The sequence below is a fragment of the Bufo gargarizans genome, chromosome 3, assembly GCF_014858855.1.
Source record: "Bufo gargarizans isolate SCDJY-AF-19 chromosome 3, ASM1485885v1, whole genome shotgun sequence".
Lineage (NCBI taxonomy): Eukaryota > Metazoa > Chordata > Amphibia > Anura > Bufonidae > Bufo > Bufo gargarizans.
In genome coordinates, this window is record NC_058082.1 from 25,714,440 (window position 1) to 25,858,618 (window position 144,179).

Consider the following 144,179-nt stretch of genomic DNA (forward strand, 5'->3'; position numbering starts at 1 on the left):
GGTGAAGTGTTTTTTTTTTTGTCAGCACTATTGTGGGTGAGGTGGTGTTCAGCCATAAAATATACAGGAGGTACTCTAAGGGGGCCATAAAATATATAGGCAGACACTAAGGGGGCCATAAAACATATAGGGAGACACTAAGGGGGCCATAAAATATACAGGGGGCCAAAAAATATACAGGGGGCACTAAGGGGGGCAAAAAATATACAGGGGACACTAAGGGGCCATAAAATATACAGGGGGCACTAAGTGGCCATAAAATATATAGGAGGGCACTAAGTGGTCCATAAAATATGCAGGGAGGCACTAAGAGGTCTTTAAAATATACAAGGATCACTAAGCGGGCCATAAAATATACAGGGGGCACTAAGGGGGGCATAAAACATACAGTGAGGCACTAAGGGGGCCATAAAAATTATGGTGGGGCAGACTATGGGTGCCATAATATGTTTTGGGGGCACTGTGCGAGGCATAATAAATACTAAGGGCTCAGGCAAAATGTCCCTGTTTTAGAGGGACAGTCCCTCTTTTTGACCCGTCCCTTTGATCCTTAAATGTCCCTCTTATTGACTTAGGGAATTAATTAATAAATGTACTAAATTGCTCCTTACTAAAGTGTCTGTATGGTTTCTATCTGTAGATTAGACCAGAACTTCATTATTTTGTGCAATTTGGACCTTAAAAAATAAAGGAACTTACACTCACCTAACCGATCCCCAGCTGCTGCAGTTGTGACAGAGTTATTATGCTTTGGGCGGAGTTAGAGGCATGTCCTAGTATGAAATAGACTGCCATAATGCAAACCGTAAATATTGTCCCTATTTGTAATTTTCAAAAGTTAGGAGGTATGAAAATGGCTGTTCTGCCCAGCAGGGTTAGGGAAAATGATTCCAGATCACGTCTGCCTCAGTTTTGGTATTTCTGTAGTGATTAGTGTGGTTATAGCACCATCTAGTGGTGTGTTAAGTTGTACTACACTTTGTTTTTCCTGTTCCAAAGACTACTGTATTGTGGATGGTGCAAAGCATTGTGGGAGTGTGATACCTACACCAGAGGTGGCAGCATACCACCCCCACCTGAGAAGTATAGCTCACCTGATACTGGAACTGGACCCAATAGCCCCAATAGTCTTACTCCTTGGAAGAGACATACTACGAGTTCATAAGGATAGATTAACGGTCCCCAAAATGCTCCATATGCCCAGAGACTTGACCTAGGATGGGTCATCATAGGAGACGTCTGTGTAGGAGGAACACACAAGCCGACCTCAGTCAACAGTACCCTTACCAACACACTTGAAAATGGACGACCTTCCTTATTCCAGCCATGTCACAGTAGTTTCCTGATAAAAGAACTACCACACAATGCTCCTGTGTCTTGTCCTTTCGCAGATACCTCCTGTGAAGATCACGCCTGCAATGGTGAGCAAGATCACTTAGGGTGCACAGTCTTCCACAGGACAAGGGAAGACAACAGAACAGGGTCACAATGTCCATAGAAAAGAGGCTATTCTTGGATATCATGGATCAAGGAATAGTAAAAGACAAGTACAAAAAGCTGGGTCACACCTTTACCCAGGCGCGTACATACAGGGGTCGCAGCGGTCGCAGTTGCGACCGGGCCCGGCACTCCAGGGGGCCCGGCCGCCTGTGGACCCCTGGCCCCTGCAGTAGTGCTGTACCCAAGAAGGCAGCTGGGGCCCGCAGATTTTAAAAGTTTTAATAGTATATGGCCGGTCGGGCCCCGGCCTCTATGCCTGGCCGGTGGTGCAGCACTGCGCACTCGCAGTAAGTAACTTACGCGGTGGCCCCTCCTCCATCCAGGGCTGCTGCCAGTGCCTCGCTCCAGACCCGTGACCCTCGCACCAGGTCTCGCGGGATCACGCTGCTTGACGGGATGACGCGGCCGACGCACGCCAGAAGACTGGATTATGAACAAGACGGCGGGAGCAGAGCAGGTTCAGAGTAGGTACGTTTTTTTTTTTTTATAACACAGGGAGCATCTGGCACAGTGGGAATCGCAGCAAATCCTTCATAGGGGCCCTATATACACTACGTGCAGAATTATTAGGCAAATGAGTATTTTGACCACATCATCCTCTTTATGCATGTTGTCTTACTCCAAGCTGTATAGGCTCGAAAGCCTACTACCAATTAAGCATATTAGGTGATGTGCATCTCTGTAATGAGAAGGGGTGTGGTCTAATGACATCAACACCCTATATCAGGTGTGCATAATTATTAGGCAACTTCCTTTCCTTTGGCAAAATGGGTCAAAAGAAGGACTTGACAGGCTCAGAAAAGTCAAAAATAGTGAGATATCTTGCAGAGGGATGCAGCACTCTTAAAATTGCAAAGCTTCTGAAGCGTGATCATCGAACAATCAAGCGTTTCATTCAAAATAGTCAACAGCGTCGCAAGAAGCGTGTGGAAAAACCAAGGCGCAAAATAACTGCCCATGAACTGAGAAAAGTCAAGCGTGCAGCTGCCAAGATGCCACTTGCCACCAGTTTGGCCATATTTCAGAGCTGCAACATCACTGGAGTGCCCAAAAGCACAAGGTGTGCAATACTCAGAGACATGGCCAAGGTAAGAAAGGCTGAAAGACGACCACCACTGAACAAGACACACAAGCTGAAACGTCAAGACTGGGCCAAGAAATATCTCAAGACTGATTTTTCTAAGGTTTTATGGACTGATGAAATGAGAGTGAGTCTTGATGGGCCAGATGGATGGGCCCGTGGCTGGATTGGTAAAGGGCAGAGAGCTCCAGTCCGACTCAGACGCCAGCAAGGTGGAGGTGGAGTACTGGTTTGGGCTGGTATCATCAAAGATGAGCTTGTGGGGCATTTTTGGGTTGAGGATGGAGTCAAGCTCAACTCCCAGTCCTACTGCCAGTTTCTGGAAGACACCTTCTTCAAGCAGTGGTACAGGAAGAAGTCTGCAAGGTAAGAAAAACATGATTTTCATGCAGGACAATGCTCCATTACACGCGTCCAAGTACTCCACAACGTGGCTGGCAAGAAAGGGTATAAAAGAAGAAAATCTAACGACATGGCCTCCTTGTTCACCTGATCTGAACCCCATTGAGAACCTGTGGTCCATCATCAAATGTGAGATTTACAAGGAGGGAAAACAGTACACCTCTCTGAACAGTGTCTGGGAGGCTGTGGTTGCTGCTGCACGCAATGTTGATGGTGAACAGATCAAAACACTGACAGAATCCATGGATGGCAGGCTTTTGAGTGTCCTTGCAAAGAAAGGTGGCTATATTGGTCACTGATTTGTTTTTGTTTTGTTTTTGAATGTCAGAAATGTATATTTGTGAATGTTGAGATGTTATATTGGTTTCACTGGTAAAAATAAATAATTGAAATGGGTATATATTTGTTTTTTGTTAAGCTACCTAATAATTATGCACAGTAATAGTCACCTGCACACACAGATATTCCCCTAAAATAGCTAAAACTAAAAACAAACTAAAAACTACTTCCAAAAATATTCAGCTTTGATATTAATGAGTTTTTTGGGTTCATTGAGAACATGGTTGTTGTTCAATAATAAAATTAATCCTCAAAAATACAACTTGCCTAATAATTCTGCACTCCCTGTACAGAGGGGGCAATATATATATATATATATATATATAAATCCAGAAAAAGGACGGCACTCCAGTCTTGAAAGGTGAAAGTGGTTTTAATCAACCTTGCGGTACAACGTTTCGGCTCCAATACTGAGCCTTTCTCAAGCCTTGAGAAAGGCTCAGTATTGGAGCCGAAACGTTGTACCGCAAGGTTGATTAAAACCACTTTCACCTTTCAAGACTGGAGTGCCGTCCTTTTTCTGGATTCATTGATTGGGGTAAGAAGTCGATTCCCCTGGATCGTGCACCCTATTTTTCCCTCATTGCAGTCAGTGCCGCCATTTTTCGTATTTATATATATATATATATATATATATATATATACACATACACAGGGCCCCTGTATATATATCCATGTTGCCCCCTTTGTATATATTCCATTTGTCCCCTGTGTATATATTCAATTTTTTGCCTCCTCTGTATATATATTCCATTTTGCCCCCTGTAACTGAGAGGGACACATATCTGGCCATAACTACTACTGTGAGGGGGCACATATCTGGACATAACTACTGTAAGGGGGACACATATCTGGCCATAACTACTGTAAGCGGGACACATATCTGGACATAACTGTGAGGGGGCACATATCTGGCCATAACTACTGTGAGGGGGCACATATCTGGACATAACTACTGTGAGGGGGACACATATCTGGCCATAACTACTGTAAGCGGGACACATATCTGGACATAACTACTGTAAGCGGGACACATATCTGGACATAACTACTGTGAGGGGGACACATATCTGGACATAACTACTGTGAGGGGGACACATATCTGGCCATAACTACAGTGAGGGGGCCATATCTGGCCATAACTACAGTGAGGGGGCACATATCTGGACATAACTACTGTAAGCAGGACACATCTGGCCATAACTACTGTTAGGGGGACACATATCTGGCCATAACTACTGTAAGCGGGACACATATCTGGACATAACTACTGTAAGCGGGACACATATCTGGACATAACTACTGTGAGGGGGGCATATATCTGGCCATAACTACTGTGAGGGGCCACAAGGAGGACATAACTATTTTGAAGGGACCACAAGGTGGGCTTAATTACTGTGAGGGTCCATAAGGTGGGTATTAGTACTGTGTAGTAGTACTTAGGGGAAATGTATGCTATACATTGGCATGGCTCAGTGTCACAGGCCAGCACATCGCCCCCTGCTGGTGATTTGACAGAGGCAGTCACCATCCCTTCCTTATGTGATTATTCTTTTTTCTCTATCACCACAGGGACCTTGTTCTGGATCCAGTGGACATCACGCCGACCCCAGCGACACCCTGGATGAGGTAGGACCAGATTTTATTAGTTAGGACTGGGTGAGTGTAGCCATGCATTGGGCTTAGGGCAGGGGCGTAGCTAAAGGCTCATGGGCCCTGGTGCAAGAGTTAGACTTGGGCCCCCCTTCCTTCAGTGCTTTGTGTGTCTTCCTATGCAGCACAAGGGTCTTTGGGCCCCCTCAGGCTCCAGGGCCCGGTAGCGACTGCTACCTCTGCACCCCCTACAGCTACGCCCCTGGCTTAGGGCTCTTTCACATGAGCGGATGCCGTGCGGGTAATCTGCTGCTTGAAAGAGAGCCATGCCCCGTCCCGGACAGCCGAGACACGGAGCATTAACACGATTAATAATGCTCTTTGCCTCTCTGTGATCTATTTGCTACAAAATCACAGTGACAACTTTATCTCACTGAGATTTTGTAGTAAAAAGGTCACAGAGAGGCACGGAGCATTATTAATCCCAATCCAGGGGGCCAGTAAATTCTTGCGGCAGGTTGGGGGGGGGGCGACAGGGAGGGGGCCCCATGGATCAGTTTCGCACCGGGGCCCCATGGATTTTGTGTACGCCACTGCCTTTACCGTTTAAACCCCGGAGACAACGCTTACCTAACAACAAAGAACTTTCCTACAGTCGATTTTTCTCCCTCAAATAAAAACTTCAGAGGAAACCAGAGACAAAAGAACATTTCTTTATCTTCATGGAAAGAATATTCCAGAACAACCATGTAGAAATGGCACCCACGCTCCAAGACTCCGAGGAGTGTTGGTACTTACCCATATTTGGCGTTTATCATCCTAAAAAACCAGGGCAGATACAAGTAGTATTCTACTCGAGCGCCAGGTGCGAAGGCATGTCGCTAAATGATGTCCTACTGTCTGGTCCAGACCTCAACAACAGACTTCTGGAGGTATTTCTACGCTTCCGCAGAGATTCCGTAGCATTTATGTTCAACATACAACAGATGTTCCACTGCTTCCTCGTCAAGGAAGAACACAGAAACTACTTGAGGTTCTACTGGTACCGCAACAACGACCCCAATGAAGACATTGTATAGTATCGAATGAGAGTGCATATCTTCGGAAACAGTCCTTCCTCTGCAGTCGCTAGCTATGGTCTCAGACATTCACCCCGAGAGGGTGAAGCAAAGTATGGGTCAGATGTCAGATCCTTTGTGGAAAAGGATTTCTATGTGGACGACTGCTTGAAATTCACACCTACAAACGGGACCGCAATCAATCTCCTGAAAAGGGCTCAAGAGATGCTCGTTCTATCTAATTTAAGGTAGCACAAAATCACCTCCAACAGCCGTGAGTTAATGGAAGCCTTCTCAGCCCAAGACCATTCAAGTGATCTAAAGGACTTGGATCTTAGCACCGACTCCCTTCCCATGCAGAGGAGCCTCGGTTTGCTCTGGGATTTAAAGGCAGACACATTCACCTTCCAAATCAGCAAGAAAGAAAAGCCCTTCACACGCAGATTCTGTCCATCATAAACAGCTTATATGATCCTCTGGGATTCGTAGCGCATGTTGCTATCCAAGACAAAAAAGAGACTTCACCACAGAGACGTCTGATTGGGATGATCCGCTTCCCACTGAGAAAAAAGACCAGTGGACAGGTCTCTTGAAGCTTTGTCCAGTCTTCGCGTGGCACGACCCTACGCTTCCGTGCCATCTACTGAAGTCAAGATGCAAAGACTATACACTCACCTAAAGAATTATTAGGAACACCATACTAGTACGGTGTTGGACCCCCTTTTGCCTTCAGAACTGCCTTAATTCTACGTGGCATTGATTCAACAAGGTGCTGATAGCATTCTTTAGAAATGTTGGCCCATATTGATAGGATAGCATCTTGCAGTTGATGGAGATTTGAGGGTTGCACATCCAGGGCACGAAGCTCTCGTTCCACCACATCCCAAAGATGCTCTATTGGGTTGAGATCTGGTGACTGTGGGGGGCCATTTTAGTACAGTGAACTCATTGTCATGTTCAAGAAACCAATTTGAAATGATTTGAGCTTTGTGACATGGTGCATTATCCTGCTGGAAGTAGCCATCAGAGGATGGGTACATGGTGGTCATGAAGTGATGGACAAGGTCAGAAACAATGCTCAGGTAGCCCGTGGCATTTAAACGATGGCCAATTGGCACTAAGGGGCCTAAAGTGTGCCCAGAAAACATCCCCCACACCATTACACCACCACCACCAGCCTGCACAGTGGTAACAAGGCATGATGGATACATGTTCTCATTCTGCTTACGCCAAATTTGGACTCTACCATTTGAATGTCTCAACAGAAATCGAGACTCATCAGACCAGGCAACATTTTTCCAGTCTTCAACAGTCCAATTTTGGTGAGCTTGTGCAAATTGTAGCCTCTTTTTCCTATTTGTAGTGGAGATGAGTGGTACCCGGTGGGGTCTTCTGCTGTTGTAGCCCATCCGCCTCAAGGTTGTGCGTGTTGTGGCTTCACAAATGCTTTGCTGCATACTTCGGTTGTAATGAGTGGTTATTTCAGTCAACGTTGCTCTTCTATCAGCTTGAATCAGTCGGACCATTCTCCTCTGACCTCTCGCATCAACAAGGCATTTTTTCGCCCACATGACTGCCGCATACTGGATGTTTTTCCCTTTTCACACCATTCTTTGTAAACCCTAGAAATGGTTGTGCGTGAAAATCCCAGTAACTGAGCAGATTGTGCAATACTCAGACCGGCCCGTCTGGCACCAACAACCATGCAACGCTCAAAATTGCTTAAATCACCTTTCTTTCCCATTCTGACATTCAGTTTGGAGTTCAGGAGATTGTCTTGACCAGGACCACAACCCTACATGCATTGAAGCAACTGCCATGTGATTGGTTGACTAGATAATCGCATTAATGAGAAATAGAACAGGTGTTCCTAATAATTCTTTAGGTGAGTGTATATCTTCTGTGATGCTTCAGTCAAGGCAATTGCTGCTGTAGCATATGTAAGACCATTGATGTAAAAGAACAATGCCATATAGGATTTGTCATGAGCTGGACCAAACTGGAGCCACTCCGCGAACACACGACTCCGGAACTGGAGCGCTGCGCTGCTGTGCTTGCAATGAAGTTGGATGAACTCATAACAACAGGAATGAACCTGGAAATCAAGGAAGTCAAGTTTTACACGGACAGCAAGGTAGTCCTAGGATATATTTGCAACGAAAGCAGACGCTTTTACGTCTATGTCAGCAATCGGGTGCTAAGGATCAGGAGATCCACTTGTTTAAAACAGTGGCACTACGTGCCCACACACCATAATCCTGCAGACCACGCGACTAGATCCGTCGCACCATGCCACCTTAAGGACACAACATGGTTTATGGATCCTGCATTCCTGTACCATTCACCGTCTTGCAGCATCGGATCCGACACATTCGAATTGGTAGACACAGATGCCGATAAAGAAATCCGACTGGAAGTATCTGTTGTACATATGGTGACTTCGGACCACCAACTCAAATCTCATCTTTTCGACAGGGTCTCCACCTGTCCACCAGTTCATATAGCTCAGTCTTATTACAAATCTACATTAGGCCTCTTTCACACTTGCGTTGTCCGGATCCGGCGTATACTCCACTTGCCGAAATTACATGCCGGATCCGGAAAAACGCAAGTGTACTGAAAGCATGCGTTCAGTGTTACTATGGCACCCAGGACGCTATTAAAGTCCTGGTTGCCATAGTAGGAGCGGGGAGCGGGGGAGCGGTATACTTACCATCCGTGCGGCTCCTGGGGCGCTCCAGAATGACGTCAGAGCACCCCATGCGCATGGATGACGTGCCATGCGATCACGTCATCCATGCTCCTGGGGCGCCCTGACGTCACTCTGGAGCGCCCCGGGAGCCGCACGGACGGTAAGTATACTGCTCCCCCGCTCCCCACTACACTTTACCATGGCTGCCAGGACTTTAGCGTCCCGGCAGCCATGGTAACCACTCTAAAAAAGCTAAACGTCGGATTCCGGCAATGCGCCGAAACGACGTTTAGCTTAAGGCCAGATCCGGATCAATGCCTTTCAATGGGCATTCATTCCGGATCCGGCCTTGCGGAAAGTCTTCAGTTTTTTTGGCCGGAGCAAAAAGCGCAGCATGCTGCGGTATTTTCTCCGGCCAAAAAACTTTCCATTCCGGAACTGAAGACATCCTGATGCATCCTGAACGGATTTCTCTCCATTCAGAATGCATGGGGATAATTCTGATCAGGATTCTTCCGGCATAGAGCCCCGACGACGGAACTCTATGCCGGAAGACAATAACGCAGGTGTGAAAGAGCCCTTACCTGTGATCCAAGAAGCCCTGCAAAGGTTGGCATCACTGCAAACACGCCTTTACCGCTGCTAATCTGGGAAAGCCAAAAAACATAATAATTTGCACTATATGACATGAATGCTATGCTAAGGAAATAGACTACCTCAGAAAAAGTCAAACAGTCTCCAAGGATAGCGCTTAGATGAAGCTTGATCCCACCATTGACCAAAATGGGTTGCTAAGAATAAAGGACCTAGTAGTGGCGTCTGTTGACACCAGACGGGGAGTGTTCTGCCCAGCAGGGTTAGGGAAAATTATTCCAAATCACGTCTGCCTCAGTTTTGGTATTTCTGTAGTGATTAGTGTGGTTATTAGGGATAGACCGATTATCGGTTTTACCGATATTATCGGCCGATATTGAGGATTTTGACTGTTATCGGTATCGGCATTTATTTTGCCAATATTCCGATAACTTATGGGGAACACAGATCGCGCTGCTGTCAGCGCTCTCCGTGTTCCCCTTAGCAGCACAGGGGAGAAGGAAGCAGTGTCTCCCTCCCCCCTGTGCTGCCGCTGCAGCCAATCGGAGGACACGAGACAAGAGAAGGGGAGGGGCTGTGGCCACTGCGCCACCAATGAAGAGAAATCTCTCATTCATTCAAATTGAACAGGAGGCGGGAGCTGCAGCCGGCTCCCGAGCTCTATGAGCTGTAGCTGCGATCCTCGGTTAACCCCTCAGGTGCCGCGGATCGCAGCTACCGCTCATAGGAGGTCGGGAGCCGGCTATGTGATTCTGCAGCTCCTGTCTCCTGTATATGAATAAATTAGAGATTTAACTTCATTGGTGGCGCAGTGCGCCCCCCCCCCAAGCCCGCAGTATTAATCATTGGTGGCGCAGTGCGCCCCCCCCCCCCAAGCCCCCAGTATTAATCATAGGTGGCGCAGTGCGCCCCCCACATTAAAAACATTGGTGGCGCAGTGCGCCCCCCCACCCAAGCCCCCTCTCCAGTATTAATCATTGGTGGCAGTGGCCACATGATCCCCTCTCCCCTGCTCCTCCGATCGGAGCCCCAGCAGTGTAATGCTGGGGCTCCGATCGGTTACCATGGCAGCCAGAACGCTATTGAAGCCCTGGCTGTCATAGTAAGCTCCATGCTGCTGTGTGCACAGAGCACAGAGCAGCAGGGACAGTGTGATCTCCTATTCACCCTGATAGAGCGCTATCAGGGTGAATAGGACAAGGGCTCTAGTCCCTAAGGGGGCTAAAAGTTAGAAAAAAAACAAACAAAACAAAAACTTAAATAAAAATAAACTAAAAAAAGAAATAACCAAAATATTAAGTATAAATGAAAAAAAATACAACTACACATTAACAATAAACATTAATTTTCAGCAGATTTGTGTAGGAATTTATTTATTTATTTTTTTTTAAATGAAAATTCCCAGAATATCGGTATAAATTATCGGCTATCGGCCTGAAAGTTCACAAATTATTGGTATCAGTATCGGCCCTAAAAAATCAATATCGGTCGATCCCTAGTGGTTATAGCACCATCTAGCGGTGTTATGGTTTACTACACTTTGTTTTTCCTGTTCCAAAGACTACTACATTGTGGGTGGTGCAAAGCATTGTGGGAGTTCAAAGCATCCTGGGAGAGAGAAGCCTCCAGTCTACAGGACACATCAGCAGAGCTGTCCTTATGCATATCTCCTTCTCAAACTCCACCATCCATGTATAAGCATATCTAGTTAGAGATCTACCTTTGTTTCAGGGACATAATGTTATGCAGAGCTGTTCAGTCAGTTGTAAATGTTACTCAGGGAGTTGTAACTACTGTTAGATAGACATGTAATCTTATGTACATGCAGCCATTTTACCATGTGCATTCACTGATGACTGTAAATGTTATAGTACATGCTATCTATACTTTATACTTATACTTGCTATTTGTATTCTTGTAGTTTTACCAAATACTCCAGTTTTACCAATCAATCAATCCTGTTTTGCCAATCAAACAAACCTGTTGACCAATAAACAAGTTAGACTACAAAGAACAGTCCTCTTATTTGGAAGACAGGAATAGTTTATGCTGAATGTCAGACCGCACACTGTGTGAACGTGTATGAAGACAGAACAATGGCCATTAAAAACTGATTGATGGCCAAAAAATGGATGCACAATGGCCAGGAAAAACTTACAGTGTATCCGTTGTTAATGCCAACTTTTTACCAGTGTTGTGTGAATGTACCCTTACACTACAGACTACACCCCTAGAATCAGGAGAACAAGTTCAGAATCACCATGGAATGCTGGGAGATTTCTGCAGAATTGTGAATGCAGTTATAAAGTTTGACACAGGCTGTAACTCTCAGGATCAGTGGGCAACGCATTTACAAGGTTATACATAGCAGTGCGCCTTGTATGTGGAGATTTTTTAGTCTTTTTATTGAATGTGTTTCACAGCTGGTCACCCAACCTCTGGCTGCATGATCTTCTGTACTGATCCCTACCACTGCCATTCTAACAGCGTCAAAGGTCTCTGCTGTTCTTCACTTCCTGCTGACATCTCAGCACAGCAGCAAGTGCCTGGGAATGGCGCTCAGCCAATCACCGGCTACAGTGATGACCCGCCTCAGCCAGTGATTGGCTCAGCCACACTTCCAGCAATTTCCTGCTGTGCTGAGATGTCAGCAGGAAGTGAGGTGCATCAGGGACCCGAGCACCATCAGGATGCTGGCCATGGGACAGTTTTTGTATTGGGCTGGAATACCCCTTTAAGAGGCTGTATTTTGCAGTGCCTGCAGTATATAGATGCTGCATGGGGGATCATAAAGCCACAGGTCAGGTGCCAAGCTGGCAAATACAATTTTAACCTCTTAATGACCAGCTATTTTTTCAGTTTTTTCCTATCCATGTATAAGCAGTCTTAAGTTTCCTGTTTTTATATTGACATAGTTGTATGAAGCCTAGTTTCATGAGCGAGAAATTGCATTTTTTGGTTCTGTTTGAAGGTACATATAAATTCTATTACAATTTATATACATTTTTTCCTTACAAATATAGAAAAAGCAGTTTTTTACATAGCTATTTTTACTTTATTGTTTACACTGTACATATTTCACACAGAATAACCTGTTAAGTGAGTTATTCAGATTATTTTCATCATGTGGATACCCTAATAAGTATTATTTTTTTTACCTAGGCTTGGCACATGTCACCAGAGTCTCATATGAGACAGCCCCTTTAGCCTCTTCAGGACACATGACGTACCGGTACGTCATGTGTATTACCGATCACCACCGCCGACGGGCGTTGATCGGAACCCGGTGCCTGCTCAAATCATTGAGCAGGCACCTTGGCTAAATGCACGGGGGGGTCCCGTGATCCCCCCCATGTTGGCGATCGCCGCAAACCGCAGGTAAATTCAGACCTGCGGTTTGCAGCTTTATCTGCAATTTGCGGTGGCGATCGGCGGTCCCATCGGGTCCCCATGCGGCTGTAGGGGGGACCCGATGGCATAAAGGCAGCGCGATGCCTAAGGAAGGCATCGCGCTGCCTTCCGGTGACGAGCCTGTGAGATCCAGCCCCCTGGATCTCACAGGCCGGAAGCTGTATGAGTAATACTCACTGTATTACTCATACAGCCAATCCATTCCAATACAGAAGTATTGGAATGCATTGTAAAGGAATATACCCCCAAAAGTTCAAGTCCCAAAGTGGGACAAAAAATAAAGTGAAAAAAAAGTTGAAAAATTGACCTAACACCATAAAAAAAAATTGTGCTAAATAAACCATTTTTTTGTCACCTTACATCACAAAAAGTACAACCCCAAGCGATCAAAAAGGCGTTTGCCCACCAAAATTCTACCAATCTTACCGTCACCTCATCCCACAAAAAATGAGCCCCTACCTGAGACAATCGCCCAAAAAATAAAAAAACTATGGCTCAGAATAAAACATCATTTTGTTTCTTTAAAAAAGCTGTTATTGTGTAAAACTTACATAAATAAAAGAAAGTATACATATTAGGTATCGCAGCGTCCGTATGGACCGCCTCTATAAAAATATCACGTGAGCTAACCACTCAGATGAACACCGTAAAAAATGTAAAATAAAAACTGTGCTAAATAACAATTTTTTGTCAACTTACATCACAAAAAGTGTAATATAGAGCAACCAAAAATCATATGTACCCTAAACTAGTACCAACAATACTGCCACCCTATCCCGTAGTTTCTAAAATGGGGTCGCTTTTTTGGAGTTTCTACTCTAGGGGTGCATCAGGGGGGCTTCAAATGGGACATGGTGTCAAAAAACCAGTCCAGCAAAATCTGCCTTCCAAAAACCGTATGGCATTCCTTTCCTTCTGCGCCCTGCCGTGTGCCCGTACAGCGGTTTACGACCACATATGGGGTGTTTCTGTAAACTACAGAATCAGGGCCATAAATATTGAGTTTGGTTTGGCTGTTAACCCTTGCATTGTAAAAGTTAAAAAAAAATATTAAAATGGAAAATCTGCCAAAAAAGTGAAATTTTGAAATTGTATCTCTATTTTCCATTAATTCTTGTGGAACACCTAAAGGTTAATGACGTTTGTAAAATCTGTTTTGAATACCTTGATGGGTGTAGTTTCTTAGATGGGGTCACTTTTATGGAGTTTCTACTCTAGGGGTGCATCAGGGGGGGCTTTAAATGGGACATGGTGTCAAAAAAAACAGTCCAGCAAAAACTGCCTTCCAAAAACTGTATGGCATTCCTTTCCTTCTGCGCCCTGCCGTGTGCCCGTACAGCGGTTTACGACCACATATGGGGTGTTTCTGTAAACTACAGAATCAGGGCCATAAATATTGAGTTTGGTTTGGCTGTTAACCCTTGCTATGTGACTGGAAAAAAATATTAAAATGGAAAATCTGCCAAAAAAGTGAAATTTTGAAATTGGATCTCTATATTCCATTAATTCTTGTGGAACACCTAAAGGGTTAACAAAGTTTGTAAAATCAGTTTTGAATACCTTGAGGGGTGTAGTTTATAGAATGGGGTCATTTTTGGGTGGTTTCTATTATGTAAGCCTCGCAAAGTGACTTCAGACCTGAACTGGTACCTAAAAATTTGGTTTTTGAAAATTTCTGAAAAATTTCAAGATTTGCTTCTAAACTTCTAAGCCTTGTAACATCCCCAAAAATAAAATTTCATTCCCAAAATGATCCAAACATGAAGTAGACATATGGGGAATGTAAAGTAATAACTATTTTTGGAGGTATTACTATGTATTATAGAAGTAGAGAAATTGAAACTTGAAAATTTGCCATTTTTTTACAAATTTTTGGTAAATTTGGTATTTTTTTATAAATAAAAATTAATTTTAAACTGAATGTGGTACCCAGACTCGGACCCGGACTTCTTCACTGAAGTTCGGGTTCTATTCACTGTATTATTTTCTATTATAACATGGTTATAAGGGGAAATAATAGCATTCTTTAATACAGAATGAATAGTAAAATGTGGATTGAGGCGTTAAAAAAATAATACAAATTAACTTACCTCATCCAATTGATCATGCAGCCACATGGTGAGCGCAATTACGTCATCAAAGGTCCTTCTGTAGGTCCTAAAAGAAGAAGCAAGAAGACGATGCCGGCTGCACGATCAATTGGATGAGGTAAGTTAATTTGTATTATTTTTTTAACGCCTCAATCCACATTTTACTATTCATTCTGTATTCAGAATGCTATTATTTCCCCTTATAACCATGTTATAATAGAAAATAATACAGTGAATAGACTTTAATGGGGTCCGGGGTTGCTTTCATCCCTATAATCTCCTAGTAATCATGCGTGAAAATCAAACCGCATCCGCACTTGCTTGCGGATGCTTGCGATTTTCACGCAGACCCATTCACTTCTATGGGGCCTGCGTTGCGTGAAAAACGCAGAATATAGAGCATGCTGCAATTTTCACGCAACGCACAAGTGTTGCGTGAAAATCACCGCTCATCTGAACAGCCCCATAGAAGTGAACAGGTACGGATTCAGTGCAGGTGCAATGCGTTCACCTCACGCATTGCACCCGCACGGAAATCTCGACTGTGTGAAAGGGGCCTAAGGATGTGGCTGCTATATGGCCAAAAGCCTAAAGTACTTGCCCCTTTCACACGAGCGAGTTTTCCACGCGGGTGCAATGCGCAACGTGAACACATAGCACCCGCACTGAATCCGGACCCATTCATTTCAATGGGTCTGTGTACACCAGTTCTCCGTTGCGTGAAAATCGCAGAATGTTCTATATTCTGCGTTTTTCACTGATGGCTGCTAAGAGATGTTGTTTGTAAACCTTCAGTTTTTTATAATGCGCGTGAAAAACGCATCAAAGCACATTGCACCCGCGCGGAAAAAAATGAACGCAATCGCAGACAAAACTGCCTGAACTTACTCGCAAAATGGTGCGAGTTTCACTGAACGCACCCTAAACGCATCCGGACCTAATCCGTCACCCTCGCATGAAAGAGGCCTAACAATTACAACTGACTGAACAGCTCTGCACAACATAATATCCCTGAAACAAAGGTAGATCTTTCACCAGATATGTTTTTTACAAGGGTCGTGGAGTTTGAGAAGGAGATATGCAGAAGGACAGCTCTGCTGATGTGTCCTGGTGACTGGAGACTTCTCTTTCCCAGGATGCTTTGCACCACCCACAATGCAGAAGTCTTTGGAACAGGAAAAACAAAGTGTAATACAACTTCACACCGCTAGATGGTGCTATAACCACACTACTCACTACAGAAATACCAAAACTGCGGCAGATTGAAATAGAATCATTTTCTAACCCTGCTTAGGCAGAACAGTAAATACCTATAAGTTTGGGAGGAGACTGGTTTGGGCACAGATCCTCATTCTTCTGTTCTGTAGCTCTGCCTGTGCCTGCCTGGTTGTCATATAAACTGAAATCCCGCCACCGCCGCCGCACTCTGCACTGACTCTGCATAGAAAATGGGCAGGGCTGCTCCTGCCCTGTGTGCAGCGTCGTCAGTGTGACCATGCACGCAGGGGCGTAGCGTGGGGGGGGCCAGGGGGGCCGTTGCCCCGGGCGCCAAATTGTAGGGGGCGCCAGGCAGAAGGCAGTAAAATGAGGGTGATGGAAGCCTATGGCTCCCATCCCCTCCGTTCCGCCTGGCATGAAGCTTTAATACGCAGTAGAGCGGCGCAGGAGTCCAGGAGATCGCGATTATATGACCGTGACCTCCTGCGCCGGGTCTCGCGAGATGACGCGATGACGCGATGACGCGATGACGTGATGACGTGATGACGCGGCGCAGGAGGGCACGGTGATGTGTTCCTGACCGCCTGCGCCGGGACGCCCAAGCAAAGACTGCAAGAGGTGATGAAGAGAGGTGAGTACTTTTTATTTTTTTAATGTAAGTACTGGGGGCCATACTGGGGGCACTATGGAGGTGGCCAGTATATTTAAAGAATGGGTACCGTTTTATATTATACAGAGGGGCCATGATACATTATACAGAAGGCTATTATAATTATACAAGGGGCCATTATATATTATACAGAGGGGCCATTATATATTCGAATTATACAAGGGGGCCATTATATATTATAGTTATACAGAGGGGCCATTATATATTAGAATTATACAAGGGGGCCATTATATATTATACAAGGGGCCATTATATATTATAGTTATACAGAGGGGCCATTATATATTAGAATTATACAAGGGGGCCATAATATATAATAATTATACAGAGGGCCCATTATTAATAGCCTCTCTGCATAACTATAATATATAATGGCCCCTTGTATAATTATTATTTATTATGGCCCCTCTGTATATTATATATAGTGACACCTCTGTAATATGAGGATATATAAAGGCCCCCTCTGTATAATTATTATTTATAATGACCCCTCTGTAATATTAGGATATATAATGGCCCCTCTGTATTATTATAATATATAATGGCCTCTCTGTATTATTATAATATATAATGACCCCTCTGTAATATTAGGATATATAATGGCCCCTCTGTATAATATATAATGGCCCCTCTGTATTATTATAATATATAATGGCCCCTCTGTATTATTATAATATATAATGGCCCCTCTGTATAATATATAATGACTCCTTTGTATAATTATTATTTATTATGGCCCCCTCTGTATAACTATAATATATAATGGCCTCTCTGTATATTATATATAGTGACCACTCTGTAATATTAGGATATATAATGGCCCCCTCTGTATTAATATTATATATATATATATAATGCCCCTCTGTATAATTATTATATATAATGACCCCTCTGTAATATTAGGATATATAATGGACCCTCTGGATAATTATTATATATAATGGCCCCCTTTGTATTATTAGGATATATAATGGCCCATTATATATCCTAATATTACAGAGGGGTCATTATACAGAGTGGGGCATTATATATAATAATAATAACTAATATTAATAAAACTCTGCAGAGATGTGACGCGGCTGAAAGAAGGTGTGATGGCGGTCTAATCTCTGAATGAAGACGCTGAGGAAAGTCTACATCACAGGAGACGTCACTGGATGGATGAGGTATGTGCTGCTGTATTATACTGTATATTTTGTAGTGATGTATGCAATGTCTAAACACATATTTGTTATACGGTAGGGTTGGGGGGTGGATTGAGAATTTGGCCCACCCTGCTGCATCCTGGCCCCAGACTTCAGGTCACACTGTGCGTGTTCTGAATTCTGGGGCCTTATACCCATCTACTACATCATCTGTACTTAGAGCGTTGTCACCATGTTATCTGTGGTGTTACATAGGACTGCTACATTAGCTGTAAAAGGGGCGTGTCCACAGGTTGGGGGGGGGGGCGCAATACATGGCTCGCCCCGGGTGCTGGCAACCCACGCTACGCCACTGCATGCACGCACTTAGTAAGAGCACAGATCAGGAGGCGGGGCCTACCGTTGAAGAGGGTGGGCCCCGCAGCACTGCAGCAGCCATACAAGATGAGGAGCGGTGAGATGAGCTCAGAGATTATCTGGCCACTTGCTGCACCCAGCACCCTCATGCCCATTGCTGGCCTTGTAGTTAGTGCCTTGTTGTTTATTACAGCTGGGGCTGCCGCTGATTAGTGACTATGCACAGGGGCGTAGCTAAAGTCTCACGGGCCCTGGTGCAAGAGTTCAGCTTGGGCCCCCTTCCTCATTGCTTTGTGGCAAGGGGTAGGGAAGCACATGGCCTTCACGCTGCGCACCCCCACTCCCCTCCAGCCAGAGGTGTAACTTGACCAGCATGCATTTTCTATAATACTGGTGTCTTCTTATGCAGCACAACGGTCTTTGGGCCCCCTCACGCTCCTGGGCCCGGTAGCGACTGCTACCTCTGCACCCCCTATAGCTACACCCCTGACTATGTGATTATCAATATAGGCATGCAAGCAAAGGGCCAGTCCGAGTCTGTGTAGGCGGATCCAACTTGACAGAAGGCAAGGGCAAAACAGGTAGTCAGGGGCCAGTGATACCACAGTGCAGCACAAAATACTGCCGCCCCCACTGCAGTCGAATTCAGGAGGGCACCTGGTGCTCCTAGCATTAAATGATGCTGACAGCACCAGACTGTTATGTACCCATCCAACGGCTGTGAGGAGGGCTCGGGCGGCCCCCAGGGGTAGGCAACCTCCGGCACTCCAGCTGTTGTCAAACTACAACTCCCAGCAGTCATAATTGCTCTGCTCTTCTGGGAATTGCAGTTCTATAACAGCTAGGGTGCCGAAGGTTGCTGACCCCTGATGTAGGGTCTGTGACAGGTCTGCCCTTGCCCCCCCCCCCCCAAACGAGTTCTAGCCAGGACCATGATATGATGGCGGTTAGGACTCATGCACACAGCGGGTCCGCAATATCACGGATGCGGACCTATTCACTTGTATGGGGTCCGCAATCCGCACTGCAAAAAAGTAGAGTATGCACTATTTTTTGGCGGCGCGGAGGCACGGACAGGAAACCCACAGAAGTACTCTGTACTGCTTCCATGGGCTTCCGATCCAAGCCTCTGTTCCGCAGCGCACCGCCCAGATTGCGGATTCGTTCAAGTGGGTTGCGGGCCGCAATACAGGCACGGACATGTGCATGCGCCCTTAGGCGTCCGCAGGATATATCTGGCATCTCCCTCGGGCCGTGGCATCAGCGCTGGTGAATACAAGTAATACCGGCAACGTCACCACCTACTTGTATTATGTACTATGGCGTAGCAACTCCTATCGGTGGAGCGTATAGCGCACGGTTTACCGAAAAACTTGGACATCACTGATTATCCAGGTCTACTGTCTGGTATGTGAGGAAAAAAATTAAAAATCATTGAAATAATTTAAAAATATATATAATGAAAGCGATAATTGGGAGGAATATGCGGTCTCAGGCCATTGCTGAAATACATGAAGCCCACGGGGGCACTCGGGAAAGCGGCATTTGCTATTTGCCATTGGGTGTTCTTGGAAAGGAGGGTGACCACTTCTTTGCGCGCAGTAATGGCGGACATATCGCTTAAGACTCATAGTCATTGGTTATTATTTTTTAACTTTTATTTTTGAAGAAAATTTTCCACAGCTCACAGACAGAACATTTTCCCTCAGAGCCTATGTTCATTTTTGAGGGCTATTTTCCCTCAGCACAGTTCAGTCATTAATCCCAATTCATCCCTGTTTACTAAAACTTCCCCCGACGTTAGTCTCCACACCCCCCCATTGACTGCGCCCCCCCCTCCCCTCAGCGATGCTGCGCCCCTTCTAATCACTGTTCTCTTTGTCCTGCCGCTAAGCTCCGGTGGGCGTGGCCAATGCCTGTTTTCGAGTTTTTCCTATTGGCCAAAACGCCGTTCCCTTTTGCTATCGGCCGATTGGTCACCTCCAGCAGTTACCAGGGGGCGTGACGCAGGTTAGCGGCTCACCTGTGATTGGCTGAACAGAACAGTGAAGGCGAGATGGGAGGAAGGATTCCTGTCAGAATGACAGAAGCCGAGCGCCGACATGTAGATGGGCGTGGTTAGCCCCTCAATGCCTTGCCCTCTCAGGGCGTGGTTACTTAAAAAGGGGTGCGGTTATAGCAGAGGTTATAAGATGAATAGGTGTGTGGGCGTGGTCTACCCGTTCTGTGTCGCTCGGTCTGCCCCGCCTCCTCCTGTGCCCGGTCTGTGCTCTCAGGTCGGCTCGCAGTGCACAGCTCGCCGGCTGCTCTCTTTCTCCCCGAGCCGCACAGCTGGAGCACCGGACCCGGGGGCGGAGGCGACACCATGAACGGCACAGAGAGCAGCGACTATGTCATCTGCAGCAACTGCCGCAAAGTGCTGAGGAAGGTGAGAACCCAACACCCCCGAAACTCGTCCGAAGCAGCCGAACCTCCCTGTAACTGTCCGAAACAACTTGCATGACAAGTCCTGGCATATCCCTGGCAAGGGCATGCTGGTACTTGTAGTCCTCCAGCAGAGGCACAGGTCGCCATAGACTGCTGATTCCCAAAAAAAAACATTTTCCACTGTTTTCATGCAAATTCACATTCGAATGACGATGGATCGCTCTGCGTCGATAAACCTGTAAAATCGTAGGAAACGGTATTGTCTGATGGGGTTGAACGCGCCGAATCGGTTGTACGGTTGCGCATTTCTGATTTGGAGCGTAACCGTAACGAGCGCCTGCGCGATCCCTGCCACTGCGTAATTCTTCGAGGCTTACCGTTAACCTTGACTGTAACCGCTGGCAATCGGTGGGGGAAAAAATAAAAAAAAATCGTATAGATTTTAATTGGTCGCAAGCAACGACCATGGGCGGTCGCGGCGAGCGCTATTCATCCGTGCCTATTGCTATGTAAAAAAAAATAATGTTTAATCTCCTCTCTTCAAAACTGCCCCTCCCCCCTCTCCTATATTCACACCCCCAAACGAATCTGTACCCCTGTTGTCGCCCAGTTGGGCACCTTGCGGGCAATGGACGGATGAGCCGCGGTCAGGTTTCTGCGGGCTCTGGCATAGAAGGGGTAAATCGGCGATCATCGTGCTCTATTACGTTACGTTATTTCTTCTACCTTGGAGGGGTTAAGGGGATTTTGGAACGGGGAAGGGGGGGTGCATTATACGGTCAGGCTGTGCCCCTTTAAATCTCTTGAATGATTGACATAACCGGAGGAGCTTGCAATCTAATTTTTAATTGCCTCGGTTTGCCCAAGGTCACCAGGGGATTCGAAGCTTTGGGTGCTTTAGGAAGATTTGGCCGGCGGAGCGACTGTTTTAGGTCGGTGTTTTGTTACGAGATGTAGCAGAGCCGAGTTCATCGTATATATATCTGAGCGTTCGCCGCGTTGGGCGAGTTGTCGCCGCGTGCTGCAGGAAGGGTTAACGGAGCGCCTTCGGCTCTGCTGCATCTGTAGCCGGTGCGGTTTATGGTTATCTCGCACAGATTGCCGCGGGAAGCCTTGTTTGTGTGATGAGGTTGGCTCTTGTGGTAGGTGCCAGGTTCTGTGCCCGCCTGCCAGTTCGCCCGCTTGCCTGACACCTTCTTATCCCTTGTGGTTTGCCGCTCGCTCTGTAGGTAGTATCGGCCTTCCTTGTATACTGTGCTTACTGTACCTTGTACATGGGCCAGAATTTAAAGGATTTTACCTTGGAAAATATAAAACCGCCAGCGAATAATAGTCCTGGAGGAGTCCTTCTCTACCGCCCAGTCCTGTTTTAAAGGGACCCTGTCACCTTGGCTGAGCAGCCCCAATGCTGTTGGTCGGGTGACCATCCATTGTGAGTGGCGGGAAACAAGGGTCGGATTGGATTTCAACGTGTCCGATCCTTTTGTTCGCAGGGGAGATAAGCCGCTGCCAGAGATGGCTTATTCCTGTCCCCCCCCCCTTTGAACGCACATGCATCCTTGGCCAAGCGTGCGTGGGTGGGGGGGGGGGGGCAGGAGTGTTTGACCGATAGTACGTAATGTGTGGGACCAGCTTCACAGTGAATATCTGCCCCCTATGGGGGTTGTCGCCCAGTGGTGGGGTGGGGGGGGGGGGGGGCACATGGATGTATATGTAGTATGGATGCAGGCAGCATCACCAACACCTTGTAGGAGAGGCCTGCACTACTCCCCTTCCTCCATGGAGGGACGTCCAGCATTAGAAAAACATGGTTGGTTTCCAGGAACAGCGCCACACTTTTGCACAGGATGTGAGTGGTATTGCGGCTTGGCTCCATTGACAAGAATAAGATTGAGCTGCAATACCGCGAGTGACCTGTGCAAAGGTGTGGCGCTGCTTAAAGAAGAAACCAGCCATGTTTTTCTAACCATAAAGTGATGGCTGCTAGTTCAGATCCATAAGTTGAAAGCCGCGTGTTTTTGCTTGTGTGTACAGTGCCACAGAGCCGCGGGGTTACCTGTCTGAACGGGTGGAGTTCCCCAGTAAATATTTAAAGGGGCTTGTCCAGGTTTTGGTAAAGCTTCCTTATTGAAGAATGAACAGTTTTGCATACTTTCCATGTCAATTTCTTTCCATTTTCAACTTCTCTGCTTGCTGTCAGTGAATGGTTTATATCCAGGGAGGCTGAAAACCTGTACAGTCTGGATTCCGCTCTGTTTAGGTGATTGCCTAGCCTGAATGCTATTGTAGCAAACTGTCAGCTGTGAGAAGCATTAGGGTTCACGTGGCGGTTTTCTTGCTGTGCGGATTTCATGCCGGAATCCGCTCACGCTCCATTGTTTTGAATGGGAAAATTCTCTGTAGTTTGTTTGACGCTGATTTTACATGCACCCCGTGTAGCCCAGTTGAATAGGACTTAGACGCGCCATGGCGGACGACTAATCCGCGGCGGAAACCCAGACGCAGATACGTGTCAGAGTTTTTCAGTGTGTGAACATACCCTTAGATGAGTATGGGTTTTCAGCTTCTGGATGTAAACAGAAAATCTCCCATTCATTGACAGCAAGCAAAGATCTTGGATTTATAGGCTTTTATTTCAATTTATTAGAAAAACAGGAAAAAAAACTGTTTTGTCCGTAGAGGTCTCTGCTGCACCTGGTAGCTTGAGGTCTATGGCGAGGAGCCCCTTTTATTAATTCCCCCCCCATCTCTTATTCTTGTGAGGTGCCAGGGAGCCTCGGTCGTCATACACACTGGCCCTCGGCAGCAGAACATTCCTGCGCAAGCGGGCACAGTAGTTGGATCTTGTTTACATCTGTGGTGCGTGCTCAGCCACATCCCAATTACCTTCATTAACTTCTGACAACTATGGTAGTCTCATTAGTCACCGTGGAGATTCAGAAGACGTGGTTTTAGCACGTTTTGGACCAATCCCTCACAGATTTGTTATTGACAGGCTGTGATGTTCACAGCTCACCTCCTCCCCCTCTCTGCTTAATGACCTCGGGTCACAGAGCATGCTCATAGAAAGGATCCACAATAATTGATATTCACAGCTCACCTCCTCCTCCTCTCTGCTCAGTGACTTCAGGTCAGAGAGCATGCTCACAATAAGTTATGTTCACAGCTCACCTCCTTACCCTCTCTGCTCAATGACCTCGGGTCACAGAGCATGCCCAGAACAAGGATCCACAATAAGTTATGTTCACAGCTCACCTCCTTCCTCTCTCTGCTCAGTGACCTCAGGTCAGAGAGCATGCTCACATGGATCCAGAATAAGTGATGTTCACCGCTCACCTCCTCCTCATCTCTGCTTAATGACCTCAGGTCACAGAGCATGCCCAGAACAAGGGTCCAAAATAAGTGATGTTCACAGCTCACCTCCTTACCCTCTCTGCTCAGTGACCTCGGGTCACAGAGCATGTTCACAGCTCACCTCCTCCCCCTCTCTGCTCAGTGACCTCAGGTCAGAGAGCATGCCCACAACAAGGATCCACAATAAGTGATGTTCACAGCTCACCTCCTCCCCCTCTCTGCTCAATGACCTCGGGTCACAGAGCATGCCCACCACAGTCTCCCATAGAAGTCAGTAGAGTCTTCTCCAGACTATAGGTTTCTATAGTCAGTGTTGCCGCCGTAAGACACATAACACAGCATCAGCTCAGGCAAGATGGCCACCCCCATAATCATGTACAGAAAATGGAATAGCAAAAATTTTACAATCAGAAAATAAAATCAGGTTAGAAAGAAATGTATGGGTTTCTGATTTTAATTATAATAATTTTAATATATATTTTTATACCAGTACTTAATTTACTTTCATTTCGACACAAGGAATCCTGGCTTCTAGTGTGGTTTTTTTTAATTTTTTTCTTTTTTTATTTTTTTCTTCGAATTTGTGGTGGAATCGTTTTCTGACCGAGACCTCAAGGGCCGGTCTTGGTTGACTCTTCTCATTTCACGTGGAGATTTTTCCATTCGCTCTTTCTAGGGCAGCAGAAGTATTTACAACGTATGTTAAACATTAGCATCTCAAAGTCCAGGCCGGCGAGCATTGCCGAGAGGCCGAGCCCCACGTCTGGAGGGTTGGGTGCAGGTTTTGTCACGCAGCGCTCGTTGCGGTGTGCGGCTTCTCTGGGGTAGATTTCTTTTGTAGTCGTTCCCTGGCACCTACTGAATGTCGTAAAGTAAAATTTCTGCAGCTCGTTGCTGTTTATACCGGTGACTCCTATGGTTCTTGAGATGGTATCGGGACCTCTGGACTGTTTTGTATACAGATGATGATACTTACTAGACCCACCAGGTCAGGCATGAGAAGCTCTCTTTTTTTTGGTTGTGTACCTCCTTTGCTACTTTTAGTACATTGAGTATAGTCATTTATCTTTGTCAGGAAATTTCATACAGACTTTGTCAGGGTCCAGATTGAAAAATAAGCACCACCGCGATGGTCACCTACCGCTTGGGTTAATCTTGCCTAGAGGTTTCCTTGCTTGGCCCATAAAAAATTAGACGGTTCTCAGCAAGTCCTACCAGCTCCAACAACCTGTTGGGTTTTCAGACGCTTTTGGGTGTCTGTTCTTGTGGTGGACATGACTAGACCACTTACAACTGTCCTCCTCGAAGTAGAAATAGAGGTATGTCCAGGATTTTACTAATGTGTGATCCTCAGGATAGTCCATTCATATCTGATTGGTGGGGTCTGACTCCAAGCACTCTCTGCAGTTTCAGATTAGCTTCATTACCAGAACTACTTCAGATCAGATATAGGATAGGCCACCAGTAATCAAATCCTGGACAGCCCCTTTAAGGAATTTTTATTTTATGGTCACCTATAGTGTGAGCGTTGGTTGTATTAGGAGAAATATCTACTAGAAAATCTGGCCACATAGGCACCGATAATTCTAATACTCAGAACAATGGCTTTAAGCCGGTTTATCTGGGCTAAAACTGGGTAATGCGGTGATGCCATTCAGCTTTACTGTAGGCTGTAAAATTAGATGCTTTTCACACCATAGCTGGTTGTACTGACACCTAGTGGACAGTATTAGAAGTGTAATGTTTTTATAGACATTATAAGCAAACTATACCTCAAAAGTGTGAAAAATGGTTTCCAATGAGGGATTAAGTAAAGAATAAGCAACTTTATGATGATGTCATCTCCTTTAAGGGGTTGTCTAGGATTAGAAACACATTTCCTCTTCCTTCCAAAACTGGCCACAGTTTGCAGCTCACTTCTGTTCACATTCTACATTTTTCAAACCAGCAGTAATACAAATTACTTTTGTATTTGCATGTAATTAAAAATTTAGTATAGCCAGTGAGTTATTCACTAAAATCTCCCTGTCTAGCGCCACCTGCTGTTTGCTCTTTCACCTTATTTCTTGTCCATCTCACTGAGGTGGTCGCACACTGCTCAATTTAAATTTTCAGCTGCCACCAGCCCTATCTTCTGTTAGGAGATGTGACCGTTACAGGGAGAGAGCCGCAGCAGAAAGGACATGACCCCTGAGAAAGGACACACTCCCTGATCTACCAGCCTGAAGAGAATCTAGCAGAACAATTGGAGCAATGAATGGGGAGATCTCTGGTTCCATGTGAGGTACGGGGCTGGTCCTAGCTTTGACTGCAGGTGGTGTGAGGATAGTAGATGCGTCACCAGTCATCGAGGTCATGAAGACAGAGTGCAGTCTGTGGCTGCCCTCGGTTCACTTACCACATGAATTCCTGCCCTTGTGACGGGTTCACTTTAAGAAGGCAGATGTGCGCTTTAACAGTCGTTTCTGTGTCACGTCCTGACACTGGATCGGATGGTCCTCACGGGGGCGAGTGACAGGTGAGGGCTGAGGAGAATGTAGTGCAGCACTTGTTCTGAGTTCAGCCTTTCTGCAGCGACCTTCGAGGTCTTGAATAGGTTAATTCGCCCATAGTCTCCACATTCCTGTGTCCTTCATAATCTTATTGGAAACTAAAAAGATTATCCCCTTTATTTCGTGTTTGAAGGGCCAGCTGCGTAATCTGTTTAATGCAGCGTCACATAACTACCGCCGTCTCCCTCCACCCCGCTCTTAAAGGGCATGTCCACCTCCGAACACCACTGTGCTCACTGTGAAAATGCATTGCTTTATCTTGTACTGATCTTAAGTAATTATACTCTAGAGCTGCATTCACCATTCTGCAGGCTTCGGTGCTGAAATCAACAAGCTTTCTTTGCTGACAGTTTATACTATGGGGAGTGTAGCCTTTTCACTGGACACTTTATGCCTAATTGTCCCTGGGTGTTATAGGAGCTTGGGTAAAGCTTCTTGTTGTTTTTTCTGTGACGACCAGTAGACTTGTGAGTACAGCTCTGGAGCACATTATGTAGTGTAACTCAGGATGAGCACAAACATAGGAGAGCAACTTATGTACGTACATGTTCATATGTAGACCTGTTAAGACACCCTTAACAACAACACGCTCACTGTCATTTTCCATTCAGCAGAATTGTGAATGCAGCTCTGAAGTATAAAGCAGATTATGTATAACTCAGGCCAAATACAAGCTATTAATGCAGTGTATTTACATATCTATTTGTGTATACAGTAGATAATGGTTCAATCTAAACAGTAAATTGGGGTATAGAGGGTAAAGGGTAACTGTCATGTACGGCTCATGTTCCTTTAAATGCCGTACTGACCCCTTTGTTCTCGTTTGGGGGAACATGGGGATACATTATTGTATGATTTGTATGTACATGACCCTTGTTCTTGTCATTTTGCGAATCTGCTTCAAATAAACAGAATAAAAAAAAAAAAATGGGTAACTGTCATATTTTTTTTATTTGATAGTTATTAGAGCTAGGCTACTTTCACACTGGCGTTTTGGTTTCCGTTTCTGAGATCTGTCATGGGCTCTCAGACGCGGTCCAAAACGGATCAGTTTTGCCCTTAATGCATTCTGAATGGATAAGGATCCGCTCAGAATGCATCAGTTTGGCTCCGTTCCGTCTCCATTCCGCTTTGGAGGCGGACACCAAAATGCTGTTTGCAGCGCTTTGGTGTCCGTCTGACGAAACAGATCCGTTCTGACACGCAATGTAAGTCAATAGGGACGGATCCGTTTTCTATGATACAATCTGGCACAATAGAAAACTGATCCGTCCTCCATTGACTTTCAATGGTGTTCAAGACGGATCCGTCTATGTTAAAGATAATACAAACGGATGACTGATCCGCACCAAACGCAAGTGTGAAAGTAGCCTTATTCTGTCAGATTGCCAAAAGATCTGTAATTACCTTATAATAACAGCTTTCATTAATGTCCTCTGTCCCTTTCCACTGCTCCCTTAAAAGACCGTTGCTAGGGCTGGTCTATCTCTCTTTTAGTATAAACAGAAGACAGAGGGGCGGTCCTTCACTCTGCATGCCTGCATTAGGCTTCAGAGTGAGGAGGCGTGTCTCTCAGTAATCCAATCTGATTGGCTGGCAGGGAGCTGCTGGCTACAGCTATTGTGTATGGGAAGTGAGGGAAAGCAGTTTTGGCCTCAGAGAACTGGCAGAGGAGCCATCTTGAGAAGGTCCTAATATTGTAAATGTTTAAACAGCCGTAACTAAGGGAAAACTCAAAGAAAACAGTGATATGTGAAGAAACTATAGATTCCTTTATGCATAATGCTGCTGCAGCACTAACATATGCTAAAATACATTTTTTTTAATGAAAACATGACAGTTCGCTTTAAACAGGACCTTTCACCAGGATACATGTATTGAAATAGTTATATTCCCTTACAGTGCGGCCCCTAGTGATGTCTTTCAGTTTTTTGTATTTTTTTCGTCCGCTGTGGTCCCCGTTTGTTTTGGCGCCTCCTATGCTAATGAGGCGATTCGGTTCAACTAGGCCGGTTTTGCACGCTGGTAATTTCTTGCTTTCGCGGTCAGTGCTTTGGCCCGGCTTCATTCATCAGGGCTAAACCGCGAGTGTGGGTCAGTGAGAAGCCATGGCGGAACGCACGCCGTTTTTTTACCCGATTGAAATCGCCGTGTAAACGTACCCTTACAGTGTTTTACTTTTTTTTTTGGGGGGGGGGGGGGGCGACTGCTGCAGCAGAATGCTCTTTGCACGGCCGGTTTTGCACGCTGGTAATTTTTTGGCCTGGACGATCACGTAGAGACCGCAGCTTCCATCCCCTATCTGGCTTTCGAGCTCTTTGCGAAACAGTTGGGGGGGGGGGTATAAATGTTTTTCTTGCTGAGCCCTGGCCGGGGGCCAGCAGCAGTTGATTGTCAAGCCTTGCTCTTGCCTTTGGCAGCTGGATTCTGTGTAAAAGGATCTTGTTGTTGAAGTGAACAGTTGCAGATAGAAGGATTTTGCAAATCGCAGTTTTAGTTTTTCTTTTTCTTTTTTTCGCCCCCCCCCCAGAGGGGGAGTGGATGCCAGGGCTGAAAAACAAGCAAACACCTAATCAGAATGTTTTCTAGCCTCCTATGAAAGGAGAGGGTATGGGGAGAGTTCTTCGCTTCGGGATCAGGTTACATATAATGCTTTCAAGGACCCCATATTGGACTGAGCAGTCCAAGGGAGGAGAAGGGGGGGGGGGGTGGACTGTGCCTCAGTTTTAACCCTTGCCTCCCTGGCCGTGTATTTTTATGACTTGTTTTTCTCTTCAGGAATGCCTTCTGTTCGTCCTGTAAGGAGGCGTGAGGGACTCGCGCCAGGGGTTATTGCTCAATGGCAGGCGGCGGGGTGAGGTCGAGGGGGAAAAACAATATCTTCTAGGTATGGGGTAAGGTCAGTGGCAGTATGAGGCGGTAAACAACTTGATGGAAGGATCTGTATCCTGAGTATTGGGCAGCGGTCTTTGGCGCTCTAATTGTTCCGAAACTACAACTCCCAGCATGCTGTGAGAGGCAAGCACTATTGGGGTACGTTGCTAATTGTAGTTTTGCTTGAAATGGGAATTCCGGTAACAAAATTTTAAACCCAGACGGGTGGGGGTCTGGCCGCTGGGGCCACAAGAGACCTCGAGGACCTGTGTCTCCCCTATAAGTGGAGCGGCGGTCGAGCGTGCGCGCTGCCGATTCATTCATATCTATGGGATCGGCGCAGACTCTTGCGGCAGTGTGCACCGACGATCCATTCAAACGAGGGACATGGGACCCCCCCCCCCCTATCTCTGTGGTTGCGGACCCCTTCAACGTTCGTGTGCAACACGCCTAAGGAAAGACCATTGTCTTCTGATCCTAAGTTACAGTTTGCATTATCCTCCACAGCTGCATTTACAATTCTGCTGGTTGGCGCTGGAAACAGTCAACACGCTTGTTGTCAGACACAACCCGTGCAGCTTGTCTGACCTCCCTTAATGTCTGATGCAAAGAGGGGGCTTTCCAAAATGCAAATCACTGCGACAAGCCCTGTTCAAACATTAAGCCAGCAAGGACTGCTGGGAGAGTTCAGCTCTGAAACCAGCAGAATTGCGATTGCAGATTTGGGCTGTAATACAGGATGTAACTCAGGATCAGTACAGGATAAGTAATGTAATGTATATACACGGTGACTCCACCAGCAGAATAGTGAGTGCAGCTCTGGAGTATAATACAGGATGCAACTCAGGATCAGTACAGGATAAGTAATGTAATGTACACAGTGACTGCACCAGCAGAATAGTGAGTGCAGCTCTGGAGTATAATACAGGATGTAACTCAGGATCAGTACAGGATAAGTAATGTAATGTATGTACACAGTGACTCCACCAGCAGAATAGTGAGTGCATCTCTGGAGTATAATACAGGATGTAACTCCGGATCAGTACAGGATAAGTAACGTATGTACACAGTGACTCCACCAGCAGAATAGTGAGTGCAGCTCTGGAGTATAATACAGGGTGTAACTCCGGATCAGTACAGGATAAGTAATGTACACAGTGACTCCACCAGCAGAATAGTGAGCACGGCTCTGGAGTATAATAGTGTGTGCCATGCAGTGTGTTGACAAATCTGTGCAACATTTCATGTGGATAATTCTGAATATAAATGCTGGGAGTTGTAGTTTGGTAAGAGCTGGGGAACTACAGGTTGCATACTGCTGCTCTAAACCTTCCTGCAGGAGGTTGCACTTGGACAGTCCCGTCTCCTTGCCTACTTTCTCCATTCCTCAGCTGGCTCTTGCATAAGGCCACGTGCAGTTGAGATAATTGTTGAGCAGTCATATTCTGCTGACACTGCTGATATTGCATTCATGATAGAGCTGTGTACAAAATACAGGCTGAAAAAACTCTGCCCAGTTATATCCACCAGTCCCTGAGCCTCGCAGTCTGACGAGCCGTGGGCCTGAGCCAGCCCAGTCACCTTGTGGGACATCCCCAGGAGTATAATGTAATGTATGTACACAGTGACTCCACCAGCAGAATAGTGAGTGCAGCTCTGGAGTATAATACAGGATGTAACTCAGGATCAGTACAGGATAAGTAATGTAATGTATGTACACAGTGACTCCACCAGCAGAATAGTGAGTACAGCTCTGGAGTATAATACAGGATGTAACTCAGGATCAGTGCAGGATAAGTAATGTGTGTATACAGTGACTGCACCAGCAGAATAGTGAGTGCAGCTCTGGAGTATAATACAGGATGTAACTCAGGATCAGTACAGGATAAGTAATGTAATGTATGTACACAGTGACTTCACCAGCAGAATAGTGAGTGCAGCTCTGGAGTATAATACAGGATGTAACTCAGGATCAGTACAGGATAAGTAATGTAATGTATGTACACAGTGACTGCACCAGCAGAATAGTGAGTGCAGCTCTGGAGTATAATACAGGATGTAAATCGGGATCAGTACAGGATAAGTAATGTATGTACACAGTGACTCCACCAGCAGAATAGTGAGTGCAGCTCTGGAGTATAATATAGGATGTACCTGGGGATGAGTACAAGATAAGTAATTTACTCTGCTGATTAATTCTACATATTTTCTCTGTATCTATTAAGTAAATAACCCTGGTGGAGATTGCTGGTATTGATCCAGGTGCGGGCGCAGTGATGACGCAGGGAATGATCGCAGGCTTTGCCCCCTTTGTTACAGCCACACGGGGCATAGGAAGCAGTGGAGGGGGAAATCCTCTCCTATTTTCTTTCAGTTCCTCTTGGATAAATAATCATAGAAGCAGGAAATGCAGCAGACTGAGGCGCAGAGCTCCGCGCAGCTTTCTGGATAATGTTTAACAATAAGACTACTTTCACACCAGCGTTTTGGCTTTCTGTTTCTGAGATCCGTTCAGGGATCTCACACGCGATCCAAAACGGATCAGTTTTGCCCTAATGGATTCTGAATGGAAAAGGATCCGCTCAGAACGCATCAGTTGGCCTCCGTCCCGTCTCTATTCCGTCCTGGGATGCGGAGTGAGACGGATCCGTCCTGGCACACAATGTAAGTCAATGGGAACGGATCCGTTTTCTATGAAACAATCTGTCACAATAGAAAACGGATCTGTCCTCCATTGACTTTCAGTGGTGTTCAAGACGGATCCGTCTTGGCAATGTTACAGATAATACAAATGGATGCGTGCGGTTGTATTATCTGAAAAAATCCGTCTGTGCAGATCCATGACGGATCCGCACCAAACGCGAGTGTGAAAGAAGCCTTATACTGCAGCCCTTCTGCTCCATGACTGTGCTGTAGCGTCAGGCCTCCTGTATACTCTACATGTGCCTTGTTCTTTATTTGTGTATGTATGTGCATACTACAGGGGCCCGATGGTTTGTAATATCTGAGAGTCCCAAGGTTTCTGGAATATCAGAAATGTAAATGAAGCTGAGCTGCAATACCAGGAGCAGCCTATGGACAAGAGTGGCGCTGTTTAAAAAAATAATAAATAGCAAACCTTATAAATTCTATATTGATTGAATAATGTAGCTTTTAGCATAAAATTTGTTTCAATTCCCTACCATGTCCAAGGTTTCTGCTAGCTGTCAGTGAATGGAAATTAAATTCTAGTCTTGCCTGTAGTTTGTCTTCTCTACACAAGACTCTTCTACACCGCCACGAACCCACATTGAGGACAGTAGGACTGGGTCCGAATAGGTTTTCAGCCTGTGAATATAAACACGAGGGTTTCCATTCACTGACATCGCAAACAGATTTTGAAAATGGCTGAGCAACCGAAACCCAATTTAAAAGGGTTGTCCCATTACATACAGTTATCCCCTATCAATAGGATAGGGAATAAGTATACAATTAGCGGGGGTCCTACCGCGTGGGCCCCTGACGATCAAGGGAACAGGGGCCCTGTGTTACCCTGTATACGTGCCTGTATAACACATGCAGGATCTGAATACTTTTGTAATTGCATGTAATGAAATATTTAGTATAGCCCATGAGCTATTCAATAAAATGTATCTGTATAGCGCCACCTGCTGTTTTGTTATTTTCCTTATTTCTTGTCCACCTCACTGAGGTGGTTGCATATGCCCAGCTTAAATTTTCTAATGTCACCAGCCATATTTGCTGTTAGAAGCTGTGGCAGTTACAGGGAAAAATCAGAAGGGACACACCCCTTCAGAAAGGACACACCCACCGAGCTGCCAGCCTGAAGACCCATGTGAGGTACAGGGCTGGTTCTAGATTTGTGAGAAAGAGATTGTCATGTGCTGTACGATGTCTGATTTTGATTTATTACATTAGTCATGGGATAACCCCTTTAGGCCTCATGCACACGACCGTTGTTGTGTTCCTTGTCCGTTGTTCCGTTTTCCGTGATTTTCTGCGGACCCATTGACTTTCAATGGGTCCGTTGAAGACTCTGATAATGCACCGTTTGTCATCCGCGTCCGTGATCCGTGTTTTCAGTCCGTCAAAAAAATATGACCTGTCCTATTTTTTTCACGGACAACGGTTCGCGGACCCATTCAAGTCAATGGGTCCGTGAAAAAACACGGATGTACACAAGATTGTTATCCGCGTCCGTGATCCGTGTCCGTTTTTTTCCTATCATTTGCAAGGCAAACTTGACTTAGATTTTTTTTTTTCACTTTCCTTTATGTCTGGTGATCCTCAAAAAATCAAGGAAGACGCATGGAAACGAAAACGGATAACGGATCAACGGAACCCCGTTTTGCGGACCGTGAAAAAATACTGTCGTGTGCATGAGGCCTAAGCAGTGCATTGAATTGTTCGCCCAGTGCTTGGCAATGAAACGGTGTGACCAGTAGGTGGCGCAGTGAATCTCCATTATCCAGTCTCCTGCGTATAGCTAGGATACAACCAATTCTAATAGATGTGGTCTGTCCTCTGCAAACCCTACCGATCCCTAAGACGAAGGACCAGAGCGAGCGGTAGGGAAAATCGGAGACGGCGCACCAGCACTCGTTGGTTGGGAAAATCAGAGACTGTTGGTTGGTGACGCCATATCTTAGTGAGGGCGATGTGGGAAAACTTCTATATCTACTACATAGAACTTCATAACTAAGCCAACCATGAAAATATTCATCCTTTGAAAGCATCCCACCGTCACGTGTCCACAGCTCCCATGCAGACCAATGTTTATTACTAGTCAAATTCATCCCTTGGTCTCGCCAGACATAGAAGTTCAGTTCAATGTCGGGAGAGTTTAACACAGTGTAATACTCCATTTCCCCCTGTGGTGGCGCTGCAGGGTAACTGAAGACTTGTTACTGGCGTCCTAGAGAGGCTACAGCTGATCGCTGCAGATCCCACCACTGGGCCCTCCGTTTATAATGTTCAGTAGGGTTACCTGCAGTCCTGCTGGATCATGGCACATGCCCATACACGTGTAGATGCATGTGCTAAAGAGAAAACAAACCCAGGGCTCAGGGCAGCGAAAGTTCAAAAAGTCCTCCGAAGTGATTCACGAGCCAACAAGTGAGTCACCGTGCTGCAGTGTAATCATCTCGTGTCTATCTGCCATTCTCGCTGACAAAGCAAAAGCGGCCAGAAAAGATTATCGCAGCAGCAAGGAGCTGTTATCTGCTTCATACACATTGTTACGTACATCGTATGAGAAAAGGGCGGCACGTACGCCAGCGACGCTACGCTGTGCGTGCACAGATACACACACCGCATACACTGCGGGCAACCAGCAATCATCCGCCAACGTCTGCCTGGGGCACAGGACTCTACGTTCAGATTTGGGTTCGGTATCATTCAGGGTACAAAAACATTAACTCCCCCGCAGGACTGTTTTGGGGCTTCAGAACCACTAACATTTTTTTTCCATTTTTTATAATTTTTTTATTTCGTTATGGATTTCAGATCTTGTTTTTTAATCTAATTTTTATACATTCTGTTTTAAGGGAAATGTCAACAGGCATTTCGTCTTTATGCAGTTATTTGAAACTTTTTTTTATTTTTATCCATAATGTTGCTTTCACAAGTTTAACTGTTTTTAGTGGAATTTTTTGGTCTTTTTATATATTTTTTTTTGTAGTGACAACCCCAGCCCTAGATGTTAACTGAAGGTCTGTGGGAAATATGAGGCACAGGAGACACAAGCGATTATTATTATTATATTTTTTATTCCTGCTCCTGGTGGTTTTGATCATTAGGTGGTGTTTTTGTCTTTCTTGCTCCTTTTCATGAATGCAGCATTCAAGGGAATAGAATGGTGCCGTCCCATCGAAGTCAATGGCAGAGCTGTAATAAACAGAGAACACAGCGCCTGTACGAGTGCTGCGGTCTCTTCAAACAGCTGACCGGCAGTGTGGTGCCAGGAGTAGGGCCCCCTGCCGATCTGGTATTGATGGGCTATCCTAAGGATAGGTCATCACTATTACAAAAGCTGAGAACTTCTTTAAGCAGAGACAGTAGAGCTGTCATCATATCCGCTTCACTGATGATAATGAGATGACTGTACAAACCATTCCAGTCTGTACAGTAAAGCTGACAAGTCATCTGCAGAAAATGGGAAGCGTAATCTTGTTGTGACTGGTTTAGTGCAATGTTGCAAAGTTTCTAGGTGTTTTTGGTTAGCCATCCCTGCAAAATAATAAATAAAAAAAAGACATATAAATATTATAGTAACACCCCGAGATGAAGAATAAGTCATTTTCTGATGATATCGTCCAATTAACTGTTCATCTTCCCGATGACCTTTTTAACATAATGTTGACTGTAGCTTTAGTACAGGGATGCTTAACCTTGCGGCCCTCCAGCTGTTGTAAAACTACAACTCCCACCATGCCCTGCTGTAGGCTGGTCAGGCATGCTGGGAGTTGTAGTTTTGCTGGAGGGCCGCAGGTTGAGCATGCCTGCTTTAGTATATCTGTGCTCCCATTTCTCTATGTGACCTGTTTATGGCCTCTGATCTCCCCATTCGCCCTCTCCAGGAGTAGTCTCCAGTAAATGATTACTTTAGGTTACAGCTGTCTTATGTACAGTAGACTGCTCCTTACTTATCTCTAAAAATGGTCTGAGGGAAGGGACTGCTTTACTCGGCAGACGTGCCTGAAGTCATGCTGTAACATCTGCCGTTGGAAGCTAGGGGGAACTCATTAGAGCGAGAGGACAATGACATGGTAGGGCCCTGTTCACACATTATGTATAAACTTTCATGGTATGCACCAGGAAAGCATATGCCAAGCGTGTCTTTTTTTTTTTTTGCAGAGGCCAGGATGTTATGCATCAGTAGAGGTAGTAGAGGTATATATTTTTTTTTCTTTGTAGTGGGAATCAATAGCTGATGTAGTGGACTTTATACCTATACAGCAGCATATATTGAAGTGTGACCAGCTTAAAGGAGTATTCCAAGAGTACAATATTGATAGCCTATCCTCAGGATAGTTCATCAATATTTAATTGGTGGGGGTCCAACTCCCGACACCCTGTTTGAATGAGACAGTGTCACATTTATGTGATTGTTTCCTGGGCTGCAGTACCAAACACAGCCACTATACAATGTAGGGAGCTGTGAGGAGGCCGCAGCGCACATCAAAGCCCCACAGCCTCTTAAACAGCTGATCGGGAGAGGTGGCGGGACTCAACTTCTCCCCCAGTAGGATACTGATCAGCTATCCTGAGGGTATGAAAAACCTCCCTGAAAACGTCTTTAAAGGGTAACTGTCATTTTGTATTTGCTAGTTCATTAGAGCTAGACATGTATATCTGAGTTAGTCTGTCAATGATTGCCAAAAGATCTGTAATTACCTTATATTAACAGCTTTCATTAATGTCCTTTGTCCCTTTACACTGCTATCTTAAAAGACCGTTGCTAGGGCTTGCTCTGTCTTCCTTTTAGTATAAACAGAAGACAGAGGGGCGGTCCTTCACACTGCATGGCTGCCTTAGGCTTCAGAGTGAGGAGGCGTGTCTCTCAGTAATCCAATCTGATTGGCTGGCAGGGAGCTGCTGGCTACAGCAAGTGTGTATTGGAAGTGAGGGAAAGCAGTTTTGGCCTCAGAGAACTGGCGGAGGAGCCATCTGTCATATTGTAAATGTTTAAACAGCCGTAACTAAGGGAAAAACTCGAGGAAAACACTGGTATGTGAAGAAACTAAAGATAGCTTTATGCATAATGCTGCTGCAGCAGTAACATATGCAAAAAAAAATTTTTTTTATGAAAACATGATGGGTATCCTTTAAAAAACAAAAAATGTGCAATTTGTTAGCAGCTAATAGCAGTCGTTTTAAGATTTTGATTATGGGTTACCTGGTTTTGTGGCCTTTTTATGTCCTTTTACATTGGCGACACATTTGCAGCTTCTTGATACCCCCACATGACTTGGCTCCAGCCCAAGTGCCTTTGCAGCCAACATTTTAAGAGTCCCTTTGTTGAGGAGGAACAGACCTGATGTAGCACTTGTGACAATTCCCGTGGTTTGTATTTATTTGGCAGACTTTACACTGCGAATTGAATACCTGCTGGGGAGATTGTAATCTTTTTCTGCAGTCAGCATTTACGAGATAAGGAAATATCACCGGGTTATATAAAGCTGTAGAGTCAGTGGCCTTGGCAATCCCTAGAGACATTCTGTTGTGATTTGTGACTCTGAATCTTCTTTCTTGTGTCCCTCTAAATTGGTAATTAACCACTTCCATAAGCTTGTCTAGTGACCAACGCTAATTGAGGAGCCATTTTTATTTTTATTGTCGGGGAATGCATTATGACTCTATCCCTAATATAAGACTATTTTTGAAAGTGTAAAGCAACTCCATTAATAGGCCTTTTGGAGATAACCCCCCCCCCCCATAAGATTGTTCTCCAGCTTCCTGTCTGTAGAGCTCAGTGGATGACCTCCTCAGAGGGGTGGTTGTGGTGCCCATCGCGGCAACCCTTGTATTCATATTTTCACTTATAGTAATTCTGTATAATAACATTTCATTTTACACCTGCTTATACCATTGTTCTATAATGTCACAAAGTGGCTCTTCACTGGAGCCCCCCGGCATGTGTACGCCTTACGTGGACATCCCATTGATTTCAGTGGTCGCTATGTAATGCTCCCTTTGGTAGTGCTGGTAATGGAGCACATGGTAACAGGTTGCTCCACAGATTAAAACTGATTGCTCGTGGCATGAGTTTGTCTGGGGATCCAATAAGTCCATAAGTGACCTAACCCTAACTGGATTAATGTACACCTCTGATTCACCTCGTACTTCTGACCTCATCATTCATTTTCAATTTTCCTACAGTACAAAGTGGTAAGACGGCCAGTGCTGTTTCTTAATGTTATATTGTATATAGGCCATAGTAAACAAAAATGTGTTAGTGCAAGGTACAGGGCTATAAGCTTTCAGATTTGACACCTGTTACTCTTTTATTATAATGAATCCCTGCAAAAAACGTATCTCAGACGAAGGCATTGGTGTCGTGCCCATTGCGGTAGACCTTCCTTCAGGACGTCAGTGGTGTTTGCACCTAGGAAATCCTATTAATGTATTGCCTCCACAGACATTGTGCATTTTATATAAAATTATTTTAAGGCCCCATTAACGCGGCTGTATTTTTGGTCCGCATCTCATCCGCATTGCGCAAAAAATGCGGACATGACCACCGTGGTTCTCTGCATCTGTATGTCCGTTCCGTAGCCCCACAAAAAAAACTGAACATGTCCTATTCCTGTCCGTTTTGTAGACAAAGATGGGTATTGTTACAATGAATAAAATGCATGTCACACGGACGTCAGCCGTATTTTTTGCAAATCCGCGTTTTGCAGACTGCAAAATACATACGGTTGTGTGAATGCCCCCTAATGTGCGTTTTGTTTTATGTTCTTTGATCAGAATAAATGCCCTACAGTAAACTGACTACCAAGTACAGAAGCTTTTACTGCTGTAACCAATAGCAAACAGTGCCTAAACCAGCCATGAATGGTTTTCACGAAGTCATAAAAGCACATTGAGACACTTAATATGCATTATTCAGTAGACGGTCTAAACGTGTGCTGGGACATGTACAGCGTCTGTGCAATTCTCTCTTATGGGGAGATTAATGGAAATGTCTGTTCAAACATACCCATTGAAGGCATCTGTCAGCACATTTGGATCTATGAAACTGACTGACCTGTTGCCTGTGTGCTTGGCAGATTGTTCGTCCATCGCCCGCTTTCGTCGAACATATGTGGGAGGTTTGAACAACTGTTAATGGTCCATAAGGACTAAAATTTGGATTGCCGTGTCCATGAAAAGAACCTTCACCAGATGTTTCTTCAACTGATGTTCAACCATCAACCAACTTCTATCTAATGTATATAGCCAGCTTTAGAGAAGATCCAACTTACCATTAATCTGTCCAGCTCCAACTTAAGCTTTTAAGGAGACACGGATGATACACGTGAATGAGTGACGGATGGGCTGAGAACACAAGGTCATACGTAGATCGGTTAATGGATGTTTAGAGAGAAAAAATCCCAAACGGGTGGATTTCCCCTTTGTCTGGATGAGTTGGGTTGGATGGTTTCCTTTGTTGTCTTACTGAGCAAAGTTCTCAAGACAAGTCTAAGGACTAAAATTTGGATTGCCGTGTCCATGAAAAGAACCTTCACCAGATGTTTCTTCAACTGATGTTCAACCATCAACCAACTTCTATCTAATGTATATAGCCAGCTTTAGAGAAGATCCAACTTACCATTAATCTGTCCAGCTCCAACTTAAGCTTTTAAGGAGACACGGATGATACACGTGAATGAGTGACGGATGGGCTGAGAACACAAGGTCATACGTAGATCGGTTAATGGATGTTTAGAGAGAAAAAATCCCAAACGGGTGGATTTCCCCTTTGTCTGGATGAGTTGGGTTGGATGGTTTCCTTTGTTGTCTTACTGAGCAAAGTTCTCAAGACAAGTCGTTAAGATGACAATGGATTGAACTGGTGACCATGGCGAACAAGGAGACTCCTTCCTAAGCTGAAGGTGGAGCTATATCTTCCTTATTTCTATGGATCTTGGATTCGGAGATGCCACTTCATTGTTTAGTTGATTTCTGTACTATTAGACATTTTTCTTAAAGCTGGCCATACACCTTAGATCGATGTTGAGTCAGCCTATCTTTAGATCCTGTGAAAGAAAAGCTGCTGCCTAAGGCCTCATGCACACAAACTTATTTTCATTCCGTGTCCGTTCCGTTGTTTTTTTTTTGCGGTACTCCGTGTGCATTCAGTTTCCGTATTTTCATTCTGCAAAAAAAGTAGAACATGTCCTATTATCATCCGCATTACGGACAAGGATATTACTGTTCTATTAGGAGCCAGATGTTCCGTTCCGCGAAATACGGATGCATGAGGCCTAAGGGTACCTACAGTGGCTTATTCTGCTTTACCCATCGAAAAAAAAAATTCCATACTCGACCATATACAATGGTTTCGAGATATATTGCGTCCTTTCTTCTGATTGTTGCAGTTTCCTTTGCATTAGCGGAACGCAGTGACCTTTGATTCATACGCGATTTACACCATGGACCTTGCGCCGCAGGAGCCAGTCAAGAGAAAACCCACACAAGCGAATAGCGCTGCTTCTGCAGTTTTCTTTTTACTGTCTTTGCATATAGTAAATTCTTTCTTTCCTAAATGCTGATGATGTTTTTTGCTTATTACAAGCATACATTTTATGGCGCAGGTACAGGTCATAACGTTTTGCTATGAGTTATTACGTGGCTGCATAGGGGGTTTTCATGGATAAGTTCAAAATGGAAGCCCATTTATTCCTCAAATCCAGATACGATTTAACACCCATGCAGTAAAACCATTAAAGGGGTTGTTCACCACTCGGGGCTTTTCTAGCAGACCCTCCAGCGTGGCACGACCTGCGGAGGGAAGTGTACCTGTCAGTCCCCTACCTCCTCTGCAGGTCATGTGGCCCCTGCCATCGATGACTGGCCACAACGGTGTCGGGTGCCCGTGAATCATATCACCGGATCATGTGACACATGGGGCATATGTCACCGCTGCCGCCATTCATTGACTGTAGGAGCAACGTTAAACCAGATTTCGATGAGAAGATATCGGCGATCTGCTGGGGAGTGAAGGAGACGGAACCCGGCAATAGGGATCAGATAAGTATGATTCTCTCCGCAGGTCTGGCCATGCTGGAGGGTTTGACAGAAAGGCCCCATGCCCGTGACACTATGCAAAATACAGATACCGGCCACGTTCCTCTGTCCCTATTATCAAAATGCTTATTTGGACAAATTGGACAAGAATGAGACATGTTCTATAATTTGCAGAACAGTCGCATGGGTGACATCTGTGTGCAATGTCCTAAATTTTTCCATGGGTCTGCGTCCGAATTGCAAAAAATGCGGATCAGACACTGACCATAAATATGGTCATGTGCATGAGGCCTTAAGACATCTTATCCACTGTACACAGCAAAGCGGATCCAACTGTCCAGGCCCCCAACAATCACAAGAAAAGGGGGGCCTGTGCTCCAGGTATGTGTCTGCCCCTCAATTCTGCCGCTCCATTCAACTATATGCAACTGCAGGAGATAGGCAAAGTGCAAACGCTCGGCTAATCTCCGACAGCAGCGTAGGTCTAAATGTGACCACCAGGTCCATTGAAACGGGGCGTGTGGACCTTCTTCTTCATGATCATATGGGATAAGTGGTCTTAATAGGACATGGAGTTATTATTGTTATTCGATGGACACCCCTTTTAGGGCTCATGCACACTACCATATGTACTTTGAGGTCCGCAAAACATGGATTAGCAGAAAATTCGGAAGATGTCCGTGTGCATTCCATATTTTGCGGAACAGAATAGTTGGCCCCTAATAGAACAGTCCTATCCTTGTCTGTAATGCGGACAATAATAGGACATGTTCTATTTTTTTTTGCAGAACAGACATACGGCAACAGAATGCACACGGAGTAACTTCCGTTTTCCCCGGCGCCTCCACAATGTCACTCACAGGAGGGTGTCCCCACCCCCAGGACAGGAAACAACGCAGAAGCACATGATTTAAAAAGGCCTGCCTCATCTTACCTATTCAGTCGTTTCCTGTCCTCGGGATGCGTGGAATCCTCTCCTGGAGTGCCAGGAATGATTTCTTCTCGCCCAGCCTTGATTTCTTTCCCCACACTTTGTGGGAGGGCTTGAGCAGGGAACGGGAACCCCAGGGAGGCACGGCCTCCCTTACCCGTTCCTAGGTGTAAGCCCTGCGTGCAGGCTGCCCCGGGCTCTCAATAGTCCCGGGTAAGGGGAGATTGTGCGGGATCTGATGCGCTGACATCACCAGGTGAGATTCTCCTTGGGTAAGAGAATCTCGCGCTTTAGCGTCTACTTCCGGGTGCTGCGGCTGGCGGGAATTTTAAAAGGAGTGAGGAGCAATCTGTTCTATCCCTTTATCACCGCCAGCAGCATGCTTGCCCCGGTGGATACGGACTCAGCAAGGAAGCCTGGAGATCCCGCTACCTCTGCCCTCAGCCTGGTAAGCCTCCTCCCAGTGGGGGTTTTGTTTTTTCCTCCCTGCTTTTATTTTTCTCTATTATATGCCTAATGATTATGCACTTCTTTTCATGGTGGCAGTGGTGTTTTCCCAGTATTTCACCCCTGGTGTAGGTCATGGTCCTTTAATTTTCTGGCCCTACAGTCCCTTTTATTTTTTTATTAGGGCCCAGAGACTATGGCATCTAAACCAGCTGGGGGAGATTCGGGATGCAAGAATTGCGCCATCTGCAGGAAGACTTTTTTTCCTCTAAAACGAAAAAGTCTTTATGTCCAAAATGTACCGAGAAGGTGGTCACAGAAGAGTCACCATCCTTCCTTGATTCCATGAGAGCTATGATTTGTCTCATAGATCCTTTACTTCTGACTTGTGGCTTGAGCTCGATGAAGGAGCTTGTATCTGATCCAGACTCTGCTTCTTCAGATGACTGCTCGGGAAAACCCTTGTTTCTGCCTGAAGAGACTGACTGTCTTCTTAAAACCATAAGAGCCACTATGGACATTGAGGAGGTGAAAGAAACTCGCTTCGTACAGGATCAAATGTTATCTTCCCTGCCTATATTTAAAAAAGCGTCAATTTTTTTTAGCAGATGCATCTGCAGACCTAGTTAGATTTCCCCCCAGGTCAGCTACTCTATCTAATGCGGCTCGTAGAGCAATCTGGCTTTGTACATGGTCTGGTGACGCCAGGTCAAAAAACTGTCTTTGCTCGATCCCCTGGGAATGAGATAGATTATTTGGCTCGGGATTAGATGATATTCTTGAAAGGGCCTCTGATAAGAAAAAAGGATTTCCCCTTAAAAACCGTTACTTTCATCAAAGACGGTCCTTTTAGAACCAGAAAAAATCAAGGCTGGATCAGAAGAACGAGGAAGGGTCAAGGAGGTGGCAGCCTTCTAGGGGTAGAGGAAAAGGATTCCTATTCAATCCTGAAAACTCCACCCGTCCCACACAATGACGCCATATGCCATGTCGGGGGGAAAATTAACTTTCTTCACCTCGGCCTGGGAAAAAATAGGAGCCTCCCCATGGGTAGTATCTACCCTAAAAGAGGGCCTAAAACTAGTCTTGTCAAGAATTAAAAATCAATGATCAATAAATGTGATTATTTTTTTTATTTAAATTTAAATCAGATTTTTTTTATATGAAATGCTTTTTGAGGAAAATATATTGCCATCCAAAGGTTATTCCATCATGAAAAAAAGATTTGCTTTTTAATTATGTAGAAAAAGGCTGTACGGTATATGTTTATTTTTTTGGTAAATAAATTCCATACCTTAATCCTAACTTCTACAAACCTATGAATACAGAATCAACCTAATCAAACTAATATGAAACATTGTTATTCTAAAAATCTTCATCTACTTGCATATTATAAGTTATACCAGCAAGAATTAGTCTTTATGTAGAAAACTTTGATTTAAATCAAGCCTTACTGACTAGTGATTTAAATCAAATCCACCCTGTTCTCTTGTTAACAAGAAGGTACTCCTTCCGGTAGATCAGTACGGCGAAGGTTTCTATTCTCCAATATTTCTGGTACAAAAGCCAAATGGAACCTTCCATTTTTAATAATAAATTTAAAATCCCTCAACAGATCCATCATATACAAAAAATTCAAGATGGAAACTATAAGATCCACCATGAATTTACTCCCTCAGGACTGTTTCATGGTGACCATGGAACTCCAGGACGCTTATTATCATGTCCCAATATTTCAGACTCGTCAAAAGCATTTAAGAATCGCTGTCTTCATGGGGGACCAACTACGCCATTTTCAGTTTGGAGCCCTCCCATTCGGACTCTCCTCTGCTTAAAGGATTTTTTAGAAGATCATGTCAGAAGTCATGTACCTATATCTAAAGCAGGTTCTGATTGTACCATATCTGGACGACTTCCTGATTGCTTCACCCTCAGAGGAAGTTCTATGTACCCACCTCTTTCAAGTGAAGAAGTGATTTACCACCCTGGAGTGGATTATAAACTTTAAAAAATAAGACCTATCTCCAGACCGAAAGAAGCTTTTCTTGGGAGTACTCTTAGATTCTCATCTTCTAATGACCTTTTTACCCCTAGAAAAAAAGAACAATCTACTTCAGAAAGTCTCTCAGTTCTGCAGCCAGAGGACTTCCTCCATCAGGATCATCATGACCATCCTAGGCCTTCTGACGGCTACAATCCCGTCAGTCAGATGGGCTCAAAGTCATACGAGGATTCTTCAAGCCTTCCTCTCATCCTCCTGGCATGGAACTAATTCAGCCCTAGAAAAACTCCTTCTCATCCCAAATTCCGTAAAAAAGATCCTTGATGTGGTGGAGAGTGGAAAAGAACTTGCAGACAGGTGTGTATTGGCGGCAGGGAAAAACGATGGTCGTAACCACAGACGCAAGCAGTTCGGGATGGGGCGGCCATTCAGAAGGGAGAATAGTTCAGGGCTGTTGGGGAAAAGATATGTTACAGTCTTCCTCCAATCTAAGAGAGCTCACAGCCATCTACAAAGTCATAGTCTCTCTTCACACTCCCTCGTCTCCAAAACACATAAAGGTGTTATCAGACAACACCACAGCAGTTGCCTACATGTACAAGCAGGGAGGGACCAGAAGCCGTTCTTTAGGGTCAGTGTCTTGGGACATTTTTTTCTGGGCAGAAAGAAATCTCATTTCTTTAACTGCTGTTAATGTGAAAGGAGAGAACAATGTAATAGCCGACTTCCTCAGCCGCCGGACTTTGAAGGAGGGAGAATGGTCCCTGAATTCTCAAATATTCCAACAAATTTGCAAAAAATGGGAAGTCCCAGATCTAGATCTATTTGCCACAAGGGGCAACAGGCAGATCAAAAGATTTTGTTCTCTCTCCCAACGGACCAACCGTTATGGGTAGACGCACTATCCCAACCATGGCCGAAAGCTCTTCTTTATGCTTTACCTGCCTTCAGTTTGATTCCAAGAACTCTAATGAAGGTAGAGGAGGAAAAAGCCTAGGTAATATTCATTGCTCCATTGTGGCCAAGGAGGTCTTGGTTCCCCCTGCTGCTCAGGCTGTCTGCGGGAGTATTCTCGACCCTTCCAGCTACCCCGGATCTTCTCCACCAAGGACCAGTATTTCATCCCAAGATAAATCAGCTCAACCTGACCGCCTTGAAGACTGATGCGGTAATCTCTACAATGATATTGAGCCAAAAGCCCATAACATCAAAAATGTATTTAAGAACCTGGAAATCTTTTTTGTCCTTCTCAAATAATCACCTTTCTCCAGACATTCCTCAAATTAAGTTCCTTGCAGTCGGGATTAGATAAGGGTCTCTGGGCTGCAACGCTCAAGGTGCAGGTTTCAGCTTTAAGTGCCTTTCTGGATAAAAGACTGGCATACTCCCCACTCATCAAGCGTTGGTTAAAGGGGGCGACAAGAAGTTTACCTACCTGCTGTCCCATCATCCCCCCCGGGACCTGAGTTTGGTCCTCTCAGTCCTAACGTAACCTCAGTTTAAACCAGTTGAACGGATTTCTTTAAGGATGCTTGTAGCAATAACAACTGCTAGGAGAATTGGAGCAATTCAGGCGTTCTCTCACAAGCCTCTGTATCTTACGGTCCTGGATGACCGCATAATTCTCAGACATTGTCCTGCTTTTCTTCCCAAGGTGTTTTCCAGGTTTCATTGTGAACAGGAAGTTTCGTTACCTACCTTCTGTCCATCTCCATCTACGAAAATGGATAGGAAATTCCGCAACCTGGATGTGAGAAGGAGCGTGTTATCCTGCCTGCATACCACCAGTAATTTCAGGCAGTCAAACCTTCTCTTTCTTCAATACCAGTGTCCAAATAAGGGACAGGCGGCCAGCAAATCATCTATGACAAGACGGATCGGAGATGTTATTGCTTTTGCTTATGTCCAAAAGAATCTTCATCCCCCTTCCGGGATAAAAGCCCATTCTAACAGAGCAGTGTCATCTTCCTGGTCCGAGTCTACTTCAGTCAGGTGAGCTGGAAATATTTTGCTGTTTGACTGTTCTGGATATATATTTTTTCCGCGCTCCCTGTTTTTTCCTCAAATGTTGCTGTGCACCATGGCTGATTCAGATTTGTCGGATGAACCTACAGGGGCAATGTGCCTGAAAGGATTGTCTGGACTGCAGTGTGAGGCTGACTAAGGCAGCCAATATTTTTGATTCACAAGACACTGTTCAGACTTCTAGTGGTTCATCTGATGTGGAACTACAAATGAGGGAACTTGGATCTCTGTTATCAAAGGAGATGAGAATCTGGTGGGATGAAAAAACGCTGAAGTCCTATTTGGAAAAATCTATGATTCCTAGAGTCTTGCGATTTAAAGAAATAACCCAATTATATTTACTGTACTTACCAGAATTCATACACAATTGGAACACTGTTTTATCTGAAGGTTCATTGAAACTTATGGCAATGATTGTAGAGCAAGAAGACACATTGTTGGAAACCACACGTGCACAAATTAAAGGGGTTGTCCAGGTTCAGAGCTGAACCTGGACATCCCTCCATTTTCACCCCGGCAGCCCCCCTGACATGAGCATCGGAGCAGTTCATGCTCCGATGCTCTCCTTTGCCCTGCGCTAAATCGCGCAGGGCAAAGGCATTTTTCTGAGTTCCGGTGACGTACCGGGCTCTCTATGGGGCTGACAGGAACCCCGGTGACGTCACCGGCACTGATGGGCGGGATTTGGCTCTGCCCTAGCCAGTAAAACGGCTAGGGCAGAGCTAAAGCCCGCCCCTCAAAGCCGGTGACGTCACCGAACACACTGCTGGGCGGAAGTTACCGCCCGGCAGTGTGTTATTGTAAACACAAGAGCCTGTGCCCTGCGCGATCTAGCGCAGGGCACGGGAGCGCATCGGAGCATGAGATGCTCCGATGCTAGGCTCAGGGGGGCTGCCGGGGTGAAAATAAGGGTATGAACCCGGACAACCCCTTTAAGGAAATACAAGAATCTTTGTTACCAGTGAAAGAGGAATTTAAAATATTGGACAATGCTGTGAAAGAAAAAATGATTGCTCTGGAGGAAAAAATACACACTGAGGAAACAAAATTTTAAAGAGATCTTATGGATTATTCTCTCGACCAAGTATATACATGGAAACAAAGGACTTTGCATTCATCTAAATCAATTCTGATAAATTAAAAAAACGTAGAGTGAGTTTCACCAGTGCGGAACACTTTTTTTTGGAATCCATGGTTTCCGTACAAGAGGGAGACTCATCAGGAAATATGAAATAACAAAATAATTCTGCTCACACTGAAAATAAAAATAGGAATGCAAATGGCAGAAAGAAGAAAAAAAAAGACAGAATCTCAGGAACCATCAATACAGTCGGAGAATAATCCAAAAAAGGAACAAGGAGAGCAGGGCAAAAGCACCGACCAAAATACAAGATATCCGAGGAGGACAGTAACGAGACAGAAACAGAAGATGCAGTTATCAATTTATGGATTTATATCTTATCTGGCCCTGAACGGTATGGAAGATTCATTGATGATATTATCTTGGTGTCGAACTCCACAGAAGAGGATTTTGTGAATTGCGTGAAATACATGAACAAAAATGCCTTTTTTTGGATGTTAAGTTTATCAACAAAGGGAATGAGGTTGCCAGTAACAACGACAGAAAAGATAGAAGTAGGAATACTTTGCTATTGGCGTCCTCTTGTCACCCTAAACATGCCATCAATGGTATCCCCTATGGTGAGATGATTAGAATCTGCCGTAATTGTGCACAGGACTCCACCTATAGAAAGGAAAGCGCAGCATTATATAGAAGACTGAAAGCCAGGGGATATAGTGAGAATTTGCTAAAACAGACTAGAAAAGGTGAACCTTTTGGATAGAAAAAATCTAATCTCCCAGGAAATAAGCAGTAGTAATGAAATAGAGGTACATGAGCGTAAGGTGGCAGGCAGTTCAATGAGGTGCGGAACATTATCACCAGGTATTTACCGATTCTGTATCAAGATGACCATTTGCGACAAATATTGGAACCAGGAATTCAAGTTGTGAGCAAAAGAGCTCCAACTATATCGACACACTGTCTCCGAGTTTATTTTCGGAGAAAACGGGGTCTGCAAGTAACTCCTGGTTGAACGTCACTGGCTGCTACATAATGTATACCCTGCCGATTTATTAATCTAGTGCTACAGATTAAATCTATATATATAAACTGTAACACAAGCAACGTGATCTATTTGGCCACCTGCAGCAGCTGTAGCGCTCAATATGGTGGGTTGCACCACAAATAGTTTGAAACCCAGAATAAGGAAACACCTTTCGGACATTTCAAACATGAAGGTAGTGAGTATTTCAATGTCATCTCGACATTTCTAAGGCTACTTTCACACTTGCGCTTGATCGGATCCGTTCTGAACGGATCCGATCATATTAATGCAGACGGAGGCTCCGTTCAGTACGGATCCGTCTGCATTAATAACTTTAAAAAAATTCGCAAGTGCGCAAGTAGCTTGCGCGGATCCGTTCAGACTTTCAATGTAAAGTCAATGGGGGACGGATCCGCTTGAAGATTGAGCCATATGGTGACATCTTCAAGCGGATCCGTTCCCATTGACTTACATTGTAAGTCTGGACGGATCCGCACGCCTCCGCACAGCCAGGCGGACACCCGAACGCTGCAAGCAGCGTTCAGCTGTCCGCCTGTCCGTGCGGAGGCGAGCGGAGCGGAGGCTGAACGCCGCCAGACTGATGCAGTCTGAGCGGATCCGCTCCATTCAGACTGCATCAGGGCTGGACGGCTGCGTTCGGGTCCGCTCGTGAGCCCCTTCAAACGGAGCTCACGAGCGGACAGCCGAACGCTAGTGTGAAAGTAGCCAAAGACGTACATGGAGGTGACACAGAAGATCTTGAAGTCATTGGTATTAAAAGGGTTAAAAAAAAACATTGCGAGGAGGAGATCTAAACAGACAGATTTTTCAATAGGGAGTCTTTTTGGATCTTCTTATTACATGCCAAGATTCCAAGTGGCATAAATAATGGACACGATCTCATCCTTGGATATTGATTTTATAGTTTGCACAACTATATGTGATTGTTGATTAATTTTTCCCTTTTTGTAGAAGCTTTTTTTTTTTTTTTTTCAAGTAGTTTAGTATTTTCTGATGTCACCAGACACATCCTCATTTCCGGTTTGAAGATTGTTCACACATGGAATCGGAGGAGTGTCTGTGGTGGGTGAAGGGTTTTTTAAACCAGTAACTTTTGCTACACAGTATGGGCATGAATAAGACAGATCGTCGAAACACGTAGACCGCAAAGCGCTCTGATCAGCTCATGGAATTTTAAAAAGAATCGCAATAAAAAGGCTGGATTTTATCCATAGTGCATGTCCTGAAGAAAAAGCTCTCATGGTGTCGCTTCTCCGTCACCAGGTCACCCAAAGGGTCCTCCCTGCCTCCTTTTTGTCAGTCCGTTATAGCGGGAGATCCCTCTCATTGGGCAGTGACTTGCTTGAATCTATGTATTCTAGGAAACATGACCCAATGTTGGTTTTTGGGAGGTATTGGTTTTTCGGGAAGAGATCCAGCTGACGTAGGGAGTTTTACAGGCAATGCAAATTAGCTCTCTTCTAGAAGGAACAAACCCGTCTCTCTAGCGCCACCTATAGGCAGGTCCCCTGTCTAACCCTTTAAAAAACATCCCAAGCCGGCAGCAGTACCTGAGAGTAGCCAGCAGCGTGTTTGTAACGACCATTTTCTTCCTGCAGGCAGATTAAGCAAAAGCTGTAAAAACGTTCTTTAATCCCCTGCCGGCGCGCTTCTCTAGTCAGGCTTGAAGTCACGGAGGCAGCGGCCTACGGTAACCACGCCCCCTTCCCCGCCCCTTCGCTGTGACTGACAGCCGGCAGTAAGGCAAAGCCAGCCGAACTATCGTGCATAAGCGCTGTCAGTCACAGGGAAGGCGGCGTGGTTACCGTGACTTGAAGCAAGGAGGCCGCTGCCTCCGTGACTTCAAGCCTGACTAGAGAAGCGCGTCGGCAGTGGATTAAAGAAGTGAATGGGGCTGTGTGAAAATCGCAAGCAGGTGCGGATGCGGTACGATTTTTCACGCATGGTTGCTAGGTGATGATCGGGATGGGGATCCGATCTTTATTATTTTCCCTTATAACATGGTTATAAGGGAAAATAATAGCATTCTTAATACAGAATGCTAAGTAAATTAGGGATGGAGGGGTTAAAAAAAATAATATATATATTAAACTTACCTCATCCACTTGTTCGCGAAGCCCGGCTCGTCTTCATTCCTCTTCTTTGAGGACCTGGGAGGAAAAGGACCTTTGGTGACGTCACTGCGCTCATCACTGTGATAGACCATGGTCCTCAAAGAAGAAGAATGAAGACGAGCCGGGCTTCGTGAACAAGTGGATAAGGTAAGTTAAATGTATTTATTTATTTATTTTATTTTTTTATATTTTTTTTTAACCCCTCCATCCCTAATTTACTTAGCATTCTGTGTGCTATTATTTTCCCTTATAACCATGTTATAAGGGAAAATAATAAAATCTACACAACACCGAACCTGAACTTCTGTGAAGAAGTCCGGGTACCAAACATGTCGATTTTTCTCCCACGCGTGTAAAACGCATTAAAACGCTTTGCACTCGCGCTGAAAAATTGCGCATTTTTTTTCCTGCGACGCACACCGCATCCTATCCGGCCCTCACACGCAACGCCCGTGTGAAAGAGGCCTTAGAGAAACAAGGAATAGTTATAGACAGCGAGTGGAGGGAGGAAACGGCTAGCTTCTTTTCTCATTTGGATTTTAGTAGGAATCAATATGGCGGACAGCATGGGCCAAAGTCATGGTATTTCCTTTAAGCAAATATTGCCACACCTTGAGAGACATCCCTTGGACGGTTTTATTTAGAAATCTGTAGAAGTAAAGTATTATCATTGGAACGCCCCTTTAAGGCTCATATTTTTCTTAAAGGGGCTGTCCCATTTGAGTTACTGTATGTTCTCACTAAGGCTAGTTTCACACCTGTGGCACGGAGATCTGGACGGACACAGACCACAGCTTGTAGCGTTTTGTGTGTGTCCGATTCTCCGACTTTTTGCCGGAATGAAAGATACTGTACATAAGTAATATTGGGGTATCCCTTTTAATCAGAGTTGATTTAAATAAATAGGTTTAAAGGGGGTGTCTAGAATTAACATGGCGCCATACTTGTCTACAGGTTGTTAGTGGTATTGCTGCTCAGCTGTGTTCACATTCAGGAAAAATTAGCTGTAATACCACTAACAACCTGTGGGCAGGTGGGGTGCTGTTTTTGGAAACAAGCAGACGTGTTTTTCTAATCCTGGACAAGCCCTTTAAAGGGGTCATCCGATTAAAAAAAAAAACTGTGTATCAGATGCCTTATTTGGGAATTCGGAGTTGATGCAATGAGCGTCTCGCTCTGGAGGACCTGCCCTGTCCTACATGACACAGACGACCCATTCATGTGAATAGACATTGTTGTGATGCCTCATTACACCTGTGGTGGCGCTGCAGGGATTGTGAACACTTTTCCCACCAGCGTTGGCCACAGATCACAGATGATCGATGGTGGTCCCAGCAGAGTGATACTTTAGGAGGGTGCCTCAAGGGACCCTTCTCACAAGTACAGATTGTCCAAGCAGAGAGCCCCTTTAATGCTTATATTACAATAAGCGATCATGGGCTTCCAATAGATTTAGCATTTACCATATCAGCCGTAGTTTTTTTTGGTTGGTACGCTAAGCTTTTGGGTTAAAAAAAATTTAATATGTAATTGTAAATTTCCTGCAGGGCCGTTACTTCCTGCTTCTGTCCTTTTAAAAATTCCGACTTCATATTCTTTTGCTTACTAGACAAATAGGGTAAGAGCCAAAATGCCAAGAGTTCAGATTGCACAAAGAGAGCGATATTAAAAGTTCACATGCTGTGATAGCTTCGATAATCCTGAAAAGGCAAAATCCTTGTGGCGTTCCGCCAGCGCCGGTCTCCAGTCATGGGGTTGGGTTTTGTGCTGTCTTCTGGATGTACTAAGTTTTTAATTTTTAAAATATATATTTTTTTTATCAGTCCCAGGATCTCCTGAGGCCTCTCTGGCTTAATGGCTCATGTGACATCTCCTCGTATGTCCATGTGATAGCGGCAGTCGTAAGCCAGAGATTGTGCTTTCTTCACCCAAGTGCTTACTCAGAAACGCTCTATTGTAGACATGCTCTAGAAGGAGGAGAGCGGCCGATCATTTCTGAAGTATTATGGCCTCCTCCATGGAGGACGTCTGAGTCCTGTTCCAGGAGTTGTGCTGGCCTGCCTGCTGACTCCATTTTTTAGCATCAGGAAGAAAAGGAGCATCAAATTTTATGGGGCGTGTCCTTTCTGCTGCAGCTTTCTCGCTATTGCAGCTCAGGGTGTGTCCCCTTAACTAAAGCTCTCTCCCTATCGCAGCTCAGGGGGTGTCCTTTCTGCTGCAGCTCTCCCGCTGTCTCAGCTGAGGGTATGTGTCCTGTATGCTGCAGCTTTGTCCCAATCACAGCTCAGGGGGTGTCCTTTCTGCTGCAGCTCTCTCACTATCTCAGCTGAGGGTATGTGTCCTGTATGCTGCAGCTCTGTCCCTATCACAGCTTAGGGGATGCCCTCCCTATCTCAGCTCAGGGGTTGTTCCCTTTCTGCTGCAGCTTTCTCACTAGCTCAACTCAGGGGTTTGTGTCCTTTCAGCTGCAGATCTCCCCCTGGCAGAGCTCAAGGGTCATGTACTGTTTACTGCAGCCATTTATCACACAACTCTGGGGGCATATCCGTTCAGCTGCAGCTCTGTCCCTATCACTGCTCCAGGGTGTGTCCTTTCTTCTGCAGTTCTCTCCCTGTAACATTCACTGCTTTTTATATTAGATCCACCTGGTGGCAGTTGAAGGATGGAACTGAGCATGTGTGTCCACTTCAATGATGTTGGTGAGGTGGACAGAGAAATGAGGAAAAGAATAATGGACAGCAGGAGGCGCTGTACAGATAGTGGCTATATTACATTTTTTATTACATGCAATTACTAAAGTATTCAGATCGTTTTTTGAAAACTGTAGAATATTTTTCATGGGACATCCCCTTTAAATTATTTTTTTTAGAAGTTTTATATTCACTTTATCCTGGGAGGAGGGGGGGGAGAAGGGCTATGACAACTGTGTTAAGCACGTTTCTCTTTCAAATGAAAGGTTGTCACTTTTCAAGCCCACTGACCGGCTGTCTATCTCTGCTGTATTACTTATAACACTATAGAACAGCAGTAACTTTCTATAGAATTGCACCTTCACTGAGGCTTCTTGCAGTTTTTGGATGTGGGGTCACTGAGCACTTAGGGGTTAATTCGCTCTGCACGCTCTTCCACTAGATGGGCTCTGACCTGGGACAGGTAGCTGACTCATTTCACTTCTGAAGCAAACCACATGAAGAAACAAGCTCCGCTTTGTGATGGAACATTTTGTACGCTACGTACGACCTGTATGGGGGCGATACATTGCTTTGCGGGCGAGGACTCTGCTGTCTCGTTTCGTAAGGCTATGAAAGAACGGGTAATAACATGAACTAGCCTTATTAAAGGGGTTGTCAGACCCCCCCCTATTATGAGCTGTAGCTAAGTATGTAGATGACATGGTTACCCGGCCTGAATACTTTTGTAATTGCATGTAATTAAAAATTTTGTACAGCCACTGAGTTATTCACTGAACTCTGTATAGCGCCACCTGCTGTTTGTTCTTTTTCTTATTTCTTTGTCCGGCTCACTGAGATGGCCGCACATGCTCAGTTTAATCTTTCAACTGCCTCCTGAGCTGTGGTAGGGAAAGAGCAGCAGCAGAATGGACACGCCCATTGAGCTGCAGCAGAAAGGACACTCCTCCTACATTCAAGCAGAGCAATGAATGTGGAGATCTCCGGACCCATGTGAGGTCCAGGGCTGGTTCTAGCTTTGTTAGAAAAAGATTGTCATGTACTATACGATGTCTGATTTTCATTTTTTACATTAATCATGGGATAACCCCTTTAAGGGGATAATCCCGCCGATCCTACCTACTGGCTGCTGGAATGTGCCTGAAATTGATGGCCTAGCCTAAGGATAGTTATGTTATTTACATGGAGAATCAAGTGAAAAAAGGAAAAAAAGATAATGCTATTATTATTATTATTATTATTTATTTTTTTTTTTTTCAATTTCCCCCAAAAATAATAAAATGTAATGAATAATATGTAACCCAAAATGATTTTTATTAAAGGGGTTCTCCCATGACTAATGTAAAAAATTTAAATCAGGCATCATAGTAGGGCTGAAACGATTGCTCAATTGAATCAAACACAAAAAAATCCTCTGCAAATTATTTACATTGAGGATTCATTTGTGTCATGTGACCACGGAGCGGGAGTGAAGCGCTTGCTATTACTCACCCACCTGCCCGCACCGCGCTGCACTCCGCTGAGGGAAACTTTGTGCGCGCGTCCAGCGGCCATGCCGGTCGGCAGTCTGCTGCCTTTCAGTGTGGAGTGTTCTTCCAGCAGCCTGCTCCGCAGCGCACCCCCTTTGGTCCTGGGCTGCAGGATGAAGAGGACAGGGGTCGCCTCGCCAGCCGCCCGGATCCGGGAGGAACATGAGAGGAAGCCAAGGACACGCTGAACCGGCCGCCCGAGCACATCAAGGGGGAGATCCAGGAGGAGAATGACCGGCTGCGGGCGCAGGGCAGGGGCACGGCCGCAGGCAGGTTAAATCCCCGGCCCTTCAAAGAGCCTATCGGAGTGGTGGGCAAGGAGCCTGCGGATCCTGATGTCAGGCAGAAGCGGGATAACATCAAGGAGGTGAGGAGCCTGGGGAATGGGTCTGGTGTAACAGGTGATGCCAGCCACTGCTGGTACCATGTGCTGGCACTGGAGGATGACATGACAGGTCACACTGGTGCAGAGGAGGGGGCGAGACTTACAGTCTAGGTGGCACTTTATGTCCTGCTGGGATCAGGACTCGGTGCCAGTTTACTGCGGTATGTGGGTTATGCAGCTTATTGTGGTAGCTGTCATCTACCAGGCATGCTGCTGCTCCACAGCGTATGCCTTGATGGCACTGGGGGGCAAGCTGGTGGCACTGGGGGGCAAGCTGGTGGCAGCTGGTGGCAGTGAGGGGGCAAGCTGGTGGCACTGGGGGATAGTGGAGCTGATGGCACTGGGGAACTGATGCACTAGGGCTGATCGCACAGTGGGGACAAAGGGTGTTGGGGACTGATGGCAGAGGGTCTGATGAGTTTTTATAAAGGGAAACAGTCTATTAATTCATTTTTTCTTATTAGAATACTCAATTAATCGGTAGAATACTCTATTTCTAAAAGAATCGTTTACTGCCCTACATCATATAGTAAACTGAAATCTCTTTCTAACAAAGCTAGAACCAGCCCTGTACCTCACATGGATCCAGAGATCTCCTCATTCATTGCTCTGCCAGATTTGTATCAAGCTGGCAGCTCAAGGGGCGTGTCCTTTCTGCTAGCAGCTCAATGGGAGTGTCCTTTCTGCTGGCGGCTCAAGGGGCGTGTCATTTCTGCTGGCGGCTCAAGGGGCGTGTCCTTTCTGCTGGCGGCTCAAGGGGCGTGTCCATTCTGCTAGCAGCTCAAGGGGAGTGTGCTTTCTGCTGGCAGCTCTCTCCCTATCACAGCTCAGGAGGCAGTTGAAGTATGAAACTGAGCATGTGCGGCCATCTCTATGAGCCGGACAAAGAAATAAGAAAAAGAACAAACAGCTGGTGGCGCTATACAGATGCATTTTATTGAATAATTCAGTAGCAATAATAATTTTTTAATTCCATGCGATTATAAATGTATTCAGAGATCCAGGTGCTGGTGTGGAAACTGTAGAATATTTTCTGTGGGACATCCCCTTTAAAGGGGTTCTCTGGGCTTTTTATATTAATGACCTATCCTCAAGATCAGTCCGACACCTGGCAGAACCCCTTAAATGACATTTATCTTGTGCTTCTAGTGAGCTAACCCCCTTATTAAGCGACCTTGTGCTTGATTACGAGCTAAAGAATTCACATTAACCTGGCTGCGAACAGAACACTTACCTGGTGTCCTCCTTTCCATCTTCTCAGCTGCAGATCCACTGATTCCCGGCCTCCTCTTCTGCCATCCAAGACGGCCGCGCCACTTCTCTGACTACTTGGTGCGTACTGTGCATGTGGTAGTCCAAAACACTCCCTGCTGCTCACGTGAACAGTGCTGGCCAATCGAAGAGCAGGGCTGGACAACCAGTTGATGTATTGGACTACGGACGGACAGTGTGAGAAGCGGTGCGGCCGGGAACCGGTAGATGTGCAGCTGAAAAGGAGGGAGCCAGGTAAGTGTTCTGTACATGGCCCAGCTAATGGGATAAAAAATAAATAAATAATAATAAATTTGTTCTTTTAAACTGGAGGTCCACTTTAAATTGTCTCCCATTGCTGTTGTCTCTTCTGCCTCTGCTCTGTATGTATACCGCATTTCAAGATGAGCCACATAATGCTAAAAACAGCAGCAGCCGCTCTGAAAAGGAGATGTGGTCAGAAAGAGAGAAGTTAAGCCGCCTGATGGGATTTCGAAAACCTATATAAATAGTCACAGCACACATCTAAGTATGCCAACCGTTACACAATATCCAAGAAACCCTTTTGGCTTTGAGTTTACCCTATGGCACAGTATTAAGAGATGGCAGCATTAAAGGGCATCTGTCAGCAGTTTTGCACCTATGAAAACTGTTGCATGTGCGCTTGGCAGCTGAAGGCATCTGTGTTGGCCCCGTGTTCATATGTGTCCGCATTACTGAGAAAAAATATATTTTATTATATGCAAATGAGCTTCTAGGAGCAAAGGGGGCGTTACCATTACACCTAGAGGCTCTGCTCTCTCTGCAACTGCGGTGCTCCCTGCACTTTAATTGACAGGGCCAGGTATGATCATGTGTACAGTGCCTGACCCTGTCAAAGTGCAGAGAGAGCAGAGGATGTGAAAGTAAAGGCAACGCCCCCGTTGCACATATTAAACCTTAATTTCTCTCAGCAATGCAGGCACATATGGACACGGGACCAACACAGATGCCTTCAGCTGCCAAGTGCACATGGAACAGGTCAGTGTCATAGGGACAAATCTGCTGACAGATGGACTTTAAGTGATAGAAGGGCCATTTGATGAGGTGAGATGACCCCTTTAAAGGAACTGCTCCAGATGTCATCGGGGTTCAGCAGGTTTCTGAAGTGAAAATCATTGGGTGTTCCTGAATGTGTCCCATCTGACATCAGGCTAGCCCCCTTGTAGTAGTCCTTTCAGGAACATCCCATATGTTCAGGCCTTGTTCCTGTTGACCTCCAGATAACCACTGTTTGGAGCTGTGATAGTCCTCTGACTGTGGCGCTCAGTCCGCGCTGGCTCTTACATTGTATCTATCAGCCGCCAATTTGCTGATACGGCCTAATCTGCTTCCCGATAACACGGCTTGTTTTATACAGTTTATATGAACTAAGCAAAGCTGTGCGCGCAGATGTGCCGAGTCCTGCGGTATTCTTCATCTGAGGTATTGTAGAGTCCAGCTCATAGACCCTGACCCCATGGGCAGAGCTACCAGGGTAGCGGGCATAGCAGTGGGCCCAACAACTAAAGGTCCATTATCACACAGCAGTAAGGTGCAGGGGCGTTACTGTGACATCACTTATTATCCATGTACTGTGACATCACTGTGTTTATTATCTCTGTACTGTGACATCACTGTGTTTATTATCTCTGTACTGTGACATCACTGTGTTTATTATCCCTGTACTGTGACATCACTGTGTTTATTATCCCTGTACTGTGACATCACTGTGTTTATTATCCCTGTACTGTGACATCACTGTTTATTATATCCGTACTGTGACATCACTGTGTTTATTATCCCTGGACTGTGACATCACTGTATTTATTATCCCTGTACTGTGACATCACTGTGTTTTATTATCCCTGGACTGTGACATCACTGTGATTATTATCCCTGGACTGTGACATCACTGTGATTATTATCCCTGGACTGTGACATCACTGTGTTTATTATCCCTGGACTGTGACATCACTGTGATTATTATCCCTGTACTGTGACATCACTGTGTTTATTACCCCTGTACGGTGACATCACTGTGTTTATTATCCCTGGACTGTGACATCGCTGCGTGTAATATATTATCCATGCACTGTGACATCACTGTGTGCTTTGGCCTATTCTTTGACATCACTGTGCATCATATCTGTGGTGTGGCATTACTGTGCATTGTCCATGTGCTCACTGTGAAATAATTACTGTATGTTCATTATCCTTATGACATCACGGAGTAGATTTTCTGTGCGCTCTGACATCACTATAGGCATCATCATTGGACCATGACATCTCTGTGTTAATTACCGCTGCGCTGTGACATCCCTGTGTGCATTGTACCTGTGCTTTGACATTAGTGTGTGCAATCTCTATTCTGCGACACCACTTTGTGCATTATCTATTTGTTAATTGTGGCATCAGTTTGTGCCTTATCCTATACTATGACATCATGGAATAGATTATTTGAGCGCTGTGACATCACTACATGTGTTATTTCTGTGCTTGTTCAGAATGTATATGGCAAAGTGGGGAGACCAAAATAGTCATTAGCTTTTTGTGATCATGGTTCAGTGGGGCCCCATCTTAAGCTTTGCTGTTGGGCCCATCTAGCACAGAATTTGGAATTAATTGTCCACAGCGGCCATTATTATTAAGATTGCAAATTAAATAAAAGACTAAATAGTAATGCAGCCCTGCCCATCGCACCACATACAGTAGATCGCTTAGAATTTACCCCCAATCATTGGTGCCAGAGAAGGTTCACCAGAACCACCGGCAGATGCCTTCTCTCTGAGGAGCTTCAAGACATCCTACAAAATATTCCAGTATAATTTTGGTCTATGTTTTTTTTTTTGGTTCTCAAGACATTAGACTGTGCCAGATTCTTACTATTGAAAACACAATTTGAGACGTACTAGATCTCCTTATGGAGAGCACAGATTCTGCGCGAGGAGTCTTATGGGCCAGAAAACACTCCTGGAATTCTGGTAAGAAAGGGATACAGTTAAGCTCTTAACAAGCTCTACCTCTAATGCCACCAGATGTAAGGCAGCTATCCTATAAGTACATGGTCAATCTTTTAAAAAAGGCCTTTGATAAAAACTAAGCCAGCATCTCATCTGCAGACAGCTGTTTTGGGCTGATTGCCCCTCATCCCAGAATAACTGAGGAGCATTGCCTGGCTTGTAAGACTCCTTACGCTCATTAGGCGGTGTCCATAAGGAGATATGGTATTCCCAAATCCTGACCTTGTGAAGCTAGAGCTCTCTGCTCTGATGAGAGGCAATCCCCCCCCAAAACAGCTGTCTGCAGATGAGTTGCTGGCTTAGTTATTGTCCAAGTCATGTCTTGAAACCGGTTTAAAAGGTCAACCATTGACTTGTAGGATATCTGACATCTGGTGGCCTCAGAGGCAGAGCTTGCTAAGAGCTCATTTCTATTGAGAACACATGCATGCTTGGCTGAGCCCAGAATGCATGTGTGTGGAGAGAGGTGGGCGGGAAGGAATAACTGTTAGGCTGACTATGCCTCTTCGTAATGCAGAGGATAGTGCAGTTCTCATAAACCTCGGAGGCCTAGTGCTCGGATTTTCTTAGGATCACATCTATATTTTCTTTTTTGGAAGGGGAAGAACACTAATGAGCTCTTCAGGGAAAAAGGCATGTAGCCCGCTATCCGACGTCCCTGACTCTACAGCAGTTTGTGTGATAACAGTGCGGCTGATATTAGCATTTGCAAAATGCATTGCAATGTTTTGCACTCGCGCGGAAAAATCGCTTTTTTTTTTTTTTTACCGCAACGCACCCGCATCTTATCTGTGCAAAAAACATGATGCCCGTGTGAAAGAGGCCTAACAGTACAGAGCGTACAGACCTGCGCCCACAATGCTGACACGGTCACACATAGCTGAAGCAGGTGCTTCCTGTCTAACCGCATCTACTGGTGTATATACTGTATGATACTATCTTTTTATTATTATTTAAAAAAATAATAATTTGTTGGATCAGTTATCTGCATTGGCTTAAAACCCTAGTAATATATCTTTGTTTCCCTTTCTTGATTTTTAGCATTTTTGAGCTGTACAAAGCTCATTTTCCATGGAAACTGTCAGCAGGTAGGATGGGTGTTGTTTATGGGAATTTTTTTATTCTAATTATGTCACGCTTTGAATACCGAGTCGGGCTGTGCGCAAACGAAGAGAGTGATATCCAAATGACTAATAGATACAAATTGCAGCTTGTTGATGGTTTCCAGGTATATCTATATAGGTGTGTGTGTATAAATATATATAAATATATATGGAAAAATTCAAAAGGGGACATATATCAAAACTGTAAGGCCTCATGCACACGACCGTTGTTGCACACGACCGACGCGGATGACAATCTTGTGTGCCTCCCCGTTTTTTCATGGACCCATTGACTTGAATGGGTCCGCGAACCGTTTTCCGTGAAAAAAATAGGACAGGTTATATTTTTTTGACGGACTGGAACCACGGATCACGGACGCGGATGACAAACGGTGCATTAGCCGAGTTTTCAACGGACCCACTGAAAGTCTATGGGTCCGAAAAAACTAACGGAAAACGGAACAATGGACACGGAACACAACAACAGTCGTGTGCATGAGGCCTAAAGGAAAGAAAAACTGGCTTAGTTGCCCATAGCAACCAATCAGAATCCACATTTATTTTTCAGAGCCATTTTGGAAAATTAAAGATGGAATCTGATTGGTGGCTAGGGGCAACTAAACCTGTTCTCTGTTTCACGAGTTTTGATAAGTCCCCCCCCCCCCAAAGACATTTATAGACTTGTCTAAAAGGGAAACTGTAGGTTTGCCCATAGCAACCAATCACAGCGCAGCTTTCATTTTATATTCTGCTCTTGAAAAATGAAAGCTGCGCTGTGATTGGTTGCTATGGGCCACAAGCACAGATTTGGTTTTGGGCCGTAAATCTGCCTCAGAGGCAGATATATTACAAAAGTGGGAAATGTTGGGCGATTATTTTTTCATATTTTTTTTCACAGCCTTTGGCTACATGCACACGACCGTATGTGTTTTGCGGTCCGCAAATTGTGACGTCCATATGTCATCCTTTTTTTGGGGTTGTTTTTTTTTGCGGATCCATTGTAAAAATGCAAAACGGACAAGAATAGGACATGCTCAATTTTTTTTGCGGGGCTACAGAACGGACATACGGATGCGGATAGCACACGGTATGCTGTCCACATTCTTGGCAGGCCCGTTGAAATGAATGGGTCTGCCTCCTATCCACACAAAAAGACGAAACGGACACGGAAACGAATCACATTTGTGTGCATGTAGCCTTTATCAGTTCGCTGGGTTTGCACGCCCAGGTAGTCACATTCAACCGCAACCACGGGGTGTGCACACAGGGCAGATTTATGAAACTCTAATAGGAAAAACTGCCCATATAGCCCATGGCAACCAGTCGCAGCGCAGCTTTCATTTTGTATTCTGCTCTTGGAAAGTCCAAGCTGTGCCGTGATTAGTTGTAGAGATGAGCGAAAAGATACTACAGAATCGATTCGTCCAATCAGCAGGGCTTGGAATGAAGAAGCCCTGCTGATTGGACCAATCGATTCTGTAGAATTTTTTTGTTCATCTCTAATTTGTTGCTATGGGGAACAAAGGCCGTATTAGTTTTAGACAGTTTCGTAAATTTGTGATCATTTGGACAATTTTGCCAGTAACCCCCCAGTTTTATCCAAAGAACGGTGCACCCATTAACATAGTTATGAATCTTTGTCGGTAAAACGGCGGTATTAACATGCGAAATCTTGCAGCCGATCAACGCGCTCTTTGAAATCCTCGCCTGTGGGCGAGGTCTTGGTGGCATGCGACTATCACAGCATGGTGACCCGGCCATTTGGTGGCCCTATAACTTTTGATTCGACCTGTGCAACTTATTTTAACGTCCATTTTTCCGATGTCTGCCTCAGTTATAGTCCTCACTGTAAGGGTTAAACCATGCCAGAAGATCTGTTACTCCCAGAAGCCATTGAGTTATATCTGCTAATTCTGACAAGACCAAGGCTAAGGTGATGGAAGTAATGGGTTCCGGCCTCCCGTTTCTGCAGCGCTATCATACTGATCGGCGGCCTGTATCTGTATTGTGAGAGCCCCTCCGTTATCACAGCCCCCTCAGATCAGAGCAAAACTCTGACTTCCCTGCCGCTAATCTGAGCTGTACAAGTTTCCACTCCCAGAATCCTTTCTGATTAAATACTGGCAAACATTCTCTCACGTGCTGAAGTATGGCTGTCTGTTTTTTTGTTTTGTTTTTTATAACCCTATCCGAGGGCTTTATGAGCATCCACCTGATCCCGAGGGCTTTATGAGTGTCTACCTGATCCCGAGGGCTTTATGAGCGTCTACCTGATCCCGAGGGCTTTATGAGCGTCTACCTGATCCCGAGGGCTTTATGAGCGTCTACCTGATCCCGAGGGCTTTATGAGCGTCTACCTGATCCCGAGGGCGGCTTTATGAGCGTCTACCTGATCCCGAGGGCTTTATGAGCGCCTACCTGATCCCGAGGGCTTTATGAGCGCCTCCCTGATCCCGAGGGCTTTATGAGCGCCTCCCTGATCCCGAGGGCTTTATGAGCGCCTCCCTGATCCCGAGGGCTTTATGAGCGCCTACCTGATCCCGAGGGCTTTATGAGCGCCTACCTGATCCCGAGGGCTTTATGAGCGTCTCCCTGATCCCGAGGGCTTTATGAGCGTCTCCCTGATCCCGAGGGCTTTATGAGCGTCTCCCTGATCTCGAGGGCTTTATGAGCGTCTCCCTGATCTCGAGGGCTTTATGAGCGTCTCCCTGATCTCGAGGGCTTTATGAGCGTCTCCCTGATCTCGAGGGCTTTATGAGCGTCTCCCTGATCTCGAGGGCTTTATGAGCGTCTCCCTGATCTCGAGGGCTTTATGAGCGTCTCCCTGATCTCGAGGGCTTTATGAGCGTCTCCCTGATCTCGAGGGCTTTATGAGCGTCTCCCTGATCTCGAGGGCTTTATGAGCGTCTCCCTGATCTCGAGGGCTTTATGAGCGTCTCCCTGATCTCGAGGGCTTTATGAGCGTCTCCCTGATCTCGAGGGCTTTATGAGCGTCTCCCTGATCTCGAGGGCTTTATGAGCGTCTCCCTGATCTCGAGGGCTTTATGAGCGTCTCCCTGATCTCGAGGGCTTTATGAGCGTCTCCCTGATCTCGAGGGCTTTGAGCGTCTCCCTGATCTCGAGGCCTTTATGAGCGTCTCCCTGATCGTATTAATAGTGGTGATTTTCTCCTCATATCCTGTTTCTGTTGGTCGTCATCTTGGAGACTTCTAGAATGGTTTCTCTACGTTCCTAAGCCATTTAAACATCCCCCCCCACCCCCCACCCCACACTCGAATACTCTAAAGCAACATGAGGACAGTGCGACCCCCCCCCCCCCAACCTGCAGTATATGTAGAGAACTTTGGCCCTAAAAGAGCATTTTATCACTGCTGTCATTTTAAGGCAGCTCATCTTGTGTGGTCTTATAAATGTAGCACCAAGTGGTGCAGAATTTCTCATAGTCCAGGATAATATGGACAGAGATAAGAGGCCCATACACCTCCAAAAGCTGTCATTAGCTATTTGACAATAAAAGTAAAATTTAAAGGGGTTTTCCAGTTTGCCTTAACATCCTTTAAAATCATATTTTTTGAAGATCTGTAACTTATTTATTTTCCCTTTATCGCTCCTATTTTCCGTTCTGTGCTGTGGTCACATGACCATGTCCATGTAGCCCTTTCTTATTTCCTGCGAAGTTATGTCCATGGGCGGGGCAGTGATAGGGGAGTGTCTATGTTACTAGCTGGGTGGGAGGAGCTATAAACTAGGGGCGAGGCTGGGGTTGTGGCAGAGGAAGGAGAAGTGCATCATGGGTTTGGTTGGGTACAGCAGCAGGAAGTGCTACCTACAGAATGGAAACAAACCACAGTGATTGGTTTACATGGTGAAAACGGGTCAGGAGAGTCCAAATTGAAAGAAAAAAAAATGAAAAAAGCACAGCAAGATGTCCATGAGGTAATCATGTAGGTTTATATATTTTAGGTGTCTGATGATCCAGAACATTTGATTATCCAGCACCTGCCAGGTCCTATCTATTTGTTCGTAGGGGAGCAGTTTTTCCGTTATAGAGAATCCTGCAAGTCATGGTGGTAAGGGCCTTTATCAGTGCCTGTATGACAGGGGCTTACACACCACGTTATTATCTCGGGTCCTTGTTAGCAGCCAGAGCTGCCGATTGCGAGACGACCTGGGGTCAGAGGTCATTCCAGGACACTGCACTTTTTTCCCCACATGTAAACAGGAAGGTGTGTCCCTGTCATCCAATAGTGCATGTCCTGGGGCGAAACGTCGGGTGCAGCAGCTGGTGACCTGTGCACAAACACGTCCTGGGAAACTCTGCCCTGTCGCATGATTTCAGAACCTTTCACCTAGCTCCTTCCATTGCAGGGGATTTGGGGGTGCAAATTGGATTCTGGCCCCTAAAAGTTCCTCCTATCATTACATCATCGCCACTTCAGTGTCTGGTATTGCATTCACTAGAATGACTCTGTACCAGCCACCGCCATGGACAAAAGTGGGCGCTCTTTCCAATGTGACACCCAGATCCCTCCAATAGACGTGTCTTCTTGTATCGTTCCTTTAATGTCCTAGAGTTGGGACCATTACGGGTTTCCAGGATGAGGCCTCATGCACATGACCGTGTCTGCATTCTGATCCGTGTGCGTTCCGTGGCTTTGTCACTCCCATCGAAAGAAAGGCTAAAACTGACAAGTATAGGACATGTTCTATAACGTACGGAAGAAAAAAACAAAACAAAAAACGGATCCACACTGATGTGGATGTGGATGCATGGCCCCAAGGAGATGAATGGGTCAATGAGCTGTCTGCAAACAGGAAAAATATGTGAGGTTCTATCGGAAAATTCATAGTTAAGAGGGGGGTCCTTTGATCAGGATCACAAAAGAGCGTCTCTATTTCAGGAGGACCTGTCTTTGGTTGGAATGGACACGTAATACTTAATTTCTCCTGTGGTGGCGCTGCAGGAAAATCATTTACTACCACAGAGTATGCCTGATCGCCGGAGGTTCCAGCAGGTGGACACCTTGTGATTTAGCTATTGTCAAGGCACCCTTCTAACAAGTGGGACACCCCCTTTAATTTGGAAGAGTGGATGCACCCTTCTTTTTTTTAGATAGATGATAGACCATGGTGCGATATTCGGGCACAGGCCTCTTTATGTCCCCCTAAACCACCACGTTGAGTCACCCTGGCCAAATCAAGTTCACCAAAGGCCATGTATACTGTATGGTGGTTGTTTGCTCAGGCCTAAATGACCTGTTGTATGCCAAATCTTATCTTCTTTTATTTATTTTTTATTTTTTGCTATCTTACTGTAGAAGTTTCTAACCAGCGGCAGCAGGGATATCACCGTTGCGGCGCCGGAGCCCTGGGTTCGAATCTGACCAGGGACCACAGCTGTATGAAGTCTGTATGTTCTGTCTTGGTGCTATCATACTTTTCAACTTTAAATCCCCCGTTGTAGAATATTTTAAGCCCTGCCCCCCTTTTGCTGCAAATTAGGGCAACCTCCACCTACTTTCGATTCGGTTATCGGTAAATCTTGGTCTGTTGACTAATATGTGTTGTCAGGCTGGTGTGGCACTATAACTTCCAGCATACGCAAGCAGGCTAGGGGTAGTAGTTCCATGACAGAACTTTATAGAAGTTGTCCAGGATTTTTATATTGATGGCCTGTCCTAAGGATAGGTCATCAATATCCGATTAGTGGAGGTCGGACTTTCTGGGACACCCGCCGATCAGCTGCGGTGCTTCAGCCTCCTCACCGCATACCAAGCACAGCTTCGTGCTTGGTATTGCACCCCTGGCCCATTCACTGAGCTGCTCCCAGGCCATGTGAACGATGAACATGATGTCATAGGCCTCGCAAGACAGCGATCGGCGAGGGTGCCAGATGTCGACCCCATCGAGATATTGATGACCGATCCTTATGATAGGCCATCAATATGAAAACCCCTTTAATGTCAGGAGTGGTGATAGGTCCTCTTTAATTTATTTTTATTTTTTCAACCCTTTCCTTTGTAAGGATATATTGTCACACTTAGTAATACATTATATCTGTGTTCCTTTTATGTCTTTTGTGTGTCTTTTAAGTAGATATACAAAATCAACCCACAGCTGCAAGCAAAGCAACCAGTGGAAAAAAGCCCTCGGCTTCCGACCTCGTCATTGTCACCTAGTGGCGAGTTTGTTCTTTGTAAGCACCAATATTACAGCACACTTCTTAGCGAGATTTTCTATAAAGACACCTAAATTATATGTATTAAAATAAAGCACAAAGTCCTAAACTAATTTTGTATTTAAACTCATTAAAAGAAAAGAGGGAAAGAGTTATGACATTTACATACATAATATGTCGCCACCTGGTGTTCAAAGAGTATAGTAATGTGCGCATCTACCTACTGAGCCGAGGGCTGGTGGTCACACATGCTCAGGTCTCTGCATGGTTATCCTATGTAGGGCAGCCAATAAAAAAGGAGCAGAGCCTTTGCAGTACAGCTGAGACGACTGCTCCTGCAGGGGAAGTACGAAGGGACTGTCAGCTGCCAGAGGGGGAAGGAGGCTGATTGTTTAGAATCTCCACAGTACATATTAGCAGCATCGGCAGTGGACACGTGGAAGCGAAAAATGATGAAAGGGTATTCTTTTATGGAAAAAAAAACACTTAAAATTACCTCCATTAACTGCCTTTCTGGACTTTTGGTAGGATTTCCCCTTTGAAAAAAAAAATTCTGATATTGCTTGGTTTTATTTTTTCTGGCAAAGCTGAGTGATAACCATTGTGGGGTTGTATGCGATGAATTAGAAATATGAATTAAACTAATTAGAAATATTGCTAATCAATAAATGAGGCGGAGCTGCAATACCAGATACAACCCACGAGTGGTGCTGCCTCCTTTTTACTAATTTTAACTCTGAGGACCCATCAGCTCTCCAGACATGTCTGCTGCACATATTACTTCTGTTCTCCATGGAATCAAAATTCTGGTGCACGGCTCCAAAGGGGTTAAAGTTGTGTGGTTCCTCTGTTGTTCTTCCTGGACATGCAGTAATAAATTGACACCTTGTCAGAGGGGTCCGTCCCTACACAGTCCGACATTGTCAGCACTGATTGGTTCATGTCGGAACACACCCCATTGACAAGGGGAATGGTCACAACCGGTTTTCTATTTAGTCATATGTTTCCAGGAGGAACAACAGAGGAATATCATGATACAGAGTTAAAAGTAACAATGCTGCAGAATCATTTCGTGGTGAATACACCGATTTACTAAAACATGAGGAGAGAGAAGAGGTCCCCTTTAAGCAAAGCTGGGTGACAATCCCCTTGACAACGAAAACGGCGGCCACGGTGCGAACAAGGCCCAGAGTCACTTCATAGAGGACGGATTAGACACTTTACATTATTCAGCATTTTATAAGCCCTGTTATCCATTTCATTTTAGGATAAGAAAATCATAATATCCCAACCATCAAGAGGACCAAGTGCCTATATCCCCGAGAAAGAGGTAAATGCATTCAACAGCTTCATATACAGCGAGGAGACGCCATCTTCTTAATCATGGCCTCCTCCATGTGATCTAAACCTAAATCATAAAGACAATCGCTTCTCCACTAATCATCTATATCACCAATTCTAGCAATCTATACACGCCATCTGTGTGAGCTGCTGTCTGTCCGTCCTCGTGGTCCTGTGTCTGTCTTCCTGTGTACATTGTTAGATGTGATAAGGATACGGTGAAGCCTGTGTGACAGGACCAATGTAGAATGGTCTTCTAGAATAGTCGTCCTGTCATGGAATGTGACCAGTCTACATAGGGACCGATGGAAGTGAGGTAGATAAGAAATTCCACCGCACATCCAAGGTGTAAAAAACAAGTAGATACTTTTATTCACCAGACAGCGACGTTTCGGTCCACTTGCTGGGACCTTTCAATGCTTCGAGAGAGGTCCCAGTAAGTGGACCGAAACGTCGCTGTCTGGTGAATAAAAGTATCTACTTGTTTTTTACGCCTTCGATGTGCCGCAGAATTTCTTATCTATTTGATATCTTGGTGGTGGATCGTCCATACGGCCGATGGCACTCTGCATCTACAAGTTAGGCCGAATGCACACGGCCGTGTTCCGCGGCCGAGAGCGGTCCGTGGTATGCCGGGCTGGATTCCTGTTCAGAGCAGGAGCGCACTGCGTCATTGGTTGCTATGACGCCGTGCACTTCATGCCTCGTATAGTGTATTACTGTAGTGCAGCGGCGGCATGAAGCGCACGGCATCATAGCAACCAACGACGCCGTGCGCTCCTGCTCTGAACAGGAATCCAGCCCGGCATACCACGGACCGCTCTCGGCCGCGGAACACAACTGCTGTGCTGCCCAACTTTTGTATCTTCTTTCTTTCTAAATGGATAGATAGATAGATAGATAGATAGATAGATAGAAAGATATATAGATAGATATGAGATACATATAGATATGAGAGATAGATATTAGATGGATAGATGATCCAAAAACAAAAATGAGGCAGCACTAGTTCAAGTGAAGTGAAGATAGGAGGTGGACCTTCTTTATTCACTCCACACAACGTTTCGGCCCTGCTCTATGAGACCTTTGGCAAGCCTCGTTGAGCAGGGCTGAAACCTTGCGTGGGGTGAAAAAAAAAGGTCCACCTCCTATCTTCACTTCTCTTGAACTAGTGCTGCCTCATTTTTGTTTTTGGATTATCCATTGGACTGATTGCCTACGGTCTGGGAGGGATTGCACCAGTTTTCCTTCACCTCTGACAGTGCAGCTGTGTTTTCATTTTTCTTGATTGATAGAGACAGATAGGTGTCCTAGATATTAGATAGATATTAGATAGATAGATAGATAGACAGATAGATATTAGATAGATAGATAGATAGATAGACAGATATTAGATAGATATAGATAGATAGATAATCGATAGATGTGAGACAGACAGATGTTCGATAGGTGGATAGATATTAGATTAGATACATATCTGATACACAGAAGTATTAGATATGTAGATATTAGATGGATGGATCATTTACCATGTTATGTTGGATTTTCCTCGGAGTTTCCCCATGACGAGGCATTTTCTCTGTGCTTTTATAAGGAAGGAACTTGGAATAGGAAACAGGAAAGGGATGAGCATGAAGGAAAACAAAATCTCCTTATTCTTGTGTGTCCATCCCCCGGACCTGCAGGACATCTCGTTAGTTCATTGCACGCCCTTCATAGGTGAAGATCTTGCGTGTATGTGAAGCCAGGGAGATATCCGGCACGCCCCCGGAGGCGGTGGGGTGTACAGTGACCGGCTCTGTGCAGGTTTAGGCCATTCTAGGTTCTCTATGTAATAGAAATGGGGAAAAAGTGTCAAAGATTTCCAGGACCTATGAAATGGGCATCACTGGTAAACTGGGTCGGGGGTCAATGAAGGGTATTGGTATTATCCCAAGGTTCATCTGCGTGCGTGCCCCGCGCCACCAGTTCATCTCCCAGACTCGGTGTCTTATAACTGTTCTTCCACAGCATAATGCCGAAGTCACCGGTTAAGACGGCGGTATTTTAGAAAGTTAAAGGGTTTTTCTGAGACTGAAATATCCTCAGGATAGGCCATTAACCTCGGTTCTGTGGTGGTGTGATTCCCGACACGCCCGCCTTTTAGGGGCCACTTCTGGGACAAGGGCTGCAGCCTTTTTACAGCTCACCAAGCACAGCGCCGTACATTGTATAGTGGTCGCGCTTGGTATTGCAGCTCAGTCCTGTTTACTCGAATAGGACTGAGCGCCAGAAAGGTCACATGATCAACGGACATGACATCTTAGGCCGAAGAGGAAGAGGCCGTCGTGCTCGCCCAATCACTGTGGCCCCTTTAAACTCCTGCCAACCCCCACCTGAAGTTTTAGCAGCCCCAAAGTTTCTGACGGCTTCCCGCAGTTGTACGGGGAAGTCTTGGAGCTTATCTTCCCATCCATCTCTTTCATGTTCTCCAGTTTCCTCGTGATCGGGGGTCACTGGGTTTGTCTGGTAAAATGAGCGCGCTGCTGAGCTTGCATCTCAGGCCGGGTGGGGAACGTAGGCTCCATGTTTGCATTCTTACTAAAAATAACCCCGCATGAAAAGAGAGAGGAGGGAGATTTAATGAACGCACACGCTTCACATGCCAAAAAATAAGTGCTCCCTCCCACCACTAACTTTTTATCAGATGCTTTCCATGAAGTCCTGATCATGGGGGGGGGGGGGCAGATGAGGGACAATAAAGTCACGCCCCTCCCCCGGCTGGAGTGGCTGATACCAGGGAACAGTACAATACATTCAGCTCCAGCACATGCAGAGAACCGAGTCTGCTCACAGCCTTTTGTAGTGGGTTTTAGGAATTTCTTCTGGGGTTGATGAGTCAGCGGGTTCACGGTACATTGAAGAACACCGACTCGCTTGCCAGCAGGCCCCGCAAATAACAGATCGGCAGCTTGTTTTCTGATTTTATTCAGCTTTGCTTTGCTTTGGATCAGCTGAAAAAGTGGTGTTTTTTTCCCCTCTATTTGCACCAGCATGGCAGTGAAGTGTATTTACTGTGATGCCGAAAACTCTTCACAGCCCTTTTCTGCTACAGATGCAGTTATATTACTGACATCACTGGGAGCTGTGTGCCTTCATAAGTCAGGAGCTCCCCCTAGTGGATGGCAGCTGTGTGCCTTCATAAGTCAGGAGCTCCCCCTAGTGGATGGCAGCTGTGTGCCTTCATAAGTCAGGAGCTCCCCCTAGTGGATGGCAGCTGTGTGCCTTCATAAGTCAGGAGCTCCCCCTAGTGGATGGCAGCTGTGTGCCTTCATAAGTCAGGAGCTCCCCCTAGTGGTGGTTTCAGGCAGTCAGAATATTATAATTTAGCCTCATGCCTGGGAGGCAGGGATTATGGAGCTGTATGCCGGAAAAATTAAACTCTGACCCCTAGTTGGCGCTCTAAATTGATGGAATTTGGCCCCAATGTTTTTTTTTTTTTTTCCCCGTGGTTATAATAATATGGAACATTTAATAATCTGCTATCAGGGTGTATATCGGCAGCACTCAAATTTTTTTTTTAAAAAAGTTAGTCTTTTCGTTCAGCCATCTGTTCATATGCAGTGTTTCAGCACTATTGGGCCTTTCTCAGGCAATGTAGACAGATTATTTTAGTGAAAAAAAAAGATCTAGAAGGATGGATAATGTTAGATATTTAGGTGGAGAGATCAATTGATACATCATAGATGATGGATGAATAGATAGATATTAGACAGATATATATCAGATAGATATGAGATGGATGGATAGAGAGATATGAGAGAGAGAGAGAGATGAGAGAGAGATATGAGAGAGAGAGAGATATGAGAGAGAGAGAGATATGAGAGAGAGAGAGATATGAGAGAGAGAGATATGAGAGAGAGAGATATGAGAGAGAGAGAGAGAGAGAGATATGAGAGAGAGAGAGAGAGATATGAGAGAGAGAGAGATATGAGAGAGAGAGAGATATGAGAGAGAGAGATATGAGAGAGAGAGAGATATGAGAGAGAGAGAGATATGAGAGAGAGAGAGATATGAGAGAGAGAGAGAGATATGAGAGAGAGAGAGATATGAGAGAGAGAGAGATATGAGAGAGAGAGAGATATGAGAGAGAGAGAGAGATATGAGAGAGAGAGAGATATGAGAGAGAGAGAGATATGAGAGAGAGAGATATGAGAGAGAGAGAGATATGAGAGAGAGAGAGATATGAGAGAGAGAGATATGAGAGAGAGAGAGATATGAGAGAGAGAGAGATATGAGAGAGAGAGAGATATGAGAGAGAGAGAGAGAGAGAGATGTGTGTGTGTGAGAGAGAGAGAGATGTGTGTGTGTGAGAGAGAGAGAGAGAGAGAGAGAGATGTGTGTGTGTGTGAGAGAGAGAGAGAGAGATGTGTGTGTGTGTGAGAGAGAGAGAGAGAGATGTGTGTGTGTGTGTGAGAAGAGAGAGAGAGATGTGTGTGTGAGGAGAGAGAGAGATGTGTGTGTGAGAGAGAGAGAGAGATGTGTGTGTGTGTGGAGAGAGAGAGAGATGTGTGTGTGTGTGAGAGAGAGAAGAGATGTGTGTGTGTGTGAGAGAGAGAGAGAGTGTGTGTGTGTGAGAGAGAGAGAGAGAGATGTGTGTGTGTGAGAGAGAGAGAGATGGTGTGTGTGTGTGAGAGAGAGAGAGATGTGTGTGTGTGTGAGAGAGAGAGAGAGAGGTGTGTGTGTGTGAGAGAGAGAGAGAGAGGTGTGTGTGTGAGAGAGAGAGAGAGATATGTGTGTGAGAGAGAGAGAGAGAGTGTGTGGTGTGTAGAGAGAGAGAGAGATGTGTGTGTGTGAGAGAGAGAGAGATATGTGTGTGTGAGAGAGAGAGAGAGATATGTGTGTGTGAGAGAGAGAGAGAGAGGTGTGTGTGTGAGAGAGAGAGAGAGAGAGGTGTGTGTGTGTGAGAGAGAGAGAGAGAGAGAGGTGTGTGTGTGTGAGAGAGAGAGAGGTGTGTGTGTGAGAGAGAGAGATATATATGTGTGAGAGAGAGAGGCATGAGGAAGGCTCTAGTGTTTGAGCTGAAACATCACATCCACATGGGTGAATAAACTTTTTTCTTCTTTTTTCATAATTTGAGTGTGCTGACGCTTTGCATTTTTTGTTTATTTGGGTAATAGTCCTGTCCCATTAGGCCTGCACCTCTACTACAATATTTTGGTCTGGTGTTGCCATTTTTCTCATAGATACAGAAGATATTAGATAGATAATAGGTAGGAGATACAATAGATAGATGATACAGTAGATAGATTCTGATATCTATCCAAGATAACCTGAAAATTCTGGAGAAATTCAGCACACGTGGACACTGTCCATCAATCCAAAGAAAACCAACATCCTGGTGTTCCAGAAGAGAAACCTGAGACCAGCCGGGTGTCCTCCCTTCCTGCTAAACAACTGTCCACTTTCAAAAACCGACAGCTACACCTACCTAGGCCTAGAAATCAGCCATAGAAACCCTAAAAGACAAAGCATACAGTACATAACCTTCTATGCCATCAGAAGATGTCTGTAAGATCTCAAGGCACCAGTGACCGTCTGGCTTTAAATCTTTGATGCCATCATTGCCCCAATCCTCCTGTATGGCAGTGAAGACCGGGGCCCAGACATATACCCAGACTGGTCAAAGTGGGACTCTGGGCCAACAGAAATATTCCACCTAGAATTCCGTAAACACCTTCTCCAGGTCCACAGGAGCACTTCTAACAGCGCCTGTCGAGCAGAGCTGGGCAGAGTCCCACCTTACCTTGCTGTCCAGAAGAGGGTGCTATCATTGAGCGCCCATCTGCATAGCAGCAGTCCCAGCTCCCACCATTACAAAGTATTGCTACACCAAGAAGTCTCCGAAAAACGAAGCAATCCGCAACAAGTCACCCAAACCCAGCCTGACCAAGCCACCAACCAATACAGCCTGGCAAAGGGGGAAATCCAGAGGATGATGCACAAGAGGAGTATATCAGCGTTTGTAGGAATGACATAAGAACGTCAGAGCCTGCAGAGGGAGTACAAACTGGCCCAATATCTGGATAAAATCCCCAACCCCAGAGACTGACAGATCCTGAGTCTGTACAGACTGAGCGCCCACAGCCTGCTCAGGCACCGACAGAGTGCAAGCCCAGGGAGAGGAGACTGTGCCGGCAGTGTGACCAGGCCATGGAGGATGAGGCTCACTTTCTGCTGCGGTGCCCCACATACTCAACCGTGAGGGACGCTCACTGCAGGAGACTGTCTGATCTCTGCCCAGACTTCACCTCAATGGAGGAGCATAGCAGCACAATATATTACTGCCTGCCATAGACTGAGAGGAGCCTGATATGTCACAGACTCTTATGCCCCCACCCTGGACATATGCTGATCCCACAACCCTACCCAATTATTTTGCACTTGCTTTGGCAATGCTAAAATGTATTTAGTCCTGCCAGTAAAGCTCATTTGAATTTGATATCAGAAAGACAGCTATCAGATATAGAGATCTCAGATAGATTTGCTACATTAGATAAATATGAGAGAGGTTTTCCAGAATCTGCTGACGGTGTAATTCTTGATGCTGTGTATCTAGATAAGTCTCTGCTTTTCAGTGTCTTGATTGTTCTCTCTCAATTAGTTTGGACAAACCAACGATGTGGTCACACTGGTCAGCCGGCTGGTGGAAGAATACAGCACGTCCGGCCGCCTGGACAACATCACCCGGGTCATGAGCCTCCACCCGCAGTACCTGGAGTCCTTCCTCCGCACCCAGTTCTATATGCTGCGCATGGACGGCCCGCTGCCTTACCATTACCGGCACTACATCGCCATCATGGTGAGTGCTCCTGTCTGTTTTACAGTCTTTATTCTGTTACTTGGCTTTTTATCACAACCTTCTACTGAATCCTGGGGCAATTCCTTGCACCTTGTAATGCGCTAACAAGGTGCAAGTAATTTTGGCAAGGCTAGATGTTTTAGGCTTTTTCTGAGGGTTAGCTTTCCACACTGCAGTGGGCAGAAATTCTTTGTGTCTGCCGCAGTGTCCCCCGCAGGCAGCGTCTGCCGCAGAGTCCCCCGGCAGGACCAGAAAGCCGGCACTAGCGTGGCACTGTCAACTCCTGTGTCATAAGTTATTACAGATAGAGGGACTCCCAGCAAAAGTACTGGTTTAGTTATGTGGCACTCCTGATGGCAAGCATTTCAGTTTTTCCCCACTTTTTTGCACAACTTGCTCCAGGGTTGTAGTCATCATTCCCCTTACAGTGCCCGTCCACATACCGCACTGGTCTTGGGGCACAGTATAATGTTCTATAGGTACTTACTGCACGTTAGACCCTGAAATACGTCTGTTATGTAATAACCGTCATCTCCCCTCCTCTCAGGCGGCGGCGCGGCACCAGTGCGTGTACTTGATAAACATGCACGTGGACGAGTTCCTGAACACAGGGGGATCCTCGGAGTGGCTGAACGGGCTGGAATATGTGCCGCAAAGGCTAAAAAACCTCAACGAAATCAACAAGCTCCTGGCACACCGACCGTGGTTAATAACAAAAGATCACATACAGGTAACGATGCCAGCCGCGGCCAGTGGGCATAGTAAACAATGAAACCATTCACTGGGTCATCTTGTAGAAACGCATGGCGGCTCTCTACCAACAGCGCTACTCTTGTCCATAGGCTTTGTCTGGTATTGCAGCTCAGCCGCGTAGGCGCACAGAAACCTGGCGCATGTGCCCAATGAATGACTTGTGCAGTGGGCGCAGATGTTCTGTTTGTGCCGCTGGTTGGTTTCTTCAACTTTAAAACTTTTCCATTTCCTCTAGAAATTGGTAAAGACAGGAGAGAACAACTGGTCGCTGGCAGAGCTGGTGCACGCCGTGGTACTGCTGGCTCATTACCACGCGTTAGCAAGTTTCGTGTTTGGCAGCGGCATCAATCCAGAGAGAGACCCCGAACCTTCCAATAGGCTCCACCTAGTGGTGAAAAACAAGTTTTGCGTTTGTGATCTTGCCAATGACAACAATATCGAGAACACGGGCCTGATGAGCAACAGTACCAATGTCAGCGAGGTGGGTGAGATCTGATTATATATATTTATATATTCCCTATCATCCGAACTTATTAGGATTTGTTTCCCCTGTATTTTGATGCGTTTGTGGCAAAATCCACTTCAAAACCGCAGCACATACACTCTCCATTGTATCCAGTGGTCCATTGTATCCACTGCTCCCAGTGGTCAGACCTCCAGCGATCACACAGGATAGGTGATAAATGTATGATTGCTGGGGTCTGACCGCTGTCTATCCACCACTCCATTGACTTCTAGGGGGCTGATGTAGACAGTACCCCCAGTGGTCAGACCTCCAGCGATCACACAGGATACGTGATAAATGTATGATTGCTGGGGTCTGACCTCTGTATGTACACCGCTCCATTCAATTCTGTAGGAATGATGTGGACATTGCCCCCAGTGGTCAGACCTCCAGCGATCACACAGGATAGGTGATAAATGTGTGATTGCTGGAGTCTGATCTCTGTCTATCCACTACTCCATTGACTTCTAGGGGGCTGATGTAGACAGTACCCCCAGTGGTCAGACCTCCAGCGATCACACAGGTCATGAAACCCCCTATAAGGAGTAGTCTTCTGATCTTTGAGCAGTAGTTTCTTTCCTGATTTTTTTTTTTTTTGCGATGTGTATTTTAGCCATTTAACTTGCCCTTCTAATCAGTAGTGCCCCCTGTAGATGGCCATAGAAATGTGTCTCTCCAATTCCTTCAGGACCCCTGCTCATATTCCTAGAGACTTTACTCGCTGTCAACTGTATTACCATTCAGCCGACTGCTCTTGCCACCCCTATGAAAAACATCCGTGATATCAGACTTGACCATAGTATGAGGCCACATCCGCAGAGCGAGGGGAGTCTCTTTTTGCTTCAGGGTGCATTGGGCTGGCAGCATGTAATATTTTAAGGCTCCTAGCTGTAGGGGTGACTCATTAAGGACCTAAACGGGGTCATTTATTATCCAGAAATATGCCTATATTAGGATAGGTGCAGCGCAATCTGCAGCTTTTCCCTTCTCATGCCAGGTCTAAATAGAAGTGGGCGCGAAAGGGGACGGGCCAGCAGGCTCATAAGCTCAGAAGCTGTCTTACATTTAGAACTGGCGCCGGAGTTATCTATAGGCCGGCGCTTCTACAGAACTTCAGCGGTTCCACCGCCAGCACGAGGGGTTATTAAGACCGGGATCTAAAACGCCAGTCTTAATAATTGACCCCCTAAGTGTCTAGAGCCTGGGGGATCTGGTATTCGACTACACCAGCATGGCTGACATTGGAGACAATGGGGGACCAGGAGTCCCTTGTGCTTGACCGGAGTAATGATTGGACGACTCCCTATAAGTAGGGGGTAGTTTCATGTTTTCATAGATTGCATTCTTGAATTTGACAATGTTGTATCCTTCACAGAGTTCAGATTATGAAAGTGAGATAGAAGTTTTGATGGAAAGAATGAAGAAACTGCAGGAAGAAAGAGAGGAGGAGGAAGCGTCCCAGGAGGAGATGGCCACCCGTTTTGAGAAGGAAAAGAAGGAAAGCCTTCTAGTTGTCTCCGGAGGCAAGTACAACGGGATCTGTGCGTCATTGGTCCAGTGCTGGCTTGTGGCTCCCTCTGTTGAAGCCTATAGGAATATTGGAAAAAGGCGAATCTCCACTGCTCTCAGGCGATAAGAAGGGGTCACTGATGGCCTTTTTGAATCACCAGACCCCTTTCTCCAAATAGGTGTGGTAATCCTAGCCTCGACACCGATCAGCGGTTCGAAGAGGCTGCAGTGCTTGCACAGCGCCGTATATTGCCTAGTGGCTGTGCTTGGTATTGCATCTCAATTCCACCATGTGATGATGGATGTGACGTCACAGGCCTCAATGCTCCACCAAGCGATGTAGTCCCTGCAAGCAGCTAATTGGCAGAGGTGACAGGAGCCGGACCCCTCCCATCTATCAGATATCGATGACGTAATCTGAGGAAGGGCCATCAATATTTAACGCCCAAAAAACCCCTTCAAGCCATGCCCCAGTTCACATTATGGCTGTATCCTCTTTAAGTGCCTAGGCCTTGGACCGGTTATATAAGATGTAGTCACCTGTATACATATTATGTACTAAGGACAGATTTCCATGATCCGGAGCACCCAGGGTGCACTCCTGTAACATTTACCATTCATTTATTTTCATTCCTATAAAGCTTGGGCTCCTGGGGTTATATTAATATTTAACCATTTATAAAATATGTAACTTAAAGGGTAATCCAAGTGAGTCAGCCATTCTGCAGTCTGAAGTGACTGATAACAGGGAACAATAGACTGCATTATTTTCCACAGCAAACACAGAAGTGACGTAGACTTTAGGCGCCGTCGTCCTTTATTACAGCGTTTAACCGGAAAGTCCTCCGCTCAGATACTATGGCTGACAGGAAGAGCTCTCTGGTGCACAGAGGTGAGGTGACGCGCGTCGTTCCAGTCCATAATGTTTTTTTGGGGTTTTGTAGACCTGTAGGCACATAGAGAGTCAAAGCTGTGCTTAGCATTAGCTGCATGTCCCACTTCTACCGACTGGTGCTGTGACTTCCTGCTGGGGGAGGAGGCAGGAAGAGCTGCTTCGTTCAGCGTCTAAGCTTGTACCTGTTCATATAACTACTGTGAGGATATCGGATACTGGTCAAATAAAATCTGAGGAAAAGTGGAGTTTTCCATACCAGGGAGTTGTTTTCTGTATGCAGGGGATTTTCTTCTGTTTTTAAAGCGACTAAAAAGGACCTCTGACCTGACATGTCTCTTTTAGCAACTACTTCTATTCTGGAGCATCTATTCTTACAACTTGTGCCATTCCTTTATAATTCCTGCTAGAAGTTTAGAATGAATTACTAGCAGTTTGCATTGAAGGTGCAGATGGGTGTTACCAGTTGGGGATGTGTCCCCTGCACAGGCTGCCACTATTCAGTCAATGCTGCTAGTGTCAGACTGTGCACGGAAACGCCCTCCACTGGTAACTCCCATCTGGACCTTCTATGCAAACTGCTAGTAATTCATTCATTATTTATATCAGGAATAATAGAGGAATGTCACAATATACATTCTCCATAATTGTTATTACAAGAGGGATGTAAGCAGTTACTAGAACAGCCATGTCAGGAGAGGTGACGGGTCCTCCATCATGTAGCTTGTTTTTATATAGGCTCGCCTCGGAGAAAGATTCCAGATAACTAATATTTGCTCAAGTCAACATCTGAGAATTTGCAGGACCCTCCCCGTTTTATGTAATGATTTGTATTTTTAGCTCATTTACCAAAGAAAACTTGTATTTCTGGACTTTATCTAATGCTTGTTTTTTACAAGCCTCTAGGTGTAACGGTAACGCCCCCGTTGCTACTAGAAACTAATTTGCATATATTCAAACTTTTTTTTTTCTCAGAAAAAAAGTCAGTTTTAGGGCTCATGCACACGAACGTATTTTCTTTCTGCTTCAGTTCCATTTTTATTAATTTTTTTTGCGAACCGTATGCGGAACCATTCACTTCAATGGGTCCGCAAAAGCATTGGAAGGTACTCAGTGTGCATTCCATTTCCGTTCCGCAAAAAAGTAGTGCATGTCCTATTATTGTCCGCAAATCACGGTCCGAGGCCCCGCAAAAAGGACGGAACGCACACGGAACATATCAATATATCATCCGTATTTTGCGGATCCATACTGTAGAAATGATATGCCCAGCCCATATTGCTTATGTGCTTGGTGACTAATAAGTTATCGTTTCCGATCCGCAAAAAAACGGATCGCATACGGAAACCATACGGATATGTTTTGTGGAATAACGGAACGGAAGAGAAAAAACCCTCCGATATGGAACAACGGATCCGTGAAAAACTGACCGCAAAACAACAACGGTTGTGTGCATGAGCCCTTAAAGGGATTGTCCTGAGACCCCCAAAAGTTTGTTAAAAACATGGAATTGTGTAAAATAACAAAAGAAGCCTTACTCAACAGTCCGATCCCCTGCCGTTTCGGTCTTTGCTCCCAGCACGGGTGACTTCCCTGACTCTACCATTGGTTGCAGCAGTTACATGGGGTAGTCGGCAACATCTTTACTGCAGCCCCGATAAAAGAAAGACCAGCGGGTGGCGCCAGAGTGGCAGTGTTGGAGTAGGGAAGGGATCGGACAGGTGTAAAAGGTGCTTCCAGAGATTACATACATTTTTTGGGGGGTCTTGGAAATCCCCCTTAAGAGATCTGACGCCCGTGCGTGATGTCGGGCCTTTTTTCGCCACAGCATGTTCAGGTGGCAGCCTTGCATCTTCATATTATGTGGAGTCGGAGCTCACAGCTGAGAGCGCCGCCCCGTCAGGATAGAACTGGTTCTCGCTACCACCCGAACACTGAGCGCTGTTTACTGATCCCATCGCTGATACGTGTCTCGTGTGCAGGAAGATTCAACATTTCTCAGAACTTCCCAGCAGCCATGCACACCTCATCTCTTCACGACTGATCGCACAGGGGATCCTCTCCTGGACAACCAGGTTTAGACCTCATGCACACGACCATGGTTTCAGTCCACATCCGATCCACATTTTTTGCGGGTTGGATGCAGACCCGTTCATTTCAAAGGGGCCACAAAAGATGCGGACAGCCCACCGCATGTCCGTTCCGCAGCCCTGCAAGAAAGGTAGAACATGTCCGAGCATTTCTAACAAAGGGGAGGACGTGCGGATTTGCAAAATTGCGGAACGCACATGGCTGGTATCCGTGTTTTGCGGATCCGTGGTTTGCAGACCGCAAAAATGGATACGGTCGTGTGCGTGAGGGTTAAGTCTGTGTAAAATTCCATATGCTTAGGTTGCATCTGCATCACAGGTGGGTGCATAGACTTTCGGCAAGATTTTGGCGCAAATTTGCAGAAAAGTTTTGTAACTTTGTGCATTTTGGGTTGCTTTAGGTCATTTTATCTATTTACTGCTGCTGTGAAACTTGTCCGGGTTGCCCTTGGAAACAGACAGCAGTTTAGCCCCTCTGTGCTTGCTGTCAGACATGCGAATAATGCAAAAGTGCAGCTCCCTCCCCTGCCTAAAGGGGGTACATCACCATGACCTCTGCGAAGAGGAGTAACCGTAGCAGCCATTTTCAAGAATCCTATTCACGCCTTCTATGTCATACTCTCATTTGGGATGTCCTCAATTATCCAGAGTGGGGAGGGTCCTTTAAAGAACGCCTTGCTCTGTGGAGGACCCAGCATGCTTGTGCAGTACATGGACAGCCCACTTATTTCAGTGGGCATCATGCAATGCTTCATTTTCCCTGCGGAGGCGCTGCAGCGGAATTGAACATTTTCTGCTAGGTTTTGCCACAGATTACAATTGACTCTTAGGGTTCCCAGCAGCAGAACAACCTCTGAATAAGGTTCTTTTAACAAGAAGAGACTGTCCAAAGCATGCAGTCCCTATAACAGCCTTGGTGACTACCAATCCTACAGCTTTAAGAGGACCCATCAACTCTCCTGACATGTCTGATTTAGTAAATAATTTTATTTTCTTATCAGTCTATGTTGTGACTTTCCTCTGTTACTCCTCCTAGAAATTTCTGAATAATTTAACATCTGTGTGTTACCAGTGGGGGGCGTGACGCTGTCCAGTCAGTGCTGACTATGCCTGGCAGCGTAAGGATATACCCTTTTGACAAGGGGAATAGTAGCTCCCATTTGAGAATGTATTCATGCATTTCCAGGAGGAATAACGGAAGGACAGCACAGATCAGCGTTTAAGAAAATATGCTCCGAAATTGTTACTTCAAGTATATAAGTAAAAGAGACAATCGGAGGAGGTGACCGTCGCCATATTGGTTGCCGCTCAGCTTAGGAATGTCTGGATATCATTTTTCATAATTAGCCGGTTTCAGGATGAGATGTATTTTTCATGGCGATTATCTAAAAGACCTCATATTCTTCCTCCTGGTTAACGGTTGCAGAATGGTGTTTTGATTGGCTAATGAAGCAGAGGGCAGGACGCGTCCCTCGTGATAGCAGCTAGTGAAGGCCATATGGCGGCTGTGTTCTGCACGGCTCGGAGGAGCTGTCTGATCATCACCACCAAGGTCAGGCGCAGTCTGCCAGGAGGTAATTAACTCCGCGGCAGTCAGTTACACAATACGGCCACCTGCCTCTTCAGGAATAAAGGGCGCACTTTATAGATAAAGGAGTGGTATTTGCTTAGTAACACATTGGTAGAGCTCTAGAGAATTGCCTGGCTACCGCAAACACCACGTCCACATCAGCTCTGCTGCCTACCAAGGCTCCAGTCCATAAACCTGGCATTCAGTGACATCTCCTATTCATTGCACATAAGATCATGAAGGGAATTAAAGGGTATGTTCACCTATAACCACCAAACCATGTATAAATATAATCGGCATAAAAATTCCAGTACATACATTACTGATCCGGAGTTACATCCTGTATTATTCTCCAGAGCTGCACTCACTATTCTGCTGGTGGAGTCACTGTGTACATACATTACATTACTTATCCTGTACTGATCCTGAGTTACATCTTGTATTATACTCCAGAGCTGCACTCACTATTCTGCTGGTGCAGTCACTGTGTACATACATTACATTACTTATCCTGTACTGATCCTGAGTTACATCTTGTATTATACTCCAGAGCTGCACTCACTATTCTGCTGGTGCAGTAACTGTGTACATACATTACATTACTTATCCTGTACTGATCCTGAGTTACATCCTGTATTATACTCCAGAGCTGCACTCACTATTCTGCTGGTGGAGTCACTGTGTACATACATTACATTACTTATCCTGTACTGATCCTGAGTTACATCTTGTATTATACTCCAGAGCTGCACTCACTATTCTGCTGGTGCAGTAACTGTGTACATACATTACATTACTTATCCTGTACTGATCCTGAGTTACATCCTGTATTATACTCCAGAGCTGCACTCACTATTCTGCTGGTGGAGTCACTGTGTACATACATTACATTACTTATCCTGTACTGATCGGGAGTTGCATCCTGTATTATACCCCAGAGCTGCACTCACTATTCTGCTGGTGGAGTCACTGCGTACATATATTACATTACTTATCCTGTACTGATCCGGAGTTACATCCTGTATTATACTCCAGAGCTGCACTCCCTATTCTGCTGGTGGAGTCACTGTGTACATACATTACATTACTTATCCTGTACTGATCCGGAGTTACATCCTGTATTATACTCCAGAGCTGCACTCAGTATTCTGCTGGTGTACATGCATTACCTATCTTGTGCTGATCCTGCATTACACCCAGCCAGCATTCATTATTCTGCTGGTTGTTGACAGCAATACCTAAGCTTGTTATTCTGCTGGGGGCAGTTAGTATTTTGCACACTGCCTGGTGTGAGGGTAGAGACGCAGCGGCATGTGGTCTTCCTGCAGATCAGATCATTTATGACCCCTCAGTTTTATAGGTAAAACTGCCATTTACCTGGAAAGCTGCACGGACAAAAACCGCCTGCTAGAAATCTTCGCTGAATTGCAGTAAAATCACGTCTGTACTTTGGCCTCGACATGTGTCTGTAACCTAAGGACAACACTTATCAACATGCCGATCCCAAGTGTAAACTCTGCGCAGCGTCAGCAAGGGATACTGAGAGGTTTCAGCTCTGAAGCCTGCACAATTGCGATTACAGCTCTGGAGCCTAATACAGATTGTAACTCAGGATCGATACAAGTAACAAAATGTATATCAGTGCCGTTCAGAAGTAAGCCTAGAGGGATCCACAATATCATGGATTTACACATACGGTCTGGAATTTAAGGGAGTTCAAAGTGCGTCATCATTTTAAAGAACTCTGCTTGCTATCACTGAATTTGGTTAATTTGAAATATATTAGGGATGTTGTCCATAATTAGAAAAATATGGCCGCTTTCTTACAGAGACTTTGACAAACGTATTCGCAGGTTGTGTGTGGTAGTGCAGCTCAGCCCTGCTCATTTTCAGGGAGTTGAGCTGCAGTACCAGACTCGGCCCATGTGCAGGTGTGGCGCTGTTCCTGGAAGAAGAAAGCAGCCATATATTTATTTTTACACATTTTGTGTCTATTCAATATGGAAACTGATTTCAGTGCTACAGTGGCATGATGTATTCTGCAGCCCCATAGCTTGCTTGTGTCTGTACTGTCGAAATTCGCCCCTATAGACCCGAAAACCTGACGTTACATTAAAATTTCTCTTATCAGCTTTTGATGACGACGTGGTCTCCATGTCAAATGCCTCACGGTATATAGAAGATCCTGGATTTGGATATAAAGATTTTGCAAGGCGAGGAGAAGAACATCTGCCCACATTCCGAGCGCATGTACGTATCCCTTACCTACCCGACCCCCTGCTGCGCAAATCTCCACCTTTTATCATCATGTCACCTTTAGGTTCAAAGCCATCGCCATCCAACCCACGACCGCCCCACCCCCTGGTAGAGTCGGGCCCCTGCTAATATACTTGCCTATTGTGCAGGGTGCGCGGCTGGCTGATGGAGTCCGCAGGAGACGGACCGCGTCTTCTTCCCAGCATGCACTGGGAGGGACCTGATGTCGCACACAGCGCCAGCCAGCGCGCTGACGATGTGTGAACGCAAGGCCCTGCAGCGCGGTGCAGAGTTGGGAGGCCACGGAGCGGTGAGTGAGAAGCTTCTTCAATTCACTACCGCTCCGTGGTCATCTATCGCGACCGGAATTTATGACGATAGTATCGTATATCGTTTATATCCCCCACCCCTACACTCAGGGTTTGCTTTCTGGTTGTAGGCCCCGTATTGGCGGCCATTGCTATAAACGTGTTTGTGTTCTCATCTGACTGTTTCTGCGGCGCAGGACTACTCTTGGGAGGATCACGGTTTCTCGCTGGTGAACAGACTGTACTCAGACATCGGCCATCTACTAGATGACAAGTTTCGAATGGTCTATAATCTCACGTACAACACCATGGCCACTCATGAGGACGTAGACACCACCATGTTGAGGAGAGCTTTGTTTAATTATGTTCACTGTATGTTTGGAATCAGGTGTGTGGTTTTTCCTGATTTTTATGTTTTTATATGTTTCTAGAATAAATCTTGTAACATGCACATTAAAAAAAAGACCCATTCCGCTGTTAAATCTCCTCGAAATTTTGAATAGATTGACAATCGGGTGTTATTATTTTCTTTGTTGAAGACGTGTGTCCTTGTGTAGTCTGAACAGTATCGGGCAGTAGACATGCACCTCCCAACTGGTAACGCTCAATTGCCAATCATAAGCCTTTTAATGTCCTGATGGAGACAAGGTTTGCTATAGGACATCCTCCCCCCCATGGTTAAACCCCTGTTTGACAATGTAAGGAAACATTGGGCCTCATAAGCACTACACTGCGCTACAATAGATAGTAATGATGTGATCCTGCCTACAATATGCCATCATGGCTGAGCAGCCTGACAGGAACGCTCACCAATGTGTAATCTATGCAAGTACTAAAGCGTAGTGTGTAGTGAGGCCTTCCCCTCACTCCCTAGTCTTGCTCTCATTCTAAGACATCATGCTGGCGCCCATTTTAAATAGTTCCCGGAGAACGCCTTTAAGGCCGCATTCACATGCTGCAGATTTTCAGTGTGCAAATCCACAGCAATTTAAAGGGCTTCTGTCACCCCACGAAACCGTTTTTTTTTTTTTTTTTTTTGTTTACTTATAATCCCTATAGTGCGATTTCTGCATACATAAGCGAAATAATCATTTTGGTCCAGTAGAATTTGTTAAAAACGTAATTTTAAAATATGCAAATTACCTTGCTACCAGCAAGTAGGGCGGCTACTTGCTGGTAGCAGCCGCATCCTCCGATCCTAAAGACGCCCCCTCCGCAGTGTGATTGACAGGGCCAGGGAACGGGATCGTCCTCTGCTGGCCCTGTTTGAATTCAAAATATCGCGCCTGCGCCGTACCTGTCTTCAATCGGCGCAGGCGCACTGAGAGGCGGCCGCTCGCTCGGCCGCTCCATCCTCAATGCGCCTGCGCCGATGACGTCACATCTACACTCGGCGCAGGCGCATTGAGGATGGAGCGGCCGGCCGCCTCTCAGTGCGCCTGCGCCGATTGAAGACAGGTACGGCGCAGGCGCGATATTTTGAATTCACACAGGGCCAGCAGAGGACGATCCTGTTCCCTGGCCCTGTCAATCAACATGCGGAGGGGGCGTCTTTAGGATCGGAGGATGCGGCTGCTACCAGCAAGTAGCCGCCCTACTTGCTGGTAGCACAGTAATTTGCATATTTTAAAATTACGTTTTTAACAAATTCTACTGGACCGAAAAGATTATTTAGCTTATGTATGCAGAAATCGCACTATAGGGATTATAAGTAAACAAAAAACAAACAAAAAGAAAAAAGGTTTAGTGGGGTGACAGAAGCCCTTTAAAGTACAATACATCTAGATGTGGTTTCAAAACCCCCATCTTCACGTGGCGGAAACAAATCTGCATTTCAGTTCTTTTACAGATATCGCCCTTTTGCGGTACAATCCACATAAAAATCCAAAAAAAGAAAGCAACTCATACGTATCTCAAAACTCATCCTGCGGAGAGCCAGGCATCATACACCTAGCTGGACCCCTTAAAGGCAGCTAACATGGACTTTACAGGGTAGCCACCTTTAGGGGACACTGGAGAGATGGTTTTCTTCCTTCTGGAGGATAACTCATTTGCATAAGTGGAGGAAAAGTTGTCATAAAGGTCGGACTGGTCACCAGAGCCTGGTGGGCCCAGACTCCCGACACAGGCCCAGCAGAAGATAAGCCCACTGCGAGTTGACTTTGGGGCCAGTCACTTGCCATTAGGGGATCGCTATTATGGGCTGGTCACATATCATATGATACCAGGTGGACGAGTGGATGTATATATGTTCTATATAGGTTGTCGGAGGTCCTCAGAATCACGTCGTCTGGTGGACTCAAGTGACTTCAGTCCGCTGCTGGATGTCATCAGTGGAAACCTTGTAGATTAATGAAGATCTGTATAATAACGGCCGTTTCCCAGGCACCAGATTAGGGGAGCGGGTGTCTTGTGTGCAGGTGTATGGCGTGTAATGATTAATAGCGCTGCTTTATACTGTACTTCTACACTCTAGAAATTGGCTGAGTGGCTCATTTTCTATGTCTGACCTGATTTTCCCCAGGTACGATGACTATGATTATGGGGAAGTTAATCAGTTACTTGAGAGAAGCCTTAAGGTTTACATTAAAACTGTGACCTGTTACCCTGAACGAGCCACCAGACGTATATATGATGGCTACTGGCGCCAGTTCAAGCACTCTGAAAAGGTAAGTTTTCTAGAAGCTGAGGTCACTGCCGTCTTTCATGCTGAAATGTTATTGTATAAAGAAAACGTCTCCTGCTTTCTCTTTTTGTTTGCTTTTGTATATATCTATTTCAAAACTTTTGTTTGCTGTCAGTGAATGGGAGTTTTTTTGTTTAGATTCAGAAGCTGAAAACCTGTATGGACCTTATACCCTGTCAGCCATTATAACTGGGGACCTGGGTGTTATTCCTTTTAGGCCTTTTATCTATATCCATAGTGGTCTAGGGCAGTGTTTCCCAACCAGTGTGCCTCCAGCTGTTGCAAAACTACAACTCCCAGCATGCCTGGACAGCCTTTGGTTGTGCGGGCATGCTGGGAGTTGTAGTTTTGCAACAGCTGGAGGCACACTGGTTGGGAAACACTGGTCTAGGGCAGGGATGGCCAACCTGAGGCTCTCCAGCTGTTGTAAAAATACAATTCCCACCATGCCCTGCTGTAGGCTAAAAGCTGTAGGCACTCTTTGCATGCTGGGAGTTGTAGTTTTGCAACAGCTGGAGAGCCGCAGGTTGGCCATCTCTGGTCTAGGGCATTGAAGGGGTTAATACTAGCATACAAGGATATCTAAGGCAGTGAAAGGGTTAATGATTGTAAAACTGCTGGTGTAGGGCAGTAAAAATAGGTTATGGTGGTCTAGGTCAGTGAATTGGTTAATTCCAGAATCTCTGGTGGTCAAGGGCAGTGAAGGGGTTGTAATCAGTATCCCTGGTGATCTAGGGCAGTGAAGGGGTTAAAAATCTGTGTAACTGGTGGTGTAGGGTACAGAGGAGGGTTTAATTCCTTTATCCCTGGTGGTCTAGGGTAGTAAAAGGGCTAAAGTAAGGATTCCTGATAGTCCAGGACAGTGAGAGGGATAAAGTCAGTGTAACTGGTGGTGTAGGGTAGTAAGGGGGTAACTTCTGCATCCCTGGTGGTTTAGAGTAGTAAAGGGACTAAAGTAAGGATTCCTGGCGGTTAATTATAAGATCCCTGGTGGAGTACAATAGAATGGTTAATGCCGCCTACTTGGGGACCAGTTTGTTACTCACCCCTCCAGGCACCATTGTTTTCCTGGCTCTGACAGGTTAGAGGTCCAAAGCGAAGCTCTGCCAGTTAATCCCCACAGTGTTAGTTTTCACTGTATGTGCCCATTGAAGTGAATATTAACCTTTGACAGTTATATTGATCTTTTTTTTTTTAAAGTTTTCTGCTGACCAGTTTTATAATGTGTGTTTATATCGGTTATATGTCGTCTTTTTTTTTTTTTTTTTTTCTCATGCAGAGCTCCAAATCCCTTGCATACACATATAATTCAAGCATACTGGCTGCGCTTCTTTGTGCAGTCATAACTGTGAAGGAACAGTTATGTTTGGACTTCCCTATGGTTTTTTTCAGCCTAATTATACCACTGTTCAGCTGCACAACTAGATGCATTTCACTCAGCAGCAGGGTCATCTCCTTTCTGCCAGCACTTCATTGCTGTGACATCCTTTCCCTTACTCCCCACTATGTTTGTTTTAAGCTCCGGAGCTCACAGAACAGATAAGGAGGTATAAATCACACATACAGAAAGGCAGGACATGCCCTCTGCACTGTGAATGACCGGGCCGGGCGTTATGACGTTTACGCTGTCTGGCTATGTCAAAGTGCAGAAGGCGTGGCAGTTGCAGAGAGAGGTGTAACGCCAACACCCCCGTTGCTCCTAGAGGCTCAGTTGCATATAATAAAACATCATTTTTCTCAGCTATGCGGGTACACATGAACATGGGACCATCACAGATGCCCAAGCGCACATGTAACAGGTCAGCCAGTTGATGCCCTTTAAATACATCTGCAGTAGAGTCATAAGTTCCTACTGGTGGAGTCTGCAGACCATCTCACGCTCCTATATTTCTATGTTGCATAACCGTCAACCTTGCAGCCGCCTCCTAACGTCCTCTCCTCTGTGTTTTCAGGTCCACGTCAACCTGCTCCTCATGGAGGCCCGTATGCAGGCAGAACTTCTCTACGCCCTACGTGCTATAACCCGCCACCTGACCTGAGGTCTTGCATGTGATCATTGACGTGCAACGCAACTTCACCTTTCAGTTCAGTAACGGCGCCGCCTGTCATGTAGCATCAAGCATATATGCATTTCTAGTGTCCATGCTGGACAAAATGTGGCAGTAATGTGCAATGAATGACCTGTTTGTTTGTTTTTCTACAATGCTCTATCTAATGTTAGCAAAATGGCACTACTATGATGTTTTTGTTTTGTTTTTTTTACTTTTCAGCAGTAACTAATCGACACTGCTTTATCGGAACGTTTTCTTTAGACACAGGATTCAGATTTTTGGGATTTTTTTTTCCTTCGTACAGACATACATTTGTATATGTTTAACCAATGCTGGTTTGCCTTGTTCCAGTTATGTGTAGTGCTTTGTTTTATATAAGAGACGAGAGAAAAAAAACCTGAAAAAAACTAGAAAACAATGGGGAAAAAACAGGAAAATAAGCTGTACTGTCTAATTCATAGAATATATAAGCTTTCTAACTAGTAGGTTGCCAATAACTTGGTTATAAAGCTGAATCTGTGCCATAAAGTTAAGTTCTGTACATACCGGTATTACCTAATAGCCCCGCAGCTTCCGCATCCAAGGGATCTCAGATCGGACTTGGTAGGTAGAATTTACTGACTCTGCCAAAAAAAGACTTTTTTACTGAATGTGGATCGTAGCTGCCGGCTAAAAAAAAAATGTGAAAAATATCCTTATCCCTTATGGAATATCCTGCAGCATCCTACTGAAGTGCAAAGCTCTGCTTTATATTTCATTTCTGAATATTGTAGAGAGTTCTTCTTCACACTTTCTATAGCCAAGAGACTCTCTTAGCCTTTTATGGTTTTTTTTTGTTGTTTTTTGTGACAGTAGTATAAACAGAATACATGCATAAGCTAATTGAAGGTGTGTGAGTCAGTGGTGGGCAATGGGTGGGTGGCCTTGACCGTCAAGCAGTCCCTCTGACCATGATCATTTTTGGCCATGCCAACAAATGTAGTCACTTTATGTAGAGGATCTCTCCATTCCGTTAGAGCTGTAGATTAATGATGGGATCTGTGACCTTGATATCGGTGCTGCCCAAAGAGTGTGGTGGCTACCACAAATGACTGATGGCCTAAGGTTTGACGGATAAGTAACTTAATAAGACATTAGTGGTCTTTGGTCTGACCCATGTATGACCAGTGGTCTCTTTTCTTGATTCTCACTCTAAGCCACATGTGACTATGATTTCCAACACAGGCATGACCACCAGTGGTCTCTTTAGCAGCCCAAGCATAACCACCAGTTGTCCCTTTAGCACCCCAAGCATGACTACCAATGGTCTCTTTACCAACCCTGGCTTGACAGCAGATGGTCTCTTTAGCAGCCCAAGCATGACCAACAATGGTCTCTTTAGGAACACAGGCTTGATGACCAGTGGTTTCTTTAGCAGCCTAAGCATGACTACCAGTGGTCTCTTTAGCAACCCAGGCTTGACTACTGATGGTCTCTTTACCAACCCTGCCTTGATGACCATTGGTCTCTTTAGCAACCCAGGCTCCAATGGCCACTTTTGTTATCCAGACAAGACCAGTGGCTGATCCACAACTATGTTGGCCAATATATGACTGACATGACCCATGCATGATTGTCACCCAGGCATGACTCTTAGAAATCTCTTTACTAACCCTTACATGTCCAGAGGTCTCTTGCCTGACAAAAACGCAACTAATTCTTGTTCCTTACGAAGGCATGACTAACAGTCTCTTGTCTGACCCATACCTGACCAACCCAAACAGGACCCTCAGTGGTCTCATGTCTAGACAAACTAGGCCTGGCCAGTGGTCTCCTACTTATCCTATCCAAAACCTATTCTTGTTCCTGACTTAGGTAAGACTAATAGCTGACTGGCAATGGTCTATTTTCTACCTACCTAGCCATGATAAGTGGTCTCTTGCCTAACCCATGCACAACTGATGCCCATTCCTGACCAGACGGTCTTTCTTCTAACCAAGACCTGTTTTTTTTTGCTGACACAAGCATGACCAGTGGTCTTTGTCTCTTTACTGACCCTTGCTCATCTTTCCCAAAACATCAATACCAGTCTCTTGTCTAATTTAGACCTGACTGTCAAGAGTCTCTGTTCTAGCCCAGCGTTCTCTAGAATTGGCATTGCCCACCACTGACCACTCTTCCAGATTTTACCGGAGCTACTTTGCTCTTATGATACTTTCTGTGCAGCCAGCGATTAACTACCTAAACTGTGCTTGAAGTGGGTGCCACATAATGTGCCATAGTAGAAGACCCAGAGTGTCAACCTAGATTTATAGGAGGGAGTTGTGCAAAGTGACCTATGAAAATCATATATATAAATAAAAAAAAACTACTGTAGAATTGTAGATGTATAAAACAAAGGCCATGTAATGTATATGATGTAATCCTGATATAGGAAACAATAGGGGAAGGTATATTCCAGCGCACATCAGACCTCCTGCCCCGCTGTGCCAGGCACTGTGTTGTAAGGGAATGCAGGAAACAGCGGTTTGCACTCCGGTGACATATAGTCGTGGCACGGCGCATGTAGTAATATACTTAATGATATGGCTTTTTATGGGGTTGGTAAAGTTGGCATATTCGGTATTAATCTTCAGCTAGATGCATTCTGTGCACTTATTTTAGGCTTTTATGCCTTAAAGTGACCCTGTCAGATAAATACAGTGTCGCATCTATGGTGTGTGCCCAACCAATCAACATTCATAAGATCCGATCACAATCATAAGGTTGGCGTTGGCCAACATTGCTGTTTTTGCTATTGAACTTAGGCAGCATCCTCCTTGAATTGGTCTAGCTCGCAGAATATATTCTTGCACTGTGACGTGTTACCTCTAAACGAGTGTTCTCCAATGCTGGGAGTTGTAGTTCTGCAAGTGGGGATCTACAGATTTAAAAATGTTGCTCTAAATCAATGTTCCCCAAGCTGTTTTCTCTCCAGCTGGGCAGAACCGCAACTCGAGGCTGTCAGGGCATGATGCGAGTTGTAGTTTCGCACCCCTGGAGAGCCACTGCTCTAAATGGTACCTCTAAGGCACCTAGATTTCTATATAAAATAATTGTGGTATCTGTGACTCCCCAATAGAAGTACCGCCAGCTGTGAAGCTAAAACTTAGAGTCCATTGGTGGTCTGTAGTTTGGGCTACAAGCTATAGACCAGGGATCAGCCACCTCCGGCACTCCAGATGTTCTGAAACTACAACTCCCAGAATGCTCGATTCACTTCTATGGGAGTTGTGAGGACAGCATGCTGGAAGTTGTAGTTTTTATGGCAGCTGAAGTGCTGAAGGTAATAGTTTGTGGGTCTAAAGACAGCTGCAGGGACTTTGTTTTCTTATCAACTGCCATTCCCGAGCCATTCCAGATTGCTTTAGGGGCAGTCCTGCTTGGGAGAGTACATTAGGGTTTACAGATAATGCAACTTACTAAATTAGTCTGGATACCAGCAGGAGGTTCCCTCCCATGACACTGCTTAGAAATCACAATAATCTAGAGTAATGTAGGGGTTGAGTAAGAAGTCTTGGGCTAATAGAGTGGAGTCCTCCAGTTGGGACCTGCCTCAATTAGCCAGGGTGGAGAGCATCTACAAGGCTCTCTCGCCAGAGGACCAGACCTTCGATATCTGTTGTCACCATGCTGTACTCCATCTCTCCTGCGGAGGAGCTGTAGGGGAATGGAAAGTTTGTTGCTGCGTTCCAACTACATGGGACAACCCTTTAAAGCATCAGTGTTCATAAGAGCAAAGTGGTGGCACAGCAGGTACGACCCATAATCAAACCATTGCTGATGCTTGGTTTGGGGAGGGTATGAAACATATCCAGGAGGCTGAATAGTAGCAAGGACCACCCGAGCTCTCCTTGCTCTCGTTATACCAGCAGTGCCCCATATTCTTGCCAACAAGCAATAAAAATACGAGAGAACTGCCGTGTCGGCACTTATTCCTGTGAACCGCCTCCCAAGCAATGGTGCCAATCGCACTTTTTTTTTTTTTTAATATAGTCTAAGTATTAAAGCACCCTCCCAGAGATTTTAAATTTTTTTTTTTTTACATTTGACTATGTAGCTGCCTCATACAATAAAAGGGTTTTGGGTAAGGAAAAGCTGACCAAAAAAAAAAAAACTAAAAAAAAGTTTTGCACATATTTACAGTGCCCCATCCTCTTCCTGTACAAGAGCGGTGGGCGCCTGTTGTACTTGATTGATAGATTTGTATGTTTTTTTTGTTGTTTTTTTCTTTTCGACGTATGAGATGTTTACTCCGGATCATTTTACCTTCATTCATCCATGTACTAATGACGGCTCCAAGCTGTGATATTTCGTATGCAATGTTTAGTGAACAAAGGTAAAGTGCAATATACAGAAGGCGACCACCTCGCCCCTCGTATGAAGCTGAAGTGTCCTTGTGGTGGCGATGTAGCGAGTGATTTCTATATTTTGGTAAAAAATAAAATAAAAAAAAAGAGGCTTAAAAAATGCGTAGATTGTTAGCCTTGCCAAGATATATCTGCAGTAGCAACGAACCGGATGGTGGAGGTTGGGATTAAGTACAGCAAGCGGATATAGATGGAGGAGGACAGCCCCTTTGTATATTGATGGGTGGATCATCGTGGCTCCCAGCAGCAGGACACTCCCATATCCCGGTTGTCCTGAAGAGCCAGCAGCCATGCTTGTTGCCAGAATTAAGGGTTCCAGTAGGACCATCCTTCTACCCATCAGGCTAGCCATGTGCTATTAGAGAAGTCCCTAGGATGACTTCTTCAACGTTTCGGTTGGTTCTTTGACAACCACACTCAATGGACTTGTGTAGTTTGGTCCGTTACCCACAGAATTTGGGAAATGGTCACTGCTGCTAGAATTGTCCTTAAAGGGTTTGTCCAGGATTAGAAGAAATTGGCTGCTTTATTGCAAAAACAGCACCACACCTGTCCACAGGTTGCGTGTGGTGCTGCTTTATTGCAAAAACAGCACCACACCTGTCCACAGGTTGCGTGTGGTATTGCTGTTCAGTCTCTTTAACTTCAGTGAAGCTGAGCTGCAATACCAGACAACACCTTTGGACAGGTGTGGTGCAGTTTCTGAAAGAATGCAGCCATTTTTTAATCCTAGACAATCCCTTTAAAGGGGTTGTGTCAAGTCTTTAAGTTATTCCCTAAACACAGGAGACTAAGGGTCCGACCACTGGGACCAGGACACATCAAAGGATTTTTTAGGAGGTTAACCAAGGACGTCTGAATTTAGAGGGGTTCTCCGTTTATAGTTGAGCGCTACTCAGCATGTGTGGCCTTTCGTAACGTGTAGAGTTTCATAACAGCTATGAAACCTTACGGCGCAGCAATCAAAGTGCCGCAAAAACTGTTAGCATGTGAACGAGGGCTGAGAGAGTCACTGTGGTTCCAGTATGTTTCGTTGTTGTACAATCTCACGGTGTGTCCGGAGGGGTCAGGTACAGGTAGGGCTTGTCTGCCACAAGTGGCCATGATAAATATTAGATGCATTATATTTTCGAGACCTGCAGTAATTTAAAGGGGAGTTTTGAGACTAGAAAAACAAAGGTCATCTTTTTACCCGGAAACAGCGCCACTCTGTGAGCCGCGTCTAATTTTGCAATACCAGACGCAGTCCAAGGGTGACGCCGAAGTTTTAAAAAAAGAGATCCTTGTTTTCTAATTTCATACCCCTTTAAAACTTGACTTGGTGAGCACAGGCCTCCCTCCTACCTCCTATTAAAACATCACAAGCAGATTGTGGGTTGGAGTCTTTACCAACTAATCAGTTTTTCTACAGCCAGAGGTTTGCTATACCTTGCAGCATATCGTCGCCATGTTAAAGGGGTTCTGCAGTTTGTTTAAACTGATGATCTATCCTCTGGATAGATCATCTGATCGGCGGGGGTCTGACTCCAGGAGCGCCGCGGCCTTCTCACTGTTTACCGCAGGCCCAGTGACGTCACGACTAGTATTACTGGCCTGGGCGGGGCTAAGCTCCATTCAAGTGAGAAGGCCGCGTAGCTCCTGGCGCGCCTCTGCCTTCTCAAACAGCTGATCAGCGGGGGTCCCAGGTGTCGGACCACCACCAATCAGATGCTGATGATCTATCCAGAGGATAGATCATCAGTTTAAACAAACTGCAGAACCCCTTTAATTAATAAGCCCCAATGGCTGAAAGTTTTTCATTTGCTTTTGAAACTTTATATTGTTACCGTTTCTTTTGACTGATTTCTAGCAGTAATAAGATTACTGTATTTCAATGTATCCGACATCTTATAGAGAGACTCTGTATTTTCTGTAAATAAAGAGAATTTTGCATAACTCTGAGTTTCTGTGAATCCTGCTTCCCCCAACCACTTATAGAGAAAGCTTGTGAGTCCTGCTTTCCCCAGCTACTCATGGAGAACGTCTGCGAGTCCTGCTTCCCCCACCCGCTTTATAAGGAGAACCCATGATTCCTACTTATAGAGAAAGCCTGTGAGTCTTGCTTCCCCAACTCATTTATAGAGAAAGCTTGTGAGTCTTGTCTCTAATAGGGGAAGCCTGTGAGTCTTGCTGAAACATTCGAAGTCAATTCGCATAAAACGTCATTCTAATACTGTACGGAGCAGGAGTATTGGCTCCGATGAGCCGAAGTTATTACTTGGACTTCGCATAACTTCATAAATCAATTTCTACAGTAAAAAAACATTTCCTGAACTTGGGTTCGGTTCCAAGTGGTACCAGGGAACCGGACCCGAATTCGGTAAATTGTTTTTTTACAGTAAAAATGAATTTATGAAATGATTACCTGAGGTCTCGCAAGACTTTGCGAAGCAATAACTTCGGCTCATCGGAGCCAATACAATCTAATACTGCTCCATACAGTATTGGGACAAACTTTTATGCCAATCGACTTTGGATGTTTCATCCAAAGTCGATTCTCTCATCCCTACTTTTCACCTCTGGTGGCAGAAATCCTCAAATCAGCCCTGATCTTAGAAAACTACAATATGCTTCCACAAGCCCAGAGAACCCCCTTAGTCCTATGCTGCCCTCAGACCTGACAAAACGGCTACTGTAGTGTGATTCTCACAAAACCCACTTTATCTACGGAGCCATGTCACGACTACATCATTTTAGCTTTGGCCCTGCCAAGCCGTGGACTCCAGTATCTGACACCTGTGCACAGGTAAGATCTTATACAAATTGAAATTCTACTATATTGTGTTGAGGTCTACAGTCATCACGCAACCCAATGGCCAAAGTTTGGGAACATGGTAAACTCAATGTTCATCCAACGATCAACCAAAGGAATCCCAAAATGAGGGTACACTGCTCCAGAGATGAATGTTACAAAAGGCAAGAATAAATCGTGAAGAAAACCACCGAGTATCCAAACATTAAAGACTCGTGAAGTTTACAAATCTCCAGTTCTCTCAATATACCTTTTTTTATGTGGGTTAATTCAGGAGGCTTTATAAACCTACTTGTCTGGCTCAGCAGAGTTTGAGATTTTAAGGATTTTAAAGGTGTCTCATGAAAAATATTCTACAGTTTTCAAACCAGCACCTGGATCTGAATACTTTTGTAATTGCATGAAATAAAAAATGTAGCATAGCCAGTGAGTTATTCAATTAAATGTATCTGTATAGCGCCACCTGCTGTTCATTTTTCCCCCTTATTTCTTTGTCCGGCTCACTGAGATGGACACACATGCTCAGCTTCATGCTTCAACTCCCCCCTGAGCTGCAGCAGAAAGGACACTACCCTTGAGCTCTCAGCTTGATATAAATCTAGAAGAACAATGAATGAGGAGATCTCTGGATCCATGTGAGGTCCAGGGCTGGTTCTAGCTTTGTCATGTACTGTATGATCTCTGATTTTCATGTTTTACATTAATTATGGGATAACCTCTTCTAAAACATTTTCAATAGAAAATTATGGCTTAAAGGCTATGAACACCTTCAGGGGCAATTTTTTTAAATTATTGCACGCGACTCATTTTAGGCTAAAAATCATTTTTACAATTTGTCTTAAAAAAAGAAAATCTGTCTATTTGCAGACTGTCACTTTCTGTGTACTCTTAGTCCCTATCAGATGATGGCTCATGTAGAGCTCTGATCTCCTGACCTCATAAAAACTCATTTAAGCCATATTCTAATCAGTTTGATAACAATTTAGCTATAATGAGTGTTTATAAAAAAAATTAGGTGTCCTTAGCCTTTAAGGTGACTACATGGAACAATCGGGAAACCAGAAGATACGTAACCCTGGACCAAGTTGGTGTACATGATGCCACCATAACGGATGAGGACATGCTATATAGAATCTATATGTATATATTATAAAACAACAGTATTAAGATCCTGCTGTCATACGTGCTAGTCGTACCATATTTAGATCATTGTAACATACACTAAGGACAAAAGTATGTGAACACCAGACACCTGAGCATTGCATCTATATGAGCTTCGTGGACATCCCATTCCAACACTATGTGTTAATATGGAGTTGGACCATTTGCAGCTAGAACAGCCTCCACTCTACTGGAAAAACGTTCCCAAACATTTTGGATTTTGTCTTTGTGGGAATTTGTGATCGTTTCGCTCTTGTGGGATCAGCGAGTGACGCAGGACAAGAAGGTCTGGCTCACATTCAGCATTTTAATTCATCCTAAAGGTGTTGAATGGGTTTGGGACACTTTAGTTCCTCCACACCAAACTCATCACCCCATGTCTTTATGGACCTCACTTGGTGCACAGTCATGCAGGAACAGAAAAGAGCCTTCCTTAAAATGTTGCTCAAGGTTGGAAGCCACAAATAAAATAACTGTGTATGCTGTAGTATTAACATTGTCCTTCACTGGAAATAAGGACCCAAACCCTAAAAACAACCCAAGACCATTATCCCTCCCTCCTCCACGTTAAAGTAGGCACCATATATTCCATTAGGTAATGCTCTCCAAGATTCCACCAAACTCAGATTTTCAAATCAGACTGCAATTATCACTCTGGCCAACCTTACAAAGAGCCCAAAAAAAAAAAGTATGACTACCAGGAGCCACAAGCTATACATTTGCACGCGAGTCACCGTATTTTTCGCCCTACAAGATGCACCTAGGTTTTAACAAAGAAAAATAAAAGAGAAAAAAAAATTCATCTGAGGTCTGATAAAAATATTTTTCTCATTTTTCATTAGCAGAGAGAAAAAAGAAAAAATATATTTTTCATCAGACCTCAGATCGGACTCCTAAATCAGATCCACAATCCTCATCTGACCTAAAATAAGATCCCTAAACCTCATCAGACCTCCAAATCAGACCCCCAAAATAAGACCCCCAATGCTCGGATCAGACAACACAAATCAGACTCCCAGTGTCAGACCTCCCCCCCCCCCCCCCATGCTCAGATCTACCCCTCATGCTCAGATCTGACCAACCGATGCTCAAACAAGACCCCCATGCTCGGATCAGACCCCCTATGCTCAGATCAGACCCCCCATTGCCCAGATCAGACCCCCCATTGCCCAGATCAGGACCCCCCCCCCCCCACCTATGCTCAGATCATAACCTCCCATGCTAAGATCAGACCCCCATGCTCAGTTCTATAATTGTAAAAAAATCTCTTCCCTCTCCTGATCAGGCACTGGGCTCCTGCTACTCTGCAGGTCTGACACACTCTCCACTGTGACCTGATGAGCACAACGTCAGATCATAGTCCGTGTCTCCAGGTACTACGTTCTCACACTGTGTGCATTAGGACGTAGTGGAGAGTGAGCTGGAGCTGCAAAGTAGCAACAGTGCCCGATCAGGAAAAGAGATCTGAGCCTGGGGTGGAGAGTGAGCCGCCTGACTGCTTCCCGGCTCCACAGCTAGAGCCGCACCTGAGGAAGCAAAGAGCCACAGGTTGGCCACCCCTGCTCTAGAGAACACGTCTCCGCTGCTCCACAGTCCAGTGACAACATGCTTTACATCATTCCTGCTGATGCTTGGCATTGTGCATGGTAATCTTAGGCTGCTCCACCATGGATGCCCATTTCATGAAGCCTAGAACAGGCTGTTCTTGTGCTGATGTCAATTCTAGAGGCAGTCTAGATCTATGTAGGAAGTGACACAACAAAGGACACGTACATTTTATTGCCTATGTGCTTTAGGATTCGGAAGGCCCATTTTGTGACTCTATGAGGCTGTAACAACTGAATAAAAAAATCTGAGGGGTGTCCACATACTTATCGCCATATACTTTGAATATCTGTCATACCCAAGCACAAAATTTTTATGAAATTTTCTCTAAGGAGTTGTATCACATTTATTCTTTGACGTTGTGGAAGTGGGATCATAGTGGGTAGTGATATTACAAACGGTGTTGGCCCTTTAAAGTGAGTGCCAGTACCATCGATGACAGTCATCCCTTTAAGATCACCACTCTCACCAGTTGTCTGGTAGTCTGTTGGGTACCCTTTATGACACTAGTGGTGACTTCACTGGTTTAATGATGTCATAGGGGTGGATATGTTGTAACAGACACTTCAATAACATTGTTTGATGAGGTCCCAAAACTGGTGATGATGTAACAGGTGAGGCATGTTGACTAGTGACATCACAGGATGTGTCCACCTTACAAATTGAGCTTTGGAGCCTTTAGCTGCCAGATGTACAGATGGCACATGGCTAAAATTTTGTGCGCCCCATAGTTGGTGATAGCATCATAGGGGTTGATGTCTCTGCCTTAGGTTTGTCACCACTGATGACATCATTGGACATGAATTGATGAGTGTCCAACAGGGTGCCTGTGTGTGTGGAGACCTCGCAGGGGTGATGACATCATACAGTGTAATGTTTTGACATTGCCTAATGTATTCTTTAAAGACCCCTGTGGTGACATCACAGTGGCAGGCCGTGACATCACAAGGGTTGCTAATCATATATGCTAAGATCAGAGACCAGCAGTTGCCAGATGGCTGCAGCGGATACCCTTTATCTGCCCGTGCAGCTAACCATGCTCAGGTCCAATTTTTTAAGCCAGGCCTCATGTAGTTTCTGTAAATCATCTGGGAGCCCCTTAGATGGTGGAAACCACAAGACATTTACCCCTTTTGCTCTTCTTAAAGTCCATCCTTGACTAACTGGCCTTAAGCTTCCTGTCAAATAATCTCAACCTTCCCCAGTCTATGGAAGCAGCCCTGGGTTTTCCCACCATGTCCCTTGAGATTTTTGCTTCCTGGAAATGTCCTCAATTTCTTACTTGTTACGAACTACATGAACATAGTCCATTTGTGGCTTTTGTTGGATGCAAATCTCACCAGCACATTTTTCTTTGGCTCCACTTCTCCTAACTTGGTCTTGTTTTAATTTTAAACCAAAGGATTTTGAGTACATAAAGCTAGTTCTAAGTAGCCAGTCTTCTAACTTGCGGTTTTGAGATCTGGCCACAAGAGGGTGCTAACCAGGTTTCAAATCTATGATTGAATCAGAGGAGAAAATATTTCATTTCTGTCCGAATTGAATTTTTTTGAGAATAAGACAATTCCCTAATATAAAATAAAATGTCTGGATGTATAATCCTCCTTTATTTGCGAGCTCCTACACTGGTGACAACCTACAAGATTTTGAAGCGTGTCTGTGGGAATTTTTGCCCATTCATCCAGAAGATGAATTTGTGAGGTCAGACACTGATGTTGGATGAGAGGGCCTGGCTCTCAATCTCTGTTCTAGTCCATCCCTAAGGTGTTGGATGGGGTTGGGGTCAGGGCTCTGGATGGTCCAGTCAAGATCTTCAACACCAAACTCATCCAACCATGCCTTTACGGACCTTGCTTTGTGCACTGGGGCTCAGTCATACTGAAACAGAAAAGAGCCGAACTTTCCCACAAAGCTTCAAGGGGTTTTCCGAGATTTCTTTTACTGATGACCTATCCTCTGGATTGGTGGGGGTCCGACATCCAGGACCCCTGTCAATCAGCTGTTTGAGAGGGCTCCTGTGAGTGTTGCAGCCTTCTCTCTGCTTTTTCTTGGCCAGTGATGTCACATTCATCGATCACATGGCCTAGGAGCAGTTCAGCCCCATTCAAGTGAATGGGGCTGAGCTGCAATACCAAGCACAGCCACTATAAAATGTATGGCGCTGTGCTTGGTAAGCTACGAGAAGCCAGCGGTGCTGACAGGAGCGCTGGTGCCTTCTCAAAACAGCTGATCGGCAGGGGTCCCAGGTGTCCGACCCCCACCGATCAGATACTGATGACCTATCTAGAGTATAGGACATCAGGAAACCCCTTACAGCATTAAGATTTCCCTTCACTGGAACTAAAGACCTAGACCAGGGAAGCTCAACCTGCGGCCCTCCAGCTGTTGTAAAACTACAACTCTCACCATGCCCTGCTGTAGGACGATAGCTGTAGGCTGTCCGAGCATGCTGGGAGTTGTAGTGTTGCAACAGCTGAAGGGCCACAGGTTGAGCATCCCTGACCTAGACCAATCCCTGAAAAACCTCCCATAGCATTGTCCTTCTTCCACCAGACATTACAGCTGGCACCATGCAGTCAGGCAGGTAACGTTTTCCTGGCATCCACCAAACCCAGATTACTCCATCAGACTGAAAGATAGAAAAAATGATCCATCACTCTGCAGAAGACGTCCCCACATCACTCTACCGTCCAGTGTCGGCCTGCTTTACTCCACTCCATCTGACGCTTGGCATTGTGCTTGGTGATGTAAAACTTGCATGTAGCTGCTTGGCCATGGAAACCCATGCCATGAAGCTCCTGGCTAGAGATGGCCTTGCGGTTCGCCCAGCGGTCGTTTTGCCTCGAACTTTAAACATTCGCGATTCGCTGAACATGCGAACATATGGCGATATTCGCCTGCGCCATATTTTTTTGCATAGCACCGAACTTTGACCCATGACACATCCATCAGGTGGGACAGGACAGCCAATTGAGAAGTTTCAGCACATGGACATACCCCCAACCCTATAACAGAACCCAATCTGGCAGCCATTTACATTGTGTGTTTTGCCAGTGTAGGGAGAGGTTGCTTTGTGAAGCAGGGACAGGCTGTTAGGGACACCAAACGTTAGCTAATAGGGCCACAAAAGTCCTTTTAAGGACTGGTACAGGTGTGATCGATAGGTGTGATACACAGAGGGGTGCGATATACTTATAATATACTTTCTAACATAGAAAGTATATTAGAGTGCATTTGTATTGTACAGCAGTTGTGTGCGGTTCTGCTGTGATACCGCAGCTATACAGAGGGACAAACGCTATTGGAGTAACTAATTGCAATGGGTGTGATATACATGTTGCCCACCAAAAAACTGCTTAAGGGCTGCGAAATACCTTCTTCCACAAAATCCTGATTGAGGGGTGCTATATACCTGTTTCCGCCAAATACTGATTGAGGGGTGCCATATGCCTTCTTCCACAAAATCCTGATTGAGGGGTGCTATATACCTTCTTCCACCAAATACTGATTGAGGGCTGCGATACACCTGCTTCCACAAAATACTGATTGAGGGGTGCCATATACCTTCTTCCACAAAATACTGATTGAGGGGTGGCATATACCTTCTACCACAAAATACTGATTGAGGGGTGCTATATAGCGCCTACACGAACCAACCCAATAGCCCCCATGAATAATGCCAAAATATACTCATGTAATATATCATGAATCTTTTATTATAACAATAATATACAGTACACACGACGGAGGGGGATCACTGTCAGGCCGGAACAGTGTCCAGTCAAAAATAACACAAAATAGATCAAGAGGTCCGCATATCAAAGTGTGTATGCAGAGGGGAGCTACAAGTGACCACAGCCACTAGCTGCAATGATCACTAGTGCATAATACATCAACACATGCCCACAGTGAATAGGGTAATGAACATACAGAGGAGATACAGCTGCATGCAGGTGGTTAGGGGGCGACCAGTGGTCTGTCGGACAGATATCCAGTACCAGATCATAAAGTATAGCCCAATGGTACACCCATAAACCACACAACCATTGCTGTAAGTGACACAATATAACTGTAGACAAACAATGTTAGTTACCCATGATGAGCGGAGTACCCGATGCAACAGAAATGCCTATGCCCCAACGCGCGTTTCGACACCCTACTGGCTTCGTCAGGAGGCTGATGTAAGTGAATTAAAAGCGGGAATTTATGCTACATACACACCTGCAGCAATCAGTACATCAAGTCCAGCAGAGTAACGGCACCTGAGGTGGATGTGTGACGCATATCCAACATGTTGACTGGGGATCGCGTCATCATAGCGCGCCACTCCTTCCCACACAGCCGGCGCGGCGCCCGCTCACGTGATCACCCGCGTCATCCCGTATGGGTGACGTGGGACGCAAGACGCTGCCCGCCCCGGCCGCCTGAGAAGGAGAGCCAAACGGAGCACCATGACAACGCGCCCGCATCAGCGCATGCCTGGAATGCGTGCGCCCCAGATGCTGCAATAAAACCTTTTTATAATCACCACCTCGGCAGCCCAGGGATACCTTATCGATACCCCTTGCTCGCAAACCACTTGGATCACAATTATATTTTTCTTTGAAGTGCAGAACAATGGGTTGCGACTTATACAAATCCTCCATCCTCATTGTTTCTGCCCTTCTTATCTTGCTTGTGTGTTCCAAAATCCTCACTCAGAGTTCCCTGGTGGTCATGCCCACATACAAAAGCTCGATCAGGGTTGTGGAACACTTATTCAATGATTCTTCCCATCTGGAAATGAAAGTGGCATCTGCCGTTTCCAAAGTGGGGAAAACCTGGACCCTGAGTCCCCTGGGAATGATATTTCTTTGTAGATAATTCTCACGGGCCGCTTTATTCCACCAGATCTTGGTGCGTTTTTTAAGCAGATCCCTAATTTTAAGTTTCAGGTCCTTCACATTGCTTGTCTCCAAATCTACCAGGGTGTTTTCACCAAATATTGTGCCAAGTTTGGACATCCACGCCACATTGCGCTTCTTATAGTCCATAAATCCTGAGGATTTTGCTACAAAACAATATATAACATTAGAACCAACATATACCTCATTGACTGTGGGCATGTGTTGATGTATTATGCACTAGTGATCATTGCAGCTAGTGGCTGTGGTCACTTGTAGCTCCCCTCTGCATACACACTTTGATCTGCGGACCTCTTGATCTATTTTGTGTTATTTTTGACTGGACACTGTTCCGGCCTGACAGTGATCCCCATCCATAGTGTGTATATTATTGTTATACCATGAACTACTATCATCTTGTATAGTTACAGTGTTTTTCATCTACACACTGGGCATTGTGGGAGCTGTTTTTACATGTTTTACCCAGGGATACTGTACATCATTATCATAATCAGCTGAGTACCTGTGCGATTCCCTCTATCAGGGGTATCAGGGGTGAGGAGATCAATATCTCCTTCCCCTTTTCTTTTGTTTTCACCTTGTCCAAATATTTTTTTGTAAAAGATTCATGATATATTACATGAGTATATTTTGGCATTATTCATGGGGGCTATTGGGTTGGTTCGTGTAGGCGCTGTATTATGTAGTTCTAGGCCCCTCTGTCATTTATATTGATTTTTCTGAGGTATATGTTGGTTCTAATGAGGGGTGCTATATACCTGTTTCTGCCAAATACTGATTGAGGGGTGCTATATACCAGTTTCCGCAAATTACCGATTGAGGGGTGCTATTGCTATATACCTTCTTCCACCAAATACTAATTGAGGGCTACGATACACCTGCTTCCACAAAATACTGATTGAGGGGTGCTATATACCTGTTTCCGCCAAATACTTATTAAGGGGTGCTATATACCTGTTTCCGCCAAATACTGATTGAGGGCTACGATACACCTGCTTCCACAAAATACTGATTGAGGGGTGCTATATACCTGTTTCCGCCAAATACTGATTGAGAGGTGCCATATACCTGTTTCCGCCAAATACTGATTGACGGGTGCTATATACCTTCTTCCACAAAATCCTGATTGAGGGGTGCTATATACCTGTTTCCGCCAAATACTGATTGAGGGGTGCCATATACCTTCTTCCACAAAATCCTGATTGAGGGGTGCCATATACCTTCTCCCATAAAATACTGATTGAGGGGTGCCATACACCTTTTTCCACAAAATACTGATTGAAGGGTGCTATATACCTGTTTCCGCCAAATACTGATTGAGGGGTGCTATATGCCTGTTTCCGCCAAATACTGATTGAGGGGTGCCATATACCTTCTTCCACCAAATCCTGATTGAGGGGTGCTATTGCTATATACCTTCTTCCACCAAATAGTGATTGAGGGCTGTGATACACCTGCTTCCACAAAATACTAAATTGAGGGGTGCCATATACCTGTTTCCCCCAAATACTAATTGAGGGGTGCCATATACCTTCTTCCAAAAAATAATGATTGAGGGGTGCTATTGCTATATACCTTCTTCCACCAAATACTGATTGAGGGCTGTGATACACCTGCTTCCACAAAATACTGATTGACGGGTGTCAAAAACCTGTTTCCGACAAATACTGATTGAGGGGTGCTATATACCTGTTTCCGCCAAATACTGATTGAGGGGTGCTATATACCTACTTCCACAAACTACTGATTGAAGGGTGCCATATACCTGTTTCCGCCAAATACTGATTGAGGGGTGCCATACACCTTCTTCCGCAAAATACTGATTGAAAGGTGCTATATACCTGTTTCCGCCAAATACTGATTGAGGGGTGCTATATACCTGTTTCCGCCAAATAATGATTGAGGGGTGCCATATACCTTCTTCCACAAAATACTGATTGAGGGGTGCCATATACCTTCTACCAAAAAATACTGATTGAGGGGTGCTATATACCTGTTTCTGCCAAATACTGATTGAGGGGTGCCATATACCTTCTTCCACAAAATGCTGATTGAGGGGTGCCATATACCTGTTTTCGCCAAATACTGATTGAGTGGTGCCATATACCTTCTTCCACCAAATACTGATTGAGGGGTGCTATTGCTATATACCTTCTTCCACCAAATAGTGATTGAGGGCTGTGATACACCTGCTTCCACAAAATACTAAATTGAGGGGTGCCATATACCTGTTTCCCCCAAATACTAATTGAGGGGTGCCATATACCTTCTTCCAAAAAATAATGATTGAGGGGTGCTATTGCTATATACCTTCTTCCACCAAATAGTGATTGAGGGCTGTGATACACCTGCTTCCACAAAATACTAAATTGAGGGGTGCCATATACCTGTTTCCCCCAAATACTAATTGAGGGGTGCCATATACCTTCTTCCAAAAAATAATGATTGAGGGGTGCTATTGCTATATACCTTCTTCCACCAAATACTGATTGAGGGCTGCGATACACCTGCTTCCACAAAATACTGATTGACGGGTGTCATATACCTGTTTCCGCCAAATACTGATTGAGGGGTGCTATATACCTATTTCCGCCAAATACTGATTGAGGGGTGCTATATACCTACTTCCACAAACTACTGATTGAAGGGTGCCATATACCTGTTTCCGCCAAATACTGATTGAGGGGTGCCATACACCTTCTTCCGCAAAATACTGATTGAAGGGTGCTATATACCTGTTTCCACCAAATACTGATTGAGGGGTGCTATATACCTGTTTCCGCCAAATACTGATTGAGGGGTGCCATATACCTTCTTCCACAAAATACTGATTGAGGGGTGCCATATACCTTCTTCCACAAAATACTGATTGAGGGGTGCCATATACCTTCAACCACAAAATACTGATTGAAGGGTGCTATATACCTGTTTCCGCCGAATACTGATTGAGGGGTGCCATATACCTTCTTCCACAAAATACTGATTGAGGGGTGCTATTGCTATATACCTTTTTCCACCAAATACTGATTGAGGGCTGCGATATACCTTCTTCCACAAATACTGCTCTTCTCTACGGACTTAGGCAGAGGGTCATTTAGATAATGACTGGCAGAGAAAGAGGCAGGCCATTCCTCAGGGATGGTAGGGGTCAGGCAGGTGCACCAGGCCAGAGCCTAAGTGGGAAGTTGGAGAAGGCGCGTGCGATAACTTCAAAGGGCACACCAGACTTGGTTGAGTGGCTCACTCAGCCTTGCACTTCTGCACCCTCCTCATCCTCTGTATCTGCACCCTCCTCACTCTCTGCTGTGTGCACCCCCAAAGACATCACCACCACCACAGCCCCTCCACTCAAGTCAGAGGAGTTATTTTTCCATCCATTCCCAGACCTTACCGATGCGCAACCATTCTTGGCATCGGATAAGGAAGAGGAGGTAGCAACGGCCGCCACCCAGCTGTCTGACGACAGTACCCAGATCAGCCCAGGAGGGGTGTCCCTGCTGTTGCTGCCTACTCCGAGATCTCTCATGTCAGTGGTGGTGAAGGTGACGATGATGACATGTCGATGGACGTCACATGGGTGCCCACAACAGAGGGAGAGACGGAGCAGCAGATAGGGAGGAGAAGTAGGAAGAACTCGCAGTGCACAGGAGGCAAAAAGCAGACTGCAAATGTATCTTGAGCGAGCCATCCACCATGCACGGTCACATCTTGCGCTTCCAGGACGCCGGCACATGGCTCCGCAGTGTGGGCTTTTTTTAACGTGTCCGCTGCTGAGAATAGTGTTGCCATCTGCAGCCTGTGCTGTCAACACATAAGTCGCAGTAAGCCCAACACTCACCTAGGGACGACCGCCTTAAGAAGGCACCTGGCCTCCCATCACCGAGCCCAGTGGGAGCAACGCCACCTGAACCCACAAAAAAACACACTCCGGGCGCTCCACGTCCTGCCTCTTCTCCTCCCATTTGTCCTCCACTCCACCTTCCACCGTCCCGTCGCCGCGTTCATCTGGCAAAAGGTAGGCTTCCGTGGCCCAAATGTTCAAGCGCAAAAAAATAAGGACGCCGGATAATCCTCTTGCCCAACAGCTGACCGCTGGCTTGTCTGAACTGCTAGCCTGCCAACTACTGCCAAATAAACTGGTGGACTCGGAGGCCTTTAGAAAATTTGTGGCCATTGGCACACCGCAATGGAAGGTCCCCGGAAGGAAATATTTCACCCAGAAGGGCATCCCTGAACTATATGGCCATGTTCAGCGGCAAGTTAATATATCTCTGGCACACAATGTCGGTGCCAAGATACATCTGACCACAGACACGTGGTCTAGCAAACACAGGCAGGGAAGGTACATAACTTTTACTGCCCACTGGGTGAACCTTCTGATGGCTGTCAAGCATGTAACCCGTGGCACCTGTGTGGATTTGGTGTTACCGCCACGGATTGCATGCAGGCCTGCCTCTTCTTCTCCTCCTCCTACTCCATCCTCCGTATCCTCCTCGGCTGACTCCTCCTTTTCCACTGCTACCGCCTCTTCCGCTGCAGCCCCCAAGCTCCCCAGAACCTATTCGACGTCCCAGGTGAGACCTTGCCATGTTGTGCCTGGAAGCCAAGAGCCACACCGATGCTGCACTCCTTTCAGCTCTGCAATCACAGGCCGATCAGTGGCTAACCCCGCTCAATTTAACAGTTGGTAAAGTGGTGTGCGACAACGGTGCCAATCTGCTGACTGCGCTGAAACATGGCAAAATTACACACGTGTCGTGCATGGCACATGTCTGGAACTTAGTCGTGCAGCGATTCGTTGACAAATACCCCGGGGTCTTGCGACAGGCCAGGAGAATCTCTGGCCATTTTAGAAGATCTTACACGGCCATGGCTCGCCTTGCTGACGTTCAACGGTGACACCACTTGCCCGTCAGACGTCTGATTGGTGACTGCCCGACGCACTGGAACTCCACCTTGTATTTGCTTGATAGGCTGCTCCAGCAGAAACGTGCCGTTAACGACTCAACAAAACCAAAAGTCCAGGTCCGCGCTTCTAAGGAGATAGAGTTGGAAAAGCCTTGTAGAAGGAAAACGCAGTCAGTTCATATCCCACGCTGAAACTTCCCCACAAGAACACGCCACAATGCCGACCGAAACTTCACAGGGCAAGTTAACCTTTCAAAAGATCAGCAACATAGTGCAGTACCCGTGATAATAATAAAGAATAAAGGCTTTATTATACTCACAAAAAGCACCACTAGTAATCAGCATGTAAAACCATTTGAAATGTCGCAGCAACATAGTGGAGTAATTGTCTGTTCAGCTCCTCTACTCTGGTGTAATGATTTCAGCTAGGGGAATTTCCCACACAGGCTGTGTGTGAGGCTGGCTGTGATTGGTCAAGACACCTGCTCAATGTGAGGCTGGCTGTGATTGGTCTTACCTTACATTCATATGCTGAATTTTAAAGGCATACTATCTTTTCTGCTTCTGTGAACACAAAATATAACAGTAATATGACATCCAAACATGATGTCACAGTAAATAACTCTGCTTTTGTCTTTAACACATAAACATAGGAACTGTATTTAGGTTATTGGCAGGTCTAGCTGTATACACATATAAGCTATATTAGCAACCTAGGACAGGTCTTAGCTGGACAGCTACACTGCATATTTGTATACATCAAACCAATAGGAAATACAAATTTTCTAGACTCCAGCAGGGCACATTTTTGAGAGTTTCCCTTTAAGACGCATAAAAATAGCCCCTGATTAAAATACATATTTTTTGATCCCCCTGTGGTATGTCACTGTCCATGTTGTGGTACTATTTGTGCACTCATAGTTTGTATTTGGTGGCTGCAAATATGACCTAATGGTTTTTCAGATTTGCCTGCCATTAATAAATAGGGCCCGCCGCAAACGCGTGGTTCGCGAACATTTGATCGCGAACGCGCGCTCGTGTTCCCGAAACGTCCCGGCTGATGTTCGTCCATGACTACTCCTGGCATAGCACAGTTTTTGTGCTGATGTTAATGCCAGGGGAAGTTGGCAGTATGGAATCAGCAGAGCGCTGGACTATGAGCCTCAGCACCCGGCATCCCTGTTCTGTAATTGGTGGTCTCCACTTGGCTGAGTTGCTGTGGTTCCTTCCAATTTACAATAATACCACTTACAGGTGTTGGTTGAACATCTAGGAGGGTAGGAATTTCAGGAACTGACTTGTAGCAGTGGTGGCATCCTCTCACAAATGTCTGTAAAAGTGACTGCATGGCTAGGGGCTGGATTTTATACACCTGTGGCAATGGGACTGAAGGAGACTCTGAGTTTGGTAAAAGTTTTTTAACAGTAGAAATTAATTTCTGAAGTTATTTCCCGAAGTAATAACTTTGGCTCATAGGAGCCAATACATTCTAATACTTACGGAGAGCTCGCTCCGTACAGTATTCTAGCGAAGTTTCGCGTATCCCTAATTAAGAGCTGTGCCCCAGTTATACCTATACAAGACACTAGGTGGCAGCAAACACAAAGCCAATAAAAGGAGAGGTAGTACATCTACGTGCTTTTCTGCAGACTTATATGGTGACTGATGTGTGTGATGAACATCTTTGTCAAAACCAGTAAATGTGTTATGCTTAGTGGTGAGGGGAGGGTGTATGAGGTGTCATGCTCCGCCCCCTCTGCCCCTGCAGTAGGCAGAACCAAGTGTATCCGTTTTGCTTGGAGAGTTCCTTTGATAGGGCTTTTGTAGTTTTATTTAAGGCGACTTTCACACTTGCGTTGTTAATTCTGGTACTGAGATCCGGCAGAGGATCTCAATACCGGAATTAAACGGATCCGTTTTGATTTTACACATCAGGATGCGTCCGTTCGGTCAGGACGCAGCTTTGCGAAATCAAAACGGATCCGTCACTAAATACGTTAAAAGTCAATCCGTTTTTTTTTCTTTTCTGTTTTTATGACCGGACACAAAACCGCAGCTTGCAGCATCTGGTCACAAAACGGAATGCTGCCGGAACGAAAAACATCCGGATGCATCCTGAACGGATCTCTTTCCATGAGGACCAAACGGAAACGTTTTTTTTTTACAGCATTGCGATCCTCTAACGGACCTCAACAGAGGAAAACAACGCAAGTGTGAAAGTAGCCTAAATCTTAATTGATCAGTATGTAAATGAATGTTTCTCTATATTATACTCCGTGTTTCAAGTCCCCACTATTATAAAGATATGTGCTTGCTGTCAGTGAATGACAACACTTCTTTATGTTGTACACTGCTAGCCCTGCCCTTGCCTAAGAAGGGGATACCCCACTGATCACACGCTGGTGGTTGTGGTGCTATAGAAATAGGATCTATATTATTTTATAAATTTTCAAATTCATCACATACAGTCACATAAAAACACCATATGCAAATGAGCAGTTAAGTGCACCGAGGGCGGTTCTATGTCACTGTGTGCTCCTCCTGCTTCTCTGCCAGCCCCGCCCTCTGCTTCTTGATTGACAGGGCCAGGTGAGACAACTATGCAGGGAGGGGCAAAGGAAGCATGGGCTTCTTAGACCCGCCCTCAGTGCACTTACAGAGTTTTTTTGGGGGGGGGGGGGATTTTTATATTGATGTCCTATCCTCAGAGTCCAACTCCCGTCACCTCCACCAATCAGCTGTTTGAGGAAGCCACAGTGCTCCTCCTCGCAGTTTTTACGAAGCACAGTGCCGTCCATTTGATGATCCATTAATCCGTCCGTGATGGATGAACGTGACGTCACATGGCCAAGAGCGCCGCAGCCTCTTCATACCGCTGATCGGCAGGGATGCGGGGAGTCGGACCCCGCCGATCTGATATTAGTCATTTATCCTGCGGATAGACTATCAATATAAAAATCCTGGAAACCCCCTTTAACTGCTCATTTGCATATGGATTCAAAGTATTTTTTCTCCGGAATGAAGCAGTGGATCAGCAGAGCGAGCCCTACGAGGCAGCGTGCCAGGGTGATCCGTGATTTCCTGCTGACAGGTTCCCTTCAATCGTCAGGACTATAGATAGTGGGCAGTGCTGTGTATACAGGGGAGGATTTATGTGCGGACTGTATGGAATGTTCTGTAGCCTGGAGGGTGTAACTCCCGTTTTTTTGCCTCTGTAGACGTGATATGACACAATATTTGTTTTATTTTTACAAATTTTCTTTTTCTTTTTTAACCCCTTAACCCATAACCCCGTATATATATACAGCGTTATGCGCCTCTGCAGCGGACCCGCTCGATACACAGCAGGTGCCGGCTGTATCATACAGCCGGCAACCGTCCGCACTGACTGTCATTTAACCCCTCGGGTGCCACGATCAATGTTGATCGCACCACCTGTGAGCGAAGGCAGAGGGATGCGGTTCCCTCTTACTCCCGATCGAAGCCCCAGCAGTGAAATCACGGAGCTCCGATCGGTTGCCATGGCAGCCTAGACGCTACTGAAGCCTGGCCTGCCATGGCATTCTCCATGCTGAGCAATGCACGAGGCACAGCTCAGAATGGAGAGAGTAAAGATCCCAGGTTCTAGCCCTCTAAGGGGGCTAATAGTTATAGAAAAAAAGGAAAAATAAGTTTTTACAAAATTTTTTAAAAAAACACCAATGAATTAGTAACATAAGGCCGAAAAAAAACATTTGTCCATCCAGTTCGGCCTGTCATCCTGCAAGTTGATCCAGAGGAAGGCAAAAAAAAACAACCCTGTGAGCTAGAAGCCAATTTTCCTCACTTTAGGGGAATAAAAAATTCCTTCCCGACTCCAAACAGGCAATCAGAATAACTCCCTGGATCAGCGACCCCTCTCTAGTAGCTATAGCCTGTAATATTATAACACTCCAGAAATACATCCAGGCCCCTCTTGAATTCCTTTATTGTACTCACCATCACCACCGCCTCAGGCAGAGAGCTCCATAGTCTCACTGCTCTTACCGTAAAGAATCCTCTTCTATGTTTGTGTACAAATCTTCTTTCCTCCAGACGCAGAGGATGTCCCCTCGTCACAGTCACCGTCCTGGGGATAAATAGATGATGGGCGAGATCTTTGTACTGACCCCTGATATATTTATACATAGTAATTAGATCTCCCCTCAGTCGTCTTTTTTCTAAAGTGAATAACCCTAATGTTGATAATCTTTCAGGGTACTGTAGTTGCCCCATTCCAGTTATTACTTTAGTTGCCCTCCTCTGGACCCTCTCCAGCTCTGCTATGTCTGCCTTGTTCACAGGAGCCCAGAACTGTACACAGTACTCCATGTGTGGTCTGACTAGTGATTTGTAAAGTGGTAGGACTATGTTCTCATCACGGGCATCTATGCCCCTTCTGATGCAACCCATTATCTTATTGGCCTTGGCAGCAGCTGCCTGACACTGGTTTTTGCAGCTTAGTTTGTTGTTTATTAAAATTCCTAGGTCCTTTTCCATGTCAGTGTTAAAAAGTTTAAATCACCCCCTTTCCCAGTTTTACATAAAAAAAATATAAACAATAAAAAAATAAACATATTGGGTATCGCCGCATACGAAAATGTCTGAACAATTAAAATAAAATAAAAAATGAAAAACACGCGATTTTCCATTTTTTTTTGTCATCTTGTCCCCCAAAATATTAAATCACAGTGATCAAAAAGTCTTACATACTACAAAAATGGTACCAATAAAAACTACAGTTTGTTACACAAAAAAACAAGCCTCATACAGCTCTGTAGACCGAAATATAAAAAGTTATGGTTGTCAGAATATTGCAATGCAAAGAAAAAAAATGTTTTTATTTTTTTTAAAGTAGTAAAACAAACAGAAAACTATTCAAGTTCGGTATCGCCGCCTTCATATTTAGCCACAGAATAGGGACGTCATTTTTAGTACATTGTGAACGCTGTGATGTCAAAACCCTAAAAATCTTGGCAAAATTCCGTTGTTTTTTTTTTTCAATTTTGCCACACAGAATTTGTTTGCCGTTTTTTAATACAAGACATGGTAAATTAAATGGTGCCATTAAAAAATGCATCTTGTCCTGCAAAAAATAAGCCCTCATATAGCGATGTGAATGGAAAAATAAAAAGGTTTTGGCTATTGAAACGTGGGGAGAAAAAATCCAAAATTTAAAAATGGAAATAGGCCTGGTCTTTAACCCCCTAAGGACCGGGCTCATTTTAACCTTAAAGGGGTTATCCCACCTTCTAATTTCATTGCAGCGTCTCGTGTTCGCGCTGTACTAACGCCTATTTCCTGGGGCGTTGTCCTTTCTATTGATGGGCAGCTCGTCAGCATTCTGCTGATCAGTTGACTCCGCCTCCCTTACTTCAGTGCGCGCTCCCGTTATAGCCGAACTTCATTCTGGGAGGCGCTGCAGCGCTTTCTCTACCCTCTCACGTCCTGCATTCCGCGGCTCTGTTTCAGAAGCAGCACAAGGGAATGAAGAACCGCGCATGCGTGGCCGGCGGCGTGCGCGTTTATGGAAGAAATGCAGCCACACACTGGAAGGTGGTTTCCCTCGCCGCGCATGCCCGGCCAATGCATTCGGCCGGCGAAAGGTGGCCGTAACTAAGGGAGGACACAGTACAACAATGAGGTAAAAGGGGGAGGTTTTTAGCGAGAAGGGTAGGAATTGTCTTAAACATTATATTTAGGAAAATGATCATTGTCGCAGCGTGGACAAATTAAACTATGATCCTTTTGATGGGATAACCCCTTTAAGGACCAGGCCATTTTTTGCAAATCTGACCAGTGTCACTTTATGTGTGAATAACTTTAAAACGCTTTGACTTATCCAGGCCATTCTGAGATTGTTTTTTCGTCACATATTGTATTTCATGACACTGGTAAAATGGAGTAAAAAAATAATAATTTTTATTTATTAAAAAATACCAAATTTACCAAAAATGTGGAAAAATTTGCAAATTTCTAAGTTTCAATTTCTCTACTTCTATAATACATAGTAATACCGCCAAAAATAGTTATTACTTTACATTCCCCATATGTCTACTTTATGGTTGGATAATTTTGGGAATGACATTTTATTTTTGGGGGATGTTACAAGGCTTAGAAGTTTAGAAGCAAATCTTGAAATATTTCTGACATTTTCAAAAACCCACTTTTTAAGGACCAGTTCAGGTCTGAAGTCACTTTGTGAGGCTTATATAATAGAAACCACCCAAAAATGACCCCATTCTAGAAACTACACCCCTCAAGGTATTCAAAACTGGTTTTACAAACTTTGTTAACCCTTTAGGCTGGGTTCACACGGGCGTGTCCAGATTAGGTCCGGATGCATCCCGGTATATTGCGGCAAACCCGCGCGAGTAGGTACACAATTGCAGTCATTGCCATACGGTTTTTGGAAGGCAGATTTTGCTGAACTGGTTTTTTGACACCATGTCCCATTTGAAGCCCCCCTGATGCCCCCCAGTTACCCCATTTTAGAAACTACGGGATAGGGTGGCAGTTTTGTTGGTACTATTTTAGGGTACATATGATTTTTGGTTGCTCTATATTACACTTTTTGTGTGGCAAGGTAACAAGAAATAGCTGTTTTGACACAGTTTTTATTTTTTATTTACAACATTCATCTGTAATATTTTTATAGACCAGGTTGTCACGGACGTGACAATACCAAATATGACTACTTTTTTAGTTGTTTGTTTCAGTTTTACATAACAAAGCATAAAAATAAAAATAAATCTTTAGTGTCTCCACATTCTGAAAGCCATAGTTTTATTTATTTTTTGGGCGACTATCTTATGTAGGGGCTCATTTTTTTCGGGATGAGATGCCGGTTTGATTGGCACTATTTAGTTTTTTTTATTTATGTAAGTTTTACACAATGATTTCATTTTTGAAACAAAAAAAATCATGTTTTAGTGTCTCCATAGTCTGAGAGCCATAGTTTTTTCAGTTGCTGGGCGATTATCTTGGGTAGGGTACGATTTTGATCGGTTTGAGATGACGGTTTGATTGGCACTATTCTGGGGTACGTATGACTTTTTGATCGCTTGCTATTACACTTCTTGTGACAAAAAATAGCTTTTTTTACACCGTTTTTTTATTTTTTTTTACGGTAGTCACCTCAGGGGTTAGGTCATGTGATATTTTTATAGAGCAGGTTAATACGGACGCGGCGATACCCAATATATACACTTTTTTTATTTATGTAAGTTTTACACAATGAATTCATAAAAAAAAAAAATCATGTTTTAGTGTCTCCATATTCTGAGAGCCATTGTTTTTACAGTTTTTGGGCGATTGTCCTATGTAGGGGCTCATTTTTTGCGGGATGAGGTGACGGTTAGATTGGTACTATTTTTGGGGGCATATGCCTTTTTGATCGCTTGGTGTTGCACTTTTAGTGATGTAAGTTGACAAAAATTGAATTTTTTTTACACCGTTTTTATTTTTTATGGTGTCTATCGGATGGGGTGGATCATGTTATATTTTTATAGGGCTGTTCGTTACAAATGTGGCGATACCTAATATGTGCGGTTTTTCATAAAAAAAAATATATATATTAGAAAATCAGGGTAATGGGGCGTGTTTTTTTTTTTACTTGAAACTTTTTTTTTTTATTCAAAACTTTTTTTTACTTTTTTTTTTTTACTTTATTTCTGTCCCACTGTTTTGGGGGTCTAATCCCCTCTGCAAGGCATTACAATACACCTGTATTGTAATGCATTGCCTGTTAGTGTATGACACTGAGTCTCCTCGGCTCCCGTGGAAGGCAGTTCCCGATGCCAAGCAAGGCATTGGGCAGCCTCTGCACGGCATTGGGCCACAGCAGCGCGGGGACTCAATGCGATTACTCACCTGCCACAAACCTCTTCTATGCATGTGCATGTACGGGGGTTGAAGGGGTTCTCCCATGATTATTGTAAAAAATGAAAACCAGACATCACATAGTACATGACAATCTCTTTCTAACAAAGCTAGAACCAGCCCTGTACCTCACATGGATCCAGAGATCTCCTCATTCACTGCTCTGCTAGATTTATATCATGCTGTTAGCTTAGGGGGCGTGTCCTTACTCAGAGGGCGTGCCCAGTGTGCTGCACCTTGTGGCAGTTGCTGAGCAAGTGCTTCCATCTTGAACAGATGACAGGTGGACAGAGAAATCAGAAGAAGAGCAGGTGGCGCTCTACAGATACATTTTATTGCAGTGGCGTACCAAGGGGGGGGGGCCCGCCCCGGGTGCCACTCACAAGGGGGGTGCCATGACAGAGTCACCCCTCCATCCACTGCTGCACCGCGACGCAAGTGGATCCCGTCCTCGTCCACCATCTTTACACAGACCGGGAGGAGCTAAGCTAGCGGGAGTCACGGGCAGTATCCAGTCTCCGCCTTCAGCCCCTGGGGTGAGTGACGCTACAGACAGGGCCGGCAGCATGGGCGCCCCGCAAACTTTCTAGTTGTGAAGTGAAAGGGAGCCCAGAGCAGGTGTGTCCCCAGCAGGTAAGTGCGCGGCGTGCACCCCTCTGACTGCAATGAGTGGGAGCTGAAGCGGAGCTGAGTGGGAGCGGAGTGAGTGCTGAAGTTGGGGTTCACCTTGCAGCCAGGCTGTTCTTATAGTCTGGAGGGTAGTCATGTGGAGATGGTGACTTGCTGAAGTGGGTCAACAATAAAAAAGTCAGTCCTGTATCCTCACACGGACAAATTGCTTGTGCTGCTGCTGGTTCCGGAGTAGTGTGGTAGGTGTATCACACTGGAAATGCAGGTAATGAGAGTTTTTGGAACCGCGCTGCTCTGGACTATAATCTCCGGTCAATAGTGGATGGTGCCGGGCTCCAACACCTTTCCTTTCCACCCAAAAAAGGTCCAATCTTCCACAGATGGTTTCCTCTATAGGGTTCAAGGAAATTGATACAATAGTGAAGCACCCTTTGGCTTGATGTTATTAAAAGGTTTTATTGTACTCACAAGAGTCGATCAACAAAAGGCATATATCAATAGATACAATCGTCTGGTTTCTGCCCGACCCGGGTTTCGCTGCCTCGCTTCTTCAGGGGCGACAACTGCGCATATGCGCGATGGGGCCCTTTAAATAGCCCAGCTTATTTCGATGAATGAGCCGGCGGTGATCCGGATCAAATCCCAACATTGCAGAAAAGTTTCCCATCATGCATTTTACAAGTATCTTCATATACCTTCCCATTCCGCATAAAAATTAACACATATACATATAAATAGATACAAAATTATAAAACTCTTGCTGTTATAAACAACTTGATCTCCAACACATTTATCTCTTATTCATCATTATTTTATACACCGCAATATTATTTAGTGGATATAGATCTTCATCCCACTTAATTCACCTACAACATTACATAAATCGTCCGATTTGCGATATGCTCTATACTTAAATATTCAAATATTCACAAAGCCGTCATTAATCCTCCACCCACTTTTGTGACGTCGCTTGGGTGCTCCGAACTCCGCCTCCTCCCTCCGACATCCGCGTCACACTCCGTCACCATGACGTCGTTCGAAGGTCCTCAAGGAGCAGGGTCAGGAGAACCAAAGCAACGCGACTTGTCGGGGTGTTCTACAGTAAGCATGGTTTTAAATCAAATTCAATATTTAACCCACCTGGCTGTAGGGTTCCTAACTGGTAAATCCACTCTACCTCCTTTCTATTGATTTGCGCCAGTGAGTCCCCCCCTCGCCAGTGTGGCTTGACAATTTCTACACCCACAAATCTTAAACCCTTCGGGTTTTTTTCATGCGCAAATTTGAAATGGGCAGATACACTGTGGGTCAACAGACCTTTTCTAATGTTCCGTACGTGCTCCTGTATTCTGATTTTGAGCTTCCTTACTGTCCTGCCCACGTACTGGAGCCCACAAGGGCACTCCAGTACGTATATGATATTCTCATTCTCACAGGAACAGTTTCCTCTTATACGGAACTCCATTCCATTTTTTTTGGATGTTATACAGTTGATGTTTATCTGTCGTTCTTTTGTATTCCTATTTTTACATCCTGCGCAAAACCCACACCAGGTGAATTTTCCTCCTTCTTTCTTTGGCTTAATGCTGACTGGAGGGATAGCACTATGTACAAGTTTTGTTCTGATGCTAGCCGCTTTTTTAAAAATAAAGGAGGGATTATCTGGTATAGTTTTTCTTAATACTGGATCGTTTTTAAGTATCCCCCAGTTCTTTCTCACCATTTTCTTGATGTTATCAGACATAGAACAGTATTTTGTCACAAAAGAGAATTTGTAATCTTTCTCACCCTTTTTTGCTTTTTCTCTCGTGTCTTTATTCTCTTCCCTTTTTTCTACTTCCACAGTTTCTATGCATACGTCTAGATTTGCCTCCTCATAACCCCTTTCAATGAATCTGTTTTTTAGCACTTTGCTTTGTATTCGATAGTCTTCGACTTTCGTACAATTACGGGCCATCCTCTTGAATTGTCCTTTCGGTATATTCGTGAGCCAGGGCCCGTAATGACAGCTTTTTATGTCAATATAGGAGTTGACATCTGTGTCCTTAAAATGTGAACTTGTCATGAAGCGGCCATCTTCTATCCGTATGCATAGATCCAGGAAGGTGACAGAGACATTACTAATTTCTCCCACAAATTTTAAATTCCAATCATTAGTGTTCAACTGACATATGAAGGACTCGAGGCCCTCCCTCCCTCCTTCCCACACTAGGAGACAGTCATCGATATATCTCCTCCAGAAGGTCAGTTTACCCCCTGGGGTGTCCGCTCCCAGTGTGGGAAGGATGGAGGCCTCCTCCCATGCCCCCATAAAAATGTTAGCGAAGCTGGGGGCGAATTTTGCCCCCATCGCCGTCCCGATGCACTGTACATAGTGCGAGTCCTTAAACCAGAAATAATTGTGATCAAGGCAATAGCTGAGGCATTCCAGGATAAATGTTCCCTGTGCATCTCCTAATTTCATATCTTTTTTGATCCTACTCTCTACAGCTTCCATACCCAACTTCTTCGGAATGACTGTATACAGGGATGCCACATCAATTGTGGCCATCCATGTATCTACAGTAGGGGGGCTTAGTTCCTTAATAAGTTGTAACACAGCTCCGGTGTCCTTCAAGTGCGAGGGGTTCTGCACCACATACCCCTGCAAGTAAAAATCAATATATTCGGTGATCCTGCATGTCAATGAGTTCAGGCCCGAAATTATCGGCCTCCCTGGAGGGTCGATTAAACTTTTGTGGACTTTTGGCAGGTGATATATTACTGGTACTAGAGGGAACGGTATGGTGAGATACTCATACTCTTTTTTATTCAATATTCCTTTTTTAAAACCCTCTCTCAAGATTCCATCCAGAATCTTTTTATATTCTTGGGTGGGGTTACTTTTCAGTTTTCTATAGGTTGTTCCGTCCGATACCAATCTGGCCATTTCTGCTTCATACTTCTCTTTGTTCATTATAACTACCCCCCCCCCCCCCCCCCCTTTATCCGCCGGTTTAATTGTTAGATCTGGATTTTTTTCCAGATCTTTTAGGGCCTTTCTTTCTTTATAATTGAGATTTTGTTTCACCTTACTCGTGTCCATCTCTTCTAGCTCTTTTAACAGGCCAATTTTAAAAGCCTCCACACATTCATTATTCCGATTTTTCGGAAAAAACTTAGATTTTTCCTTCAATTGTGTGTGTACGATATCTCCCTCTTTCTTAATCTGTGTGTCTAATATAGCAGGATTTTTATTCTGTGAAGCAGGATTACTGATCCAATATTTAGCCATATTGATTTTCCGAATATATTTATGAATATCCAGGAATGCCTCAAATTTGTTGATCTTCTGGCTAGGCGCATATTTGAGGCCCTTATTCAGGACACTCTTTTCTCCCTCTGTTAAGATGTGGTCGCTTAAGTTGAAAATCCCTCCTATGTCTCCTTGATCTTTTTGTTTTTTGGGCTCGATCTTCCCCTTTCCTTTTCCCCATCTTCCTCTACCAGACTTCTTTTTTGTGGTGTCCTCGTTGTTACCTCTCTTACAGTGGGGGAAATAATTATTTGACCCCTCACTGATTTTGTAAGTTTGTCCAATGACAAAGAAATGAAAAGTCTCAGAACAGTATCATTTCAATGGTAGGTTTATTGTAACAGTGGCAGATAGCACATCAAAAGGAAAATCGAAAAAATAACTTTAAATAAAAGATAGCAACTGATTTGCATTTCATTGAGTGAAATAAGTATTTGAACCCTCTAACAAAAAAAGACTTAATACTTGGTGGAAAAACCCTTGTTTGCAAGCACAGAGGTCAAACGTTTCTTGTAATTGATGACCAAGTTTGCGCACATTTTAGGAGGAATGTTGGTCCACTCCTCTTTGCAGATCATCTCTAAATCCCTAAGGTTTCGAGGCTGTCTCTGTGCAACTCTGAGCTTGAGCTCCCTCCATAGGTTTTCGATTGGATTAAGGTCCGGAGACTGACTAGGCCACTCCATGACCTTAATGTGCTTCTTCTTGAGCCACTCCTTTGTTGCCTTTGCTGTATGTTTTGGGTCATTGTCGTGCTGGAACACCCATCCACGACCTATTTTCAGTTTCCTGGCAGAGGGAAGGAGGTTGTCGCTCAGGATTTCACGATACATGGCTCCGTCCATTTTCCCGTTTATGCGAATAAGTTGTCCTGTGCCCTTAGCAGAAAAACACCCCCAAAGCAAAATGTTTCCACCCCCATGCTTGACGGTGGGGATGGTGTTTTGGGGGTCATAGGCAGCATTTTTCTTCCTCCAAACACAGCGAGTTGAGTTAATGCCAAAGAGCTCTATTTTGGTCTCATCAGACCACAGCACCTTCTCCCAGTCACTCTCTGAATCATTCAGGTGTTCATTGGCAAACTTCAGACGGGCCTGCACATGTGCCTTCCTGAGTAGGGGGACCTTGCGAGCCCTGCAGGATTTTAATCCATTGCGGTGTAATGTGTTTCCAATGGTTTTCTTGGTGACTGTGGTCCCTGCTAATTTGAGGTCATTAACTAACTCCTCCCGTGTAGTTCTAGGATGCTTTTTCACCTTTCTCAGAACCATTGACACCCCACGAGGTGAGATCTTGCGTGGAGCCCCAGAGCGAGGTCGATTGATGGTCATTTTGTGCTCCTTCCATTTTCGAACAATCGCACCAACAGTTGTCACCTTCTCTCCCAGCTTCTTGCTAATGGTTTTGTAGCCCATTCCAGCCTTGTGCAGGTCTACAATTTTGTCTCTGACATCCTTGGACAGCTCTTTGGTCTTTCCCATGTTGGAGAGTTTGGAGTCTGCTTGATTGATTGATTCTGTGGACAGGTGTCTTTTATACAGGTGACTAGTTAAGACAGGTGTCCTTAATGAGGGTGACTAATTGAGTAGAAGTGTCGAACCACTCTGTGGGAGCCAGAACTCTTAATGGTTGGTAGGTAGGGGTTCAAATACTTATTTCACTCAATGAAATGCAAATCAGTTGCTATCTTTTATTTAAAGTTATTTTTTCGATTTTCCTTTTGATGTGCTATCTGCCACTGTTACAATAAACCTACCATTGAAATGATACTGTTCTGAGACTTTTCATTTCTTTGTCATTGGACAAACTTACAAAATCAGTGAGGGGTCAAATAATTATTTCCCCCACTGTATTTCTCCTTCCCTCTGGACCCCTTTTATGCTCTGGTGAGGAAAATTTTGCTCGTTCTGTTGTGTACTGTTTAGTCTGTTTCCTTCACTATTATCCCTTTTTTGTTTATCATCATAACTGTTTCCTTCATAATGGTTAGTCCTATAATTCTCCTGTGGTCTCCATCTCAATCCCATTTCAAATTTGCGCATGAAAAAAACCCGAAGGGTTTAAGATTTGTGGGTGTAGAAATTGTCAAGCCACACTGGCGAGGGGGGGACTCACTGGCGCAAATCAATAGAAAGGAGGTAGAGTGGATTTACCAGTTAGGAACCCTACAGCCAGGTGGGTTAAATATTGAATTTGATTTAAAACCATGCTTACTGTAGAACACCCCGACAAGTCGCGTTGCTTTGGTTCTCCTGACCCTGCTCCTTGAGGACCTTCGAACGACGTCATGGTGACGGAGTGTGACGCGGATGTCGGAGGGAGGAGGCGGAGTTCGGAGCACCCAAGCGACGTCACAAAAGTGGGTGGAGGATTAATGAAGGCTTTGTGAATATTTGAATATTTAAGTATAGAGCATATCGCAAATCGGACGATTTATGTAATGTTGTAGGTGAATTAAGTGGGATGAAGATCTATATCCACTAAACAATATTGCGGTGTATAAAATAATGATGAATAAGAGATAAATGTGTTGGAGATCAAGTTGTTTATAACAGCAAGAGTTTTATAATTTTGTATCTATTTATATGTATATGCGTTAATTTTTATGCGGAATGGGAAGGTATATGAAGATACTTGTAAAATGCATGATGGGAAACTTTTCTGCAATGTTGGGATTTGATCCGGATCACCGCCGGCTCATTCATCGAAATAAGCTGGGCTATTTAAAGGGCCCCATCGCGCATATGCGCAGTTGTCGCCCCTGAAGAAGCGAGGCAGCGAAACCCGGGTCGGGCAGAAACCAGACGATTGTATCTATTGATATATGCCTTTTGTTGATCGACTCTTGTGAGTACAATAAAACCTTTTAATAACATCAAGCCAAAGGGTGCTTCACTATTGTATCAATTTCCTTGAACCCTATAGAGGAAACCATCTGTGGAAGATTGGACCTTTTTTGGGTGGAAAGGAAAGGTGTTGGAGCCCGGCACCATCCACTATTGACCGGAGATTATAGTCCAGAGCAGCGCGGTTCCAAAAACTCTCATTGCTGAAGTGGGTGACCCCGACCCTCTGATTGAGGGGCTTTGTGGGGACCTGCACCCCATGATAGAGGGGCATTGTGGGGACATGCACCCCATGATAGAGGGGCATTGTGGGGACATGCACCCCATGATAGAGGGGCATTGTGGGGACATGCACCCCATGATAGAGGGGCATTGTGGGGACCTGCACCTCATGATAGAGGGGCATTGTGCGGACATGCACCCCATGATAGAGGGGCATTGTGGGGACCTGCACCCTATGATAGAGGGGCATTGTGGGGACCTGCACCCAGAGGCGTACATAGGAATCACTGGGCCCCATAGCAAAAATCTGAATTGGGCCCCTTAACCCCGCCCACTACCCACCATGGCCCCTCCCACTTCCTGACTTTGCTCCTCCCATGCCACACCCCCATTAAATAAATTTATACATGACCTACAGAAACTGTTAGGGGTTTCCTGGGGGTGACCTGTCACATGGGATATCTGCTGCAGCCTGCAGGTCTCCTTATTTGGGGTGCCATGTTAGGCTACTTTCACACTTGCGTTCGGGTCTCCGCTTGTGAGTTCCGTTTGAAGGCTCTCACAAGCGGCACCGAACGGATCTGTCCAGCCCTAATGCATTCTGAGTGGATGCGGATCCGCTCAGAATGCATCAGTCTGGCTCCGTCTGTCCTCCGCTCCACTCAGCAGGCGGACACCTGAACGCTGCTTACAGCGTTCGGGTGTCCGCCTGGCCGTGCGGAGGCAAACGGATCCGTCCAGACTTACAATGTAAGTCAATGGGGACGGATCCGTTTGAAGTTGACACAGTATGGCTCAATTTTCAAACGGATCCGTCCCCCATTGACTTTCAATGTAAAGTCAAAACGGATCCGTTTGCACTATCATGAACAAAAAAAAAAAAGTTTTTTTTTTTTTGTTCATGTTAATGCAAACGGATCCGTTCTGAACGGATCTAAGCGTTTGCATTATAGGTGCGGATCCGTCTGTGCAGACACCAGACGGATCCTCTCTGAACGCAAGTGTGAAAGTAGCCTTAAAGGGGTTGTCCCACTTCATAAAATAGCTTTTATCTAACCTATTTACCCCCAAACAACAAATCTTCCTATTCATCTTATAACCCAAAAGCTACCTTTCCTTCAAAAAATCTTGAAAAGCGATTCCATTGTTGATTTCTGTCTCCCTGGGATACGGCCACTTTCCTCCGGCCGAATCGCTGTGCCGCGCCTGCGCACAACGGCACTACAAATTATCGTGCCGCCTCTCCCTTCCTCTGAGTACGCGCACGTTCGCGCATGCGCTGTTTATCCCGTGTGTCGGAGATAGCGCAGCGCATGCGCGAACATCCGAACAGTTCGGGAGAGTCTGCGGAGCGAGAGGACGGACGTCGGAGGCTCTGGATATTTCATAAAAGGTAAGTATAAGATCTAGTTGCCCACTCACCACCGAATATCGAGTATTGGACAATAAAGGGGGCATTTTTAGTGACACTGTGGGCAACAATATAGGGTTTTTAGTGACACTGGGGGCAACTATCTTAATTTTAGGGACACAGGGGGCAACTCTATGAATTCTAGGGACACTGGGGGCAACAATATAGGGTTTTTAGTGACACTGGGGGCAACTATGTATTTTATGGAGACTGGGGGCAAATATATGTATTTTATGGAGGCTGGGGGCAAATATATGTATTTTATGGACACTGGGGGCAACTATATGTATTTTATGGAGGCTGGGGGCAACCATACGAATTTTTGGGACAATGGGGGGAAATATATGAATTTTATTGAGGCTGGGGGCAAATATATGAATTTTATTGAGGCTGGGGGCAAATATATGAATTTTATGGAGACTTGGGACAACTATATGTTTTTTATGGAGGCTGGGGGCAAATATATGTATTTTATGGACACTGGGGGCAACTATATGTATTTTATGGAGGCTGGGGGCAACCATATGAATTTTATGGACACTTGGGACAACTAAATGTATTTTATGGAGGCTGGGGGCAAATATATGTATTTTATGGACACTGGGGGCAACTATATGTATTTTATGGAGGCTGGGGGCAACCATATGAATTTTAGATATTACAGGTGTAGGACTGACATAAAATGCATATGTAGCAGAGCTAGGTATGCGCTGGTACTTTCTTAGTGATTGGTGAGGTGGGGATTATCAATATATGTCATATAAAGAATGGTGGAGAGATAGTACAGGTGTAGGACTGACATAAAATGCATATGTAGCAGAGCTAGGTATGCGCTGGTACATTCTCAGTGATTGGTGAGGTGGGGTTTATCAATATATGTCATATAAAGAATGGTGGAGAGATATTACAGGTGTAGGACTGACATAAAATGCATATGTAGCAGAGCTAGGTATGCGCTGGTACATTCTCAGTGATTGGTGAGGTGGGGTTTATCAATATATGGCATATAAAGAATGGTGGAGAGATATTACAGGTGTAGGACTGACATAAAATGCATATGTAGCAGAGCTAGGTATGCGCTGGTACATTCTTAGTGATTGGTGAGGTGGGGATTATCAATATATGGCATATAAAGAATGGTGGAGAGATATTACAGGTGTAGGACTGACATAAAATGCATATGTAGCAGAGCTAGGTATGCGTTGGTACATTCTCAGTGATTGGTGAGGTGGGGATTATAAATATATGTCATATAAAGAATGGTGAAGAGATAGGGTAATACACTGATATGTGGCCGAGTTCCATATAAGCTGGGTAATAGGTCAGTGATAATATCAGACACCGGGAAAGCTGGGTAATAAGTCTATAAGACTTATTACCCAGCTTTCCCGGTATCAGATATTATCACTGACTTATTACCCAGCTTTCCCGGTGTACAATATTATTACAGACTTATTACCCAGCTTTCCCAATGTACAATATTATCACTGACTTATTACCCAGCTTTCCCGGTGTACAATAATATTGTACACCGGGAAAGCTGGGTAATAAGTCAGTGATAATATTGTACACCGGGAAAGCTGGGTAATAAGTCTGTAATAATATTGTACACCGGGAAAGCTGGGTAATAAGTCAGAAGTCAGTGATAATATCTGATACCGGGAAAGCTGGGTAATAAGTCAGTGATAATATCTGATACCGGGAAAGCTGGGTAATAAGTCTGTAATAATATTGTACACCGGGAAAGCTGGGTAATAAGTCAGTGATAATATTGTACACCGGGAAAGCTGGGTAATAAGTCTGTAATAATATTGTACACCGGGAAAGCTGGGTAATAAGTCAGTGATAATATTGTACACCGGGAAAGCTGGGTAATAAGTCTGTAATAATATTGTACACCGGGAAAGCTGGGTAATAAGTCAGTGAATATATCTATCTATATCTAGCACAGATCATATGGCTACTAGCTAACATGCATTTGGGCTGTAGTGATTTATTGTTTTTGCTGCACAGAATGGGTTTGTAACACAGGTTTTATGTGTAAGTGTATTAGAATGCAGGACAGCCACAAGTTACTCCATTAGTTCACTAGCATTGGTCAGTGGTCACTGAGTGATTCCCCAGCAGGGGGAGGGGCTTTACATACTCTGCAGGCTCCATGTGGATGACTCATCCACATGAACGAGCACGGACTGAGCTCTGAGGGTGAGTCATGAGGAGGCGTGGCCTTCACTCAACTGCCTGAGAAGCAGGAAGTTATCAGGACATTTACTGCTGGTAAGATTGAAACAGCACAGTGGGACAACCCCTTTAAAGGGAATCTGTCACTAGCAATTTACCCCCAATTTTTTTTCATGAATCCATGTTTAACCACCTCCGGACCGCCTAACGCGCCGATGCGTCCGGAAGGTGGTTGCTTTTCTCCTCCTGGACGCATCGGCGCGTCATCTCGCGAGACGCGAGATTTCGCCGCAGCCGGCCCGCACATGCGCATCGCGGGCCGGCATTTCTTCGAGAAGCATTTCGTCAGGACCTGCCAGCCAGCGATCATTGGCTGGCAGGTTGCTGATTTTCAAAAAAGCCAATCACAGAGCAGTATAGCAGATCATATTAGTAAATATGATCTGTTATATGGCTGCCTGCTCCTCTGCTGGTTCTTTTCGTCGGTTGGATCCAGCAGAGGAGCAGGCTTCACAGTGAGTACACCAACAGTACATACTTAGCCCCAGATCACCCCCCTGAACCCCTATTAACCCTTTGATCACCCCTTCTAGCCCCTGTCAATCACTAGTGAAAGGAAAAAAAGTGATCAGTGCAAACTGTCACTTTTTTTTTTCACTGGTATTGACCGTTAGGTTTTAGGTATAGTTTAGGTCCCTTGGTTAGGTAGTTAGGGATCAGTTAGCGCCCAGCCCACCGCACCGCAGTCCGTTATTCGCTGATTAGCGTATCGCTAATCAGCATTTGTACTTTTATAGTATCTGGAAGTGATCAAAACTGATCACGGTCAGATCTATAACTGTATTAGTGTCACTTTAGGTTCGCCCTCCACCCAAAACGCAGTGTTTGCCCGATCAGGCCTGATCGGTCGCCCACACGTGCGTTCGCCCACACCCGCCCCACCGCAGTGACAAAAAAAATTTTTTTTTTGATCGCTGCACATCCACTTTACACGCACTGCGGCGATAAAAAAATCACTTTTGATATTTTTTATCAACCGCAGCGGCCTCCGGTACTTCGCTAGCCTCCCCTTTGTAAGACAGGCTTGCTTTTTTTACCTGGGTAGTCTCAGGGAATACCCCTAAATTTAGTTGCCCACATGTCAAACAGGGGGTATTCCTCTGAAGAGGCCTACAGGCTTCTGACCCAGTCGGATGAGGAGTGGGAACCCTCATCTGATGAATCCAGCGGGTCAGAATACGAACCTGTAGAAAGCAGCGGCTCTCTGACCCAAAGTTCGGACGAGGAGGCTGAGGTCCCTGATAGAACCAGGCGTACCCGGCCCCGTGTTGCTAGACCGCAGGTTGCGCAGGATCCGCTTCAAGAGCATCAGAGTGGGGCTGGTGCTGCCGGATTACGTGGTGAGGCATACACCAGCAGCCCAGCCCATCCTGGACCTAGTACCAGCACTGCCGTACAACCTGGTGAAGTAGCGAGCACCAGAAGGGCAGTTGAAGCTGGTACGGTGGCACGAGCAGTAGTGACCCCGTCGCAGCCACCGCAAAGACGTGCCCGTAGAGCCCCTAGAATCCCAGAGGTGCTGGCAAACCCTGATTGGCAGCCCCCAACTTCAGCCGCACCTGTAGTTCCCCCTTTCACCGCCCAGTCTGGAGTTCGGGTTGAGACGGCTCAGATCGGTTCGGCCCTGGGATTTTTTGAGCTGTTCTTGACTGCGGAGCTTTTAGACTTAGTCGTGGCAGAGACAAACCGGTATGCCACACAATTTATAACCGCTAACCCGGGAAGCTTTTATGCCCAGCCTTTCCGGTGGAAACCAGTCCAAGTTTCCGAATTTAAAACTTTTCTGGGCCTCCTCCTCAACATGGGCCTGACAAAAGAACATGAATTGCGGTCATATTGGTCCACGAACCCAATTCATCACATGCCCATGTTCTCTGGTGCAATGTCCAGGACACGATTTGAGACCATCCTGCGTTTCTTGCACTTTAGTGACAACACCGCCTCCCGTCCCAGAGGCCACCCTGCTTTTGACCGGCTCCACAAAATTCGGCCCCTCATAGACCATTTCAACCAGAAATTTGCAGATTTGTATACCCCTGAGCAAAACATCTGCGTAGACGAGTCCCTAATACATTTTACCGGGCGCCTTGGCTTCAAGCAATACATCCCAAGCAAGCGCGCCCGGTATGGGGTCAAATTGTATAAGCTCTGTGAAAGGGCCACAGGCTATACCCACAAATTTCGTGTCTATGAGGGAAAAGATCAGACCCTGGAGCCGGTCGGTTGCCCTGACTACCTGGGGAGCAGTGGGAAGATAGTTTGGGACTTGGTGTCACCCTTATTCGGCAAGGGGTACCATCTTTATGTGGACAATTTTTACACAAGTGTGGCCCTCTTTAGGCATTTGTTTCTAGAACGGATTGGCGCCTGTGGTACCGCGCGAACTAGTCGCGCGGGCTTCCCCCAACGGCTCGTTAGCACCCGTCTTGCAAGGGGGCAGAGGGCCGCACTGTGTAACGAAGAACTGCTCGCGGTGAAATGGAGAGACAAGCGTGACGTTTACATGCTCTCCTCCATTCACGCAGACACGACAATACAAATTGAGCGAGCAACCCGTGTCATTGAAAAGCCCCTCTCAGTCCACGACTATAACCTCCACATGGGAGGGGTCGACTTCAATGACCAGATGTTGTCTCCGTATTTAGTTTCCCGCAGAACCAGACGCTGGTATAAGAAGGTGTCTGTATATTTAATTCAATTGGCGCTGTATAATAGTTTTGTTCTCTACAGTAAGGCTGGGAGAACTGGATCCTTCCTCAAATTTCAGGAAGAGATCATTGAGAACCTCCTGTATCCAGAAGGTTCCGTGCCCCCATCCACCAGTGTAGTTAGCCGTCTACACGAGCGACATTTCCCCAATGTCGTTGCTGGTACCTCAACCCAACCGTCACCCCGAAAAAGATGTCGTGTCTGTAGCAGGAGTGGAATAAGGCGTGACACCCGGTATTTCTGTCCTGACTGTCCCGACCACCCTGCCCTATGCTTAGGGGATTGTTTCCGAAAGTACCACACACAGGTACACCTAGCATAGGGATCATCTCACCAGGATAGGCACACAGGGCTATTAGGGCCCATTCACTCACACAGCTGCTGCAAACGTCTCCTTTCACATGGGACAAAGTGCATAACGCACTTCGCCACATCTTTGGGCGATTTGCGCTTTGCACATTGACCCATGGGGGAGGAGAGGTTTGTTCTATAAAAGGTAAAAAAACAAAAAAAAAACAAAAAAAAAAAACAGGTAAGCAAACAGGTTAATGTTTAGTTCCAAAAGTTAAAGTTAAATGTTCTGTTCCAAAGTTAATAAAATTATTGCGTTGTGGCCTGGTTTTTTCTTTTTTTTTTTTTTTGTCTTTTTACCTTCCAGGTGGACCAACCGATCGATTAGCTGCAGCACCGATGTGCATTCTGACAGAAGCATTGCGCTGCTGTCAGATTACACGCAAGTCGGTGTATGCGGCGCTGCAAGACGGGATTTTCTCCTCTGCAGTGACAGATACGTTTGCCGAAGCATACGAGCTGAGGAGGAGGCGGCGTTCCTATGCTTTGGCAAGCACTTTGTATGTATATATATATATATATATAAAAAAAAAAATCCCGGCAATGATTTATTCATCCACATCGATTGATGCGAATGGAGAAATCTGGTTTGCCAGGGCATACGAGCTAAGTGGGTATGGATGTAGGGCGGAGCTCCTATGTCCTGGCAGACGCCTTTCCCCTCCATTTTTTTTTTTTGGCAGAGATTTTTTCATCCACATTGATCAATGCGAATGAAGAAATCTGTGCCGTTCATTTTTTTCTTTCAGCCCAGAGGCTGAACGGAAAAAAAAATCTCATTACCTGTATGCTCAATATAAGGAGAATAGCAGAAACTCCTAATGCTGGCCATACATGTAATGATTGCGGAGACCCTCAAATGCCAGGGCAGTACAAACACCCCACAACTGACCCCATTTTGGAAAGAAGACACCCCAAGGTATTTGCTGAGGGGCATATTGAGTCCATGAAAGATTGAAATTTTTGTCCTAAGTTAGCGGAAAGTGAGACTTTGTGAGAAAAAACAAAAAAAAATCTATTTCCGCTAACTTATGCGAAAAAAAAAAAATTCTATGAACTTGCCAGGCCCCTCATTGGATACCTTGGGGTGTCTTCTTTCCAAAGTGGGGTCACATGTGGGGTATTTATACTGCCCTGGCTTTTTAGGGGCCCTAAAGCGTGAGAAGAAGTCTGGGATCCAAATGTCTAAAAATGCCCTCCTAAAAGGAATTTGGGCCCCTTTGCGCATCTAGGCTGCAAAAAAGTGTGACACATCTGGTATCGCCGTACTCAGGAGAAGTTGGGGAATGTGTTTTGGGGTGTCATTTTACATATACCCATGCTGGGTGAGAAAAATATCTTGGTCAAATGCCAACTTTGTATAAAAAAATGGGAAAAGTTGTCGTTTGCCAAGATATTTTCTCACCCAGCATGGGTATATGTAAAATGACACCCCAAAACACATTCCCCAACTTCTCCTGAGTACGGCGATACCAGATGTGTCACACTTTTTTGCTGCCAAGGTGGGCAAAGGGGCACATATTCCAAAGTGCACCTTTCGGATTTTGCAGGGCATTTTTTACACATTTTGATTGCAAGGTACTTCTCACACATTTGGGCCCCTAAATTGCCAGGGCAGTATAACTACGCCACAAGTGACCCCATTTTGGAAAGAAGACACCCCAAGGTATTCCGTGAGGGGCACGGCGAGTTCCTAGAATTTTTTATTTTTTGTCACAAGTTAGCGGAAAATGATGATTTTTTTTTTTTCTCTTTTTTCATTACAAAGTCTCATATTCCACTAACTTGCGGCAAAAAATAAAAAATTCTAGGAACTCGCCATGCCCCTCACGGAATACCTTGGGGTGTCTTCTTTCCAAAATGGGGTCACTTGTGGCGTAGTTATACTGCCCTGGCAATTTAGGGGCCCAAATGTGTGAGAAGTACCTTGCAATCAAAATGTGTAAAAAATGCCCTGCAAAATCCGAAAGGTGCACTTTGGAATATGTGCCCCTTTGCCCACCTTGGCAGCAAAAAAGTGTGACACATCTGGTATCGCCGTACTCAGGAGAAGTTGGGGAATGTGTTTTGGGGTGTCATTTTACATATACCCATGCTGGGTGAGAAAAATATCTTGGTCAAATGCCAACTTTGTATAAAAAAATGGGAAAAGTTGTCTTTTGCCAAGATATTTCTCTCACCCAGCATGGGTATATGTAAAATGACACCCCAAAACACATTCCCCAACTTCTCCTGAGTACGGCGATACCAGATGTGTCACACTTTTTTGCTGCCAAGGTGGGCAAAGGGGCACATATTCCAAAGTGCACCTTTCGGATTTTGCAGGGCATTTTTTACACATTTTGATTGCAAGGTACTTCTCATACATTTGGGCCCCTAAATTGCCAGGGCAGTATAACTACGCCACAAGTGACCCCATTTTGGAAAGAAGACACCCCAAGGTATTCCGTGAGGGGCACGGCGAGTTCCTAGAATTTTTTATTTTTTGTCACAAGTTAGCGGAAAATGATGATTTTTTTTTTTTCTCTTTTTTCATTACAAAGTCTCATATTCCACTAACTTGCGGCAAAAAATAAAAAATTCTAGGAACTCGCCATGCCCCTCACGGAATACCTTGGGGTGTCTTCTTTCCAAAATGGGGTCACTTGTGGCGTAGTTATACTGCCCTGGCAATTTAGGGGCCCAAATGTATGAGAAGTACCTTGCAATCAAAATGTGTAAAAAATGCCCTGCAAAATCCGAAAGGTGCACTTTGGAATATGTGCCCCTTTGCCCACCTTGGCAGCAAAAAAGTGTGACACATCTGGTATCGCCGTACTCAGGAGAAGCTGGGGAATGTGTTTTGGGGGGTCATTTTACATATACCCATGCTGGGTGAGAAAAATATCTTGGTCAAATGCCAACTTTGTATAAAAAAATGGGAAAAGTTGTCTTTTGCCAAGATATTTCTCTCACCCAGCATGGGTATATGTAAAATGACACCCCAAAACACATTCCCCAACTTCTCCTGAGTACGGCGATACCACATGTGTGACACTTTTTTGCTGCCAAGGTGGGCAAAGGGGCGCATATTCCAAAGTGCACCTTTCGGATTTCACCGGTCATTTTTTACACATTTTGATTGCAAAGTTCTTCTCACACATTTGGGCCCCTAAATTGCCAGGGCAGTATAACTACCCCACAAGTGACCCCATTTTGGAAAGAAGACACCCCAAGGTATTCTGTGAGGGGCATGGCGAGTTCCTAGAATTTTTTATTTTTTGTCGCAAGTTAGTGGAAAATGAGACTTTGTAAGAAAAAAAAAAAAAAAAAAAACATCATCATTTTCCGCTAACTTGTGACAAAAAATAAAAAGTTCTATGAACTCACTATGCCCATCAGCGAATACCTTAGGGTGTCTACTTTCCGAAATGGGGTCATTTGTGGGGGTTTTCTACTGTCTGGGCATTGTAGAACCTCAGGAAACATGACAGGTGCTCAGAAAATCAGAGCCGTTTCAAAAAGCGGAAATTCACATTTTTGTACCATAGTTTGTAAATGCTATAACTTTTACCCAAACCATTTTTTTTTTGCCCAAACATTTTTTTTTTATCAAAGACATGTAGAACTATAAATTTAGCGAAAAATTTATATATGGATGTCGTTTTTTTTGCAAAATTTCACAGCTGAAAGTGAAAAATGTCATTTTTTTGCAAAAAAATCGTTATATTTTGATTAATAACAAAAAAAGTAAAAATGTCAGCAGCAATAAAATACCACCAAATGAAAGCTCCATTAGTGAGAAGAAAAGGAGGTAAAATTCATTTGGGTGGTAAGTTGCATGACCGAGCGATAAACGGTGAAAGGAGTGTAGTGCCGAAGTGTAAAAAGTGGCCTGGTCATGAAGGGGGTTTCACCTAGCGGGGCTGAAGTGGTTAACAGAGTACCTGTTTTCCATCTGTCTTGTTCTTTTGATTGTGAGTCTTGTCATTTCTTCAAAAAATCGATTCTTATGATATGTAAATGAAGCTGTAAGGAGCCCAGAGGGGCGTTATTCTTTCTCCACGGTGCCCAGGAACGCCCCTCTGAAATGCCGTGCCCGGCTAAGTTTGAAAACGAATAACGCCTCCAAGTTCATCTAAATCGCCTCCCAGAGGCGCGGCTAAGTGCTCAACACCCCCCCTCCTCAGTGCCGCGCTCTGCGGCAAACACCCCGATCCTCCTCTCGCCGGCATCCCAAATCCTGCGCAGGCGCAGTGCCGTCAGTCATCTTATCATAGCGCAGGCAATCGCCGGCACTGCGCCTGCGCGGGATTTGGGATGCCAGCGAGAGGAGGATCGGGTGTTTGCAGAGCGCAGCGCTGAGGAGGGGGGCGGGTGTTGAGGACTTAGCCGCGCCTCTGGGAGGCGATTCAGCTAAACATGGGGGGGGGGGGGCCCTGGGGAGAAAAGCAGCCGCATAGCCGGCTGCAGGTCATGAGTGGGCGGGGCCTTATCTGCGCTACGGGCCCCCCAGTGCCGCGGGCCCCATAGCAGTGGCGTGGTCTGCCTCTATGGGCGGTACGCCACTGCCTGCACCTCATGATAGAGGGGCATTGTGGGGACCTGAGGGGGTGTTATTAAGGGAGGGGGTGTAATTAAGGTGGGGAGGGAGGGGTGTAATTTGTAATAAATATTATTGAAAACATTGAAAAAAGTTTGTGCATGTTTTCTTAACTTTCTTGGGCGGGCGTGGGGGGGGGGTGCCAAACAAAGGGTTCGCCCCGGGTGCCAAATGCTCTAGGTACGCCCCTGTTTTATTGAATACCTGCGTGGCTATGCTACATTTATAATTACTGCAGAATATTAGTCGTGGGACAAACTCTTTAAGAATGAAATGATGTTCAAAGGTAAAAGGGTTATCCCTAAAATAATGTACACGCCACAGGGCATCCAGCCCCCTCTCTGAATGCAGTAATAATGCGCCGGTCGGCCCAACACTCCATTCACTTCAGGGCGCTGTTCTTGGGAGTGCAGAGGGACTCGGACCCCTCAAGATACATCATTTATATCCTATCCATAAATAATTAGAGGCATAACCTTCTTGAACATGCATGTGTGACGCCCCAGAGTGGCATTATCACTTCTGCACCCCGCTACTGTCTTTACTGGTTAACTTATGTCATCATGTGTATTTATTTCAGGTCCAAACACTGTGCATTTCCTATTTTATAACTGTTTATGTTCACGTGTAATGTGGCTGGTTCATCAGCAGGTGGCAGCAAATTACGGCATAGCTACAGGTACAAAGAATTGAACTTACCATTTCATTCTGCACTTCCTGCAGCCTATCAGAGGAACGGGGAAGGGACACGCCTCTCCCTCCGCCGCAGCCCAGCCATCTGTATCGCTGTCCTGAGGACGGCGATACAGATGACTATGGAGATGAGACCTTCCACAAGGGAAGCGCTCATCTCCCTGTGCCCTGCCGCTGCCACCACTTGTCTCCATTCGGCCCTGCTAGCGCCCCTGGAATTTTGCTCCCGGGGCAACCGCCCCCCCCCCCCCCCCCACGCTACGCCACTGCTCAGCGGGGCTCAAGAGGCAGCTGCCCCTTTTGCCCTGCGTTAAAGACGGCCCTGGTGACACATAAAAAGCAGTAAGGAACATTATAGGCCACCCTATACCACTCGGCCATTCCTACACCTGGGTACCACCACCAACACCATCTCTTAAAGGGACTCTGTCCCGTTGTTGCTTCACTGCAACTGGCATCACAAATATTTCTTAAAGGGACCCTTTGCCGCTGTCGGACGTTGCACATGTAGTGGAAATCTGTATTGTCCAGACATTTGCTGGTCCTGGCTTTACACAGACGTCTGCTGAGCCAGTCACTGGCTGAGGTGGTTCATTGCTGCTGCCAGTGATGGGCTGAGCGGGCATCTACTGCCGGATCCTGGGTGACGTCGAGCCATGGCTCGGACGCTGAGAGCAGCAGAGCTCAGTCCATTGTGTGGCAGACGGTGCTGGTCACTTCGATGGGAGCAGTGCTGCAGTGACCAGCTCCGTCCACTACACAATGGACGGCGCTGTGTAATTCTGGAAAATCCAGGAATACCCCTTTAAGCCAAGCACGCTGCAGCATCACGCCCGTCCCCTTGGGTGCAGTTAACAAATCTCATCACAGTGTTAAAAATAGCAAATGTTCAGTTTTGCACTTATTTGGAAGCGATTGGTTATTTTTCAGAGCAGACTAGACCTCTGCCATCAACGCTGCTGACTCATGTACTGGGGAGGATGCCGTGAGAAGACAGCCATTAGAGCCTGCAAGCCTGCAGAGCTGAACTCCGTGGTGTCACCTAGGTGGCTCATGTCACTCATACACTGTGATGGGCCCACCTTAGATCTGCCTCAATAAAGCTGAAATATGGATTTCGTCAAGGAATTGGTGAGGAAATGAAGAATTCAAATGACATGAAGAGCAGATCTCTGTATAATAGGTTCCTTGTTTGTAGGATTGTGAATAAAGCCATTGAATCGGGATCTGAACCGAGGTCACATGTTACCGGCGGCAGATGTGATCTTTCTAAACACACAACCTCCTGTACAGGGCTATTGTTTTCTATATCCAAATAAGAGCGCATAGAATTTAAAGAGTTTGGACTTAGGGATGAGCGAACTCGAACTGTATAGTTCGGGTTCGTACCGAATTTTGGGGTGTCCGTGACACGGACCCGAACCCGGACATTTTCGTAAAAGTCCGGGTTCGGGTTCGGTGTTCGTCGCTTTCTTGGCGCTTTTGTGACGCTTTCTTGGCGCTTTTTGAAAGGCTGCAAAGCAGCCAATCAACAAGCGTCATACTACTTGCCCCAAGAGGCCGTCACAGCCATGCCTACTATTGGCATGTCTGTGATTGGCCAGAGCACCATGTGACCCAGCCTCTATTTAAGCTGGAGTCACATAGCGCCGCCCGTCACTCTGCTCTGATTAGCGTAGGGAGAGGTTGCGGATGCGACAGTAGGGCGAGATTAGGCAGATTAACTCCTCCAAAGGACTTCACTTCATTAATCGATCGATCTGCAGCTGTGCATCATTGAGCTGCTGAAATTCAAATGCTCACTCACTGTTTTTAGGCTGCCCAGACCGTTTGTCAGTCACTTTTTTCTGGGGTGATCGGCGGCCATTTTGTGTCTTGTGCGGTGCTGCGACCAAGTGCATCCAAGCTGCGACCAAGTGCATTTAACCCTCAATGGTGTGGTTGTTTTTTGGCTAAAGCCTACATCAGGGTGAAGCTGTCACACCAAGTGCATTTAACCAGCAATAGTCTGTTCATTTTTTGGCCATATACTAAATCAGGGGCAAGCTGCGCCCGTCACCAAGTGCATTTAACCCTCAATGGTGTGGTTGTTTTTTGGCTAAAGCCTACATCAGGGTGAAGCTGTCACACCAAGTGCATTTAACCCTCAGTAGTGTGGTTGGTCAAGCTGTGACACCAAGTGCATTTAACCAGCAATAGTCTGTTCATTTTTTGGCCATATACTACATCAGGGGCAAGCTGCGCCCGTCACCAAGTGCATTTAACCAGCAATAGTCTGTTCATTTTTTGGCCATATACTACATCAGGGGCAAGCTGCGCCCGTCACCAAGTGCATTTAACCCTCAGTAGTGTGGTTCGTCAAGCTGTGACACCAAGTGCATTTAACCAGCAATAGTCTGTTCATTTTTTGGCCATATACTACATCAGGGGCAAGCTGCACCCGTCACCAAGTGCATTTAACCAGCAATAGTCTGTTCATTTTTTGGCCATATACTACATCAGGGGCAAGCTGCGCCCGTCACCAAGTGCATTTAACCAGCAATAGTGTGGTTATTTTTTGGCCATATCCCAGTCTAATTCTGTCACTAAATCCATACCGGTCACCCAGCGCCTAAATACTAGGCCTCAAATTTATATCCCGCTAAATCTCTCGTTACCGCTGTCCTGTTGTGGCTGGGAAAGTTATTTAGTGTCCGTCAAAGCACATTTTTTGTTCTGGGTTGAAGTACAATTCCCAATTCAGCAATTTCATAATTTAGTGGTTCCTGCTATATCAGAGCTATTTGAAATCTATCCCTAAAAGGGTATATAATATTCAAGGTGCACATAGGGTCATTCAGAATAACTTCACACACACCCGCTACTGTGTATTTCCAAGTCTAATTCTGTCACTAAACCCATACCTGTCACCCAGCGCCTAAATACTAGGCCTCAAATTTATATCCTGCTAAATCTCTCGTTACCGCTGTCCTGTTGTGGCTGGGAAAGTTATTTAGTGTCCGTCAAAGCACATTTTTTGTTCTGGGTTGAAATACAATTCCCAATTTAGCAATTTCATAATTTAGTGGTTTCTGCTATATCAGAGCTATTTGAAATCTATCCCTAAAAGGGTATATAATATTCAAGGTGCACATTGGGTCATTCAGAATAACTTCACACACACCCGCTACTGTGTATTTCCAAGTCTAATTCTGTCACTAAACCCATACCTGTCACCCAGCGCCTAAATACTAGGCCTCAAATTTATATCCTGCTAAATCTCTCGTTACCGCTGTCCTGTTGTGGCTGGCAAAGTTATTTAGTGTCCGTCAAAGCACATTTTTTGTTCTGGGTTGAAGTACAATTCCCAATTTAGCAATTTCATAATTTAGTGGTTCCTGCTATATCAGAGCTATTTGAAATCTATCCCTAAAAGGGTATATAATATTCAAGGTGCACATTGGGTCATTCAGAATAACTTCACACACACCCGCTACTGTGTATTTCCAAGTCTAATTCTGTCACTAAACCCATACCTGTCACCCAGCGCCTAAATACTAGGCCTCAAATTTATATCCTGCTAAATCTCTCGTTACCGCTGTCCTGTTGTGGCTGGGAAAGTTATTTAGTGTCCGTCAAAGCACATTTTTTGTTCTGGGTTGAAGTACAATTCCCAATTTAGCAATTTCATAATTTAGTGGTTTCTGCTATATCAGAGCTATTTGAAATCTATCCCTAAAAGGGTATATAATATTCAAGGTGCACATTGGGTCATTCAGAATAACTTCACACACACCCGCTACTGTGTATTTCCAAGTCTAATTCTGTCACTAAACCCATACCTGTCACCCAGCGCCTAAATACTAGGCCTCAAATTTATATCCTGCTAAATCTCTCGTTACCGCTGTCCTGTTGTGGCTGGCAAAGTTATTTAGTGTCCGTCAAAGCACATTTTTTGTTCTGGGTTGAAGTACAATTCCCAATTTAGCAATTTCATAATTTAGTGGTTCCTGCTATATCAGAGCTATTTGAAATCTATCCCTAAAAGGGTATATAATATTCAAGGTGCACATTGGGTCATTCAGAATAACTTCACACACACCCGCTACTGTGTATTTCCAAGTCTAATTCTGTCACTAAACCCATACCTGTCACCCAGCGCCTAAATACTAGGCCTCAAATTTATATCCTGCTAAATCTCTCGTTACCGCTGTCCTGTTGTGGCTGGGAAAGTTATTTAGTGTCCGTCAAAGCACATTTTTTGTTCTGGGTTGAAGTACAATTCCCAATTTAGCAATTTCATAATTTAGTGGTTCCTGCTATATCAGAGCTATTTGAAATCTATCCCTAAAAGGGTATATAATATTCAAGGTGCACATTGGGTCATTCAGAATAACTTCACACACACCCGCTACTGTGTATTTCCAAGTCTAATTCTGTCACTAAATCCATACCGGTCACCCAGCGCCTAAATACTAGGCCTCAAATTTATATCCTGCTAAATCTCTCGTTACCGCTGTCCTGTTGTGGCTGGGAAAGTTATTTAGTGTCCGTCAAAGCACATTTTTTGTTCTGGGTTGAAATACAATTCCCAATTTAGCAATTTCATAATTTAGTGGTTTCTGCTATATCAGAGCTATTTGAAATCTATCCCTAAAAGGGTATATAATATTCAAGGTGCACATTGGGTCATTCAGAATAACTTCACACACACCCTACTGTGCATTTCCAAGTCTAATTCTGTTAGTAAATCCATACCGGTCACCCAGCGCCTAAATACTAGGCCTCAAATGTATATCCCGCTGAATTTGAATACAATACATTGGGCCAAATAATATTTTTGTTGTTGTGGTGAACGGTAACAATGAGGAAAACATCTAGTAAGGGATGCGGACGCGGACATGGTCGTGGTGGTTAGTGGACCCTCTGGTGCTGGCTAAATATCTGACAGTGGCCTGTTCCAGTGGTGGGTGACGTGAAGCCTGATTCTCTGCTATGACATGCAGACTGATTCTCTGCTGACATGAAGCCAGATTCTCTGTTACGGGACCTCCCTCCTCTGCCTGTGTGTGTGCTGGGCCTAAATATATGCCAATGGACTGTTGCAGTGGTGGCTGACGTGAAGCCTGATTCTCTGCTATGACATGCAGACTGATTCTCTGCTGACATGAAGACAGATTCTCTGTTACGGGACCTCCCTCCTCTGCCTGGGTGTGCGCTGGGCCTAAATATATGCCAATGGACTGTTGCAGTGGTGGCTGACGTGAAGCCTCATTCTCTGCTATGACATGCAGACTGATTCTCTGCTGACATGAAGCCAGATTGTCTGTTACGGGACCTCTCTCCTCTGCCTGTGTGTGTGCTGGGCCTAAATATATGCCAATGGACTGTTGCAGTGGTGGCTGACGTGAAGCCTCATTCTCTGCTATGACATGCAGACTAATTCTCTGCTGACATGAAGACAGATTCTCTGTTACGGGACCTCTCTCCTCTGCCTGTGTGCTGGGCCTAAATATATGCCAATGGACTGTTGCAGTGGTGGCTGACGTGAAGCCTCATTCTCTGCTATTACATGCAGACTGATTCTCTGCTGACATGAAGCCAGATTCTCTGTTACGGGACCTCCCTCCTCTGCCTGTGTGTGTGCTGGGCCTAAATATATGCCAATGGACTGTTGCAGTGGTGGCTGACGTGAAGCCTCATTCTCTGCTATGACATGCAGACTGATTCTCTGCTGACATGAAGCCAGATTCTCTGTTACGGGACCTCTCTCCTCTGCCTGTGTGTGTGCTGGGCCTAAATATATGCCAATGGACTGTTGCAGTGGTGGGTGACGTGAAGCCTCATTCTCTGCTATGACATGCAGACTGATTCTCTGCTGACATGAAGACAGATTCTCTGTTACGGGACCTCTCTCCTCTGCCTGTGTGCTGGGCCTAAATATATGCCAATGGACTGTTGCAGTGGTGGCTGACGTGAAGCCTCATTCTCTGCTATGACATGCAGACTAATTCTCTGCTGACATGAAGACAGATTCTCTGTTACGGGACCTCCCTCCTCTGCCTGGGTGCTGGGCCTAAATATATGCCAATGGACTGTTGCAGTGGTGGCTGACGTGAAGCCTGATTCTCTGCTATGACATGCAGACTGATTCTCTGCTGACATGAAGACAGATTCTCTGTTACGGGACCTCTCTCCTCTGCCTGTGTGTGTGCTGGGCCTAAATATATGACAATGGACTGTTGCAGTGGTGGCTGACGTGAAGCCTGATTCTCTGCTATGACATGCAGACTGATTCTCTGCTGACATGAAGCCAGATTCTCTGTTACGGGACCTCCCTCCTCTGCCTGTGTGTGTGCTGGGCCTAAATATATGCCAATGGACTGTTGCAGTGGTGGCTGACGTGAAGCCTGATTCTCTGCTATGACATGCAGACTGATTCTCTGCTGACATGAAGCCAGATTCTCTGTTACGGGACCTCCCTCCTCTGCCTGTGTGTGCGCTGGGCCTAAATATATGCCAATGGACTGTTGCAGTGGTGGCTGACGTGAAGCCTCATTCTCTGCTATGACATGCAGACTGATTCTCTGCTGACATGAAGCCAGATTCTCTGTTACGGGACCTCTCTCCTCTGCCTGGGTGCTGGGCTTAAATTTATGAAAATGGACTCTTACAGTGGTGGGTGACGTGAAGCCAGATTCTCTGCTATGGGACCTCTCTCCAATTGATTTTGGTTAATTTTTATTTATTTAATTTTTATTTTAATTCATTTCCCTATCCACATTTGTTTGCAGGGGATTTACCTACATGTTGCTGCCTTTTGCAGCCCTCTAGCTCTTTCCTGGGCTGTTTTACAGCCTTTTTAGTGCCGAAAAGTTCGGGTCCCCATTGACTTCAATGGGGTTCGGGTTCGGGACGAAGTTCGGATCGGGTTCGGATCCCGAACCCGAACATTTCCGGGATGTTCGGCCGAACTTCTCGAACCCGAACATCCAGGTGTTCGCTCAACTCTATTTGGACTCCTTCGGGGGCAATTTTTAAAAAATCATTGTATTCTACTCATTTTGGGCTAAAAATCATTTTCTCAATTGGTCTTTATTAAAAAAATGTCAACCGTTTTGTCCTACAGTCTTCACTTTCAGTGTATCTGCAGACTAAGGCCAGACACAGAGGAGCGAGTTCAGTACGAGAAACTCGCAACGTGTGTCAGTACAAGGTCCCGTTCTGGCCTCTGCTACCTCTGACAGGACAGCACAGTGTCAGGGCTCATGCACAACACGGATCTGCAAAAAAAAAAACACGGATGAAATCCGCGTGACGTCCGTGTTGCATCCGTTTTTTTTTTTTGTCCAGATCCATTGTAACAATGCCTGTCCTTGTCCACAAAATAGGACAAGAATAGGACATGTTCTATTTTTTTTTGCGGAACGGACATGCGGACACTGAAGTCACACAGAGTCAGTTCTGTTTTTTTTCAAGCCCCATTGAAATGAATAGTTCTGCATATGGACCTGTAAAAAAAAACGGGACAGAAACGAAAGAAAAATATGTTAACAGCGGGTCCGCAGTATGCGGGCACCGGCCGTGTGCACCACGCATCACGGATGCGAACCCATTCACTTGAATGGGTCTGCAATCCGGAATGGAGGCATGGAACCCCATGGAAGCACTACGGAGCACTTCCGTGGAATCCTCCGTGCCTCCGCACTGCAAAAAAAATAGTCCGTCTGTCTGATCACGGACTGATTTAAGTTGAATGGGTCTGGATCCGTTGCGATGGCCCACAAATAATGCCCATACATTTGGGGACAGCAAATTATGGAATGACGGAGCAACAGCCGCGTGCA

General features: G+C 45.2%; 1 protein-coding gene across 3 annotated transcripts; it reads left to right on the forward strand.

The window, feature by feature from the left end:
* Positions 1 to 20,390: 20,390 nt before the first annotated feature.
* Positions 20,391 to 96,040, forward strand: SESN3 (sestrin 3). Of its 3 annotated transcripts, XR_006388201.1 has the most exons (11): positions 20,391 to 20,578; positions 68,183 to 68,245; positions 74,900 to 75,097; positions 75,645 to 75,827; positions 76,086 to 76,331; positions 77,731 to 77,878; positions 84,548 to 84,666; positions 85,178 to 85,368; positions 87,505 to 87,649; positions 89,619 to 94,664; positions 94,716 to 96,040. XR_006388201.1 is itself a non-coding variant. In XM_044284916.1 (10 exons), exons 1-10 carry the CDS (start codon positions 20,516 to 20,518, stop codon positions 89,703 to 89,705), a joined length of 1,443 nt encoding a protein of 480 aa, XP_044140851.1. In that variant the 5' UTR covers positions 20,391 to 20,515; the 3' UTR covers positions 89,706 to 96,040. The 3 variants fall into 3 exon arrangements, 2 of the variants coding, with proteins under 2 accessions (XP_044140851.1, XP_044140852.1); XM_044284916.1 differs by having other exon boundaries at positions 89,619 to 96,040; XM_044284917.1 differs by lacking the exon at positions 68,183 to 68,245 and having other exon boundaries at positions 89,619 to 96,040.
* Positions 96,041 to 144,179: the final 48,139 nt, after the last annotated feature.

Coding starts and splice junctions, on each gene's coding strand:
- SESN3 (XM_044284916.1), top strand. CDS start 20,516: ATGAACGGCACAGAGAGCAGCGACTATGTCATCTGCAGCAACTGCCGC. Junction 20,579..68,182: donor GCCGCAAAGTGCTGAGGAAG/GTGAGAACCCAA, acceptor ATTTCATTTTAG/GATAAGAAAATCATAATATC. Junction 84,667..85,177: donor TGCCCACATTCCGAGCGCAT/GTACGTATCCCT, acceptor TCTGCGGCGCAG/GACTACTCTTGGGAGGATCA.